The sequence below is a fragment of the Myiozetetes cayanensis genome, unplaced genomic scaffold (genome assembly GCF_022539395.1).
Source record: "Myiozetetes cayanensis isolate MyiCay16 unplaced genomic scaffold, myiCay2020 scf12, whole genome shotgun sequence".
NCBI classification, from domain to species: Eukaryota; Metazoa; Chordata; class Aves; order Passeriformes; family Tyrannidae; genus Myiozetetes; species Myiozetetes cayanensis.
In genome coordinates, this window is record NW_026086826.1 from 25968886 (window position 1) to 26080346 (window position 111461).

General features: G+C 48.8%; 5 protein-coding genes across 14 annotated transcripts; 4 read left to right on the forward strand and 1 right to left on the reverse strand.

Moving 5' to 3' along the window:
- Positions 1–20540: 20540 nt before the first annotated feature.
- LOC126635456 (regulator of G-protein signaling 8) lies at positions 20541–44862 on the forward strand. Of its 7 annotated transcripts, none has more exons than XM_050306741.1 (7): positions 20587–20632; positions 20886–20944; positions 22451–22986; positions 24890–24991; positions 25928–25989; positions 35881–36047; positions 37800–44862. In XM_050306741.1, the coding sequence occupies exons 3-7, from the start codon at positions 22961–22963 to the stop codon at positions 37980–37982; spliced, it is 540 nt and encodes a 179-aa protein (XP_050162698.1). In that variant the 5' UTR covers positions 20587–20632; positions 20886–20944; positions 22451–22960; the 3' UTR covers positions 37983–44862. The 7 variants fall into 7 exon arrangements, with proteins under 7 accessions (XP_050162693.1, XP_050162694.1, XP_050162695.1 ...); XM_050306739.1 differs by having other exon boundaries at positions 20615–20632; positions 25925–25989; XM_050306736.1 differs by lacking the exon at positions 22451–22986 and having other exon boundaries at positions 20541–20632; positions 25925–25989.
- Positions 44863–49210: 4348 nt separating this feature from the next.
- Positions 49211–56030, forward strand: LOC126635458 (regulator of G-protein signaling 16-like). Of its 3 annotated transcripts, none has more exons than XM_050306743.1 (5): positions 49211–51487; positions 52674–52769; positions 53418–53479; positions 54733–54899; positions 55236–56030. In XM_050306743.1, the coding sequence occupies exons 1-5, from the start codon at positions 51408–51410 to the stop codon at positions 55434–55436; spliced, it is 606 nt and encodes a 201-aa protein (XP_050162700.1). In that variant the 5' UTR covers positions 49211–51407; the 3' UTR covers positions 55437–56030. The 3 variants fall into 3 exon arrangements, with proteins under 3 accessions (XP_050162700.1, XP_050162702.1, XP_050162703.1); XM_050306745.1 differs by lacking the exon at positions 49211–51487 and adding an exon at positions 52207–52324; XM_050306746.1 differs by lacking the exons at positions 49211–51487; positions 52674–52769 and adding an exon at positions 52966–53271.
- Positions 56031–60319: 4289 nt separating this feature from the next.
- On the forward strand, positions 60320–66293 carry RNASEL (ribonuclease L). The gene is given in 9 exon segments (XM_050307127.1): positions 60320–60356; positions 61352–61543; positions 61546–62124; positions 62486–62574; positions 62961–63069; positions 63072–63119; positions 63151–63308; positions 64057–64217; positions 64984–66293. Coding segments are annotated over 9 exon segments (1593 nt in total). The 3' UTR covers positions 65204–66293.
- A 2688-nt stretch (positions 66294–68981) lies between these two features.
- RGSL1 (regulator of G protein signaling like 1) lies at positions 68982–93077 on the reverse strand. Its single transcript, XM_050306715.1, has 21 exons — positions 92287–93077; positions 85456–85614; positions 84580–84662; positions 84230–84304; positions 83349–83478; positions 82364–82468; positions 81888–82049; positions 80770–81728; positions 80161–80223; positions 78280–78511; positions 77540–77635; positions 77064–77139; positions 75944–76193; positions 75422–75551; positions 74039–74204; positions 73212–73350; positions 72461–72585; positions 72013–72290; positions 69533–69628; positions 69359–69406; positions 68982–69097 (listed from the first exon to the last, which is right to left on the reverse strand). Exons 2-20 carry the CDS (start codon positions 85502–85504, stop codon positions 69363–69365), a joined length of 3258 nt encoding a protein of 1085 aa, XP_050162672.1. The 5' UTR covers positions 85505–85614; positions 92287–93077; the 3' UTR covers positions 68982–69097; positions 69359–69362.
- Positions 93078–93376: 299 nt separating this feature from the next.
- GLUL (glutamate-ammonia ligase) lies at positions 93377–100260 on the forward strand. 2 transcript variants are annotated; one of them, XM_050306729.1, is made up of 7 exons: positions 93377–93523; positions 94666–94856; positions 96045–96206; positions 96481–96627; positions 97029–97156; positions 97332–97531; positions 98552–100260. In XM_050306729.1, exons 2-7 carry the CDS (start codon positions 94691–94693, stop codon positions 98868–98870), a joined length of 1122 nt encoding a protein of 373 aa, XP_050162686.1. In that variant the 5' UTR covers positions 93377–93523; positions 94666–94690; the 3' UTR covers positions 98871–100260. The 2 variants fall into 2 exon arrangements, with proteins under 2 accessions (XP_050162686.1, XP_050162687.1); XM_050306730.1 differs by lacking the exon at positions 93377–93523 and adding an exon at positions 94014–94147.
- Positions 100261–111461: the final 11201 nt, after the last annotated feature.

Below are 111461 nucleotides of genomic sequence, written 5' to 3' on the forward strand. Positions count from 1 at the left end.
GTCAATGCCTGGCCTTGCAAAAAACACCTTGTCATCTTTGTTGTAGGCTCCCTTCTACATTTTTATAGCCATGAGTTCTGTTAAATTATGCATTATTCTAAAAACTAGGTCCTCTCACTTAATTTAAAACCTCTCATCTGATCATTCCACAAGGCACCTTCCTATGTAGCTTATAGAAAGAATGATGTTCAGATTGCTTCTGAGTTTTCTGTTCTGCTTATTACTTCATGAGTTAATATCCTCTGTTTTTCAGTCTCATCTGTTTTAAGGTGTACAGTTGTAGGTGATTTCACCTGCCTTTCTGGGGAAATCCCTTCATCCTGTGCTATTGGCAGTGACTTTCCGTACACCCATTGACAGCTGGATGGCCAAAGGTGGATGCTGCTCTTGACTGTTTTAGGCTTTTTTGTTTTGTTTTGTTTTAACGCAACATGTGTTGCTGTTTCTATTTATCAATGTTCAGTTTCAGTGATTAGGTACTTTTTTGGTCCAAAAACTAGTATTAACCATGTACTTTTATATATATATATATATATGTATATACATACACACATTTTTAGTACTAACAGCTCAGAAAGATCACAGAGTTCCTGAAAAAGCAAGCAGCAAGCTTTGGCAACACTTTCTACTTGCCCAAGTAGCAGGTTGTATACCAAAGTGAACGATACAAAACCATTTCTGAGAACAGTTGGTACAAGTGATATGTTTGGTGGCAGTTTCCTCTGGAAAAACAATCATGGTGCACTATTGGATTTTTTTAAATTATCCTCTATTTGGGGAGTGGTGGATTTAAAACCATCTCAGTCCTGAGAATTTGACTTGTTTACTGAGCAATTTGAAGAGAATTGTAGTTGAAGGCTTCAGCTCTTTGATTGTGTCCTTTGAAATGCAGGCTCCTTGTTTGTCATCTATTCAATTTTTCTTGTCATTACATTTTTATTTGTATATAAAAGAAAAAGATGTCCAGTACAGTTCTGTAAAAGAAAACCCTTAAGTGTATTTTTTCTTGCAGCATGAACAGAACTAATTTGACAGCAATTACAGGGCCAGGGCTTTCAGGAGAAGGGACGAGTGACTCCCATCCTTTCACACAGCATCACTTCACTTGAAGTGGCAAAACAACAGTGTCCAGAGAAAAGAGCTGTGAGATTTCTCTGGGGTGATACAGCCCCCAGTAACTGTAGAATTGCTGCTTTTTTGCAGCTCTGTACAAACTCACCAGAGAACCATGAGGAGATGTGGGTGGATGACAGGCTGACAAGCTCAAGGTCACACAGGGATTGTCCCAGAGGGAGCATCCCAGGATTAGCCTGGAGAAGAGACCTAATTCCGGCCTCCCAGTACCTGAAGGGAGCCTACAAGGAAGATGGAGAGAGACTATTTAAAGGGCCTGCAGTGACAGGACAAGGGGAAAGGGTTTCAAACTGACAGAGTAGGTTTAGATTAGATATTAGGAAGAAATTATTCCCCATGAGGGTGGGGAGGCCCTGGCACAGGTTGCCCAGAGAAGCTGTGGCTGCCCCATCCCTGGAAGTGTTAAAGGCCAGGCTGGATGGGGCCCCGAGCAACCTGGTTTAGTGGAAGGTGTCCCTGCCCATGGCAGGGATTGGAACAAATGTCCCTCCCAACCCAAACCGTTTTGTGATTCTGCTAATACTTTACAGCTCACATAGGAAGCTCACTCATCTCTAACCTCCCATGCTTCTATGCAAGGAAAGAATGCTGATATTTAAATAAAAAGCTCCATGTTGTATTCATAGTAAAAATTAAAAAAGCAATTATGGAAGGCAAGAACTTGATTTGGATGTCTTGTAAAAGCCCCAAGAATGCTTAACTAGAATTTAAACTGAAAACATATGAAGCCATGAATTCTCATTTCCTATTTTCACTGTTAATATTGTATAACTAAAGCCAGATCCAGTAAAAAAAAGGATTCTTTTAATGGGTGGAGCATAATTTTAGCACAGCTGCCACAGAAGCACACAGGGCCACTCTCTGCCCACAGTTGCCTCTGGAGATGGCTTGCTGTGTTTAATGCATTTGCAGGAGCCATGTGAAGAAAAAATCTGGCATGCTGTTACTAATTTCATTTATGGAAGATGAATATAATGAATATAAACACGTATTAAATGTAGACTCACCAGTTAAGTATCTGTGCTGACTGAATTAATACACAGAGAAGTACTTTGTAGTCAGGATGATGTTCAGCTGGAATGATGCTTTCTGAAGGGCAATTTCTGCAGGTTTATCATTGCATTAATGCTACCTGAAAAACCTTCTGTTTAAGTTGGGAGCCTGCAGGCCTTTTTCTTCACATCAAGGTCATTTCCATCCCTTTTTTCTGCTCCTGACTGCTTTGTTGGCAGCACTGATCAAAGCATTTGGGGGATGCCTGGTAAGTGGCCCTTCATTATTTCAGCTAGGACCAGACTTTTGGATCCAGCACACTGCACGGCCTCCTAAACAGCTGCTGCAGCTTCAGTGGGGAATAGGAGTAAGTGATGGAGGTCTGGAGGACACAGGAATTAGCTGACAGAAATAAAATAACGTGCAGTTAATTCGTGCTGCCTCCCCATGGCTCTTGCTTAAAAAGGTTTAAAAATACTGGAAAGTGTCAAAATAATCAGAATCTATTATGCAACAGTAGGAAATACTGAAACTATTCTTTAAATATGCAGTGACACAGACAGAAGATTTTTGTGTGTTTTCCTAGGGGTTAATGTTCCCTTTGAAATCATAAAGTACGTTGCTGCTTTGTTCCTTAGCTTTTCACAGTAGTGGGAGCTAAAAGCTGGAGGTGCACATTGTGTGTTGATATATAAATTCTGTGATACTATGCATCTTATTATGGAGAACAGACATATATTTATAGAAAATTGTAGGCATTTCAACAAATTCATAAGCAGAAAATGTCATTTAATTTGGAAGTTGATTTATAGTTTATTTAGTGTACCTGGAGGATAAGGAAAATTGAGGATGAGAAGTTTCACCAAAGTCTGCTGACGGCTGTGTCCGTCATGAAAGCAGATTAACTATGAGGATGCTCAGGCAGGTGAGTTGCTTAATTCACCTTGCTCTCAGCAGTCAGGACTTGAACATGATGCTGTGAACAGTCGGATGTTTCTAATTGAGCCGCGTACCTCTATGACCTCTCTGGCAGCTCTTGCATTTCTCTTGACTTTGCTTTTGAACTGCTGTAGGTTTGTTATGTTTTTTTTTCTCCCTCCCTGGAGCTAGGATTGCTCATGCTGATCTCTGTGACTGTGGATGACTCCAATTCCCTTAGTCCCTATAGTCTCTGTTGCAGGGGCTTTGGGAGGCGATGCCTCCCGGCAGCTCCGTGTGCTTATCCACATCTTTTTGAACAGCACTCTGGTTACCACTTACCGGTTGCCATTTGCCATTTATAACGTTCCATGCATTGTTTGATAGTTGGATTGTTGGACTGTTTGGAATGAGGTTTTGGTGGTAGCGACCCAAAGTGCCACTGTTTAATGAATAACAACAGTTTTCCTGCTGTAACCATGGGCCCAGTTTATTCTCTAAACCTGCAGAAAAAAATGCATTTTGCTTCATCATGATCCCTTAAGGTAAGGAATACTTATTCTATCTGTGACAAACCTTCCTTTCAGCAGTCCTGGTAAGCATGACAAATGAGGTCAGCACTTCCCTTGGTCCTCCTCACATAATTGAGGTACATGTGGGATAATCATGGGAACAGAAAGACCTATCAAAAAATGTCAAGAAGGCCAAAATGTTTATTTTTCATGGTTGTCATTGTTCGGAAGTTCAAGAGAAAGAAGTGCTGACTAGCACTGCTGGTGATAATGACAAATAGTGAGGTCTCTGCTTAGAATAGAGGAAAAAAATTACATTCAAGAGGGCTCTTGGGAAATCAGGCATTCTCAAGCTGCCTGGGTGTCAGGAATTTTAACAAAGTTAGCTGTGAAGTGATTTCAGAATTATTTGTGGCGATTTTTGACAAATTTGGGTGGATAGGTGGGGAACCAGACTGCTGTAAAAGTCGTTCAGTCTTGTCTCTAGAAGGAAGGAAGAGGACCTGGGTGATTACAGATCAGTTTAATTTTCATTTGCAGGAGGAAAAAATTCTGAAACAAAAGCGCAGGTTTGGAAGATGTTGGACAGGTAAACCCTGTGGTTGTTTGGAGGAAGTAATATCATCCTATGACAAGATTAAAAGGTCTTATTGCTAGAGGAGAGGCAGTATGTGACAAATATCAAGCCTTTTTGGCATAGTCATACTATGTCAGACTCAAGATGAAGCTGGATCCGGAATGATTGGATGATCATAGAACCATGGAATGGTTTGGATTGGAAGGGACCTTAAAAATCATCTCATTCCAACTCCCTGCCATAGGCAGGGACACCTCCCACTTGACCAGGTTGCTCCAACCCTCTGTCCAACCCGGCCTTGAACACTTCCTGGGATGAGGCATGTAACACGTGCGAGAACTCCAAAGGAAACTTCGTCTCCACCAATATGATGTCGGAAGCTTCAAACTTTATTAGCCATCACACAGATTTTTATGCAGTCTAATAATTATAATATATTTTACTATTTCACACATCATTGGATACACACTTAAAACATATTTAACTATTTTAATAGCTATTGGTTACACATTTAAAACACACATTGTTCACACGATTATTATTGGCTAGTTAACATATCTTATTTTCTAAATTCTACTCCTTCTAAATCTCATAACAATATTTCCATTCTCATGCCTCCCATAGCAGGTGCTGTTTGGCCCTTATTTTTCTCAAGTGTCTAGTTCTCCAAACACTCGTCTAGTTCTCAAAACACCTATTCTTGGGACTTTTCAGATTCCCACCAACTGATCTATTCTTGTTTCAACCCAGAGAGCCTCTAATTCTGCAACATCTCCCCCTTTTTCTTTATTTACAACCCATACATTCTTTATCATTCTTGTAACCATTCTTTCTAAGTATTGCAGAATATATGGTACAAAAATTATAAAAAGTAGTATAACTATACTTATCATAACAGCCATTTTTACTAAATCATTAAGCAATACAAGTAATCTTGTTTTGATTATAGACAAAAGTCATTTTGATAGTTCTCAGTTACTAAACAGACTAGTTAGTTAGTCTTGACCAGCATCAATTTGCAACTCTTTGATTCTTGCTTCCAATCGTTGAAGGTTAGCATGCATCAGCTTACCATAATTAAATTTATATAACACATCCTCTTAAAATCTTAATACTCTTAAAGTATTTTAAGTTCACACACATAGATATCTACACAGCTTTTTTCACTCATACAGCTTTTTTCCCAGTCATTCAAAAAGGTGGCCACCTCAATCACTCTTCACTCACACATAGCTAGAATTTTTATTATATTTTTGCATTTCAACCACACATTTCATATCCCAAGTATTACTGGCTGTGTGCTTCTCAGTTTGCCATCTCTATAGTCATGTTTAGTAATAACTGTACTTATTTTGAAGAGGAATCAATACAAGGAATATAAAGTTTAACCTAAATGAATAATACTATTAGTCACAGACATGGAAATCCTTTTTTTTTTTTTTTTAAGTTTAGTTTAGCAGTTGCAGTTTCGGCAACTTCGTTACACTGTCGAGAAAGTTGTGCCGGCAACACTACAATTGCCGAGCTTTGTAGTTTGGGGTTAATTCTAGGACTCTTCACCGCGGGTGGCGGGGCCCGATTCTGTTAGGGAGTAGCGTGTCCCGTTCTGTCCCGGAGCCCGCAGAGCCTCGGCTCCGCACTCGCCGCGGAGCTGCAGTAACAGTGGCCCCGCCTGTGCTTGGTGTTTCAGCAGCAGGAGGTGCCCGTGGAGCGCGGCCGAGCCCACAGGGAGTCCCTGGAGCCCCACAGGGGGTCCCTGGAGCCCCCCAGGATCATCTCCACGGGAGGCAGGAATGTCGGGAGCAATCCCGGAGCGCCGGGAGCCGCGGGAGCCAGCGGGATGTGGAGTCGCTCCCCCGGGACCGCATCCCCCGGGATCAGCCGCTCCGTGCCCGGCAGGATCCCGGTCCCGGTCCCTGGAGGTGACAATTCCTGCCGCAGCCGCTGGAGTTGCCGCCGCTGCTGGGCCAGGCTCAGCCGCGCCTGCTCCAAACGCTCTTCCTGCTCCCGGAGCTGCTCCAGCCGCTCCCGCTGCTCCCCCTGCACGGCCCGCGCTTCCCGGAGAGCCCGATCCCCGTCCCGGCACTGCCGCTCCGAGCGCTCGGCCAGGCCCCGCCTTCGCTCTGTTCACTTTGCACTGGCCTCGCTCTGCTCTCAGTGTGGTTCTGCATAGCCGTCTCGTTTTGTGCTGGCTCTTCCAGTTGTTTCTGCTGTTAACAAAAAGCTTATAAATCATTCCTAGTTAATATAGTTCAGTCAGTTTTAAGTGGCTATCGTAGCAGAAACAAATGAGAGAAGTCAGGCAATTTTGCAGAGGGGGAGAAAACGATAGACTCAGTCTGGGAATCCCATCTCGTCCTCCTGTTGCTCTGGCGAGTCTAACGTGGGGCTCGAACCCACCACTTTAGGATTAAAAGTCTCTGAGTTAGTTGGGTTCCTGGTTCCGTCTGCTTAAGGTGACTGTAACCGGCCCTGCCGTCCTCGGAAAGTAAACTTGGATAGGTACTGTGAGTGAGATGTTGCTTCAATTTTCACAGTAGCAGCAAAAGTTTTAGGGAGTTCATGTGTTTGAAAGGTTTCAGATACTACTCTTACACAAGCTTTTGTTTTTCAGTCTTAGAGTTAGTAATGTTTAACTCCATGTCTTCTATCTGTGAGTGACGGTTGTGTTGAAATTATAACTTGCAAAGCAAACATATTTTTGCCTCTTGTTTAATTTCATTAACATTGTTAAAAGTTCAAAGAATGTTGTTCAACGTATTTTATGGATTTCTAGAGTGAATGGTCGTCATAGCGACTGATTGCCTCACTTCCCTGCTTCGGCTTGTCTTCAACTCACTTTGCGCGGGGGGGGGGTAAAAAGGTTTTCAATCGCGATCTCAGCCGACCGGTCTCAGCTGACCGATCTCAGCCGACCCCGGTCCTGGCCCCGGCCCGCAGAGCCGAGCCGTCCCGCCCCGCCAGTGCTTGTCACGCACCGCTGATGCTTCGCTCTGCCATTTCGCGGTGCCGCTTCGTTCTGCTCCTTTCTATCCTTTGTGTTTTCCTCCCGCAGTGCCCGGGTGAGGGCTGAGCTATTAGCCCCCAGCTGCCGCCGCAGCTCCAGGCACTGCCGGGCCCTCAGCTCCGGTATCTTTGCCTTCTTTTTTGCTAAATATAGCATACATTTGAGCGTTGTTCGCTCAACTGCGGATACCGCATATCTCATACTGTCTGCTGAATATTTTGCAAGCGCTTGCTTCAACTCACCGCCTCTTTGGGCTTCGCCTCTGTGGGCTCCTGAAACTGCGGCCCGCAGTACCGCAGCCAGTCAGCAGACACCTCGCCTTTTCGCCACAGCAACAATCTTCCGATACGGATATGTGCTGTCAATCACTGGACTCCGTATATTCCGAACTCCGTTCCCAGACGAAATTCCTCCCGCGGAGCACCAGATGTAACACGTGCGAGAACTCCAAAGGAAACTTCGTCTCCACCAATATGATGTCGGAAGCTTCAAACTTTATTAGCCATCACACAGATTTTTATGCAGTCTAATAATTATAATATATTTTACTATTTCACACATCATTGGATACACACTTAAAACATATTTAACTATTTTAATAGTTATTGGTTACACATTTAAAACACACATTGTTCACACGATTATTATTGGCTAGTTAACATATCTTATTTTCTAAATTCTACTCCTTCTAAATCTCATAACAATATTTCCATTCTCATGCCTCCCATAGCAGGTGCTGTTTGGCCCTTATTTTTCTCAAGTGTCTAGTTCTCCAAACACTCGTCTAGTTCTCAAAACACCTATTCTTGGGACTTTTCAGATTCCCACCAACTGATCTATTCTTGTTTCAACCCAGAGAGCCTCTAATTCTGCAACAGAGGCAGCCACAGTTTCTCTGGGAAACCTGTGCCAGGGCCTCCCCACCCTCACAGAGAATAATTTCTTACCAATATCTAATCTAAATCTACCCTCCTTCAGCTTAATGCCCTTCTCCCTTGTCTTATCACTGCATGCCCTTGTGAAAAGTCTCTTTGGCCTTTTGTAAACCCCCTTTAGGTACTGGAAAACTGCTACAAGTTAAATTAAGTATGTATTTTTAGATGCTTGTCCCAGGAATGTTCAATTTGGGATGGTGACTAGAAAATGTAATTTCCTACATTTATTATCAAACTAGTACAAGTTTGGAGAATGCAGGCTAGTGGGAGGAGTATATGGTTGGGTTTCAAGCCTTGATAAACTGAGAAATAGTCATGGAAAACCCAGGAATTTGCCATGCCATCAGATTAGTGCAAGGTGCTGTATTTAGGAGAAAGCAGCTCTAGTCAGCAGCAGACACCGGCTGTTCTGACAGCAGAAGCTGCTGGTGTTTATACTGGGTCACACACTAAACACGAGTCAACAAATTTGTCCTGTTGTGCAAAGGCAAATACCATACTGGGGCGTAAACTTTCATGCAGACAGCAAAACACACATCACTGTCTCTTCCTCCTGTTCAGTGTAGTGGGCTCTCACCCAGAATACCTAATTTTGGGGTTTGGAGCTGTGAGGAGACCCTGTGTGCTGTCACAATCCCCAGTCTGTGCTCCTGGTCTGGCCAAGGGCAGCGTTGTTTGCTTGGTGCTTCGTGACTTGGGTGTTGAATGATCCCATTTGATGCAGAAAAGCTGCTTTCTCCTTTCTGTGAGCAGGGAAGGCAGAGACTGATGTGAGAGAGCTGATGGGGTGAATAAATCGGGTTGTCTTCTTTCTGCCCTAAAGCTCAGTCCCTGGCCCACACTGAGCTGACCTGTTATACCCGTATGTTGTGACAGTTTGTTTTACATGTGACTACTCCATCTTCTTTATCAGGTGTCAGTGTTTTCCAAGAGGGACAGATACTGGTATTCAGGTAGTTGTGGAAGTCCATCTTTTTTTTTCCTTGATCTCGTTGCATATTTCTCTCAGTTTTAACCTCACAGTCCCAGAGGATGATCATGTTCCCAATACTAGATTTATTGAGAGCAGAGAGGCTATTTACATTAGTATCTTTACATATTGTGGGTATTGCCTGAAGTCCACAGGACTCCTAGGACTTGCCTTTGTAGTCAGTCTGAGCAGTCTGAGCTCAGAATCATCTGGGTTGGAACACCTTCACTTGTCCATGCAGCTATGGAAAACATCTTGTCTGCCTACTGTCAGGAAAATGGTGTCTGCGCAAAGGCAGGTGATGAAAAATCCTGAAATATAACCCTCTCCCTGTATGTCACCTTGTTTGGACATTTTGAGTCATGCATAAGGGGTCCTTATGCAAGCAGGATATGCACAATTTGGCTAATAAATACAGTTGTATGGCATTAACACACAGTACAAGCTGCATGGCCTGGCATTAGAATTCTTCTGCCTTCCTTTCCCTAAGAATTCCAGAGTCTTTGCTGGCCCTGTAGGTGTTGCCAGGAGCCGAAGGGTTGGTCTCTGATGCTCTCTGCAGCGGATTCTTAATGGTGCTCAGTTGCTGTCTTCTGCCACTGTGAGAATTTCCTATAGAATTTTCAGACCTTCCCAACTCATGGCTATTTAAAAGGGACTTTCTGCTGGCTCACAGTGTGGTTCTGGGTTTTGCTGGCCTACACTGATAGAAATCTGAAAGATGAATTAATCTGCAGGTGCTTAATCAGACCTGGCATGTGGCTTTCCGGGCATGGGAGCCAGTTCTCAGGGTCAAAGTGGCTGGATTGTGTTTGGCCAAGTGTCTGGATTGCAGCAGTGGGCAGTGGAGTGGGATGACTTGGTTCTCTGGCCTCTTGTTCTTTGCCAAATGGTGCTCAAGTCAATCCATCTTCCACAGAATGTAAAGACACACGTCTCTTCTCCAAGTGCACTGCTCTTTAAACAGAGGCTTAGCAGTGTTCTCAGATGTTAGTTCAGCAGTGCAAGGGCTAAACAAACAGCAACAGATGGGATGTCCCCTGTTGTTGTGCTCCACAAAGCCAGAATGTGACTTCAAAACACATTTTGTAGAGTTACTGCTCACAGCGGGTTGGTTTGAGTGATCCGTGAGCTACAGCTGGAGGAAATGAGAGAGCAGCAGGATTGTTGTTATATCCTTCTCAATTCTGATTAGGAAGGAGCACTGGAAGATGATGGCTCACCTCTGAGCTCTGTGTGTTGCTGCTGCAGCAAGGGTAAATGCAGAATCAATAACAGGTTTTATAAGACTTTTTTTTTTTTCCCTCCAGAAACACTTTGCTAAGAGTTTGCTCCCATGGGCATTTACTTTAGGAGAGAGACAGGTTATCTGAGGAGTCCTTTCCCAAAAGAGTTCTCTGTTATGTGATGTTTTAGCAAGAAAGACCTTCTCCAGAGACTATGCTTTCCCTCAGGAAATTAATCTGTTTTGCAGAGCTTTTCCTTGCATGTTTCAAAAGACTAATTTCTGTCCCCTTTCATTTGAAAACAACACCTAATATCTGTTGTAGCCTTTGGTCTGTTGGTCCCTGGTGATGTGGTGGCTTCTCTCACCTCCTAGGCTGGACTTCAGACACACAGAAGTTCCAGTATCGCTGTCTGCAATCAATGCCTTTGCTCAGTGCTGCCCCTGACTTGGACTCTGCTGCAGGTACTCAAATCCCTGGGTCACCATCCTTTCTGGAAGTTTCATCCCTTGCTGGTTTCAGGTAAGTGTCCAGGAATACAGCCCCAGGATCAGGGACTAGTGGAGCCAGAGGCCACAGAATCATCCAAAATTCAGTCTTTTTTTTTTTTTCTTGGTTTCCACATAGGAGTGAGTTTGCCTTTACTGCCATTTGCAAGCCTAGTTTAGCCCATAAAAGGCTTCCCCAGCATCCCAAAGTCACAAATTCCAAACCAGACAAGTAGCAGTATCATGCTGTTTCCCACCAGTGTCAGCATTGCCACATGATGATTTCTGGAGCTGAAAGACCTCTTAAGTGTGGAATGTCTGAAAAACCCTGGAGTGGCCAGCTCTGGGGTTTCCATTTCTAAGGCTGGGGATTGCTGGATTCATGACCTAGTTTAAGTAGGGCAGAGAATGTGTGTGTGAATGGAAGGGGAAAGAAATGTCATGGGCCAGCGGGAAGCTGTCTGTCCCTGCAGGGACTGGGGTTCCCGAGTGGGATCCAAGCCATCAGGCTTCACAGCCAGGGCGAGCTGCTAATTTTGATCATGGCACTGCCCCAGCTGCCTGCTTGGAGAGATGCTTGGGTTTTGTTTGTGCACAAGGGAGTCGTGTCTTGCGGGTGCCCCATCCACCATGGGGGATGTCTCTGTGAGCAAAGGGCCAGTACTAATGCTGTCCTGTGTGGCTGTGGATGAATTCACCCTTTATTCTGTGCCCTCCATCCATGCTGAGCCCAGAGCCGTGCCCTGCTCGCAGGCAGGCAGAGATGCTGTCATTTGCAGTGCTCGTTCAGCCAGGCTTCCACACCCTGGTGCCTCTAGTCCCGGACAAAACCCAGGCTGCAGAGCAGCAAACACAACAAGACCTCTATTCTTAGCCTGGAAGGCCTCAAAGCTGGTTCTTTGGGGTGTGGGGCGATGAATATGCAGTTGCTGAAGCTCTCGACAAAGCCGTTAGCTCAGAGAACACAGTCATCTCCCACTGGATCTGTAGCCTTCGCTGCAGCTTTTCACAGTTGCATAAATATGGCCTATTTTCCCCTCACAAATTAACATCTTGCTTGCTAAGTTTAGGCTTTTGCATGCATACAAAACAAACCTGATTTTTCACATGCAGCTGGAAATCCTAGATCACCCAGGGAGAAGCTGTGCCTGTCCCTACAAAGCCTTCATAGCAGTGATGGACAGTGGCACTGACAGTGTCCCCTTGTGAGTCCTGGACATAACACTGCAGATCATTCAAGGTGCCTTGTCTTTTTTTGTCCCCTCTGGGAAAGTCAGACCCCAGCCTCATGACTGCAAGGATGCTGGAGGGTTTGTCTTCCTGGGGACTGGAAGTTTAGCTTCCTGCTTTGGGGCATGGAGCAGATGGCTCCTCACTCCCCAGAAGACACTGATATGGGTATTATTTTCCCCAAAGGTGGTTCATGCCCACCTCCCCTAGACATGCTGAGAGATGGCACTGCAGTACATCCTCATTGAAAACAAGCCCTGTGGAGAATGGATGACACTTGGAAATCTCCCAGCCCTGGGGTGTAAGAAAGCTGATGTGCATCCACGGGGATTCTGGGCAGCTTTATTAGTGATGTAAGTAATACTCATGCCGAGAGCTGGAAGAGAGATGTCTGCACCTCCCTTTGCAGTGATATTGCTCCCATCTTCAGCATCCTGAAGGGATCCAGGTCCACAGTACCACTGGGCTCTCTCTGTGGTGGGAAAACAATCAGGATCTTGATACACCTTCAAACCTCAGCTTCTTGCTCCTCTTGTGGTGGGAATAAGGATGGAATATCTGGTTATATATCCTGAAATGATCATCCCTTGGGCCTTGTATGTGCTGCTACAGGCAGAGAAGCCATCCACAGCTATGGATGCACAGTGAGACCTTTTTCTATTGCAGGGCTGATTGAATGCTGGGACTTGAAATACGTTCTGACAGTTCTTGGCAAAGTGACCCATGAGGGGGAAGGTGCCGATGTCCTGAGGCCAGTGGAGCAGGCAGGCAGTTGGGGTGCTGGATTTTGGGTTTGTAGGACTGTTCCTATCCTGCTCTACTGTAGAAATTTGTGTGTGATCTCAGGTGAGTGTTAAAGGTGTGTTATTGGACACAGTCACTTAGAGATGGGCCTAGCACTCTCAGCTTAACTGCTTTGGAGGGTATTGACTTGGAAACTCTGTGATTGTAATTCTGTGCATCAGCCATTGATTTCTATTAACAGTTGCCCTGGGGCTAGAGATCCATGTGTCTGCAAACACCAGTGGGAAACCTCAGAGCGGGCAGCTGCCATAAAAGGGTGACTGGGGGTTTTGGGGAGGGTTTCAAGCATCTGACTTGGCTTTCATTTTAATCCTTCTGACCAAACTGAGCCCCTCAGGTGAGACTCAGCCCCTCTGAGTGGTAAAGCACTGGGACAGAGGAGGGGAAGAGGTGTGGGAGCTTTCAAAAAGCTGAAAAAGGCATTAGGCACAAAGCTCTTGCTTCCTTCCAGAGGGGCGCACGCTTCTAAGCATGTGATGCTTTAGAACAGCACATTGTAAAAACATGTGGAGTGAGGAATTGGTGTCCCTCTGGGGAGGATTACAGCTGGATCTCTGAATCCCTGTGTTTTGGATCTGTCATTGCAACAGATCAGCAGTGTCAGGGACTGCTGGCAGCTCTGCATGCAGCTTTCTCACGGCATCCAAAGGGGAGGTGTCATGGCTGGACTGTCTTTCCAATCCCTCCAACACCCCTGCCAGGCCTTTGGATCTGTATTGGCACAACCCAGATGATGGGAATGAGAGGGGGAGGCTGAGCTTTGTGCTGGTGCTTTGGGTATGTGCAACCCACTTTCTGCCTGTCTTGATGCAATGTCATCTTTAAAAACCCCAGGTCAGGCCAGCCCTGTGCCGTCCCTTGGAGGACTGGGGTTGGGAATTTGCTTTATGTTCAAAGGAAGAAATGAGTCATCCATGAAAATCTGAACTCTGTCGTTGTGATCCCTTCCTGCCCCTTAGCACAACTCTTCCCCTCCCAGGGAAAAGCAAACAAAGACAACAAAGCCCCCTGTGCCCAGGCGGTAGTTTTCCTTGCTCCGATGGTCCATGAGGTCCTAATCTCTTCCCTGTTCCTTTCCCCCACCGTGACCCCGGTCAGCAGCGGAGGCTGGTGAGTTCTCCACGGGCAGCAGCCAGCCTGCGGCAGTAATGAGAGCAAGTCAGGCAGTGCCATCCTATACAAGCCTCTGTCTGCTCTGTGTGTGTGCATCTGTGAGAGCGCACTCCTGCTCTCCCTTCTCCCCCTTCCCTTTCTTTCGTAACCCCCCTCCTTTCACCAGCTCTTGTTCTTTTCATGAGATGCAGGGCTGGGGAGTCAGGTAAAGTGGCACAGCGCTGCGGCTCTTGCGGGGATAACTGTGGCCAGACTGGGTCCCTCTCCCTCCCTGATGCACCGGGAGTCTGCAGGCACTGCTCCTCAGGGCCCCAACCAGCCATGTCCATCAAGCACCAAAAGCCATGTAGCTGCAAGACAGGTAAGAGCTAGGAGGTCCTTGATGGGTCATGAAAAGCCCTGTGGTCCTTCACTTAGCCATGATCCCCTGGGGGAGGAATTTTTCCTTGCTCCTGCCCCAGTTTCCTGCAGGAAAGAATGACTCTGAAGGCAGAGCGGGAGCAGAGGGGTGCTGCTCAGATGTCACCCCTATTAATGGCACGGCAGCGCTTCTCCCTGTACATTAATCTTCTGGTGGCATCTTATGAATGGTCAAAGGGACACAGACACTGCTTGTAATTAGCAGGCAGGGAAAGAGCAGTGTGTCTCTTACACTCAGCCCAGCCCAGCCCTGGCTGGGCTGATGGAGGAGCGGGACTGCTTCTGGGGTCATCTCCGTTGCGATGGGATTAGCGCTGGGCCTTTGATGCTGGGAGAAAACGTCAGCCTGTGCTGGTGTCTGCACCTCTGAGGTCTTCACCATCTTTGCATTTCCCCCCTCTGCTTTGCTATTGTTGTGTTTTTAAAATGGTGGATTGTATTTCCTTTGAATATTTGGGTACCCGTGACATTGTGACTAACACCTGGGCTGAATGCTGGGGCTGAGCTGGTTAAAATTAAGACTAATTGGAGTGAAAAGAGACAGCGTTGGAGGCAAAAGAGCTGCATTGAGCTGAGACTGTAATGAAAACTTGCAGATGGCAGAGGCATGTGCACTCTTTGGAGGAAGAGCAGGGAGCTAAACTGGCTGGGGTCTCATTCTCCTACTGCCCCAATTGCAGAGCTGCTGTAACTCATGGAGACCCCTGCAGCAGTGAGGGTCATCTCTTTGCTTTTTTATGGGTGGGGCAAATGAGCTGGTTGTTTGGCACAGCTAACAAATACAAGGGACCCATCGTATTGGCATCTTCTCCCTGTGGCTGATCATGTCTGCACCCCATCCCAGTGGAATGCTGTTGTATTCCTCCATCTGGAGTGTACAGGTTGCATAATGAATGGGCTGAGCATTCTCTTTCCTGTTGTGCTGCCTTTCTCTTGTCCCTGCAGCCCCTGGCTCCTCCAAAGCAGCACTGGGACAAGCCTGGCCTCTTGCCCTTCGTCCTTCCATGCGGCTCTGGGGACGTTGCCCAGGCCTTAGAGCTTGACTGGTGCAGGCGTTGGCAGAGCTCAGTGGGAATCTCTATCCAGCCTGGCAGGACACAGGCACTGATCGCAGCCAGTTTCCTGAGGAGAGATCGGTGTTGGATGCAGCAGACATTTTTATGAAAGAACCGCTGTCTGCTGCAGAAAGAGGATGAGCCCATCTCACTCACCTCATTTATATTTTAGTTAAGGCTAGAGCAGCAGGCTCCAGAGATGAAAGAGAAATCCCAGTTCACCCTTGTGGCTACTCTGTTTGTATTTCATCCTACAAATACCCATTCAGCTGCTTGTGTGTTTAAAGTGAAGCATGTGCTCAGGTGTTTTGCTGTGGTGGGAGTGACCTGCCAGTTTCATGTTGTGTATCCATGCAGTGGTTAATAGCCCCTGTAAATCCTTGCTGTGGGACCTGGATGCCCTGTACGCCTGAATCTTTGAAATAACGATAAGAGAAGAGCAGCACAGACCTTGTCCATCATAAATGGATTTGGGACTGCAACCCTGAGGTCTTGGGGCTGCTTTTTAGCATTCAGTAAACAGCTAGTTTGCAGTATTCAGCTCACAAAATGCAGGTTGATAGCAAGCACCTCGGATGATCTCTTAGCAGAAAATTAACCTCATCTGCCAGCAAACCTTGCTCCCTGGCCTGTGCCGAGCATCAGATCTCAATCAAAACCTAGGAGAGACAAAGAATCTGTGGCAGGGGATCATTGTGGAACTCTGTCTGTTGGGGTGGACCTGTCTTGGCTTCCCAGCCACACACACTGACTGCGTTACAGCCGCTGCCATATTGACAGCAGCAGCGATGCTGAAAGCTGGGAGGGCTCCAAGGCTGCACAGAGCAGCTCTGTGTCAACTCCAATCCTTTCTGCCTCCCTGCTCCACACTAACAGCATCCTCTCCAACGCACACACAGAGGCACAACACGCTTCTTTACCTGGAGCTGCTCCTGGGCATGGCGCCATGTTTCCTCAGTGAACAATTACTATATTGTTACAAAGTGCTTTAAAGGGGAAATTCTTCCCTTCGATTCCTGTCTGCCCCCTCAGACTGGAGCCTCCCACCCTGCTTTGCTGTTGGTTTTTTGTGTCCTACCTGCCTGGAGGAACTGGGGAGGGAGCGTGGAGCACAGGCGGGGGCCAGGAGCCATCTCGCAGAGGAAGCATCTGTTCTGCCATGGAATTGCAATGCCCAAGAGCCACTAACATGTCCAGGAGACGCTTTTATCATTGACACAAGAGAGAATTTAAATAGCTGCCATGCTCTCGAGCTAAGCCAGAGACAGAACTGTAGATCACACTTTATATAACTCGTTTTTATTTTTAAACATATTCTTTCATTTTCAAGGGGAGTTTGACTCGGTGGGTGTCTCCTATCTCCTTGTTAGCACATGTGAGGTGGCTTCTTTGATCAACCCACCATCCAGTACATCAGCTGCCTCTTTTCCTCGCCTTTACCTGAAAAGCAAGCTCCCCTTCTTTCACCTTTCAGGATTTCCTCCCTGCCTGGGCTGGTGTGGAGAATGACTTGAGGTTTAAGGTGAATGGATAAATTAACCCTTTGAAAGCATTCTGAGCTGCATCTGTGGATATCTTCTAGTGCTACTGGAGATCTTTTTTAAGAGGGGGATCTGTTCTGATGGTTCTTCACAAGTAAGAGAAGCGTGTGGTTTGTTTTGCAGTTTAGCAAGTGATCTGTGTAAGTCCTAATTCCTTCCTTCCAAGTAAATCATCTTGTGCTGGACTAAAGTGTTTTCTCCTGGACACTCAGATTAGCCATCAGGCAGCCTTGGCACAGTGAGCAGAGTTAGTTGTCAGTTACTAATGATTTCTTTCCAGATTAAAGTGCAAACAGGGGTGGAGAACAGAAAGCTCTGAAGATAATTAATTACTAATTTGAATTCCCTTGGGGTCGGGCCCAATAAAGGTACCAGTCTGCATTCTGGATACATTCTGACTGACCATGGAGGAGATCAAATGACACTTCATGTCACAAGAGAGTTGCTCAGAGTGTCACTCTAGGTCAACGGTGGTGGTTCCTTCCAGTCCTCCAGCAAAAGACCAAATACCCCTTGGAATGCAGCAGAAGGGGACTGTGGCTGCAGGTTTGTCACTGCGCTAAAGCTAAAGACAGGCTTTGCAGCTTTGCAGAATGTAACCCATCTGAATTCCCAAATCCAGGACTACTGTGAGAGGCAGCTGGTCTTGTGTAACTGGCAATTTCCAGTCACAGAGCCTACATGGAATTAGAGAGTGGTTTGGATTGGAAGGGACCCTAAAGCTCATCTTGTTCCAAGACCCTGCTGTGGGCAGGGACACTTTCCATTACCCCAGGTTGCTGAACATATTCTGGAGAGATCTCAGAGGCAACAGAATAGTTTTCTTGGCACTATGGAAAATCCTCTTGGACTAGCAGGTTGTGAAAGCACACCCCTCGAATGAGCTCCTTGCAGCACTGCACCAGAAAAGAGACATTCTGCCATGGACCCAAGAGAAGTCACAAAGTAAGAGCAAACACAATGCAAAGAAGTTCAAAGCTCTTGTGGCAGGGATCGCTGTAAATATGACAAGGCTACAAAGTTGAAAATGAGAAGTGGAAGCGACAGTGCCAGGCTCAGTGTGATGTCTCGTTAAACAAAAAATAATGGCATTCCAGAGCTGCAGCAGACCCCCAAGGACACAGAACAAGAATGAAAAGATAGGGAGAAGTCTGCTTATATGTCAGGGTGAGGGGGTTTATTTGAGGCAAACCCACGGCCAAGTAAATGAGCCTGTCAATGTTAATATCCTCTGATCTTCCAGCCCAGAGAAGGGTTGCCCACCCTAGGAGGAGCATCCCTGTACCTGGAGAGATAAAAGCCATATAACCTGTCTTCAGACCACATAATTATATCTCTCATTTGAGTGGCAGAAATGGGCATCAGTTGAAGCTGGCAGAGCTGTTTGGTCTGGGAGAAGTTTTTGGGTAAAAACCATTCAAGTGATGATCAGTGGTCAAAACACATGGAATAGGGGGGGAGGCACTGAAAACAATACGGAGGATGAAAAGAACCCTGGAGGGGGAGAAGATTAACATCCAGGGAACAGGGTGGCAGATTCCCTTCCTTCCTCCCAAGTGACAGCCAACACACCCACTGCTGCACATGTTTACTGCTTGTGTGTTTGCTGTTAGCAGGTCAGGAGGAAATTGCTGTAGAGTAATTTTTGGCGAGATTTAAAATTTTGGATGGGATTCAAGCCTAATACCAAAATGAGGGGTTTTTTTATTAAAAGCATTTAAATAGAAGCTACAGAGTAGTCAGAAGCAGGGGGGCTATTTTAGAAGGAATTTGCTATAAACCTACTGCTCAGAAGCTTTCTAAAATATTACACTATAAAAACCCCATAATTCTCTTTATCTGCAATTTAATTACATTTCCCATAGTGCCTGTGTCAGAACAGTTCACTTATTCTTGTTCTCTATTAACTCACACCTGCCCCAGGAAATTTTTAGAAGAAAAAAATGTTGATATTTAGAGTCATTTGTGTTGCTCAGGATCTCAGGATCTCACTGAGTACATCTAATGATGTACTAGAAAAAATGGAATTTGGGGGACTCATACTGTGATGGCTGTGAGATTGCGATATATAAAACTGGTGTAAAAGCAGGGGGAGGAGTGGGAGCACTTGTGTGATCCATTGACCTATCCCATCCAGAATTAGTGGATCAAAGTTTTTAATCTGTTAGGGACTGCAGCAAAGTCTCAAAGTATCTGAATAATGGACCAGAATTATCCAGAGCTCTGTTGATTGAACATTTTGCTGAACTCCTCCACCCCACAATGTCTGTGGTGTAAATGAGATCTGAGGGATGTCCTGGAAGTATTATGAAAATATTGTCACTCTTGACACCCTGGTGCCAGGTTCTCTCTGGTGCCCAGAGAGAACCTGGGAGCATGGAAATAACATATTAAAATAAAAATGACATGTTAGAGATTAAACCCTTGGTGATGTTGTGTTAAATTTGGCTGGGGTTTGGGGCAAGGGCTGCAGCTGACTGTTATTTAACTTGAACAAACCAGCCTGTGGGAGCAGAGGCATAAGATGAACCTCAACCTTTGACTGTGGTTTAGAGGAGATTTAGCCAGCCACAGCATTTTTTCAGTGCTTGTCTTCTGATAATTGGAGACATGATTAATCCCAGTCAGGAATGACCTGGGTTTTGAGATGGGAGGATGAGAACAAGGCAAATATTTCCTTGCTACATTGAGCTGTCAAGGAGGGGATCCAAGCTGATGGAGACCTGAGACCATTGCTGCAGTGCTGCTAATTCCTGTGGTTTTTGTAGGAGGTTTTGCAGGACTCTCTCTTTCCCCAGATGTGGTGCCTGGTGATAATGTTCTATCTCAAGCCATGCTTCCTGCTAGTAGCACCAGGATGCCAAGGCCAGCAGTGTTTTAGCAGAGAGGAAGGTGACTACAAATTTCCAGCTTATTTAATTGCAGAAGACTTTTTTATTTTTTAATTTATTTTTATTCTTTTAGTCAATCAACTTTGTCAGGATCAAAAAAGCAATGGATGCCCCATGGCTTGAGCTCTCAGTGAGCCAGTAACCCCTGTCAGTGCCTATGCAGCCTGTGTGACACCGAGATGTTGTCACCAATGGTGGAGCTGAGCCCAGAGCTGGGGGGCTGTGCTGCAGCCCCCTCCATGTCTGTGCCCCGGGTTAGGTTGTTGTTAGAGTCCCTGGGGTGCACAGGACATCCCACACACATCCTCTGGAGGATGGGGGCAGGTGCAGGAGAAAAAAAAGGGATTGGAGTTTAAAGGGTGGGGTGAGGGCACCAAGGGAGGTTGCAGGGAGTGAGCAGGACTGCACAAACCAGGTGAGACAACGGGTCTGTCATATCACTGATTTGCCAGGTGGATTTTTCCTTCTGTCATCCCATGCCCAGCAATAAGGTCCTCCTTCACCTTGTGCCAAAATCTTATTTGGCCCTGCTGACACCTGGGCTCCTTAATTAAACTCTCCCACCCATTCTGTCTGTGGCAACTCCTGGTGATCTGCGATCTGAGAGAGCATCAACCTCCCTGAAACCTCTGAGGCGCCGATTAAAACGACGCAGGCGGGTGCTTTATTCCAACATACCGAGGGTGACAACGGCGAGCGCTTTCGCAGGCATCCCCCCTCCCCGCCCCCAGATGCTCCCCACCAGCCTCTGGCATCCGCCGCCCGTGCGCGGCGGGGCCCCATCCCCGCGGGGGGACAAGCTGGGGCTGTGCTGCCAGGTGAGTGAGGAGGGGATGCGGCGGAGCGTGAGAATGCAGGGGGCTCCTCGGCAGAGCCGCCGCTGAGCGCTGCGAGCCGGCTGCGCAGCCGGGCTGGGGCTGCTGGAGGGTTTGGCTGGATGGGGGAGCGGCTCTGAGCGGCGCGGCTGCTGCTGCTGCCTGGACAGAGGTGGGGAGAGGAGGGGTGTCGAGGTGTGACTCTCGCCCCGGTCAGGGGGCTGTCTCTGAAGAAGACGCTCTGCTCTCTCCCCAGAGCCTCTCTGACCACGCTGTCGGCACAGACCCACCAGCAGAGAGGACAGGTCAAAGGCAGTGAGTATCTTTATCTCTGTGTCTGTCTGTCCGAACTGCCTCTGTGATTGCTTTTTTCTGGCTTTCTCTGCATGTGAATGGATGGATGGCCCTAATCTCCTGAAGCCCCTGAGATCTCACAGCTTGGGTTTGTTGTTTTTTGTTTTGTTTTGGTTTGGTTTTTTTTTAACCTCTGTGCTGCTATTTTTTTCTATTGGGATGGCTTCTTTATCTTTGCTCAGGTGGTTTGATAACCTGAATGTCCTAGTCACAGCCCTCCCTTTCTGTCTCCCAAGGAGAAACCCCCAAAACACATCCATGATGAGACTGGCAATTCTCCTTGACCAGGGTCCTTTCATAGGAGGGGGAGGCAGGATGAATGATGGAGTGGGAGGTTAAACCCCTCATCAGGACCCCTGTTGCGATGCCAGACATTACAGATTATATTTTAAAGTAATACCTCTTTGGCTTTATTTGCAAGGAAATATTTGTGGGTATGTCAGCTGAGCAGTGGGATTGCCTTCATGGGAAATGTAGGTCTCAGCATCTGTGAAGTCAGACAGACTTTGGGATTGCAGGGAAGTTGGGTGCTGCTCAGCAGCGCAGGTGGTTGCTGAGGGGGCTGACGAGTGGGTGGGAGTGGGGGTGAGCAAAAGGCTGTTTCATAACAGTACCCCAAAAATCGGGCTGCTAAAGGAGGCTGTGAGAGAGAGGTCACTCAGCTCTGCTTCTAGCTGTAGATTTGGAGCAGCAGTGGGAAAGAGGAGCAGGGGTTGCTGGACTCTAGGAAACTGTGTGCTGTGGCCCCACATGTGGGTGAGGCTGTTAATGAGGAAATTTAAAGGGGTTTAAGGAATTACAAGGATTGATTTCAGTTAAAGCGCATCGAAGCAGCTGGTCAGGGTAGGGATTAAGAGAATGCACTCAGTGGCATGTAGTGCAATCCCAGTTCCATTAATTTAGTGGGGAAGAGGCTTTGTGCATTTTTAATGTAATCAGGTTTTAAGAGGGATGTTGTGTTGGGCAGCCCAAGCTCCATGATCTTCCCAAGCCCCAGCAGAGCAGGGTCCTGACTCCATGCACACCCTCTCCACTCTCATCAGTTCCTTTGTCTCCTCCTTAGTTGTTCTCAGTGGGCAAGAGAACAAGACATGGAGGTTACCTGGAGCTTGGCCCTGTTCTGTCACATCAGAAACCTTTACTCTGTGCTCACTGTACAGTTCTGCTGTCTGTCTCCTTGGTCTCCTGGCTGGTGGATCTCACCTTCACGCTCTGTGAGATTTGTTCAACCAGTTGCCTGTATGCCAAGGCTCGTGGGCACCCCACCATCCCCAGTGTCCCTCTCTTCCTTCCTCCTTCCCTCCCCTTTGCAAACTGTACATCTCCTTGGTGTCTCCCCAAAGGCTCCCACCACCCTAAAGAGGAGTTGCTTGCCTTGAGTCATTTTTGTGTGAGTGCTTGAGCCTGTGATGGTGAAAGGACTAGCACCTGCAGATGCATGAAGTCCTCCTGTTACTTTATTTGCAGTGCCAGCTTTTCCATGATGCCTGGCCAGTAACACCAGCCATGACCTGGAGGGACAGGGACAAGAGGTAGTTTGGCCTTCTTAGCGAGGTCAGCCCGGAGCTCTGCCCGTTGAGGAGAGACCTTCAGAGGTGTTGAATGATGAGTGCGATAATGCCAACTCCTGCTGCTCTGTGGTGAACTGTGTCGCCAAACTCAAATCTCTTTAGACCTGAAGCTGGACTTAGCCCACGGTCCTGGTCTTAGAAGGAAATGCTGTCTCCTCTGTGATCATCCCTCAACTCTGAACATCTTCCATTGAAAAACTGACCACCTGCGCTAGGAGGCAAGGATCAAATGGGTTGAGAACAGCTGGCCCTCCTTGTTTTTGGCAAAGAGGATTCTTTGATATATTTTTAAGTGCCAGAACATGAGACAGTAAATCCCTCCTCCCTGCACTTCTGCCTCCTGCAAACAGCCCAGACTGCAGTCCAAGCCAGCCAGCTAAAGGGTTAACCATAACCAGATGCCTGAATGGCTGCCTTACTGATCCCACGGAGGTAACTGGAAAGACACAATGTATCCTTCACCCCTGCCCATCCTGTCACTGTCTATCTTGTCCAGCAAGCCCTTCAGCTCCTTGCAATGTCCCCTCTTCCCTCCTGCCCTTCCTCTGCCTCTCCACCTCCTGTGGACCCAGTTTCTTTCCCTCTCTTTCTGCTGTGTCCTGTCTTGGAAGTCCTCACCAAGAGAAGGGTGTTCCATGAGAGACAGACAAACTCCTTGCCCGTGGTGCAGTTTCTCTGCCCCCCATACACTCTGATTCCCTGCTGCAGTCCCTTAATCTTAGGCATCAGAGGGAATTCTGAGCAGCACTGCAGTAATGTGTGTCACACCTCTTGCTGGGAAATTCGTGAGCTTGCTAGAGCAAACAGAGCAGGGAAGAGAAAGGCTGGAGGTAGGAGGCATCAGGAAAGGTACCAGGAGGATCCCATAGGAGATTCGGCGTCTGTTTGAGCACAGCAGGTCCAGCATCCTCAGCTGGAAATGTGACACTCTCTGTGCTGACGTCTGGGGTTTATGGAGCGCAGCATCCCCAGCCCATGGCCGTGGGTCCACAGTTGGGGGCTGTGCAACAATTCCTGCAAGGGAAGATCTGGTTTTTGTGCCTGTTAAATGCTGCAAGCTGCCTGTGCTGCACCGGGGAGACACTCGATGCATTTAATTAACATTTAATTTGCTTTAAGATTACATTAAAATGTGCAATAATAGAAGCTCTCCAAAGGGCGGGAGGAGAAGGGGGAAACAGGCATGCTACAGATTGGCTCAGGTGCTGGTGCTGAAGTGTTCTGCAAGAATTACATATAGAAGGGAAAAAATCCTGTACTCCTGCAGCCACAGAAACTATCAGCATCTGTTTGGCAGCTGGGCTTGGAAAAGGGCTTCCTCCAGCCCAAAAGTAGGTCCAGCAGCTGAGAAGTGGAGACTGAGTCACTAAATCTTCCTCCCATGGTCCAGAGAAGAGAATGGTCTGATTTGATTTCCAGGGAATCTGGTAGAAGAGATGCGCTTGGGATGGAGAGGCAAATCACAGGCTCTGCCCTCCTAGAGCCCATGGAAACCTATTACCAGCCCCTTTATATTTTGGACAGGAGATGGTGCCAGTCCTGTATGATGCACGTGTGTGTTCCATTTCCCTCTCCCTTTGTATTCCTCCCCATCCCGGGGTTATGTAATCAAGGATGCTGCGGCTGTTGTCCCAGGAAGGGGCTGGCAAGGACGTGAGGGGCTGGCGGAGGATCGAAGGCTCTGGGGCTGGTTTGAAATTCAGAGGAAAAAAAGCAATAAAGCCATTTTCTGCCTGGGTAAGCGCGTCAGGAAAGAAGCAGTTTTATCCTGCTTATGTAACCCTGAGCCTAAAGAAGCTGCTTGGGATTGATCCTGGCCAGGGACTCACGGCTCTGCAGCACAGGCTCACCTTGCAGGTGTCTTACTCCCACTCTTCTTCCTCCAGCCCCCTCCCATCCTCCAGCCCTGGTATTTGTGGTGTTTCTGGTGCTGCTAGAACAGGGTGACTGATTTCTTGTATTGCTGCCCATTGCTCTCCTCCCACACCTGACCAGAGCAGGACTTTCCAAGAAACCATCCCAAAACGCAGCCTTTAAAAGCCTTTCTGCCCAGTCAGAGCAGCTGAATGACTGGTGTGGGTGAGCCTTCAGCTGTTCTGGTGCTGTGTCTATCCTTGGCTTCTGCCTGGACATGTCTTAGTATCACTCCCACAGATGAGGGAGCCAAGGACACAGGTCTCATGAGGCACAGTGCCACTGAGGTTTTTTGCGTTAGTGGTTGTTGGGTTTTTTTTTGGTTTTGTTTTTTTTTTTTTGCCACTCTGGATAGACTTATAATCATCATCTTCTTTGGTTTTCCCCTGCTAACACCCCTGCTCCCCCACATCGACCACAGGAACAGAGGGATGAGGACTCGCCTGGGCTGCCTGTCTCACAAATCAGACTCATATAATGATTTCACAGCTATTCTTCCGGACAAGCCCAACCGGGCTTTGAAGTGAGTATAGCTGCAGCATCCCACCCCAACCCCACCTCTGTCCTTCCCCTCCCTGCCCACCACCCCCTCCAGTATTGTCTTCCTTTTGTTGTACTTTGTATAGCAGCGACCAGTTCTTTTAGCCACAGGGAAGGACAACAAAACGGCACTGACACAGCAGGAACAGCCTCAGGAAACAGCTGGATCATTGATACAAGTTCTCCTGTGAGACAGGACACCTGCAGAGTCTCCACTGCTGTAGGTGGGACATGTCTGCACTTACTTGAGGATGTAATTTACACCTCTGTCATCACAAATCGAAGCCTGAGTAGTTGGCTTGGTATAAGAGATGACCCGCAATTTCAGGTCACAATCATCTTCACCTGAGCCTTGCTATCAAACACTGCCAAAATTAGGGGGATAGTTTGTACAGTGCTTAAGGCTGATGATTCAGAACATCCAGAGTCCTGATTTGAGATGACTGAGATGGGACTCATCTGATCACAAGTCACTGCTTATACCTGAGCTAAGATCTAATCTTCCCCCAAAAGGCAAGCAAGAGAAATAAACATTTCTGCAGCAGTGGGTTTCATTTCACTTGACTTTTGATGTTTACAATGTAAATGTCTGCACCTGAGCTTGTTCAATGGGCCTCTGCTTAGAGTCAATAAGGGAAAATTGGTCCCTTTTCAAGTGTGATTCTCCTGGTTTGTTTTACCTGACTATCTGGGGGTGTGAGATGAACTGAGCTGAGTCTCTGCAAGTCCCTTAGTATTTCCTCACTGATTCTAAAGTAAACCCAGGGTAGCGTGGCTGACCTGGAGACCTGTACATTGTAGACCTCCAAAGTTAGGTGAGAAGACTTCCAGCCTTCCTTGGTGTCCTCATCCAACAGCTCCAGAGGGGATCAGCAGCCATGGGTTGCCTGTAACTTACCTCTTCCTTTCTTTACAGAAGACTGTCAACAGAAGAAGCAACAAGATGGGCAGACTCTTTTGATGTCCTTTTGTCCCATAAATGTGAGTAGAGATCAAATTCTACACGTTTGTTTTTGGTTTTTTTTTTCCTGTTGTACCCTTAATACCTGTTGTAGTCAGGGCAAAGTATGTGTTGCATAGCACGGGAAGGGTGCCTTGGACACCTGCTCACTGCCCAGTGGTCACCATGCTTTTTAGGCAGGACTTGCCCTCTGTTTAAAAGGTTTTTGTGTGTTTCTTTCCTGGCTTTGCTCCTGCCTGGAAACCCACAACAGCTAAAGTCAGCAGCCTGAGCCTTCTCCTGCCCCTGGGGATGTACTGGAGGCAGGACCCTGAGGCTGCAACCCTGCATGTGCCTTTGGGTCCAGGCACACAGCAGGTTCTCAGCTCACTAAATCCCCCCGAGATCCACGGCTCCAGTTTGTTCCCATCTCCCTCCAGCTGCTCTCTGAGCCACTGTGCAGCCACACTCTGTGGAAGCACAGCCTTTGCTGGAAGCACCACGACACAACACCCCGTGTGGTTCAGTAACCTTGAACAACTCGCTCTGTCGCAGAGAAATCATCCATGGTCGCCCTGAGCAGAATCTAATTTACAGTTATCAATGCAGACCTGAAAATTTCCCATCCAGAAAACTCATGCCAGCCTATAATCAGCGCACCTCACTCCGTTCAACAGATCAATTGTATCAGTTCTGTTCAGCAAATATGATTCTGCTTTGCCAATATTTTCATGCTGAGAAATTATAAACAAGAAAGAGAAGTTCACAGTATGGGCTCATTCATGTGTTTCTATTGGAGAGTAAAACCCGAGCAAGACAAGGTTGGGGAAAAGTCAACATGGGTGTTTAACTGTTTTATTGCAATAAGGAGCTGTCTGGCTTGCTTAGAGATTCAGGTTTTTCTGCACTTACATTTTAAAATATAAGTGTAGAATTATATTATTAAGTAAAATGTAATTTTGCTGGATTTCTACTGAGTTGACAACAGTTTTGGCAGGGAATTAAGTGACAACTTTAAACAGCCTGGCTGACCAAGGCAGAAAAAAACAGTATATAATTTTAGCAGCAGTATCTAGTTGAGATCATTGCTCTTGCAGTCAATAGGAAAAAAACATATATGGTATAGCTGGGTATGGCTAAGAGGGAACATTTCTTTTGTGGAAATTCAGAACAAGAAGGGGAAAAAGGCTCCAAAGAGACTATGGGATGCCTGGGGGATGAAGAGGAGGAGGACAGGATATTCACATCACTGTTACCATCCTGAACTTGAGTCCCTGCTCTGCCCTCACTGATGTAAAACTTGAAATTTTCCTTATTAGATACAGACTGCAGCAAAAATGCTTTGGTTACAAAACCGAGCAAATTTACCCATCTATGCCCTGACATTATGCAGATCTTTCCCTCTTTGGGTGACTACTGCAAATGCTAAATCAAACCTTAGCTCAATTATTTTGTCCAACAGCTTCCCCGAGAGTGTCTGGTTTTATTAATAAATTAGCCTTATAGAGTGAAAAATGAATTATCAGGATTTTTCCTGTCTCTAGAACGGAAGGGAATTCTGATAACTCTCTGGCACTAATGAAAAATATTCAGTTCCTAATAGCAACAGAAGGTGATTTTAAAATTTAAATTAATCTTTTTTTATCAGCAGTCACGGTGACATTGCCTGGTGATTGGTGACAAAGAAATTTGTTGTTTAATAAACTACTTTCTAAAGGAATATATTATAACTTCTCTACACCTGAAGCTTCTGGAATTGTCAGCCTGGCAATCAAGAGTTATAATGATGCAAATAAAAAAGCTCTCTTGAAACAGAAATGTTGCTTTAGTTACACTGGTTTAAGGGAGAGAAGAACGTATATTCATAAAATTAATTATATTGTATGAGTTGCATTTTTGCTGTTAGTGATGTGCTGAATATTAGACAGGTAAGGGAGCCTTATGCCTTATCTGGCCAAAATTCGGGAGTAAAAAAAAGCAGTGCCTGGCCTGCTGGCATGTGTCTGTAGTGAAGCTGCCAGCTAATATTCTGCTTTTAGTGCCAAGATGAGGACAGAATTGTCTCCTAATTTCCCTGTGACTGCTCAGGTGAACAAGATAAGCCACGGGGAAATTCATGCTTAAGGGCATGGGCTAAGCACCAGCTGGGCTCAGGGAGAATTTCCCCTGAGGCTCACAGCATCTGCAGGTAGATCACTTCTGCCTGACACATCTGTCATAAACTCTGTCTTCATTATATGAACAGTTCATTTATTTTGGAAAGGAGATTGTGATGCTGATTTCAGGGGGTTGTGTGGTGCTTTCTCTTTCAGTTACAGAGGTTTTGGTCCCTTCCAGCCCTTCTGTTCTTTGGGGAAAATAAACCCTGGACTGCTCAAGCAGGACTCAGGAGCTGGATGTAGCAGCTGAAAAAAATTGTGGGCAATATTGCAAGGGGTCGGACAGGTGCAAAAATTGCTCCAAGGAGCAAGAAAGTGGGCAGAGCTCCCTAAAAGACTCTCCAAAGTGTCAGGGTGAGCAGGCTGCCCTCATACTCAGAGCAGGCACACAAGGCTGCAGTACTCTGTGAGACAGGCAAACCACTTCCTCCCCTTCCTACTTTCATGAGTCTCCAAAAGGTTTCTAAATGGAAGTGACCTGAATAGGTCTCATGCATTATACAGACTGTACAGAATGTCATTATGCCAGGCTGGGTGGGGATTTGAGCAATGTGGTCTAGCGGAAAATGTCCCTGCCCATGGCAGGGGATTTGGAATTAGATAATCTTTAAAGGTCCCTTCCAACCCAAACCATTCTGTGATTCTATGCTCACTTTTGCCAAATATCTCTTCAAGTGTGATGGTCTGGTGGAGCTCCCTGTTTCTCTCTCCCCACACTGTTTTCATGAATGATCTATGTAGATAATGTTTGATCCTGACCTGCTGCTGTCTTGCAGCACCATGGATTGAAAACCCCTGGGATCTGAAGCAGTTGCTGGTCTGCAGAGATTCCCAGGCTGGGTAATGCCCCTCTGCATAGAGTGGTCTGATTTTGATTAATTTCCCAGTCATTTAAAGGGTAAAGGAGCCCCTGGTGGTCCAGTGGTAAAGGCGCCGCGCTATCACCGCGGAGACCCAGGTTCGATTCCCGGTCAGGGCCACTCCCGGGCAGGTGGGGCTCGTTAGCCCTTAAAGGCAACCCACCTATGTCCTAAGGACCTCGCTGCCACCGTCCAAGCTCGCTTGGCCCCGGCAGATGAACCTTAGGATTAAAGGGTGGGCTCAGTTCCGCGCACACTGTGTCTCACCTAAAAAATCCAATGCGCAGGCTGGAAGGTGGAAAGACCTTCCCCGGATCTTCGCTCGCGAAGACTGGCCATTATTTATAAAGGGTAATTTGTGTTGACATTTGCAAGAGACTGTGAGTACGAAAGGCAGGAAGGCTCTCTGTTGCACCCCCACCTTCCTTTTGCACTGGCACTGGGATCCAGGTCCCTCAGCCCTCCTGGAGTAAGCAGTGCTGAGCAGTAGGACGCAGCACAGCTCTGTTTCACTGACAACCCCAGATGGATAGGTCAGTGCAACGATATCCTAATTGCTTTTGCTAATGGGTAAAGCAAATCAGCTTGAAACCTGTTGGGGTAACTCTGCTACATAAAAAGAATGCATAATATTGTTAAATTGACCACGTGTCCAAGATGGTGATTTTAAACCTTTGTGTAACCCTTCTTGTTCCCATAAACCCCTCACTGTACCTGTGGAATGTCTGAGAGAACTAGAAACTCATCTATTGGTTGTTAACCCCTTGTCATGATTGGTTGTTTGTAAGATGTCCTGTACTCTCACTGGTCACCCTGTGATCCCTCCAAAAGGTACTTAAACAGTTGTTAGATCGATAAAGGCTCTCTTCGCTGCTGGACTCCCTGCGTGCTGTGTGGTCTCTGTCTCCTGGCATAGGGGCCTCCGCCGCCTGTCCCTGCATCGAGGGATGGGTGGTGGGGGGGTGATCTCAGCCCTGGAAACCTTCACAGAGCAGCCGGGAGTGACCCTCCAGAAACCCCCCCAAACTGCAACAGAAACCCTGGGGTCAGCCAGACAATCCCTATTTTACATCAGGAGCCTTGTCTGAGCTCACTGCCAGACACAAGCACAGTGTAGCAGTGTTCCCTGGGGTCAGGGCTTCTGAGCAAGCAACAGGAGAGACGAGTCTGATCCTACTCTTCTCAGGGAATTGAGACAGTAAGAGACAGATTGTATGCAGCATGTTTCCTTGGGAGCCCAGGGAGCAAAAGCAGTGGCTTTAAGCTTTAACATGCTGGATTTTGGCATCTTTCCCTGTTTTGTGCCAGAGCGATGTCTCCCAGGGAAGAGGAGCTCAATGGGGTCCCCAGAGCATGTGTGCATGTGTGTGAGTAACTGAGGAGTAATTCCCCGCTCTGTACTCATGCCCAGGAGGTACAGCCTGGTCACCTAGATGAGGATTTCTTTCGACAGGCTGCTGGAGGGAAATACAAGCAGTAGCATGTCTCATTCTGCATCCCTTGCAGGGCTGGACACATGGCTTGTCATTTGTCCAGAATCCAGGACAGTCTGTCCTCAACCCTTATTCATTTTTCAATAAAGCATCTGACAATGAGAAGCTTTGCACTGAATTTCCACTTTTATCTCAGGGGTGAATTTTCACCTCCCCCTCCCCCTCCAGATTTTTTTGTGATCTCTGTGTTCTTCTGCCCAAACTTTATTGTTGTTCTCCTCCTTCTGTTGTCTACACATTCCTCCTCTTCCTACACAGCACAGGAATATCCCAACCTACTCCTAGTTCTTTCTAAGCCAGAACAGCATTAGTATTAGCACTGTGCTGGTGACAGGCAGCTAAGATTAAATGAAGCACTGCTCAGCAGAAGTGAGAGCACATACATGTGTGACCTTGTCCCTCCAACCCTGGAACCATCATGCTCCATGGAGCTAATCCATTCACCCAGTAGCCATGGGGACTCTACCTTTACTCCCTACATGAAGTCTGCTGATGGAGTGAAATGTGGGCATTAAATTAATGATTATTGATTGCTTTCTTACTCTGACAATGGCAGGTATGTGGTTATTAAGCTGTATTGCCTGAGTGCTTTAGGCCACTAATGTTGGCCCTTCCTCATGCTGCTGAGGCTCACCTTAGTTAAGACCTGTCTTGTGTTTCCTGCTTGCCACTTCAGTCCTCTCCTCTACAGCCCTTCTTGCTGGAAAGGATTCTTTCTCTCTGTCCTGAAGAACAACATCTGAACAGCATTTTAGGAGCACCTGAATCCCTGTCCTCACATGGTCATCAAACTGCCTGACACTGCCCATTTTATTATAAAACAAATTCCTGTCACTGTCTGATTCACAGGTGACCTGCAAGGTCTTGGGATGGGGTAATGTGCGAGCACTTGCACAATCCTTCCTGGCAATCCTCTTGCATGTTCCTCAGTCTGTAAGAATGGAGAGCAAGGCATTTTGAAGCTTATATCTACACTGCAAAAGTAAAAACTCAAATATCTTTGGCTTCTCTCTCAGACTCTTGAGACTCAGTAAAGAGCTCGGTTTCTTCATCTTCAACTTATCCAATCCATCAGTACTGATTTCCTCCTTTGACTTCAAGCAAATCTCTTGAATCAAATACCTGAATAATTGCCCAGGAGTTGTCTCAAAGGGCTGTGCACCTCTACCAGTACATCCTGTCCTCTTGAATGGCCAAGCAATGTGTTAGGGATATCCTGTGCTGCTGCATCTGAAGACTTTTAATACTACTTTTCATTTCTGTGCTTTCTGTATAAAACATCCCTTTGGAATCACACTCCAGGATATTTCAGGAGGTGATGCTCTCCTGCTCATACCATACTCCAGTGCAGTCCTGATATCCATAGCAAAAAGCTGTCCAGTTGTGCAGGGTGAGCTTTGAAATGATGATTATTCATAAGTGAAAATGGAGAGCTTTCACTGGGCAGGAGGAGATTAAAGCAAACATCCAAGCCAAATTCCAGCTCAGGTGGTGGCAGTCCCTCCACTTAATTATCCTCCTGCCCTCCCACTCAGATTTATCATTATTCCACGATGCAGTGATTTACCACCCAGTCCTCTGGGCTCCCATCTCCAAACCTGGCTGTCAGGCACAGCTGTAAGTGCTGGCAGGCAGTCAAGGACTAAAGATGAAAGCCAAGGCAGCCTGGAGTCAAGGATGACCTCTCCAGCATCCAAAGCCTCCTCTGCAAGGTCCTCACGGGTTCAGCCTCCTCATTTCCAGCTCCTCCAAGGCTGTGAGTAGTGTACGACAGGAATATATGAAAAAGCAGAGAACAGCCAGACACTATTATTTATCCATTCGCTGTCTAAACTTACTTCAAGATAAAAAGGAGTTGATTGACATGAGAGCAGGAGGCAGAGCACATGGAAACCTCCTGGTCCCAGGAGACACTTGCTGCAGCTGCTCTCCAGGGCAGGGCTGAAGCAAACGCCTTTCTCTCCTTGTCAATCGCAACATTCCCTTCCTTCAGCAGAGATTATATTTCCCAGCTATTACATTTTTCAGATACTTTTCAGATATTACATTTTTCTGATATTTGTCAGAGATATTTTGCAGATGATATTTTACAGAGCTGATACTCCCATTCCTGAAAATTATTCTCTGTCAGTGCTGGGACACTGGAGCTGTTGTACAGGAAAGGAGTGAGGGGAAAAAAAAAAGACCAGGACAGAGCCAGGGGAGCAAGATTTCACTATCTAATCATAGAAGTGTGCTTGGATGCTGGAATATTTAATGTCAAGCATCCTAGGAGCTGAGGATATATAAAATGACACAGATCTTGAGGAACCGCAACTTTCTCCCTTTTTTTATTTTCTTCATTCTGAAAGCTGTCAGTCTGCCATTATATCCTCTCCTTTCCCTCCTGCAAAGACTCCCTGCTCCTTTCTCCAGTCATTCACTTGCTCCCACACAGGACCTGGGAACTGTATAGGCATTAAGGGGGACACAGGTTTTGGAAAATGTTTCTGTGTCCCAGATTTCAGGAAGAGGAGCAGCCCTAAAGAAATCCCTCTTCCTCACCGTATTTATCTACCCACAGAGATGTTCAAAGCAGCCATGGGCAGCATGATCCTGACAGGTGCCTTGTTCCCGGAGATGCCTTTGGCACTCTGCTCTACTTCTCAGGGTTGATGCCGCTTTGTTGTCACCCCTGGCTTGGACCCACAGTTTGCACTGTTAATTGCTCTGCAGTGCTTGTGGACAAGAGCTCTGGTTTTATCCACTGTAGCAGTGTAAAACCCTGATCTCCTCCTAAAAGTCCTTTAATTAAGAAGTGTCAGGATGAGTTGGAATAATACAGCTATATCTGGGGCTGACAGAAGGAGGGAGCACAGCTGAGATGAGATGTATCCATTTTCATTGCCTATCCCAGACTGATGATGGAGCAGTTACTGCACAGAGCCCATTATTGAAGGAGCTTTGAGAAACCCAGAATAGAGGGGTTTAGCCTCTAATTTGGTCTTGGCTGGCAGACAAGACCAAAGGCATTTCTGCCTTTCCCTTTGAGAACCTAGGCAGTCTCTGCTGACTGACATGTAGCCAGAAATAGGACTGTCTGTTGCTGTCCAATACCCAGGGCCATTTCTTAGGGCTTGAGACTTCATCAGGAGCTGAAAAATATCTCCACATCCTAAATGATTACCAGAAACAAGAGAAGCAGGAATAAGATTAGGACTCTGAGGGAGAAACAGGGCAGTGTTCCATTGTTAAAGATCTACAACATATACATATATAAAAATAACATGAACGGTATATTTATTGCAGATAGCACATAGATAACATATTATACATAGCATAACGTATTATATATAGTATATAGATAGCATATACAGCATATAGAAGGAACGATCTGAATAGCCTGTTGAAAGATTTTTGGATTATCCAGAGGGATCTGGACAAGCTTGAGAAATGGGCCCATGGAAATCTCATGAGGTTTAATAAGACTAAGTGCAACATGCTGCACCTGGGTCAGGGCAACTCCTGGTACCAATACAGGCTGGGGATGAACAGACCAAAAGCAGCCCTGCTGAGAAGAAATATGGAGAGGGACTTTTTACAAGGGCATGAAGTGACAGGACAAGAGGGAATGGCTTCAAACTGACAGAGAGTAGGCTTAGATTAGATATTAGTAAGAAATTCTTCCCCATGAGAGTGATGAGGGACTGGCACAGGTTGCCCAGAGAAGCTGTGGCTGCCCCATCCCTGGAAGTGTTCAAGGCCAGATTGGATGTCCTGGTCTCATGGAAAGTGTCCCTGCCCATGGCAGGGGCGTTGGAACAAGATGATCTTTAAGGTCCCTTCCAACCAAACCATTTTGTGATTCTGTGATTATATGATTTGATTTGTGTGCACAAGAGTGTGAGAAAACAATTCCCACAAGTTACAGGCTCAGTGCCTGGGTTTTTTTATAGCCGTTTATAGATCTGTGATAAATTTTTTGGCCTACTACTAAACATTCGTACTATCTGTAGTCAGGTGCATGGTTCTTGGCTGGCACTATTAATATAAAGAACATTTCCCTGCCAAGGGCAGGGAGAGTTGGAATAGGTGGTATTTAAGGTCCCTTCCAACCCAAACCCTCATAGGATTCTATGATTGCTGTTTCTCCTCACATGCCTGGTATAGGCAAGAAAACAAGGACAAAGCTATAAGGGAGTTTGTGATGGATCCTGTGAGATGGCCAGCCTCTGTCCCTAGTGGGCCTGGGCTTGCTGTGGGTGTGTAAAAATGATCCATACTAAGCATTGCAGCTTCCATGTCCTTGCCATGGGGGAAAGAAGGGAAGGCAACACTGCCAAGATCTCCCACAGCAGAAAAGGAGCAGGTGGAGCCCTCAACCCACAGCGTTGCAGGAGTTCAGGTCCTACAAACCCTCATCAGTCTCTGTCAGATCCTGTACAACGCTGCTCCTCTCATCCTTTCGAGGAGTATGACCTTGCTGAGTGCATTCCAGATTCCAGCAATATTTTTAGGCACTTGCTGGGAACTAGCCAATGCTGACTCAAGAGCTTTCCAGTCATGAACTATAAAAACTCAGACCCTATAGAAAAAGACCATGAAGAGTTAGAAACATGTTTCTGGAAAAAAAATTGAGAGATAAATTTATGCCAAGAAGAAAGGGTATGTATGAAACGTCCAGCTACTTCAACTGTGCTGGTGCCATTCAGCGAAAGGAAATAAAAAACAATAGCTGTGTCCATAAATAGGCCCAGGCAGGGGTTTAAGAAGACACAGATTGCCTAATAAATCTTTCCATATTTCTAATCTGCCCCGGCTGACTCAGATTACATTACTGAAATGTCACAATTGCTAAGCATTAGCAAGTGATAAGAACACTTTTACCACCAACCAGACAAGTTGTAATTATGTCACGTCCTTTTCCTCTCCCCTTTATTGTAGCTCTAACAGACTCTCCAAGATCCTTCCTCTATTTAAATAAGAACTAAAAATGGCACAAGGCAATAAAGCAAAGTGACAGAAAACATAGGAGACAAGTCCACAGCTGCCACGTTTTATTAAACGTTTTTCTTAATAACAAGATGTTATAAAGTGTTGCATTAATATGCACAAGATGCAAAGAGATGGTACCTTTCAAACTTGATGATTTCAGGAGGAACTTTTCAAAGGTTTGGTGTCTCAGTCTTGAGGAAAACCTTTTGCCATGACAGCTGAAAAACACTTTTTCAGAGCTGCATCAAACGATGTTTGGTTCGTGGCAGCTAAAAAGAGTTCATCTGATGCAGTGGTGTAAGTTATGGACATCCTGGGATCGCAGATCTTGGGAAAAAAATCAAATGCTCTTTGGTTGTCAGGGTTGGATGGAAGGGTGTCTGTTAAAGAGGCAGCTTCCTGCCTTCTTTCCCCTCTGATTGTATGTCCCCACGTCTCTCTTGCAGATGGACTGGCTGCTTTCCGTGCTTTCCTGAAGACCGAGTTCAGCGAGGAAAACCTGGAGTTCTGGCTTGCCTGTGAGGACTTCAAGAAGACCCGCTCAGCAGCCAAGCTGGCTGCCAAGGCTCAGCAGATCTTCGAGGAGTTCATTGACGTGCAGGCTCCTCGAGAGGTGGGTATTCCAGCACCCTGGGCTGCCACGGCATCCCTGCGCTATGGGAGCAGGTCCATCTCCCCCACACAGGACCCATGAGGTGCCAGGGAGCCCTCCCTCCTTCCTTCCCCTCTTAGAGGTGATGGTAATGAGTGGGTAAGGAGGGTGGCACTGCCATCCTGGCTGCTACAGCTACCTCTGCTCATGGTGACTCATCCCCAGCGAGGGCAACCACTTTGACGATACTAAATTAGTCACAGCCAGTGAGTTCACTGGCAACCTCAACCTACATTTCCTAACCTCTTCGAGCTTCCTGGAAGCATTTCACCTTGCTCCTCTCATTTACTATCAGTCCTCAAGCAGGCTATTGGGCTCATTCCTCAAAGGACACTTTACATAGAATAATCCCAGGAATGACTTATGTGTTGACTCTCCAGGGAGGAGTGTTTATCTACTGACTAACTCCCAACTCAATTAGACCTCCTAAAAGATGTGAACAATAACTCTGAGCTGAACAAAAAGTGCAGTCACAACTCAGAGCCCAGAATTGTTAAGTCCTCTTTCAAGTACTGACAGGCAGATGTGGCTGTCAGATCCTGTGTCATGATGCTGGGTTGTGTTATTTTATTCATAACACAACCACGAGGGCCTTACTGCACCCGCCCTCCCACAGTGGTCCCTCCACTCCACTGCACGGGTGCTTGTCACGATCCAGGTGCCTGCGAGGGGAGCCCCCTAAAAGGACTCATTTTACTCTATGTTTGGGCTAGGAAGGCTATTGCAAGGCCACTAAGAAGGACCCAGATTTACACCAAAGTGTGTGGGTGTCTCAGGGAATGCTTCAATGCCCACTGCTCTCTGTGAGCATCTTCTTGCTGTTATTAATAAAGCTGGATGAGATTTTAAGGACTGGAGGGCTGAATCTTGATTAGAAATGTAGAGTATAGGTAGGATGGGGGCTCTACTGTGATTTGGTCCAGTTGTGAAATTTCCTTAACACTGCTATAATTTTGGCATGTTAGAATGTGAAATGACCCTTAAGCAATGCAGAAAGTTAATCTGTATTGCTGTCACCCACAATAAGGCAGACAGCTTTACTTTCTAGGCTCCTTTGAGTTTGGACACTGGGTTAATAACAACAAATACCAACCTTTCAGCCATTTTTTTCCAAACAATAACCCTAATAAATGCTGATTGCTTTGCTAGGGAAAGAAAACAGGAAAACTCCCTTAGCTGGCTTTGCAAACAAATGGCAGTCATAACGTTGGGGTGGTTTATTTTTTCAAGCCTCTGCTCCAGATATTGTAACATTAAGCTGTTATGGGAAAAATCAAACAATTTCTTTTAGATCAACAGAAAGCATTTAATAAGAATGTACTAATAGTTTAACCCCAGTTAAAAGTTCATTCATCTGTATATTGGGCATGTAGTGAAGAAAAAAGGGAATAGAGAAGTCATGGTTGGCAGGAGAAAGATTAGACTGAGTCAGTAGTTTTAGATGATGTGCTGCATAAGAGTCTGAATAAAAGTAATTTGATTTCAGAAGTGCTCAGATCACTACAAATCCAGTTCAACTTTTCCAGGCTTGGGGCAGGATTCATACCCCTGGATCACTAAATTCTGCAGAGTTGTGGGGGCTGTTTAGATACAGGTTTAGGGAAGGACCTTGGTCCTGCTGCTGTTTTACAGCCATAGCTGAGAGGGAATGCGCCATTCGAAGGAGAACAACTGGTCATTCAGTACCAAACTCTCTTGTGCTGCTTTTCCCAGGTGAACATAGACTTCCAGACACGGGAGCTGACGAGAAGAAATGTGCAGGAGCCCTCTCTCTCTTGCTTTGATCAAGCTCAGGGGAAGGTGCGCAGCCTGATGGAGAAAGACTCGTATCCCAGGTTCCTGAGATCCAAAATTTACACTGACCTGCTGTCTCAAACCCAGAGGAGGCTCAGCTAGAGCAGCTGTGGGGCCTTCAGAAACCATGTGCTTCCCACAAGAGCCAAAACCCATGTCTAAATGTGAAAATTTCTTGGTGTTAAAAGCAGTGGGAATGAGAAAAGAGGGAGAAAGGGAAAAGGAGGCTTCCAGATCATGATCCAGGTGTGGTATTAAGACTCTTTGACTTCCTGTGTTTCTTTTTTTGGTTAGCAGTAGCACCTTGCAGTTGTTGCCTCTCTCTAGCACAAACCCACAATCCTCTCTAGTCATGAGGTTATCTGTTGGGAAGGCAGGTTTCCTTTAAAATTACTGCATTGGTTTGTGTGTAAATAACACCATGGCACCTTTCCATCCTTCCAGACATCTCCCTGGCTCTCACCTCTCCCCTGTGCTTGGAAGGGCCCTAAGGGCTATTCTGACTCTTGTGAAGCCATGTCCAGCCCAAATCAGTGTCTCCCACACTGGCTGCTGAGGTCTGCACCCCGAGACCAAGGGGAGGGAGAGAGAAGGAGAAGGCACATAGTTCATGCTGCTTCTTAGAGCAGAAACCATCAGCAAACTCAGCTCACCTTTCAATTTTGGTTGTACACCTTATGACACCAGCTGCTACCCCGTCACAGCCCCTTACCTTTCAGGGATGGAGACCAAGGGTTGTTTTCCATAGGACTGCTAAGGAGCTGAGATTTTCCCATGAGGAAGATAATCCCAAATGCTCTCACTAGACATGGTCAGACGAGTCTTCTAGTGTAAATGATCGTTTTTCATTAATATTATTTATTTGTGCTGTAGCTCAGCCTCAGGATCCCCAATCATTGCTCAGTCTTCGTTGTGTTAGGCACTGTACCAAAACCTAACACGAAGAGGCTTCTGGCTGCCGCAGACATTAACATGCTTGATGGCTTCTCAGCAATGATCTGTCAGCTGCTGGGAGAGAGTCAAGAGAAGGAATGTCCCCTCTGCCCCTTACTGAGATGTAAGAAAAGCACAAGACCTGTCTGCTATGGTAGACGGTTATTTTTTATGTAGTACCTGACCAGCGCATGGCAACATGAAAAATCACAATTATGTTTTTATTATTCACTGATTATTGACTGTCGTTACCTACCGATTGTCTACTGTGGGTTCAATGCCAACTACTAAAGACATAGACCCTGCTGCATGGTGCTTGTTTCACACAGGATACAGGGAAGCATGGGGTGAGCAGGACGGGCGTCCAGGTGTGCAGTGGGGTGTGAGGTGTTCTTTGGCCCTATTCCCGTAGCCTGGATAGCCACTGCAGGAGAAGACTGTGCAGATGTCAGTGGTGTAGCAGATCCTCTGTGCTGTGCAATAATTCCTACCATCTAATGGCCCCATTTCCATGGCATTGCTGTTCCAGCTTGTCAGATTCTTGCAATATTTTCTACTGGAGAAGCAGACAGCCTGTCTTTGGATTTAAACCTACAGACCAGAGGTCTGTTTTCTTAATTTTATGAAGGTCTGGAAAGTGACCCCATGGATCTTTTCCTTCTCTCCATTATCGACAGAGGCTTTAAACCTCTGCTCTGTACGAGGGTGGTGGGTAGGTTGGATACATCAGAAACCTGCTGATAAAGATTTAGTGTAGTGTGGTGTAAACTAGGTAGAGTGAATTCTAAAGCTAAGCATGACGTGTTTGGAATGAGATACAAAGAGCCTGTTTGTATATTAAAAATTAATGTCCATGAACCAGGTAGGAAACAGTTTTTGAGGCTTTTTGTAAGGATGCTGTGCAGAACATTAGGACAAATAGCTTTAGGAGCAAGATGGAGATGGTAAACATGTTTGGTTTATTTGGAGGTGTATTCCTGTGGTTCCTAAGACACTAATGTCCAAATACAGTAGAATTGCAAATTTTATATTCAGTAGGGAAACCTGCTTTTCAGTACCTGTTCAGTCAGCAACAGAATTCCTCAGGTCTTTGGTAGGCAAATATCATCTCCAGTTAACCTTCCCTGAGGAGTGGCCAGAAAAAGCAACATGCATCCTGGCCACTGTTCTAAGCTGTCCTTTGCCACTGCAAGGACACCTGAGGATCAGGAGTGTGGTGAGAGACGTGGCATTCTGCAGCCACACTCAGGTTCAACTTTTGGAATTGTAGAGGTATATGATGTCCCTAATGTGTGTCCAGAGAGGCAGTGCTCAAGGTCTGAATGTTGCTTTGCAAATTTGACTGTAGTGGCTTCAGGCAAACTGTCTGTGCTACTTGTTTGAAAGTGGGAGCAATGAGATAGGTCTGGGAAATGCCCTGGATTTGCCATGATTCATCCATGAACCAAGGGGTCCAATGTTGTCCAAAGCTTTATGGCAAAAAAGGTACCTGACAAAGAAGGTGTAGTGGCACAGGTGTCTGGGGAAACTTGTGTAATGCTGTGGAAGAAATCAAAGATGGAAGGAAAGGATAAAGAGTTGTGCATCCAGTGGCTGTTCCTGGTGGTATCTGGGCCATAGGAAGTGGAGCAGAGTCACATCCCCTGTATAGCCCCCTCCTGATACAGGGGATGAGGGCAAACCCCCCTCCACGTTGTGGTGAAACACTCTCAGCATTTGACTTGCAAGGGAGGATTGAAAGCTTCCCTCACTGACTGTGAGGAGAGACTGGAAGAACTGCCCTTTCCAAGAAACACTGTCTAATACACCTGTGTAACACAGGATGGACTGGGATCTCTCAGGGGCACAGGCTGTTTTGGCTGAAATAATTCCCCTTGAGATGGCCTGTGGTCCCAGCTGTTGCCAGTGTCACTGCAGCTGTGATCCCACTGCTGCCAAATGGTAGCTCAGCTTCTTGACACTGTGGCATCAAATGAGTCCTACAAGGGGTAAAGAGAGGCCACCTTGTCTGCCCCTGCCTTCCTCACTTCCAGCTTTCTCTTGCCTGCACATGCAAAAGGCATCCCAGTGCTGCCCAGGATGCAAGAGCCAGCAGCAGGAGGCTTATGCAGTCATAGCTTTTATAATGGCCAGTCTTCGCGAGCAAAGATCCAGGGAAGGTCTTTACACCTTCCAGCCTGCGCATTGGATTTTTTAGGTGAGACACAGTGTGCGCGGAACTGAGCCCACCCTTTAATCCTAAGGTTCATCTGCTGGGGCCAAGCGAGCTTGGACGGTGGCAGTGAGGTCCTTAGGACGTAGATGGATTGCCTTTACAGGGCTAATGAGCTCCATCTGCCCGGGGAGTGTCCCTGACCGGGAATCGAACCCGGGTCTCGGCAGTGACAGCGCCGCACCCTTAACCACTAGACCACCAGGGGCTCCAGTCATAGCTTTTAAAGAGAAGACAAAAGGCCATGTTAACTGCCTTGTGGTACTTCTCTACAAGCCCCTGACAGGCTTTCTGAGTGGGCTTGGATGGTGCTGACCTCTAGTGCCTGCTGATGCACCCCAGATGAGGCTCTGCAGCAAAGCCCCCCATGGTGGGGAGGGTCACAGATACAGCCAGGAAAGGAGGACACAGAAGAAACAAGAGGTTTGTGTCAAGGAATGGGAGTCAGGACAATCCCCAGGCTTCCCTGATGGCTACAAAGGCTGGTCCTCTTCAGAATGTGACTCCAGGAGGTAACATCTCTCCACAAGCTCCTCCAGCATTGGTGCTGTTGTCCTTTCAGTTTATGTCAGAACTCATGATGAAACTTCAAAGTAGCCAACACCCTGTAAATCCAAACTCCCCACTCTCCTCCATCAACCTGGGAAATTGCTTTGAGTGGGCACATCCAGAGATGCCATTGCTGCAGTGCTGACAGGAGCTGCAATCACACTGGCTGATATAGAAGTGTTTTGCCCGTTAAAGTTGTGCCAGATAACATCCTCTGCGGGAAACATCATCCTAGAGCACAGAGTGGAGCAAAAGTATTGTCTGAGGCATATGAGTCTATCACAGTTATTTTTGTTGCTGTCCTTACAGTTCACATCTCTTGAAGGAAAGCAGACTAGTTATTTAAAGCAATATTGTAGTTTTCTTAAACAAAAAATTGGCACCAGTTGCTCCTTTTATCCCAAATGTCAGTCTGAAGTGAATTAAAATAGACAGCCTATGGCTCTTCCCCTTAAACCAGGGGCTGATCAAGGAAATAATGACTGAACCAGAACTTCAGAGAGCACTGAGTGATGACTAATCCCTATCAAGGACAAATATTCTGTCTTTGATTCATCTCTTCCTAGTGTGAAAGGGATATTCATAACTTACAAACCCCATTTCTCTTCTCCACAAGCCCACACCTTCAAAATTTTCCTCCCGTTCCTACTAGTGTCAGAGTGTGCCATCACATGAAGACGGGAAAAAAATTGGTTCACTCAGCTGTTTTTATTCTGTTTGCTGGTACATATCCAGTCAGCTCCCAAGTCCTTTGATAGCAAAAGAGTTTACAAATCTCCTTCCTCTTTTCTATAAGCTTCAAGTGGTGTTAACTCCAGGATGGAGATGCAGAACCGCAATCTGCTTTAAGATTCTTCTGCTTTGGGATGATTTCCATGACTTTTAGTGGACTCCTTAATGTACAGAGGGGTCTGTGTCCTCACACTGGGAGGTGTGAGGGGCAAAGTCGCTCTGGTCTAAGCAGGGGAGGAAAATTGATGTGTGTGTGTGTCTGCAGGTGTGGGTGGGGAGAGCGCATGTGACTTCATGTGTACCTTATTTAGTGTCCTCTACTACAGAAACTTTTCTGAGACATAGATGTGCATGTTAAAGTAGGAGAATTAGGCACAAATGACATAAAATGAGAATTTTTAGCCAGTGTTGTGTTTGCCTTGTGTGTAAGTTTGGCTAGTATTAAGAGATGTAAAACTCTGCTAGGCTTCCAGTTACCCATAAGAGCACATGTATCAAACTGAACTGAATGTTCACTGATAGACACAAAACCAAAATGTTTACAGCGTTCAGAGCAATAGCAAAGCATACCTCATGCCAGTCCTGGAGTGCCTCTCACCCATCAGTGTAAGCTCTCCCCTTCCTTGAGGCCTCTTGCTTCTCCCTTCAAAGCCCTCTCTCCTTCTATGTCCTGCCCTGGGGATCCTTCCTCCTCCTTATACTTTCCTCCCTGAAGTTCTCCAAGCACCTTTCCTTCCTCCAGCACTGTCTGTCCCTGTATATCTGAGCCTAAGTCTCCCATAACTCCCCCCATGCCCTCCTGTTTCCCTACTCTCCATCCCCATCAATCCCTTATCTCTTCTTTGCCTTTTCCTTTCCCAGACAGTTGTCTCTGGCCATGCCACCTCCCTCCTACACACCTCCAACTGTCATTGTAAAGCTCCTAGTAGCTATTCCTTGCCCATTATATAAGAACAAAATGTTTCACATAATTTCTGCATTATCTTTCGTTCCTGGGGCTGCTGCACTTGTCCTTTTCCTCGGTGCTGTGCTCCCTCCAGCATCGTAGCATTATATCCCAGAATTAAAGTCCATTTTGCTGCTAAAACAGAACACTTCTCTCTACCGTGCCCCCACCCTGGGCTTTGCAGAGGCTCTTCTTGTCCCCAGTATTTTGTCTTCCTTCTTTTCCCATCCACGCTCCATGTTCTGTGCTTGTGGTAGGGGCTGGCTGGTGGAGAGGGTAGCCGTGCTGTGCAGAGGCAGTGGCTGCATCAGCAGGGTCACAGCTGGGCTTCCCCTTCGCTTTCTGGTACATAAAAAATGGTGTCAATAAAGGTTTTGTTGTACTTGTTTGGTGGAGTCAGCTGTTCTGCTCTGTGCCTCCTCTTGCTTTTACTGGAGGGATGTATCTCTAATTTGAGACTACTCCCTAAACTCAAGAGTTCAGGGAACAGGGCATTGGAGGGAGGTGGCAGAAGGGAATGAGTTTTTTATCAAAAAACCCAAACATTTCTGGCACAGAAGTACAGAAGAAAAGGCAGAAGAAAGGTCCGTACTTCTGGAGGGACCTGGTGTACCAGGGAGCTATGGGGACCAGCTGTGGGATGAATTGTTTGTCTCAAGTAGCCCCTCAAGTCCCAGTTTGCATCATGGGCTGCATGCCCCAGGCTGGATCTAAAACATGACAGATGAGGAGCTGCTCAGCTTTGCATTTACAACGTAGATAACAGTGTTATCCTAAGAGAAATGTCTTCACGTTGCTCTATCAGTGCCTGCAGCCACCAGACAAAAAGCAAGAAGGGGAAGGAAGGCACCTTCTGTTGTGTTTACTCATGCAGGTCTCTGCAGGATTACTGGCAATGAAGGGAGCAGGATACAAGTACATCCTGGGGTAGACCCCCTTCCTTAAAAACCACGATTGAAGATCTCCTCTCCTTATAACCTCTCCCCTCTACCTCTAGAGGACTTGCTTACTCCTCTACAAGCAACCCAAATCAGACATGTAAGAGTTCAGATTTGCCTTTAAGCTCTCTGGCACCTCCACCTTCAGAGGGATGGTAGTGTCCCACTGGTAGGAGGGGGCCTTGAGGACCTGAATCCAAACTCAAGCATCAAATAAGACTGTTTTAGGTAATAAAGATGTCTTGTTCCTGTGGAAACACACTTACGGGTGTCTCAGAAGAGACTGAGGATGGCAGTACTGTATGGGGTGAACTCAGAAGTGAGCCACCAGGTAGAAAGACTAGCTCAAAAGAGTTTCCCTATGCCACATTTTTATTTTAATGAGATCCTGATGCTGTAGCTGCCTCTGCAGTGTTTGGGTGCTGCTGGTGTGGGTAGATAACAGCAGGAGCTGTTTGGGCAGACCATGCAGGCTGTTCAGTCTGATCTCTTCCCGGTCAGGGAAAGGCATGGGCTCGGGTTCCGTCTGACCTTCCCTCTGCATTAGCTGCTTGTTTGCTAGGCTCATCTTCCCTGTGAGGCTGGAGAAACTCCTCGTGTCACCACATTGTGAAGTGTTACTCACCTGTACTGTATACAGACCGTGAGGATGTAATAAACAGCCTGAGACTATTTGTTCTCTGCCTGAGTGTCTGAAAAGGTGCGAGTCAAGCATGTTTTCCTGTCTGCAAAGTGGGAACTGCGAGCCTGAGGATGGAGAGGTGTCTCCTAGCAGAATTGCTGAGGAGGAAAAGAATGGGACAAGCTGGTGCCTCCTCAGATCCTGGTTTCACTGGTGGAGACATTCTGGATGGAGCAGCAAAGAGGGAATATGACTAAGCTCTGTTGAAGCAATTAAGAACCAGGCTCCCTGGAGGTACAGTTTGGGGACATGAGTCAGAAATGTGTCAGTAGGACCTGGGAGACTACAAGGAAGGAAAATCTGAAGAGCCAGTGCATGGCTGTCCTCTTCTGGGTACACCTCACTGCAGCCTGTGATGGATTGTCCACCCCAAACCCCAAATCCAACTCACAACACCTTCCAGAAGGGGATGGGCTCTTTCCCAGCTGGGACCATGGCAGAGGGACACAGGGCTGCAAAGGCAGCTGGTAAGGAGAGCCCTGACCATCTCCAATACACATCCTGCCTTCAGGTAGGAAGAAGAGATGATGGCTCCAGAGCAAACTCTCTCTATTAGCCTAATAAACCCACAGAGAAGCAGCCAAAAGTGGCAGAGCTGGGGCATCAGCTGCTCTGTGGTGGCACAGCTCTCACCTGACCCTCTGTCAGCCTTTCCATCACATTCCCTCTTCATCAGACATGAAAACAAGAGCCAAGTCTGCTCCCTGCATCAGGACCAGCGGTGGGGGATGCACAAGTAAGGTCTCCCAAAAAAGGGAGCAGTGTGGATGGATCAAGCATAACCAGGTCATGAAGAAAAAACGACAAATGAAGAGGTTTCTCCAGTCCATAAAAAGCAGCCCTGGGCTCCAGCAGGCAGCTCATACCCAGGCCTCAGCTTGATTCATCATTATGGGATAAGCTGAGGAGAGACAAGACAGGCTGTGAGATACTGGCCAATCATTGGCAAGTTTAGTGTGTCTGAAGGAGCCTGGGCTTGCTGGAGGAGGGTCAGACAGCAGCTGAGGGTAATCCCAGATGATAAAGGGGGAAGGGGAGGCATAAGTAGGTGCAGAGCAGATGTGGGGGGGTTGAGTGTTAGCAGAAAATTCTGTGGTGGGAGATCTGCTGCAGAAATCCTTTTGGGGTTTCAGCAGCAAAGGGCTGAGGCCAAGCAGAGTGTTTCCTGAGCAGGTCTGGCCAGCAAGGAAAAGCAGAGAACTGGACCCCACCCAGCCCTGGGCACACAGAGGGCACTCCTTGCCTGGTGTGCAACCCGCCGAGCCCGCAAAAGGTGAGTGTTTGCTCCATGGTCTGCACAGGGATTCATTTAAAAACAAAAATTAAATGACCTTGTTTTTCTCCGGAAATGGGTGCAGTGGAATTTATCGGTCCCTCTGGCTTCTTTCTATTCCCCTTTCCTTTTCCCTAAATCCCTTCTTTTATTGTTTTTCCTTTCTGCTTCTTCCCTCTAAGCCTGCCTCTGAGCCAAACTAATCTGAATGCATCCAAGGAAGGATCTGCCATTAGAGCTGCTCTGTCTCTCCTCTTAGTTAGGATATATTTAGCCATCATATTTAGCTTTCTTTTTCCTGGCAGTTCGGTGGCTTTAAAAAGCAGGTGCCGGGAATGGAAAGAGAAGATTAAGAGTACCTGCTGTCAACTACATCTCCCTGTGCAGCTGTGCAAAGTGAGCATGTGAGCAGAGTGGATAACAGCTGCCTGTTTGTAAATCTAATTTTTTTTTAATTTTTTTTTTTCTTTTTAATTTCTCATGTGCCTCATGTGAACACAATGTGTGCGTTCACTGCGAATCAGTTAGGCACCCCGTGGGTTTGGGGTGAGGGATGCCAAGGGACCAACGCTCCTGCCTGCATGGGCAGCTGCCTGTCCTGTGACAGGATGGAACCAGGCTCACCTGCAACCACATGGATGTAATGTCCCACAGCAGCCCCTGCCTGTCCCTGTCTCATAAGCTGTGCCCAAGGCAAGGCCCAGCTTCAATCTGGCTCCTTTTAGGAGACCCCTTGAAAACACCCTGCTGCTATCTCAGCCTTGGTAGCTTCCCCAGTCCTCCCTGGCACCATCATAGAACTGTTTAGGTTGGAAAAGATCTCTAAGGTCATTGAGTCTAACCATTAACCCAGCACTGCCAAACCCACCACTAAAGCATGTGCCCATCACCAGGTTCTGACTGATGCTGTGCTCCTGTTGGCACAGTAGCGAGTTTCATGACAGGCAACCCCCTGCCAGCACCTCATTCCCCATCTCCTTTACCTACATCTCTCCTTAAATGCATCCAGAGCTTAACAACACCTTGTAGCTGGAAAAATGGGCTGTGCAACACGAGCAGGGCCTTTAAGCCTCCCATTTCTCTTTGGGTTCAGCATCTCCCCCATTTCATGCAGGCTCGTCACACTTCTGTGAGGCTCTGCTGAAGGGGTGCAGGGAGTGTGTAGTGCTGTCTCCAGGTTCTACCGTTCCTGGTTGCCACCTCTCTGGATACCCACTGGTTGAGGAGAAATGGGGTGTCCGGTTCCTTGGGGAGTCTGTTTGACTCATACCTTCTGTGATGTAGCGAGACTTCAGCAGCATGGCTCTTCCTCTCCTCCTCCTCCCCCCTACCTTCTCTTCCCATCCATTGCTGTATCTTCTCCTTCTTATTCCACTCAAACAATATAAAAATACTTTGTACTGTAAACTCTCATTGGAGCTTGACTGTGCATTGGGGAACATGTGCAAGGGTGCCCTGCACCCTGTCACCAATCCCTCCATGTTTCCCTTTTACCCACCTCAACTGTGTAGTTTTGGGGCTGAAACCTTTATTTACCTATTTTTCAAGTTTGCTGGCACTTTGCAAATACTAAACCAGAAACACCAGCAGCTGGGGCTGAGAGGTTGTGTGTTTTGTTTCTGAGGGTGAAGCCAGTCCCCCCAGAGCACCCTGCCAGGTTTTCTAGGACCTCCCTGGTGGAAATAAGCTCTGAGAGGGCTGGTCCCCATGGATGAGAGGTGGGCTTCATGCCAGCAAGGCTGTGGCACAGTTATGGGATGGGAGCCTGGCCCCAGACGTTGCGACACAGATGAGTTTTTTGTGTTCCTAAACAAGGACTGATAATACAGGCAACTGAGCCAGAGCTGCGGGAGGCTGCTAAGCTAAATGAGACAGGAAGGACGTAATTAAATTAGATACAGAGTGGCATAAAGACATCTGAGCACACATACATTGCTGGGCTGAGAGCCTATTGCATAATCCTGCTGAAGAGCCCTGCAGTATAAACCATTTCAACTAACGCATCTCATGCTGGCGAGCTGCCTGTCCTGGAATAGTCCTCCCACCTCATTGAAGGGGAGAGGCAGAAAAACTGCCCCGAGGGAGCAGAGGTGCCAGCCAGGTGTTGGCTTGTGCAGGGGGCTGTGGCAGAGCAGGGGTAGGGTCTGCCCCAGGCTTGGTGGGGAGGACATTCCTGGAACAGCCCAATCTCTCTTCTGTGCCTGGGCTGAGACCTGCACATGTAATTCTGGCACTGCCATGTCTCAGAGCCATGCCCTGCTTCAAGCACCACAGCGTGGAACCTCCACTGTGAGCGTGGCATTTCCTATGGCTTTGCGCATCTTCTGGCTGAGCCACGGTGGTGCCCCAAAAGACACAGCCTTTGACTTTTCCCCTCCCACTGAGGTTTTACAGGGCTCTCTCTCTCCCACGGGAACTTGCAGGCACCAAGCTCCCACCACAGGTGGTTCCTCACCTCTGCCTTGTCATCAGCTTTGCCCACCTGAGCTGAGAGCTTCAAAAGCTGTTACAAGGGGCAAGGTAAAACCACACACACACTTGTTCGACACACTTTATGGGGAAAAAGCAGTGGGGACACATGGACTGAAGCAAAGCAGAGTGTTGGCAGGCTGTAATCTCAAGGCAGAGATGTGCACAGTTTCTCCTCTCTGGCTCACATCCCCCTTGCTCCTTTCCCATCGCTGTTGCTGCCATCCTGGCTGTGGTTTTGCCATGCAGTTACATTTCCCTGGCTGCTTCAAGCAACAGGTGGCTCCCAGCAGAGTGGCTCTGCTGGGCATCATGAAGTTGCTGCCAGAAATCATCTATCCTGTGTGCCTGTAACATGTGTGCAGCCTCCTGGAGGTTTTCTTCTGGCATAACCTGCTTTGAGGATGCCTCAAACACCAGGGAGGGTTACCAGAGCATCCTGTGACCGTGCAGATCTGCAGGTGGGAGAATGGGCTGCAGTTCTAAAGAGGAAAAGGACAGAGATGAAGTCCTGCTTAACACCAGGTTAATTAACCTAGTTAAGACCCTGGTGTTGTTCTATCTCACCTAAAATGATGAGATAGAACAACACCAGGGCATTGCTGAGCACTGCATCTGTGTGGAAAACCATGGAGGAGACAGAGATGCAGGTGATGAAGGAGAAGGGACACTGCCATCCCAAACCCACAGCTACTGGTGACCTGCTGCAACTGGGAGGTGAGTGCCAACATGCATTAGCAGGGGGTTGGACTGGATGATCTCTAGAGGTCCCTTCCAACTTGAGCATTGTGTGATTCTGTGAAATACCTGGGTCTGACCACCTCCTGTGGGTACGAGGAGCCCATGCCTGTGTGAGCATGGTGGGTGCTGCCACTGCGACAATAGTGCTCCCAGCATGGTGGTGAACTGGGATGGAGCACCAGGCTGAGGTAGCCAAGCACTTCCCAAACTTGCAGTAGGTCAAGTGATGTCCACTCTGTGGGCATGCACAGACCTTCTTGGTGTCTATAGAGGCAAAGGTAACCTTACAGCCCTCTGGCCTCTCCTCTTCTCCTTCTTTCCTTAAATTCACAGCAAGGACCACAGCTCTAATCATGGTTTTAAGGGAAGGCATGAATAAGAGCTTTGTGTAGCTCCAATCATTTATCTGTAGCTGAATATCTGCTAAGCAAGAAGGCTTAAACTTGATTATTTGAGGGGAAAAAAAATCCCAGTAGAGCTATTGGAAAAGAGGCTGTTCTTGCTTCAAAGCCGAGACAGGAGCTAGAAATGTGTGTTCACTCATTAGTCCTGATGCATCTTTCATGGCTCGCTTTGGACAAAATAATTCTGTGCTTTTTGTTAAGTGGTGGGAGAAAGACAAGACTTCCCTTTACAGCTCAAGGGAGCTGAGGTGCCTAGTGCTCCTTTGAAAGTTTTCCATACTGAAGTCCTCCTACTCAGGCTCCCTGAAGGCAGCTTGAGAGGAGCCTTTCTTTCCAGCATAGGGCCAAGATGGTTTCGTGCTGCCATTCTCCTGGCACATCTCATCTCCCTTGGGAAAGATGCTCTGGCAATGGTGCTCTGCGTGACAAATGCAGGCAGCAAGGGTAGGAGACAACCTGAGCTCTGAAAAAACGTCTGTGATGGCTGTGGAGCTTGGATCAGCAGGGACCAAGTGGGGAGGAAGGGAAAGGAGTGGAAGTGGCAGCTGGGGGGGTGGTTAAAGTTGCTCCCTACACTGTGGTGAGCTCCCTTTCAAGAGCCACTGTGTTGGGGGAATTTCAGTTCTCTGGAATCCTGTGTGAGCCTGACTTTGGCATGGGGTATCTGTTGGCTGTTGTGGACCTCTCTGTTTGTGGCACCAGACCTTGGGGTTTGCTGGTGTGCAGTGTGTGACACTGGTTTAACCCTTTCTCTCCATATTTCTGTTTTGCTGGTTCAGTCCTTCCCCTCCAGCTTCCACCTGCTTTTAGTCTCCTTTCCATCTTCAGATCTCTTCAGTATCCACCTTTATCATATACTTTCCCTGGCTTTGCTCAGACTTTTTTGATGTGCATCCCCTCCTCTTCCCTTCTCCCACCATACACCCAGCAGAGAATTTGTGATGAAGAAATGCAACTTCAGTCAACTTGTGGGGACAGGCATCGATCCTTACGTATTCCAGCTGTGGACTGGCTGTGCAATTTGCAGGTAATTGGAAACAGCACACCCTTCTGCTCTATGTGTATTGCATTGCCTCAGGAAGGGCAAACCCTCCTACCCTTGGGATGCTACAAATCAGCCTGACTATGCTGAGGACTGACATCCCCTGCTTAAACCACTTGGGAAAAGCCTGCTGCTACGATGGAAGTGCTGTGAGGATTGGAAGTCCTCGGGCAGCAGGAGGGAGCTGACGACTTGCTGCGCACTACAGCGTCTGTCCTGTCCCTCTTGCTCTCCTCACCCCCGTTCCCACCCGCCACCGGTTACTCAGCAGGCTCCACACGTCGGTGGAAACGAGCCTGTTTTTTCCTGTTATCGAGGAAGCAGCTCTGACTGTGATGGTGAAGGACAAGCTTGGGCCTCCCACACCCCCCTCCCCTAACAACACACACTAACTTACCTAAGCTGTTATCTTCACGGGCGCTGCTAGAGCAGCTTTTGGTTGGCTGGAGACTGGAGCGATGCTGGGTCCCCCTCCCAGCTCTCTCGCCTCCCACCCGATATAAAGCACAGCTCCTCGCCGCTTTTCCAGCCGACAGCACATGACCGTGGGCGCAGGTGGTGCTGCAGCCACCTGTTGCACACCCCTGCCATCGCTGCAAGGACCGGATGAGTTGCTGGATGCCTGGGTGTCCAGCTCTCAGCATGTACCGGGAGTTAACCTCGCTCCCCATCACTTGCCTGGAAAGGTAAGGAGCTTCGCCACGCTGCAGTTCTGGGATGCAGAGGGTTAGCTGGAAAAGGTGCACCTGGACCAGCCTCTGCTGCTGTGGCTGTGATGTTTCGGTAGAAACTGGGGTGCAGACTGCAAGGAAACACGCAGCGAAGTGATTTGGTTTTGGTTGTACCCGTTCTGCTCCCCAGGAGGGGAACGCAGAGGTAAAACATGCGGAGGGAGAGGAGGCTGGACAGGGCTGCCCAGTGTCTGGGTGTACAAACACACCAGGCTTTCTCTGGCTCCATCTCCACAGAACTTGCTTCAAGTTGACAGCAGCAGGAGTATTTTTGTCAACATGGTTGAACTGTTAAGTGACTACAGAGCCCCACGCTGCCGGCTTGACATTTAAGCACTTATTTTTGTATGGGCGCCTGGGGAGGCCAGAATAAGCTGCAGCGCACGAAGAGCAGCGGGGCCACACGGTGCCTCGGGGAGACCCTGGGGAGAGACCCGATTCTCCTGCCGTGTTGCCGCAAAGATTTCCCAGCAGGGAGGTGTCTCCATGCCCTCGCCGCAGAGCTGCGGTGACAGGCAGTAGCATCCCAACCTCTGGCACAGGAGCATTGTGCTGCTGCCGGGCTCTCTGGCTCTGAAGGTATGGGGTAGGTGGATGATGCCACTGGGGAGCACAGCCCTCTCCATAGCGTGGTGACAGGCTCCTGGTGACTCAGGGGCACTCCAAAAAGAAAGCCGGGTAGCAGCAACCTGGCAACAGGGACACGCTCCCGCTCCGCCGAGCAGAAAGCAATCGCTATGTTTTGGGAGACGTGTAGTCCTGCCGGGAGAGCGAGATGGGAAAAGGAGCCAGGTTAGTTGCGGGGGCTGCTGGGGCTCAAGCTGAGCACTCAGCAGCTGCTCTGCTACTTGCCCCAAAGGAAAAAGCTCGTCGAGCTTTGTATTTCATGAGGCTTTATCTGGGAAGCGAGCGGAAGAAAACAGTCCCGCAGGCTTAATGCGCTGCTGAATGTGGTTGCCAGGAAACAGACAAAGCAACTGGGGGAGCATTTATTTCATACATCAGAAAGCAAGGAGGAGGCTGAAGCTGGGGAGCGAGGGCTGCCCCCACCAAGCCTGTGGGCTGCAGCCCCTCTGAGGTGAGGGGGTGGCGGCAGCAGTCCAACGGCCCAGCAAGCCCACCTCTCCCCTTTCCTTTCCAGAACCAAGGATCTGAAGACCCGCTTAGGGATCCTGCTTCATAGACCAGGGCTGGGACACGGGACCTCCAGCAAGCTGCAGCTAGGCTCCAGGCAGAGGTAAGCCAAGCAGTGCCATGTCCCAGGTTCAGACCGGGACAGGTCCCCACGGACCAGGCTGTCCCGAGGGATGCTTCTGCCCATCTGTGCAGCAGAGAGAAGAGAGCGCAGCTCCCCCTCCCCATAGTCCCACCCAGGCAGCCCGGGAAGGCGGGCTCCCCTGGTTATAAAATCAGATGGGGGAACTGATGCTCTGGCATTAGGCACAGAGAGCAGGGCCTTAGCAATAGGCAAGAAACCGGGGAGCTCCCACAGTTCTTGGTGTCTCAGACCAGTGCCTGGGATCCCTGGGGAATGCAGGCAGCATTAAAAACAAAATACTAAATATTGCTGCTGAGGGCTGGGTGTCTTCTTGCAGAGGAGGTTCTGCTGGGCTTGTACCAGCAGAAAAAGGCTCTTCTGAGCATTCTTTAGAGAACCTCCTGGCCAGCACTATGGAGCTGAGGTCTGGTGAGCCATCAGGGACAGTAAAAGAGAGGGAGAAAGGAAAGAGAGCCCACAGGTAATGGATACTGGCCTCTCGCTTCTTCCTGCTGGGTGCTGCTGCCTCCCTTCTTGCACTGTTTCCCATTAATGGAGCCACACAACTGAAGTGCTCCCATCCTTCACAGCTGGATAGCAAACCTTATATTCTTTTGTTTTTTCCAGAGACTCCTCACAAGAGGTACTGGAATGGAGGGAGTCCTTTGACCAGCTCCTGAAGAGCAAAAGTGAGTAGCATTTTGTTTTCTTCTCTTGTTGTGAGCATGTAGCACAAAATACAGCTCCCAGTGAGCTGTATGCTTGAAGTGAGCATCTGAGGAAATCTCATCTCCTCCTCAGATGAGATGGTTTAGGATTTAGAAAGAGGTCCCTTTTCTGCCCAGGCAGAGCTGATGCATGGGGCTCATAGACTGACTTGGGAAGCTGTACCCTTTTCTTCTGTCTGGGTGCTTCTGGGTGGCACAAGTGCTGTCTCACAATGCCTTGCTGCTGCCTTGGGACAGGAGCAAGCTCCACATCCCATGTGGAGCAGTCTGTCAGGGAATGTCATGGCATTCCCGGACCATCCCTTTCTCCCCACTCGGGAGAAGGTAGAGTGTCTGCTCACAGTGTCCTCCTTTGCACAGCGGTGCAGCCACCTCCCCACAGGCTTTCTCAGAAAACTGCATTGCTGCCCTCTGTCTGTCTGTCCTGTGCCTCCGGGGATGGCTTTTCCACAGGGAGAAGGAATTCAGCTGCTTTACTGAGTTGCCACAGCCATTTTACCCTCCAGTATTAGTTGTATGTATGTGATGCACAGGACTCCTGTGAGGTGCTGTCTCCCTCTCCTCCATGCAGACATCACCCCTTGACCCAGAGAGGAGACCTCTTTTTGAGGTCCCCATGTAATTCCACCCTTACAGCAGGCACACAGTGGCAGAAGTGCCAAACTGTAATACAAAAGTAGTTGTCTACCTTAAAAGCTATTCCACAGCAAGACAAAGTCCTTCCACAGCAATAGTTTGGGGCTAGGCATACTTTTTTTTCCAGCCTTCATCACATGCTGTGATGGCTAATGAGCATCTCCGGCTTTGTAACTTAATACATCCTCCCAGCACGGCTCTGAAATCCTTGCTGCAATTACTCTCCCATCCACAGCATCTTGTCCCCCCCAGATCTCAGCTGAGAAATAAAAATAAAGGGTTGGTTCCTGCAGATGCACCGATGCGTCAGTGGATTTCTCCTTAGGTAGAATTAGCTCGTTTCCGAAGCTGTAAAGAAAATACTCTGAAGCTTCATTACAGAAAGGTCAGATAAATACAACCAGAGGATTACTTGTCTGTGGGAAAGGATTTTATTGGAGTCTAGAGGCCAATTAGCAGTGTCTCAGAGGGTGGAATTTGCCCAGAGGGAAAGGAAATCTGTGGATGTCATGGTCTGTGCTCCGTCCGTTTCCTCCCTGCCTTCTGCCCCATTAACTGCTCTTCTCCCCCCTCCCCAGGTGGGGTGAATGCTTTCCACACCTTTTTGAAGACAGAGTTCAGCGAGGAGAACCTCGACTTCTGGCTGGCATGTGAGGACTTCAAAAAGACCCGCTCAAAAACCAAGCTAGCCTCCAAAGCCAACAGGATCTTTGAGGAGTTTGTCCAAAGTGAGGCACCCAGGGAGGTGAGAGCTTTTTCTGCTTCTGTATTGTGGAAACAAATAGGGGGGGAAAGGAATAAAACATTCTGGTGGATTTTATTAAAGCACTCTCATCTCAGTGGGAAGATGAGATCTTATTCATGAGACCTTTCATCTCTAGCATCATATGGTCTATCACCATTGAATCATTAATGTTGGAATAGACCTCTAAGGTCACTGAGTGCAACCATGAAGGGACAGAAAGTCTTGTAAGAATCTTAACTCTCACATAAAAATGCAGAAAACAGGGTTTTTACCCCCCCCACACACAGGAGGGGGGTTAATGCTGAGTTAATGTTTGTAGATGCTGCTTCCTTGCAGGTAAATATCGACCACGAAACCAGGGAGATCACCCGCAAGAACCTGTCGGGTGCCACCTCCGCTTGCTTCAACGAAGCCCAGGCCAAGACCCGCACTTTGATGGAGAAGGACTCCTACCCCCGCTTCCTGAAATCTGCCTCCTACCAGGACATGACCAAGCAGGCCACCAGCCGTGGCACCAGTAAGAGGTCGCATACCTGACCCGAGCCCAAAACCACTGCGGGGGGATGAGCCAGGGGACCAGGCGGAGGCTGGGACATGGTTTGCAGAGTCTGATGTCTGCACGGTGGGGTTTCAGCTGAAGCTCTGGAATTTCAGCAGGATCCCCAGGACCTCAAGTGCTTCCCGCTGCCCACTGAGCCATCGGGAAGAGCAGTCCTCCCTCCCTGGAGGAATGGAGCATGTGGGAACCTGGTACCTCCCCTTGCAGCTCAGCTGGAGACCTGTACCTCTGCAGAGACTGAAAGAAATTGGATTTGAGTTGCGAGTCCTGGAAAACGAGATCAGATTCCCCTAAACATCCACAACCAGAGAGCTCCCACCTGCTCTCAGGACCCTGCCTATGACCTGCAGCATCAGACACTGGCTGTGGGGCCAGCACAGGAGGCTGCCATTCCCTCATGCAGAGCTTTTCCTATGAGGCAATGGCCAGAATGAAAGCCCAAAGACTACGTGGCATTTGCAGCTGAACGGATCCTGCATCTGCCTTCTCCTGAATATAGACATTGCAGGGAGGGGAGCATCTGAGTGTAACTTGAAGATGTTAACGCTCTGAATAAAAACCCAATCAAAGCATGGTTTTTAAGCTGACTTCTTTCTATTTATTGTGTGTTTTGGAAGTCAAAATTAACTGGCCTGCATCAGCAGAGGAGAGCATGTGGGGACTGCTGAGGAGGAACTGGACTCACGGGAGCCTGTATGCTCCAAGGTGTTACTGTGAACACAAGCCACCCTCTGCCATTAAAATGCCTTTTACAAGCACCTGCAGCTATAACAGAACATTATGTCCCTTCTAATACAGCCATGCAGGGTCCAAGGATCACCACTGATTGTAAAATACATCGATGGTGCTCCATCCCTCTTCCCTACCTATTCAGAAGAAGGCAGGTTGAACTTCCCCATGTCTTTTATTCCCTTTTTAATTAAGCATGGCCTTGTCTTACAAGCCAGGTGATTTGGAATCACAGCAGTCTGCATGTTCACCTGATCTTTGTGCATATCAGAGGGAAGAAATTAGCTGAAAGGTGCCCAGGAAGTGCTTAAATTATTTGTCAAGAAAGAGAGCAGTGAAGCAGTCTAGAAGCAGCTAGAAACAAAAAAATAGTGTTGGTGATTCATTTTTTTAACTGCAGCTTCTAAATGAAAAATTTGAAAACTTTGTCTTGCAGACCTTGAAGCTAATTTAACACTGATTCTCCATTAAAAAAATTTAAATAAGCCAACAAGAGCAACAAAAAAAGGTAAGAAAAATATAAAATCTTTTTGAGCTTTCTTTAGAAGAAAATTTATGTCCATCTTTGATGCATCATGCATGGCTCAAGCTGAGCCTCAGCCTTGGTGGTAGCACTCAGACCCCACTGCTGATTCTAGAGAATCCTATTTGAAGCACAGTTTCATCTTTACAAGCCTGAGATGCTTCCCAGAGAGACAATTCTGTCACTAAAAGCAAGCCTGCATCCAGCGCATCTTCCACAATTGCTTGCCATAGCCAGTGGCAGTACAACAAAGCCTTAATGCCTTGGGGGGATAAAAGACTCTAACCCACAAAACCACGTTTAGAAAGAGGAGTGAAAGCTTCCCATGACTACCTTCAGGCACGGTTGGCAGTGATCCCTTCCAATAAACCACGGCCAAAGTTTCCCAGGGAGGAGGCCGCATTTGGAAGCAGCAGAGAAGATCTGAGCTCCAGGGAGGGAATGTGGGGGATGGTGCTGGCCTCCCTGCCCCATGGTGTGAACACATACTTGCTCCAGGGCCAGGTTTCCATGAGCCAGAATGGCGGGTGGATTTATTTGGTGGAAAAAAACCACCCATTTCCCTCTGCCCTGGGACCCAGTGTGTTCCCAGCAGCTGCTCAGGAGGGTGGCATCGTCACTCAGGGGGTCCCCACCGTGGTGGGACCAAGCAGCTTTGGGGTGGCCTTAGGACACGGACATAGGCGCACAGGTGGCCCCATAAAGACATATATTTAGGCAGGTGGATGTGTGAATACAAGTGTATGGATGCTGAGCCTTCATTTTCCATGGATACATGTGTGACAACATACATATGCAGGCAAACTCCCATTTGCATGCGTGTACAGCCATGATTTATTCATTTTTTTTAGAACAAAGGCTGCAAAGAAATGCTACGCTATTTAAGGATGTGTTTGAAGGAAGCTCGGCAGCAAAAGGGATGCACTGAACCATTTCAAACACAGCAAATGCCTTACCCCGTGTTCTGCAGTGCTCTGACAGCCCCCGGGCCAGCTGACAGGGAGGGAGCAGCTGTATGGCACTGCTTCCCACTCGGCAGCTTCCACTTCAAGGCCTTTGCCTGAATAAAGTGCCAGAAATCACAGCTGATGTGTTTCCATATGACTCACTCTCCCTTGCAAGCAGCTAAATGTCAAGGTTGCCAATCGGCTCCAGCTGTGTACAAGGATCCTTATGCCTGGGGTACCTCGGGATCTGAGAAAAAACTTAAAGCTAATTTTCATGCTTTCTGATGCTGTTGGGGCACCGAGGGTAGTGTTGGGGTCTGCAGCCATCCTGCCTCCCTGGGGTTGGGTTGCCTGTCCTGGAGGACAGCTTGGACATGGTGCAGCTGCAACCTGGGCTTGGCCCAGGGTGGGGGGAAGATGGGGATGAGAAATAGCTGGGAGGAACAGTGCTGGGGAACCGCCTCCACTGCTTTTAAGCTCAGGTGCCCAGTTTAGCTCCTTTTCTTACCTACCCTGACTGATCTGGGATGTTTCCAATGGGCCTGCTCTACTTTCCTTGCCCAGGAGCTGGGATGCACCTCCCTGCTTGGTGAGGTCCCTGTCTCCCTCGCTGTTGTCCTCACCTCTCCATCCCTGTTCCATATGCTGCTCTTTTCCCATTTTTTGCAGTGATGAGGATTGAGCAACAGTCTAAAAATTAGTAAATGCAGTAAAAAGTGTAAAAATACTCCATGGTAAAATGTGTAGATCTGGAGGAAGACTTGGCAGTGCTCGGAGGTGCGAGCTACCTTGATGATCTTGGAGGTCTTTTCAAACCTATATGCTTCTATGAAATGTGGTTGATGCTCCTACATGGATAGCATTGCCTGTCAGTGTTTACACTGCATCATTCTGTGGACTATTTTCCAGAGCTGTGTTCCAGCATGGAGAGTCACATCAGCATGGCCAAGCATATAAACCCTGGGATATTCCCTTTTGGAAATATAATAAGAAAGCACAGGAAGGGAACATGAAGAAAAAAACTCATCTTACTATTCATAGCTCCTTTAAAAATTATTTTGCCTTTGGCAGGCAGTTTTTGCTGCCCCATTTTGCCTAATGTTTATTTGTGGCTGGTGGCCAGGACATGGATTCCCGGAGATGTTATCTCAGGGGAAGGGTTACAAAAATGGGTGCAAGTCCATCAGGATGGAAGAAAAGGAAGGTTTGCTTAACTGTGCCCTTGATTTCCCTGCTGACTGTGTCTCTGCAGCTCATCTCCTGAGGCCCTGTGTTTGTGGGGCCAAATAATGACTCCGCTGATGTGCAAATAGCACAGGAACTACATAGTCCAGGGCTACAAGAATAGTTGTGGAGAGGAGTTCTCTAACTCCCACGCTTTAGAAAACCTTTGAGATCCTTATATTCACCATAAACTGCCTGTCACAGGGACTGAGTTTAAGCTTATGACTATGGAAAGCAATTTGGATCAGGGATAAGAGATAAGGAAAGTGTTACCTGCAAATCCTTCTTTGCTGAGGTACAGGCACAGGATCCTTCTGCCACAGCCCTGCTGTTTGCAAACACCTTGTTCTCATTATCCTATGGTTTGGGTTTCCACCATTCTAGGGTTTTTCATCTTCCCACCATAAGATAATGAAATACTTTAATTAAATCAGCAAGCTGAAGAAGGCTTTGGTACTTGGGTGGGTGGCGTGATATTGTTATGTAGTGTAATGTTGACTTCTTTTGGATGTCTTTTGGATCTGAGCCTGGGATGTGCCCGTGCTCTGCTTGTTTGCCAGCCTGCAAATGGGTAAACACTGGCAGCTACAGCTATAGCTGTGGTTAAACTGGGAGTGATTCCTTTTGTGAATTAAAATGAGATCTTGACAGCCTTGAGAGTGATTTGAGATTGTTCCCTGAGTTTTCAGTGTCTTTGTCCCTGGGGAGCTGTGTCAAGGTCTCCTGTGGTAACACAAATGCTATGTAATTCCATCCAGAGCATCCAGAGACCATGGGATGTTCCCAAACCTTGTGGATGTACTGCACGCTGTGGGAAGCAGGATGCCCAACATGACAGTAAGGTAGAAAGACGTGATTCTGCATAGGCAGAGTTTTGTGAAAGCTGGTGTGCAGGCGTGAGCCAGCAGTGCAGGCATCCATAAAGATTGGGATATGCATGTAAAACAGGTGCATGCTGTATCCATGTAGCCCTTCCATGTGGGTTTTCTGCATTTTTGCCCTTCATTTGTATCTGGCTGTGTCTCTGTGTACATCTGCAGACTCGCAGTTTGTGCATGTACCAAGGCACCACGGAAAGCCAGGGACGATTTTATTGGCACAGTTTCAGCCCTGTTTCATGTCTGAACTGAATCTTGCAGCTGGCACAGTTCAGTGAGGGTAGCTGGGGAGGCTGTGTGGGCCCTGCTGAGCTCACCTTACCTCATGGGGCAGTGGGGGAAACTGAGTGGGATGTCACAGCCTGGGTTCCTTCAAGTATTTCCTTCACATGCTTTGCAGGCAGAAGGGAAGGGCTGGAAGACCAGGCTTCTTGGGCAGCATTGTTTGCACAGAACTGGCTCCAAGGAGGAGGGTGCTTGGGCGGTAGGAGCTGCCTGTCAGTGCCATGAAGAAACCATGAATCTAGAGCTCAGTGGCTCCCTGGGTGTAATTTAGCATCATGGCTAGTTTCCTCATGTGGATGGATTCATCAAAAGGTCAGGAAAAGCTTAAAATAATAACCCAAACCATCCCAAACTCCCCCAAACCCCAGCACTGATGCACTGAACGTCTCTAAGCCTTCAGCTCCTGAGCCTCTGCTGAGCAGATATTTGTAAACCAGATTTGTGATGGGACCGTATGGGGACAGCACTTGGCTCGTGATCTCTCTGCTATGTGCTGAAAAAAATGCCACCAAATACCCTCCCCGAAACCCCAACATCCTTCCTCGCGGGGGTTAAATGCTCCCAGTGCTTCTCCTTCCTGGGATGGGACAGCCGGTACAGTTGCTGGGAAACAAATGCCACCTGAGGACACTTACTGGGAAGCAGCAGTGAAAAGCAGCTGCTGAGAAAAGCTGGCTTCAAGGCTTTAAAGGCATTTTAAGCAGTGTCCGGGTTTCTGGATGGGTAGAGGGACCCCTTCTTCACTATGACTGGTGGCGTGTGACACCAGGCAGGGCTGTGTGATGTTTCACATCAGCACATCGCAATACACAAACGCAAACGCTCGTGGTCAAAAGTTGAGTGGGGCAAGGTTGAAATGTTTAAACGTTTTCTGGAGTATGGGGCTTGCGGCTCAGAGGAGGAAGGTGCTTAGCCCCTGCCTTCACCCTGTCCAGCCTTCTGCCTTCCCAACAGGGGCAAGGAACGTAAGCCCCACCGTGCCCAGGGAATGCTGTGCTGCTTTTCTAGCTAGGGAAGTAACTTTTTTTTTTTTTTTTTTTTTTTTTTAAATGAAATAGGTTGTTTATTTCCTGCTGGGTGGGGAGACAAACCAATCAAAAAATGATCTTTGGCTTTCCTGAGAGTAAATTCCTGTGAGTTGACACTTTACTTTTATACCTTAAGACTTCTCTGTCCCTTTTCTGATTTGCTTAGGTAATTTATTTCCAGTTCAGCTTGTCAGATAATGATTCCTGAAAGGGCTGGTCACTTTAGTGAACCAGTCTTTGCAGGCAGCAAAATGGGTACTGGAGTTTGAGCTTTTCTAGATACTAGATGGATACGGATAGATCAGGCCCTACCCTCTTACTCTCGGAAAAAGCTTGAATGTGGGAAAAGTGCCCTCATCCTAGCTGTTGAAATGGAGAGCACAGAGTTGGTGAAAACTTTACTGGAGAAGGATGAAATGGATATTGATGATGCAGATGAGGAGGGCAACACAGCACTGATGGTGGCTGTAGAGAAAATACAGTGAAGGTGTTGTGTGAGAAAGGAGTAAGGACTGATGCTAGGAACCTTATCACAGTTGCTAACAGAAATTGCTCTAGTAGCATGGAAAATCTTCTCTGTGTGCATAATGCCACGTTTGTTCCTGAAACCCTCAGAGACTTGGAGCCAAAGAGCAAACCCTGGAGGGACCAGCTGAAAAAACTTAATCAAATATATCGCCCTATGATCGGCAAACTGAAGACATTTCATTACATCGAACAGAGAATTCAGGAAGGCATCTACCTCAGGCTCCATAGAGGGACAGAGGTAGCAGTAAAAGTAACCCTCAGTACAGCGGGTGATGAAGAGAAGAGGTTCTTTGAACAATGTTGCCACTGTGAACATCTACTGAAGCTCTTCCAGTCTAAGAAGGAAAAAGGCTGCATGTACTTGTGCTTCCCACTGTGGGAGAAAACCCTCCAAGAACATCTGCAGGACCCAGAAGACCAAAAGGATTACAAAGCTGCTCTGAAGATGATCTTCCAGGCACTGAGAGAGCTGTGCTCCCTTGGATTTGCTCACCAGGCTCTGCAGCCCAGGAACTTTGTAACAGGTTATCTTTTGCTTTCTTTATGTTTTCATTTTGCTTTCCCCCTGCCTGCAGTTAAGAGAAGATGTTTCATAGCTATCTGTAAAAATACAGATGGATTTATGCCAAATGGGGTGTCTGTGGCATTAGATCTCCTGCTGAATAACTATGTTCACAGATAGCCACTGAAGAGTGAAGAGAACAACCTGTCTCAGTAGCTCTGCCCTCCTCTCCAGGGCTGTCAAGACTGATCAGCCCATGACATATCAGCCCAAAAATCTCTTCAGAAAATTGTTTTCTAAAGGAAGGGCCATCCAGAAGTCAGTAGTGGACCATATCCAGTTTTTTCACCATTACTTGTTAACTATTTTTTTTATTTCCTCAGATTTAGGTGGCAAAATTTACTTGACAGACTTTGATAATAAAAGAAAGTTGACTGAAGGCCAAGAAGAACTTGTAAACTCAGATTTAGAGGTAAGTTCTCTGCAAATCAACCTGTTTTAAAATTTTGGGTTCTCTCTGGTATTTTCTGTTGCTGTGAGTCCTAGGCAAAGACTTTCTGTATCCGCAACTAGAAAACACCTTGATTTGTGGGAAAATCCATGTAATAATAGATGCTGCATAAGAATGATAGTGATTAGGATGCAAGACCGTGCCTGGTCCTGGGATGTCCACAGATCCTCTGAGAGGAAGGTTACCGTGCCCACCTCCTCTGTCCTTGTGTGCACAGCTTCCATGTTTGTGTTGGTGTGTATTTGCATACTTCTAGGCACCTACAGGGCTTAGGAATACTAGTCCCCTCCCATTTGGTAGGAAGTTCCATGCACCTGGCACATGAACAGTGATGTGTCTCTTTGCAGACCCTCAGCAGGCTCATGCTGTACGTTTTAGTAGGGGGTGCGAAACCCCTTCAGCAAGTCCAAATCGAGGATTTGGATGCTAAATCCCTGGATTACATGGAGGCTCTGAACCTCATGATGAACGAGGCTTGGAAGGTTTGAGCAAAGGGAAAGCTTTCGGTACGGGAACTGGCTGCAGTGCTCAGAAAAGGCATGTCCTACTGCAGCTAACAAAACTTCTCATTCCACAGCAGGTTCAACTTCCTGAAGTTGATATGGAATCAAATCAAAGATATCAAAAACTGAGAAGCTATTTTTCAAGATCCTAATGTTACTGAAATTTGTCCTTATCCAGAGTGGACCAAGCAGGTAATCCTCTTCTCTTTGGACTGATACGAGGTTTGAGTTACAGACATTCAGGCAGAAGCTTCTCCCAGGTGCTCCATAGGCTCTGTTTAAAAATGTAACTGAGAAAATAGCCCCACACAAATACAGACAACTGGGGGAAACAATTAAATCTAAGGGACATAGTCGCAAGACACTGATGCTTAAGGGAGCTCTGTGGACTGGGGTGGTAGAAGTGGGTGGTCATTATAGATTAGCTGATAAACCTTCAAAAGTTTTGGGGTTTTTGGTGATCACTTAAGAACCTCTGTTCCTAGTTGCCAGCAAGTTTCTGACAAAAGTGTTTTGTTGATTGTCTCAAAGGCAGCCAGACCAGGCCTGCTTTTGCAGGTAACATTGTGCTGCATCCTTTGCGACCTGACAGTCTCAGTTCAGTGCAGCAGCCCACGTGGTCCTCAGTGGCACACGTGGATCAAGACTCTTGAGTCCCTCCTGCCCTCCAGGCAAGCATGAAAATCTCCTGTGCCATGTTGACAGTCCTAATAGAAATGCCACACCTTGGGAAAGTGGGAGAGGAAACCCTTAGTGGAATAAGGAGGCTGAATGGTGCATTCCTTGCAGAGTGGACTCTTCTGCTCATGTTGGGAAACATGCTTTTAAGGGTCAGGAGATTTTTCCCATTCAAGATTATGTCCCTGCAGAAAGGCAGCGGTGGTAGATGTGCTGCTGTGGTGTGTGAAAGGTAGAGAATAATCTATGTCCTTTCTTTCAGATTGACAAATATATTCTAGATGTAATGGAAAATCCTGACAATTCGAAATCATTCAAACCTAGAAAACATAGCAATTGTGGCAAAAAATCCTTCAAATACACCAATGATGTCACTGACCTATTGAGGCTCATCGGAAACCTGGATGAACACAAAGATGAAGGGTACATGTTCTCATCCTTGCCCCTGCTACAGTTGCATAGAATCACAGAATATCCTGAACTGGAAGTGATCTACAAGGATCATAGAGTCCAACTCCTGACCCTGCACAGAATACCCCAACAATCCCATCATGTGCCTGAGAGCCTTGTCCAAACACTTAGTGAGTTCTGTCAAGTTTGTTGGCTGTGACCACTGCCCCGGGGGAGCCTCTTCCAGTGCCCAAACACCCCCTAGGTAAAGAACCTTCTCCTAATATCCAACTTAAACCTTCCCTGACACAGCACCATGCAGTTCTCTCAGGTCCTGTCACTGGTCACAGTGAGCAGAGAATGGTACCTGCCCCTCTGCTTCCCTTTGTGAGGAAGCTACAGACCCTGATGAGGTTTCCCTCAAGTCTCCTCTTTTCCAGACTCACAAACCCATTGATCCTCAACCCTCTGTAGTCATGGGCACTAATATGTGAGGTTAGAGGGGGTGTTAGCTCCTAGTGATGGTTTTACTGAGGATGATGGTCTTCAGTGCCCTTCAGTGAAGATGCAGGTGGGATTAGGTAGATGGAGGTGCTAGAGGAAAAAAAAAAGAAAAGATACTGAGGAGTTTAGGTTAGGTATAGAACAGTCACAGCTCTGGTATTTCTAGGAAACCTTCTTGTGTTATCAGAAAGCCTCTGGAATGGCATTTTCCCTGCAAGGGAGGAAGCAGGGCATCCTGGGCTATTGACTCCTTGGACAAGCTTTAAAAATCCTTATTGATTTTGTTCTCTTTCAGGATCAGTGACAAAATAGGAGGCTGTGCTGAGTATTTCCTGAAGACTTTTCCAGCACCTACCATTTAGGTCTACAACAGTTTATGCCAGAATCCCACATACCGTCACCTTGCAGACATCCAGGACCCTTCTCTGTGGGATGTCATTGCCTCCTGTCCCATGCCTGATCCCATCGTCACTGCCTCCTTTTATTCCTTATTTATTCATCTGAAAAAGAGTTGAAGAAGTGGGTAAGGAGATGGGAGAGAGCACATGCAGGGACAGAGTATGGAGGACTTAAACTAAGAAATGAAAGATGCTTCAGAAATGTTTGGTGTAACAACCATGACCTTCAGAGAGGAACCAAAGTGAGTGCCAGCCCAGGTTCCCCTTGATGACCTACCTCTGTCCCTCTTGGTTTCTCTGCCTTTGAGATGTGGAGATCCAGGCCCTGACCCTTATGGAGAATGGGGAGATGTGGGACAGCCCCTGGGATACCTGACACATTTGGGAGGCAGGAGCTTAGCATTATCAGACAACATGGGACACTCTGTTAAAGAAAAAGGAATCTGAGCTCCTTGCAAGAGCCAATCTTCCCTGTAGCTTGCACTGAGGAACTGCTCATCTACCTCTAGAAAGACATGGATTCTTTTTGGTCTTTTGAAAACACAGCAGCCAGAAAAATGCTATGTCTGGCTCCAGGGTTGCCCTTGGCCATCATCCCTCTGATCTGGTAGAGGCACTCTCTGTCCAGCCTACTGGGACCTGAAGGACTTCCATTTGCAGAATGCAGGAGATGCTTCCACAAGGAACAGATGTAATGAGCACGATCCCACAAAACTCTGCTACTGAGAGTAGTCCTGACCCACCTGAAAGTGGTCATTGACATCAAAGGGGGCTAGAGGGACCTTTTCCTCCTAGAAAGGACAGGCTCTGCCATGGCAGGGCTGTGTACAAGCACTCCCTGTCTCCAAAACAGTTGATGTGTCACTGTCCTCCTGCCAGACTCATCTCCCTTGCACAGAACTGGCGTCCATGCAGCGAGCTTGGAGCTTTGATATTGGCAGCAGGGTGGCACAAACCCCTTTCCGAGATTTCCACAGTATGTCACGTGTGCCTGGTTGTCCACGGGCTTGCTTGTTTCTCTCCTAATGTTCTGACTTGCATGATGATTATATGTTGCTTATGGAAATATTTTTCAGCTGTTGAAAAGATTTTTGTTGTGGCCTTTTTTTCCTGTTTGGTTGGTTGGTTGGTTTTTCCAAACTGAGACTGTTATTCTTTCAATTAGCCTATGGGGAAACACTTGAAATAAACTTACCTGGAAAACTGACTCTTCACTCATTTAGGAATGAGGTTCTCCCATCCTCCCTGCATAGAAAGAGATACCCTGCGGCACTGAGAAACTCCCATCTGCATCAGGGGTCCTGGCTCAGAGCAAAGCTCCTTCTGATGGTCCTGAGAACCTTTTAAATACATAATAGAAGCTTGACTATGCAACTGTAGATGAGATGGTAGTAGAGAAAATGCATCCAAGAGAATGCTGACTCCTTTTGTGTCAATATTTTACACTTTTTCCTTTCCTTCCTGCCCTTTTTTTGCTGCAGGCATACAAGCGAGTGGGAAAGAACAACACATCTACAAGATGCAAGTTCGAATCCACTTTATTATTATTAGGCTGTACAATTTATATTCTTCTGAGTTCTGTTCACGCAAACACGAGCACAGCATGCCATCACGATTGGTCAGCACGCACTGTCCACGCGCCTCAGGTAATCCACCGATTTGTGGTTTTGAAGCCCACATTTGCATACGGTTTCTGTTATCGCTGTTTTTCTCATTCTACTCTTGCTGACTCCTGCATTCTTGTAGCAGCAGGCCGTTTCTTGTTTATCTTACTGTTACCTCTTGACCTCTTCAGAACTCAGTATAGTCATGTAAAATTGCTAAGGCCCCAACATTTTTTTCTTGCTCATTGTGTCTGTCTCATGCCCAGAAGGCAGGAGAACACCGAGATGTGTGCCCAGGTCTCAGCAGTGTGGGGAGTAGGAGTGCTGTGGGGAGCACTGTGGCCTTCTGCCACAGCAGCATTTCTGCTCTTGCATGAGGAGAGGTGAGGCCATGGGCTGGGCTCCTTCAGTCTCTTGTAAAATGCCACATTTCCAGCTTCCTTTGACCTTTGCATCTTCTTCCATCATTCTTCTGTTTCACTAAAGGGCTGTGACTCGGTAGCCTTAAAAGGCATGCCTGAATAAGAGCAATCATTGAATCTGAGGAGGCTGGGACTTATCTCACTGGGGCAATCTGGCTGTTGGGAAGATTTCCAGAGAAGGCTTGTGTCCTGCTTTCCAAGAAACTAGAGGTACCAACAGGCTGGTGTCAAAGAAAAAACGTGATCCATGCACAGCATCTGCAAAGTAGATTGCTCACAGAGACCATGGGAGGAGGAGGGGATACAGGAGACTGGGAGCAGGACTGGGGAAAACACCATGCTGCCTCTCCCAGGAGGATGGTCAAGTGCCTGGTAAAAGCAGGCCAGGCAGGATGGAAAACCTGTGGCAAGGGCAGTTGGGTAGTATTGCAGCTGGGTGGTGTGGCAGTGTCTGAGGGTACAGTTTGGGGGAGGAGGTATCCTGAGGAGTTGGGGGCAGAGCCAGCTGCCAAAACTGTCGGCTGTGCCAGTGGTTCCCAGCATCAGTGCCCCTCTGGGAGGTGCTGTCTGCCTCGGTCTCATAGAGGAAGGCTTGCAGGCCATGGATGGTGCCCAAGGACATTCTGATTTGGCCCCACACACGTCACTGCCCTCTTGTCATGCCTGTACATTGTGTATTTGCTGTGCCTCTGTCTTTTTCCTCTGCTCCTGTTGGGTGACCCCTGGGATAGCAGGCTCAGCCCAATGTGATGGGATCAGGTGCTCCCCATCCCAGCACTTGTGTGCTGAGGACATGCTTGTGTGCATAGGGATGCTCTCAGGTCACTGTGGCCCATCTGCTGTGCGGAAAAACAAAACCACAAACAGTCCACAGAAGCAGTGGAGTGCGGATTGCTCTTAGCTGTTGTTTTGCTGTGTTGAGTTTCAGGCACATCTGTGAAGCCTTTGAGGGACTGGGCTCAGCTGGGCTCAGGAATATTAGTGCAAAGCTCACAAAAATGCAGGAAGCTTTTGGGACTGAAAGCTTCTGGGGCAAAGTCAACTTACAGCACAAGGAAAATTTTGAGGAGCTGGTCATGTTTCATGTTGTAGGAGTGCCATCAGCTTCCCAAGCCCTTCATTTAAATAAATGTTCCTGGACTTTGTATTTGCTTGGGTATTTTTGATCCTCCAGAAGTGTTGATAATCATAATTCACAAATATTAAATGTGCTGTCATCTGCCTTAAATGTACCTTTGTTATTCATAGGATGCAGTTTTCTAGGATCAGAGAGATTAAAAAGTTGTTAAGAATAGCTCAAAATTACAAAGCTGAGAGCTTGCTTCTGACAGAGTCAAACTCTGATAAAGGTAGTGATCTTTTCTTCATGAGGTCCAAAAGAAATGTCTGCAACTTCCTGCTGACTTGGCAAAGCCACTCTGACTCAGTTTCACCTGGGGAAAATGAAGGCCTTTGATATGATTTGGTTAATGTTTGGTAAACAAAATGGCTTTAAAAAACAACTAAAAAAAAAATTAAAAAAAAGCATGCTGAAGATCCTGTCAGGCATGAGCTGATTTTGACTGGAAAATCAGAAAAGCTCTGGCAAGAGGGGCACCATCTCATCACACAGAGACAGGTGGACTCTCTCAGCCTCGCCACCACAGGAAGTACTTGATTTGTGTGGAAGGTGGGGAGAGGTGAGGAGCTGAGATACATTTTACAGATATATGTGAGGAAGGAGATTTGTGTGGATGAGGGTGTCTCCTGGGCTAGAAGCACATGTCGTGGCATGTCCCTGTCATGGTTGCAGAGCTGCAGGTTGCTGTGCTATGTTACGAGGTAAGCTGGAGGATCTTGTGAGTTGCTTTATTTCTAGGTCTTACTGCTGATTAAGTGCAAACTACTCAGAGTGACCAGGCTGCTCAGATTCCTTGGATCACACCCTGGTCCCACTCCCTGTGGGAGGGGTGTTGTTCTAGACAGGGCTGTCCTTTCCTTGGTGCCTGCACGGAAGAGAGAGATGTTGCATCAGTGGCTGCTGCTGCTGGAGGCAGGGTGAGGGTGATCAGGGATAAGCACACAGTTGTGTGCTCCTGGGGAGGAGTTTAGGGCATGGAGAGGTGCAGCAGCTGAGAGTTTTCTGTAAATATTACTGGAGATGGTGGGGTTGACCAGCATCCTGCACGAACCTTTGGGTTTTAAGAGAAGTTGTAGCTTGTGCTACTATGGTTTGGGGCACGTAGAACACCTCTGTGACCACCTACCTGCTCACTTGCTGAGGTAAGGCCTCTTCTCAAGGTTTTTATCTTTATCTGAGAAAAACAACACACACAAACTCCCTATCATGGACTAATGCATGAGGCCCTAAAACCCATCTCCCATCCCAGCAGCTGGAGCTCCCCTCAGGAGCAGGAGCGCTCCTTTCAGCACTGGCTCACCTTCTTGCTCCTGCAAAGGCTCAGTTTTCTTCTGGGGCTGTGGCATCAGTATCTGGAGGCCTTCAGAGAGTGAGAAGACAAGGACAGGGCTTTTCCCTGGTGGGAGATAAGAGATGGAGTGGTTACTGTGCAGCAAGTGCTCCAATGGCAAAGGAGGGAGGACCGCAGTGTTGTCCTCCTCAAAACACATGGGCCTCGTCCAGAGCGCAAGGAAGGGTGGTTGAGTGAGGATTTGAGTTACCCAAAACCACAAAACAGTTTGGGGGCTGCAGGATGGGGGTGTTATGGATCTGTGGGAAGGCTGGGGGGTCCTTTGTGGCAGATGCGGGAGGAAATGGAATATGGAGACACGGTGGAGGTGTGTCCCGGTTTTCTGGCTGCCTGGGCAGCATCTCTGTGCTGACGGCCGTGAACGGGTCAGACAGCGTGCTCAGTCCCACAGGTCCGTCCCTGCACTGAGCACAGGCACAGACAGTGCCACAGTGACGCCTGGTGATGGGAGGTGGATCCCTGCCGGCCACCTCTCAGCCCTGCACACGCCGCGTCTGCACAACCCTTCAGAATGAGGGGAAAGCAAGGTGTGGACAACAGCAGGTTTCCTCTGGAGTTACACGTATTTTCCCCAGCAGTTTTGGTGCTTTTTAAAGGCAACAATTTTTTTTTTTCCCAGCTGAAAAGCAAGCTTTTAATCTAAAGGTCAGAAAAGCAAGACCCTTAGATAAAGGTCATTGGTGAGAGAATGAGAACGCACAGAAAAGTGACTCAAGCAAAAGGTGGCCTGGACATTAGCACAGTCAGAAACAGCAGCTAATTTAGGTCACACATCTATTCCCAAGACACGCCACCCAAGCTGCGGGATTTTTTTTCTGCCTGGCTTCTGTTATTCATCCCTGTGAGATGCTACAAGGAGCTGTGGCTTGGGAACAGTTGTCCCAGGAACAGTCCCTGAAGGATTAATGTCCACGTGAAAGAGATCTACGTGTCCAGAGCAACCCAAAACATTCACTCTGTGTGGTTCTGGGTAGTTAAACATGGGCTGCGCTGGTTGGGCAGCAGTGGGACACTCCTAACCCTTTCAACAGCTTGTACTGATTTAATCAAACAATAATTTGTCTTGGAAGGGACCTTTAAAGGCCATCTAGTCCAATCCCCTGCCAAAAGCATGGACACCTTCCACTAGATCAGGTCAATCAAAGCCCCATCCAACCTGACTCTGAATGTCTCCAGCGACAAGGGCAGCCACAGCTTCTCTGGGCAACCTGTGCCAGTGTTTTACCACCCTCTAGTGTAAAAAATACATCTAATCTAAATTAACGCTCTTTTAGTTTAAATGTGTCTCTCTCCCCTCCAGTTCCCTGAAGCTCCAGGGAAACGTGTCCTTGAAAAAACGTTGGTTAGTTTTTTTTTTTCTTTTTTGTTTGTTTGTTTGTGGGTTTGTTTCTGGTTTTGGTTTTTTTTGTTGTTTTGTTTTCTTTTTTTTTTTTGTGACAGTAGACTTTTGCATTAAGACAACCATGTCTGAGGAGGTCCTTGAAGTGCAGTGAAGCTCTGTAACAAGGTGGAGACCCAAGATGGATGCTACCATAACCATGCGAATACCAGTGGTGTGAGGTGGTTTGAGTTAATAGACATTGTGCCTGGCAGTCCTGGAACACAGGGGTCTGTTACCCCAGCCTGGCTGCAGAGCAGTAGCTCAAGCACCTGCCTGTAGGTATCAAAATCCTCCAACTCTGCTGCTTTTTAACCAGAACTTGACAGTGATAAATGACAGAGAGCAGAACACCAGCTTGCTGACACCCACTCAACCATCAAAGCAAGATTAGTATGTGCCTATTTTGGTTTCCCCTTTAATCAAAAATCAATTAGACAATTTCCAAATGAATTTTCAGCCAAGGTGCGGATTGTCAGGCAGACTGACAGCGCACAGCACCACTTTCTTTGTGTTTTTCACTTTAGAGTTATTCGGTGCATTGAAACTAAAAAAGTGGATGAGAAAGGAAAAAACATCTTTCTCTTTTCCCTGGAGATGCCACCTCAAATCCTGATGAAACTTATTCTCCATTCCAGATATTCAAAGCACCCTCCATGGAATACAACTGAGCCTGGTGTTTGGCTGCATGGTGGTTCTCCTTTTCCCGCTCCCATCTGACTTGCAACCCAAAAAATTAGTTGTTTTACTTCTGGTTTTGGGTGCTTGCCTGAGTATTTTTAACTTGGTTATTAAAGTAAATAAGAATTATGCAACAGCTCTTTTCTTAGAAGTCTCTGCACTCACTTCCCTATTCACCAAAGAAAATTTCTAAAATTCCATTGGGCAACTCTGACTGATTTTGACAGGATAAAAATATTCCACTCCATTTTCCAGCAAGCCTGCACCACATACATCCTCCAAACTGTGTGAAGGAGGAGAGGGTCTGGCTCTGTTAAGAAGAACTCTGTGGGATCCCAGGTGTAGGTGACTGTGCATTGGAAGAACAAACCTGCAGAAAAACCTGAAGCAATCGGAATGGGCCTTGGCTGACGAGGAATGCAGATCTTGGATGACTTGGAGGAGGTTTTTGTAGGAAGCAAAGAGATCGGTCCCCTGTTCTTCTTAGAGACTGGTACCATGTCCTTCTTAGAGACTAATCCCCTGTCCTTCTTAGAGACTGGCACTCTGTGCTTCTTAGAGACTGGTCCCCTGTCCTTCTTGGAGGCCTGAAATCTCCTGTCCTCCTCATAGACCTGAAAGCTCCTCATCACCTTCCAGGTGCAGAACCTGCGTGAGAAATACCAGAGACAGCAAACCTCCAAGCAGACATCTGACCTCCTGGGAGTGTTTCATCTGCATTTTCAGCATGTCAGAAGGTGGTTGGAGGAAAAAGGCTGAAATCCACAGAGCCTCCTCCACCTTGGGAGGGAGGGAACAGAGAGGGAACAGAGAGGTACCTTTTCCAGAAGTACATCAGGATGGGGACGATGGTGGCCTTGGCCTTGTGATAGATGGCACGGGTCAGTGGCCCCTTGGAAGATAAACGCCAGATTAATTCTCTCTCTTTTTCAGAGATGTTCACCTGGGCACAGAAGAGACCAAAACAGTTTGCAGCACACCTGACCAGCCCTGGAGGCAGGTTTCTCTCCCTGACCCCCCTTGCATTTCAGAAGTCTCTAAGAAGAGAGACCCTAGTTACATCCTGGTTGACTGCCCCAGCCACATGGGCAGGATCCTGCCTGCATTTCTGTGGAAAGCACTGTGCTGTGCTGTCCAAGAGGGACTCAGGCAGAGCTGTGGCTACTGCAAGGGGACAGGGTGGGTGCAATGGGGAGGGCATGATGATGACGACCTCTGGAGAGGGAAAGGACTGGATTGGTGGTGTGCAGCACCTATCCTGGTACTTTAGCCCTGGCATTTCTCCAGCAGGTAAGGGATCTCTCCATCTCCCTGTCCACATTCTTGTTCTCAATCTATCTGGGTCAAGTGCTAGCATGGGTCTGGTGCTGGATCACTTCCTACCCCTTGCAGTTTGTGTGGAATTCCCAAGCTTCAGAGTACACCCTGAAGCCTCACAGCATGCCTTGCTGGAGCAGATCCAGACCTCTCCTGGTTCCTCTTTCCCCACAACCCTTCCCAGCTGCAATGGTCTTGAGCAATGAGCAGGCAGCAGCCTTCAGCCTTCCAGGGCAGGTCCCAGGCTCTTACCCGCAGCTTTGGGGGCATATTGGAGTCTAGGAAAAGATTGTTGATGACGGCAAGTTTCTTTTTAAGAAAAGCAACTTTCCTCTCTGACTCTATGTTGCAGGCTGCCAGAGCTTCCACTGCATCAGCCATCCCAGAAAACCTGCAAAGGCACGTGGGGTCTTGCTGTGAGACAAGTGCTGTTAACCGCTGGACTAGATAAGTCGTGTTCCTGCTTAATTTAGTGTTTGCCAGGCCACAGAAAGCAATCCACAAGGTGTGGAACAGAGAAATGGGAGGTATGAAAAGCTACTTCCCTCTTCTACCACCTCATCATCACAGCATTCATCTAGGGGAGGTGATGTTTCATTTTTTTGGGAAAAGAGGAAATCAAAAGCCAGTGGGGTTTTATCGGCTGCAGGGCTAGGGTATATTGGCCATGGATTGCTCCTACAGGTTTGTTGGGAAACTGGACAAAGTCAAGAGAGAAATGTCACCACAACTGGCATATCAAGAAAGGTATAGGCAAAATGTTAGGTTGCTTCGGACTATCAAACCACAAATACTTTTAGGTTACCCAAACAGGAATCCTGAGCCAAGGGATGATTTCAGGTTGAAACAGGGGCTCTGGAGGTCTCCATCAGAGATGGGTACTACCTGCAGGATGGGTTTGGATCAGAGCCAAGGGAGACTGATGCCAGGGCCACACTGGATGTAGCTCTGGTCTAGTGGAAGGTGTCCCTGCACATGGCAGGGGAGTTGGAATGATATGATCTTTAAGGTCCCTTCCAACCCAAACCATTCTATGATTCTGTGGTGGCACCTGACCACCTGGTGGAAAGGGAACTTACTTGTCCATCTCCAGGTAAAAGTGGAGGTCATCCACGAGGAAGTTGATGACAATGACCTCTTTGTCAAATATGCAGCGTTTCACCAGCACCACGTTTTCCAGGTGGGCTTTGCCCTTGCGGGAGGTACTTGTGGGGCTCTTGCTCTGCTTCGAGCTCACAGGCAAGTCTGAGAGAGAAGAAAAACTGTTGTGTCTTGCTTCTGGGTGCAAGGAAAGTGGCCATCTGGTGCCGAGCTATACCCTGCTCCTTGCCTGTGCTTCCTTTGCCTCTGTGCAGTTAATTTGCTGAGGATCTTTCTCCCTATGTGGACTGCAGCATTTCTGCAGTCAGGCTTTCCAGGGAATCCAGACCATCTAGTGTGCAGCCCTCCCTCTGGCTTGATAACCATCCACCCTCCTCTTTGCACCCACAGAGTGTTTATGTTCATTGTTTCCCCCAGGAATGGCCACAGGACATTAGATCTAAAGCCTGCTGCTCTGTATAGCTGTTACCCTGGTTCTGACAGAGGCCACAAGCAGATAACAAGGGAGAAGGAAAGGTAAAAATCTGTGTTACTTCCCCCAAGGACAAAATTCTCTTGATCTAGATTGGGTTTCTGTGTGTTGAGCAATTTCTGTTGTTTTCTTTTCTAACTGCTTTTCTAGCCTCTTCTCAAACCTGCGTGTAATAATGGCCAGTCTTCGCGAGCGAAGATCCGGGGAAGGTCTTTCCACCTTCCAGCCTGCGCATTGGATTTTTTTTTAGGTGAGACACAGTGTGCGCGGAACTGAGCCCACCCTTTAATCCTAAGGTTCATCTGCCAGGGCCAAGCGAGCTTGGACGGTGGCAGCGAGGTCCTTAGGACGTAGGTGGGTTGCCTTTAAGGGCTAACGAGCCCCACCTGCCCGGGAATCGAACCCGGGTCTCCGCGGTGATAGCGCGGCGCCTTTACCACTAGACCACCAGGGGCTCCAGAAACCTGCTTGTAAACTTTGGCAAAACACTGCAAGTCATGCCCTGTCACCCAGAAAACAATTTCTTCCTGTCTCACCTTAGCTCCATTTAGTGTTTCCTGGTTTTTTTTGTGGAAGGGATGCAAACCTGCATATATTGTTTGAGGCAGATGCAACAGCATAATAGGGTGCCTACATCAGAAAACCAGATATCTCACCAAAGTGTGTGTGTGTGTATGTTTTCTGTGCAAAACTCTGCACATCTAAGTGTTCACAGCAATGTCTGGCATCCTGAGATACCCGATTTTCCGGCTTTTTATATAACTTCAGCAGAGAAAACTAAGTCATGGGGGTGGGGGATAAGCCAGAGGTTTCCTTCATTTACTTCTCTACCTAAATCTAGGACTGTCTTGGGGAGGGAGGAGAAGGGGTGGCAGGAGTCTGGACATACTTTCCCTCCAGTTTCTTCGTTCCCGATAGAGAAAGTTCTCAAACTCTGCACGGCGTTCATCATTTTCCATCTCCCTCCGAAACTTGCAGAAGCTTCTGACGAGTTCACGAATGGCATCCCAGGCCCACTGCTGTGGAGACACAGCACAGCTGGCATGAGCCAGGGAGCTGCAGCTTTAAGATTGCTCCTGGACAGAGCCATCCTGTTTGGACCTGAGCTGGAGCAGCAGAGCCCAGCCTTGGTAGTGGGATCTGTGATCCATCCATCATCTTTGCTTTCCAGCATTTCTTGGTTTCACTGGTGGCCACAGGTGATAGTATGAATTGCTTGGCTACTCATAACCAAATCTGGTGAAGTCTGCATGGAGCAGGCTTCCAGAGCCTGTAGGAGGGAGTCTTTTTGCAACTCTTCGAGTCTGACCCCCTCACCCCTTTTGTGTGACACCACTTGGGCCATAGCATCTCCTCTCTTTCTTGCCTGGAAAACATCCCCAGCTGGCCAGTAGACAGGGTCCTTCCTTACCATCCTCTCTGTCTCAAGGTCCTCTGTCTCAAGGTCCTCTGTCTCAAGGTTCTCTGTCTCGAGGTTCTCTGCCTTGAGGTTCTGTGTCTTGAGGTTCTCTGTTTTAAGGTTCTCTGTCTTGAGGTTCTGTGCCTCACGCCGGACAGTGGTGGTCCTCTGCACAGGACGCCTGGACTTAGGCTTTTTGTTCCAGGCCAGCAGCTCCTCCTCCTGCTCCTCCTGCTGCTGGTCCTGCTGCTGCTGCTTAACCCTGCCAGATGGGAGAGCAGAGAGAGAGCATCAAAGGCAGGCAGACGCATAAGACTGGTGGAATGGTTTGGTGGAATGGTGTCTAAGGCAGGGAGCAGCCGATAGGGATAGCCCTGGGGTTGGGATCCCACTGGATTTCTGTTCCTGGAGGAGGTTGGACAATGGTGCAGGGCATTAGATCCCCTCCCCGAGCTCTGTTCTTGCATGTAGTAGCCTTGAGAGTGTCTGTCCTGCCTATCTGCAGTGTTTCCTCCTCCAGTCCAGCACCCTGTAAGCCAAGAGGTAACTTGGTAGTTGTGCTGAAGTGAGAGTCCAAATGGAATTTCAATGTACTAGCTAATAGTTCATAGGGAAATGCATTTTTAGCAGTTGCTGTTTGGCCCCTTGGGGTGGGATGGATTTTGAAAGGGTGCATTTGCAGAACCACTGAGCTTGAGGAGCCAGCTTGACTCAGGTGCTCGCCACTGTTTTTCCATTTGCTTTAAATCCCAGAGAGAAGATGTGAGGACTCACAACTGGAGTATTCTCAGGAGGTGACATGAGTACAGAGATTTAAGTGTGTCTACAGGGTGATTTTAAGTGATTTTTCTAGGAATCTGAGCGCTGCTTAGGTGGCATTCCAGGGACTGATTGAGGATGAAGTGCATGAGACATGCACAAGATGTGAGGAGCGAATCTGAACTGTGACGGTGTTAATATTTCTCCTTTCCCTGATAACTCTGCAGTTCAGACACACAAGCTACCCATCTGAGAGGGCTGAATGACAAAACAGGGAGCAATGGCACTGCAGGAAAGCACTGGGGAAAATCTGCTTCCTGAAAGAGTGGAAGTAGCAAAAACCAGCAAAGCCCCGTACTGCAAAGTGCCTGACCTGTGTCTTTTAGCTCGCTTCTTTACTGCAGCAGTGGGGACAGAACTCACTCGAGCACTCCCCTTGGGTCCAGCAGCTGTGGGGACAGAACAGGGTTGACCTCTTCCTCAGGTGACAGCCAGAGTCTGTCTCCCAGCTGCCCTCAGGGTGAAAGACCCGGAGCTCCCATGCTGGTGTCTGAGTGCTGAGTCTGGCTCAGGAGATACTGGGTACTGTGGGGACTCTTCACCTCTCATGGTTTGACCTCCTTGGCATCTGCTTCAGTCTCCCCACTCCCACCCTCTCTGGCTGGATTAACACCCCAAAACACACGCCTCTCAAGGGTCGAAAGGCCCTTCTCTCCTTCTGGAGATGTTCCAGCAGGTGATGATACGCAAGCAGGGAAGACTCCTGCTTGTCCAATCCCCTCATAGCATCTTGGAGCACCTGCCAGGATGTGATGGTTGGGAGCCCACCTGCTTCTTGTCTGCTCAGACTGGACTCATCAAGTAATGCATTTAGGAGATGCACAAGCTCATCATCCTCGCTTGGGCTATCCACAGCCAGCTCATCTGACATCATCTTCTGGAAGTCTGCATCAGAGAGAGAAGAGGGGACAGATCCCATGTGAATTACTTCTGGCTACGACAGCCCTTCAGCGCTGGCTCTGAGGGCTGTATTTTGATCACTACCTTCCCTGTGCCCTTGTGTTCCATGATCTGCCCATGAACTGCATTTCTTGGGTACAACTGAGGCCCCACAAGCTACCTAAGGGTTGCTACAGGTGACTGTTGTCACTCTCAGTGCACTGCAGGTGCCCAGAAACTTAGTGTCATTCTCAAAAGATCACGTGACAAGACAAAGCTGAGGTATGACAGCAGTATCAGCACCACGGTCAGTCCCAGTATCCTCAGGAGAAGATCAGAATGTGGAAGTGGTGTGCCAGTAGCTATTGCTGGTTTTGAATTTCAGTCACTTTGCTGCAGCCTCCATTTGATCTGGTGACCCAGCGCAGGGATGCAGCATTTGGTGCCTCTGGTACCAGTTGGAGGGAATTTGGCCCATAGGTTGCTGCCAAAGCTTGGATTACAGCTGAAGGCTCCCAGATACTCTGTCCCAACCCACTCCATGATATCTGTGGCCTGTCTAAGGGCATTGGTCACTGTAGGTGCATAAAATATGCTTCACCAAACTGAGCTAACATGAGCCACAGCAGAGATTCAGAGCCTCCTCTTACCAGGGCTGCACAGGAGAAGTTCCATCTCTGCCTGGGTGGAGCCCCCTTTCTGGAGGTCCCAAGAAACAAGTAATTGCCAGTATTCAGAGGAGACACCTTCCAAGTTCCTTGTGCCATGCAAGGCCTGGCTCAGCTTCAAGGTCTGGTTTATCCTCTGGGACAGGAGGAAACATTCACCTCTGTCAGCAGTGTGGGCTTGCATCTCAGGCATTGGGACATCAGCCCCTGGAGACTATGATGAGAAGAGGGCAGGGTGATTGCACAGAGCATGTTCCACATCTCCCACACTGTGCCCATGTGGTTTACTGTGCCTCAGAGTACAGAACTACCCGATTTGGATATCTGCTTCAGCTTTAAACAGTCTAGAAGAAACCTACGTGAACACAAATCTTAGCATAGACCTAAAACTACCTAAGCAGCTGCTTAAATCTGGCTCACATCTGGGGGCATGCAGTAGGTCCCCAGGGTAGGCCAGACAAGGGTTTGCAACTTTCCTGAAGAGTCCAACATCCACAGGAGGAGGGTTGAAAACAGCCCTGAAGGTGTCCCCAGCAGGCTGGTAACCTTGTGTGCCATTTTGTTGGCTGCTGCTCTCCCTGGGGCTGGCTCTGGCTAGTGCCCTGGAGGTGCATCTTTCATTCCCATGGAGACCCTCCTGCAGGTTTTGTCTTTCCCCACAGGCAAACAGTTTGCATGACTCACCAAGCAACAGGCTCAGAGTAGCTGGTTTCTGGCTGAGATACACACTGCTGAGAGCGAGCACCAAAAATAATCCTGCTAAGCCCCCAGCAGCTCTCCTGACACCAGTGCAGCGAGACCCAGGAAGAGTTTGGCTTGGGGGATGATGCTTGTGGACAGCAGGGCCTCCATGCCTGCTGATGTGCTAATTGCAGTCCCAGACCAGGTCTGTCCTCTGAGGGGTAATTTCCTTGACAAGAGATGCTTAAAAACCTGGGCAGCTAATTAACTTCCAACCAAGAGTACTTAATAACTTTTCCAAAATGCTCAGCTCTCGCTGACTGAAACTTGGTGAGCCAGGTCTTTGAGGACACCAGCCCTGAGAGCTCTCCTTAACACTTCCAGGATCAGCTGCTGATTTTAGAGTTCATTTTGGGGAAAACCGGTGGTTTGAAGAACACCATCTGCAGTGAGAAAAACTGCCTGCACAGGTCATGCAGGTACCCAAGCAGGTGGGATTCTTGTGGGGGGTTCTGTCTGCAAGGAGGTTTCTGGGTGTAAGGTCAGCATTTGGGGTAGGTATTAGTGGGATTTCTACTGCTAGGAGGAATAATAGTCTGGGAGGAGTGCTTGTGTGACTGATTTCTTAAATCATCTCTTTACACAGTGGAAAAAAAAAGTGGAAAACTTGAGGGTGGTTGAATCATAGGCTAAAAGGCTGCATGCCCTCTTCCCCCCTGTGCTGACCCAGGTGCTGGTGCTGGGACAGGATCATTGCCTGTGAGTCTGCACATGAGTCACATTAACAGCAGTAATTGCTGCGGGCAAGGGAAAAAGGAGGGGGAATTAATTCCCAGAAGTGCTAGTTTCACCCCTGCCTACCCTGAAAGACTGTGATTACGTCTCTTCCTGCTTTTAGGCTGGGTCACAGCCTGTCTCAGGGGAGCTCTTACAGGGTGTGCCTGCTGATTTATGGGATGCTGTGGTGGAAGAGCTGAGGACCATTGCTCCAGGCAGCTGGAGCAGAGCAGGATCTGCTGCATCATCTCGAGGTGGCGTTGGCTGAGGTCATTGTGAGATCCTGGACCACAGCAGGTAATGCTGGGCATCTCCTTCCTCTCTCTCTCTCTCCCACTTTTTCCATCCCCACTGGTACCTGCACACCCCACAAGGATGCCTGTGTGCCCCGTGCATCCCCCTTACCATAAACTGGAGAAATGTCCTATCATCAGCAGCCAGAAATTCCTCATAGAAGCAGCAGAGCACCTAAGAGGGAGCAAAGGTGAGTTGTCCTCAGTCAGTGTTCCAGCAGCACCCACCATCCCCCAGCCCCACGGTACCCTAAGGTCACAGTGGTGATGCTGTGGGTGGATTACACCTTGCTGAGATTTCCAGGATAGCTCCGCCAGCAACTGTACATCCAGGCTGGTCCACTGGGCTGCTTAAGGGCTGCCCAGAAGGGCTTGGGTTCTGTGTTTTACCTGTGTTGTGCTGGAATCAGTGACTTGGATGTGAAAGGATGGCCACTGCCCTGTCATTCCCTGGCCCTTGGCATGTGCATCTAACAGCCAGGGTCACCAGAGATATTCTTATGTTTACCTCTGCTCTGCTACCCTACAGACCGTGAGGATGTTCCTCTCCACTGGCCTGGTGCATCTTGGTCACTGGTTCCAGTGCTAGGTGACTTGTGACTGTACCTTTTTCCCTTCCTAACCTCTTTTCCTCTTAATTTTTTAAATGCCTCTTCTCACTGCAGGGGTGACAATGCCAGCGGTACCCCCCAGCCTGACCACTGCCAGCACCCCTCTGTACCTTGCAAATCTCCTTCTGGGCTCTGAATATCCAGGGGGAGAATTCTCCAAATATCAGATGGTTCCACAAGCCCGTGAGAGTCCTGGTGTCCAAGGGAAGCTTCTCAATGTTTTCTTCCTCCAGGTAGGTCTTGCATATCTTATCCCCAGTCAAATGACGGAGGAAGAAGCTGTTTTCTCTGCTGGAGTTCAGCACCACGGGCAGAAATTCCTCCAGGTCATGCCACAGGTCCAGGAGATGAGTCTCCACGGGCCGGTCCTGGTGCTGCAAGAAGTCTCTGAAGGGTCGTCCTGCACAGATGTCGGCACTAAAGGCCCAGGGAAGGAAACTCAAGGTCTTGGCTGACCCTTTCAGGGATGGCAGCTGGACAAGAGGTGCAGAGGAAGGCAGGTTAGAGAGGATTTTTTCCTTACAGAGGTCTTCCAGATGACTGACCTGCTCTGCACCAGGTCTTCTGGGAGGAATTCCTCCTCTTTTGCCATCAAAGGCAGTATTTGCAGGATGCTCCGACTGCTGAGGAACTGATCCCAAAGCATCCTTATCCAGATGTAATTCCCTTGTGCTCCCAGCTGACCCTGACTGCCTTTCTGGTTTCACCTGAAACCTGGGCAACTTAATTTCTTGGGTGTCTCTCCCCTCCTTGATCAGAGCCCACATCTTTGCTTTGGCCTTCTGACTGCAGTAGGGCCCTGACAAACCCTGGCTCCTTTTGATACGCATCGTGTGTGGGGTCTCCAAAAAGCCTGAGGGCTCCTGCCAGTCAGCCTGTAATAAACGAGCCTGATATTCCTGCAGCAAAGGCTGGCATGATTCCTCTGCCTCTATTCCCATCTTACAGTGGGTGAAGAATTTAGGGAGCCAGTAACTCTGAATCATAAAAAGAGCCTGTTCCTGCATCTTCCTTAGGATGTCTCTTCTATTGCTGATGGACTGGATGTGCTTGGCTTTCGGCAGTGATCCTGAAATGGATATGTGGAATTATGATGGGGAGATGGCTCCATGTAGACTGATCCCCAGCCAAACAAAGCTGGTGATGGTTTCCCATCTCCCTGGGAGCATTCAGGAAAAACCACCTCTCTGGAAAGGTATTGCTTATCCCTACCTCCGATATTTCTTACCAGCGATGGTCGTGCAGAGGGTGATGACAGTGGAGCCTTCACGCAGATGAGAGGCTTTCAGCCTGTCGATCAAGGACAGGTAGAGGTCCCTCTGACTCATATCTGACTCATCCAGACCCAGGAGCCTTTCAGTGGTAAGCCAGAAGTCAGTCAACTCTTCCCCTATGGATCAGTCAGGGGTTGGGAATTAGAGGGAGTCCCTGAAAGCCCCAAGGATGAGTGAAGCAGTTTATGATTTTTAAAGAAAGAGAAGGGAAGAACTCCTGGATGAACAGAAAGAATAGGGTAGAGAGGAGCCAGGGTTATGCACCTCCCTCCCAGCTCTGCTGCTGGCTCACCTTCCAAAGCTCTCTCTGGGATCACAGTGTCTTCTACCCCACTGGTGCTTACCCATGCCCCCAGCTCTGTGCCAGCGTCCCACCAGGCAGGTGACCCACAGCTGGCTGAGAAGGGCCTGTGGAGCAACACATGCCCACCTGCTGTGCCTTGGACAAAGGCTCGGAAGTGCCGCATGCCCTGGCTCCCGCTGATGCACTTCTCCAGCAGCCACTGGTCAGCACTTCGCCAGTTCAGGAGTTCTGCTGTTGGAGAGATTGCAGAGCATGGCATCAAGGTCTGCATGCAGGGGCGATCCCAAGAAAGCCCTCCAGCCCCCACCAGCACACCCAGCCTCCCTGGTAGAGGCTGCAGGAGGAGCCAGAAGGCCAGCAAATCACCCTGAACTGGGAGTTTCAAACAGGCTGTGGGATGCACACGTGGTGTGTGCAAGGACAACCCGCTCCTACCCAGGATAGTCTGCCCAGCTACAGTGCCTCTTCCCCTTGCAAATATCCATCTTTTCTGCTTGAGTTTCAGGCTTGCCCTCAACTTCCTCCAGCTTTGAATTTCAATCTGACTGGAGCAACAGCAGTGATATATTCAGGAAGAGCCTTGATAAATTGCTTATTTTTTTGACAAGAGAATCTGCTTTCCTGCTGCCATAGCTTGCTTTCCAGTGGCAGTTGACACGCAGGCTCAGAAAAGACTTGGCTAGACTGAGATGGCTCATTTTAGGGGTGAAGTGAGCACAATTCAGACCTCTTGCTGCTAAGAGAGACCACGGCCTGTTTTCCCAGATGGACAGCAGCAAACCTGACACATCAGCACCTCAGTTTCCCATGCCCCAGGATGCTCTCCATCCCTGCTCCACCCATGGACTCCGTGGTAAACGCTGCTAAGCAGCTACCTCAGCTCAACTCCACAGCGAACCTGTACTAACTGGGTGGTGGAGTAAAGCCCTGTGCATCCCGTGGAAACCCCGGGATCTGCTGCATCCCTAAAAATGGGATCTGCAACGCCTTTTTAACCCGGAACAGAGGCATGACCCACTGGGCAGGCACCAGGCAGTGACAGCCCTGGAGGGAAGAAGCCCAGCGACGGCGGCGAAGTCGATCCGATTTCCTCCGTGCCGCGATGACTCACCTGCTTCCCCCGACCGAATGAAACCCAGGAGCTTCTGGCAGAGGACGAGGTGGAGGCACAGGCTGGATTTGCAGAAGTGAGGCAGCCGGTGCTTTTCCAACCAAGCCAGTAAAGCCCTAGGGCTGGGATCCTGCGTTGGAAGCCCCGTGCCCGGGGAGAGGATTAGTTGTGAGCAAGAAGCCGTCTCCTCAGCCTGGGGATCAGGGTGAGTAACGAGTCCCTGCTACAGGGGGAGGAGGTGGGGAAGGCACCCTGTTGCTATACGGCGATGAAAGCCATCCTGGTGCTGAAGAAGAAGGGGGATACTCGAGTTACAGCCCCTGCTTGTGTCCCCGCGAGCTTTGCCAGCAGACGTGGGAGCCCCGGTGCTGCGGGGCTGCCTCCAAGGCTGCCTCTCCTCGCAGCCTGCCTGCCTTCCCAGAGCCCAGACAGGGAGGCATGGCTGCTTCCCGGCAGCCGTGAGAGGAGCAAGTTCCCTTTTGCTTGCGGGATCTGAGATCTGCAAACGGCGCTCGTGGTTGTGGGGAAGGGGGATGCCCGTGGGTTTGGTGATCATCAGGGTTTCACTCCTGTTGAATTCAGGAGGACAGGGGGTTGGTGTTTAAGTCCTCCTTCTTTGCCACCACACATGCTCTCCTTAACTCCAGCTTTCACTGTTTACCGAGAGCTGGATAGACCCCAGAAGCTGCAGGACTTTAAATGGCTTGTGCTCCTCCCAGAGCTTAAAAGCAAAATGACACCCGGGTTTGAAATAATACCCCAGCTGCACGAACAGGAGAGCCAGAGAGGGCCCTTGGAAATGAGAAACGGGGTCCTTCCCTCCCCTACCCTGTGCCCTTTCTCCCTCCTTCTCACCCTCCTCACAAGAGGCATGTTCTCACCAGGTGGCTCGACAGCTCTGGCCAGAGGTTCCACTGGCCCGTGCCACTGATGTAAATGGGTGTCTGGCCAAAAACCTGCATCAAAAAAAAAAGTGGAGAGATGAAAGAGATGGAGGATGGCAGAGGAGACCAGAGCCCAGCTGTTCTAGTTAGTTTCCACTACAGAGAAAGGCATCCAATTCCCTTTTAGACCTCCATCTCCAAGCTGAGATCCTCAGGTTTCCCTCATTTTCCAGCCTGAGTGTGGTGCATTCCCAGTTCTCCTGGGGTCTCTAACACCACAGAGGCTGAGAGTTCACCTGAGGAGAGCTCAGAAAGGTCCTGGGCTTTATGGTGCAGAGTGGACTTACGGGAAGATTCAGAAAGGTGTTGAAAAAGTCAACAAAAACATCATCTCTCAGCAGAAGCCCCATGTCCGTGGAAGCTATGGCCGCTAGAGGGGGAGAAGAAAAAGTTACCTGGGCTTTGTGTTGCCAGGTGTGATATCAAGGTGAGCCAAAGGATGAGTTTTGAGAGGGACAGCTTTAGGAGTATGTGGTACAACTTGTACTGTGCACACATGGGAGGATTTGGACAGTCCCTGAAATCCGGGTCCCAGTGCACCCATGTTCCCTGGGATGGGTGGCAGGGTGGCACAAGCTGTTTGGAAAGCATCAGGTTCAGCGGCATGCAGGAGCTGGGAAGTTTGAATGGCAGCTTCCTAAACAGCAAAGGTACACAGTCCATAGGGGCAGGAGAAGGGAGATACTGTGACTGCAGGGGACAAGCTGTGCTCCTCTGCCTTACCCAGGTATAACCCTGCTATCATGGAGAGGAACTGTGTGCTGTGCTCTGGTGCTTGCTGCTCCAGCCCCACTGCCTTGGTGCCCTCTGAATCCTCTTGCTCTGGTTCTCAGAGCAAATTCCCCCAAATTAGCAGGCAACATCAGGCTGGGGACAGGATGTGGCTCTGGACAGTCACTGGAGCCCTCCACTCCAGCCACCCAAGACATGAAAGCGTCAGTTAGAGCCAAACACCTCCCAGTATCCTGTGAATAAGTTTTATTCATGCCTGAAAGATCTGGATACGAGAGGGTGGGCTGGCACAAAATTTCCAGTTTTCTGAAGGCACAGCTGTGTTACAGGGAGGGTTCTTATTTCAGAAGCCCAATACTGCTTTTTTCCCCCCACTGTCCCCTTTGGGGAGTGTTTAGAGGGGCTGAAGCCTCCAGCAAAGGGTAACTCACCAGCGGTCATCATCCTGCTATGTTCCAGGTGTATGTTCCAAACTGCCATGCTGATTGTGACACCCTTGTCCTGGCACCTTCTCGGGGGAGCTGCAGGGCTCTTGGGAACCCCACGGCTTTCAGCATTTCCCTCTTGGTTATACTCCAGGCCTGCTTAGCCTGAAGAAGAAAAGACTAAATGAGGATCTTATCAATGCCTGTGTGTGCCTGAAGGAAGGATGTCAAGAAGATGAAGCCAGGCTCTTGTCAGTGGTGCTGAGCAGTAGGATGAGTAAAAACTGGAACAGAGGAAGTCCCACCTGAATGTTAGGAAAAACTTCTTTACTATGATGGTGACTGAGCAGATTGTCCAGAGAGGTTATGGAGTTTCCCTCACTGGAGATATTCAAGAACCATCTGGACTCAATCCTCAGTACTGTGCTCTAAGGGATCTTGTTTGCGCAGAGAGGTTGGATAAGAAGACCTCTGATGGTCCCTTCTGTGATTTCGGTGTTTACCCGTTCTGTGATTCTTTGAAATATCACTTTTTTAATCACCAGCCCTGAAAACACACCGGGGCAGTCCTGAAACGAAACCCTTTCCCTCTCTCTGCTTGGGCAAACTTCTTGCCTTCAAAGCAGGTCCTTGGCAGTCCCTTGGTGCTGTGTGTGGTTGCTGTCAGCACATCTGCTTAGGTCGTGATGAAATTTCATAGGAGACTCCACTGTGCCTGTCCTGGACAGACCAACCCCAGATTTCTTATTAATTGTCTTACTTCATCAGGTCTGGGACTGAGGCCCAACCTTGGAGACCCCCCAGTGGTAAGAGGAGAAAGAAAGAGAAAAGGAACCCCTCTTAGAGCAGCAGTGACCAGTTTCCCCGGCAGGAGAAGGAATCTGCTCCCCAGGTGTGTATTTGATCCTGCTGTCTGTAATGTCATGGTATCAGACCCTGGCAGGGCTGCTATTGCCCTCCAGGTTTTGGGCACTGTCGTGCCTGGGATCTCTGATGTGCCCTGTGGCAGAAGAGTGAGTCTGCTGGTCTGTAGCTCTGCACTATCAGTGGGAGTGGGAAGGGTTCTGTTCCTGTGGAGTGTGTGGAGCAGAGTTTTTGTGGCCTCTTCTGCACTGTGGGATAAATTCTGCCAACCTTACACCTCTAGGATGCCCTGAACTTTCTCCCTCTGGCCACTGACAAAATGCAGTTGTGTTACGTTGAGCATCATGTCCCCTTCTGTTGCTGTGGCTGCAGACCCTGTTACTATCACCTCCATGCTCATAAGGGCGTGCAGCATCCCTGGAGTCACCTCTGTGAAGAGGAGGGTGCCTGCGGTGGGCAAAGGCAGTGTTGGGGCAGGACAGTGTCCGACAGTGTCCCCAGGAGCAGGGCCACCTCACAAGGTGGCGCTGTCAAATCAGGAATGTGAAGTTGTTCCCAGCAACAACAGGGCTCTGCATCTCAGCATCGGGCTTGTGACTCCACAGTGGCAGTTAGTACAGGGACAACTCCAAATTAATTGTGGGCTGGTACTGGGTACTCCAGGGGGACAATCCTGGGCTCCTGGCACCGGCACACTCTGTTTTTCACATATGAAAAACTCGTAAGTCCTCGGCAAAAGGTTGAAACTATTAAAAAACATATATATTTTCCACTTGGCAACTGACCAGTTGCCCACTGAGATCCTCAGAGGCTGGTGTAGCTCCTTGAAGCTCATCTGGCTCTGGAATAACCTCAGTGGGACTGTGTGATGGCTTCTGCCATCACAAGGCTGTGAGCAAAAACAGACCAATATGGTTACTGTTGGAGGGCGAAAGGCCATTTCCATGGGATTTATCCCCAAGAGGAGACCCCAAGAGGTCTGGCAGGATGGAGCTCTGTCCAGCCTGGCTGCAGCTTCCTGGGATTCGCTGTTCAGTGCGTGCAGGGGCACATCTGCCCTGTTCATCTCCTCACAAAAGGAGTTCACATGAGCTGTGTGGCTATTTAGGAAAAAAAAAAAAAGAAAGGTAAAAAAAAGAAAAGAGGCTTAAAAAAAAAAGGTGGACACATGAACAAAGCCCGTATTTAGAAAGGGGGCTTGGAGAGGAACACAGAGTGGCCGGACTCCATGCAAAGATAAGGGCAGGGTTGCAACACCAAAGATGTCAGGAGCTCTGCCCAAACCTGCATTATCCATGTCCTCTGTCCTAGTGTGGTAAGCCCACCCTTGGCAGACCTGAGGCTGCTAATGGCAGAGGCTCACGTTCCCGGGGCAGCAGAGGGGATGGGGATGGGTTTTTTATCCTTACCCAACATCAGCTGGCACAGCTTCCTGTGGTGGCAAAGTCCAAGGCTGCCCAACCGCAGGGTTAGTATCACCACCCGCGGTCACTGGCCAGTCACAGCCTCCCCCAGCAGCCCAGCCTGTCCCTTTCGGTGCCATAGGGAGGGTGGTGGCTGTTTCCCTGTGAGCTGTGGTCAGTACCCAACCCTGAACACCTCAGCATTGCTTCTGGTCTTAGTTGATGGTCTAGAGCCCTGGTAATCTGGGAAACTCCAGCCTCAGTGCACAACCTGCTCTTCCTCTAGCTTAAGTGTTATATCCCCAGAATGAGATTTCGGGGGGAGATTTGGGATTTTTTTTCCCCACTGTACAGCCCCATCCTGTTCTCATATAAATAGTTTAGGACACCTCAAAGACTGCCAGCAATGGACGTGATCTTTTTAAGCCCATAGCACCTTAAAACTGGAGTTGCCTGAGGTCTCAGGTCTGCCAGTTCAGCTTTAAATATTAATTGCTTTCTTGAACATATTATGATTTTTTTTATATATATGTGATTTTCATGCTTGGTCTCCTGGGTGCATAAAGCCTGTTTGCTCAGCAAGGACATCACTGGTATTTCCTTACATTAATTACAAGCATTTTTGAGCCTGTTGCTGTTTGTTTCTGGTTTCCTTGCTTGGGACTGACTGTAGAGGCTGGGCTCTGTCCGTTACAGCTGGCAGCCCATGCAGCAGGCTCTGCCTTCATTTGCCTCTTCTCCAGCTGAAGCAAAATCACTGGTGTAACCTTACACAAGCATCTGGGGCTGCTGACTTCACCAGCCCAGGTTAAGCATGTGCTGTGGCAGGACAGGGATCTAATTCAGCTACAAGGGAGGGACATGGACAATGGCACTTTATTGTTACCTTTTATAATTTACAATGTCAGACCTGGATTCACCATTTAATCCACTTAGATAGTGCTCTGAGGATTTCTGTACTCTCACTTATGGAGTTGCAAGGTGTATTAGGCTGAAATTAATCTGCCAGCCACAGGTAACACTGCCCCAACCTAGCTGGGAGTGCATTTAACAGTGTGAACAGTGCTAATGAAAAAAAAAAACAAACACCAAAAAAACCACAAACAAACAAACAAACAAAACACCAACAAAAACAACTCTGCCTATGCACACTGTGACCAATCTCCAACTGCGGGGAAAGGCATGTGCTGAGCGCTCCCTGGGATCTTCTCCACCCTTGTACAGAACAAACTGAGCCAAGCAATTTCTAGGTCTCAAATCCCGCCTGCCCCTGACGTTCTCATCTTCCAGCTTCCCCTGGTCGCTGTTGAGGGTGAGCACGTGCTCGGAGAAGACACTCAGCCCCTGCACAAGGTCTGAGGAGCAGAGCTGGTGGCAGGTAGGTGCTGCCCACCGGGATTGCTGCCGGGATTGTCCTGGAGCAGCCAGCAGCAATGCCCCCTCCTTGAGGAAGGGGGCTGCTGGGGAATGAAGCAATGCCCTGGTTTCCTTTGAGGGGTGGCAAGGTGGGTAGTGGCCACGGGGACTGGTACCCAGGTGGCTGAGAAAGGTGTGCAAAGGGAGGTATGAGCACCTGGGGGGGTTGAACAAGGCTTTCCCAGGCGCTCTGTCCCCAGGACCCTTCACGTGTCACAGGCACATGGCGCAGGCAAGCTGTATGGGGGAGGGAGCTTTTTTTTTTGACTTGGCATGTGCCTCTGCACGTTTTATTAATCTTCTTTCCTAAACTGCCCCTCTGTGCAGCCCAGGTGATCTGCTCTGCCACTGAAATCCCTCTGGTCACCAGCCCGTGGCTACCCTTGACCCTGGTAGCATCTTCAAAGGGAGCATGGGCCTGCTGCGGAGTGTGCAATGTTTGCTCATGTACAGGGCCAGCAGCTATTGCCCCCCTGCCTTGGGGGGTTTCGTCAGCCTCCTCCAGCGCTCCGGAGGAGACCGGTCGGCCACTGCTGCTTGCACAAGGTCAGTCCCCCCAGTGCACTCATTCTCCCAGTGAGCTCCCTGTCCTCAGTCAGTGACTACTGTGCCACTCTGAGCTGACAACTTCTGCATTAGACGCCTGCTCAGGTGTTAGGTTTATTTTTCCAGCCCTTGTGGTGCTAGCTGTGGGTTAAAGGGGCTGACATCTCCAACTCCCCCAGCTGTGAGCCCCTCCAGAATGCAGGACTCAGGGATGGTGGTGGGCAGATTGTTGTGGGTTCAAGCAGAGGCAGCTGTGCCCAGTGGTGGGCATCAGAGATGGAGGTGCAGCACCAGGACACCCAGCCAACTTCTGGTCTTACTTAGGTGCATTTCAGTTCTTTATGCAGGGCCTCACAGCCCAAAATACCTCCCTGGATGGGTCTGGAAGTGGTATAGCTGAGTTTGGGAATGTCTCAGCAGTTGGGCACCAGGACAGGAGAGATATTAAAAATGTCCCTGCTCATCGCAGGGGGGTGGACTAGGTTACCTTTAGGTCCCTTCCAATCCAAACTATTCTGTAGCTGTGCCATTGCTGGAGGCTGCAGCATTTTGGGTGCATCAGGCCTCCTGCTGGGATCTAACCATCACAACAAAAGGGGCTGTCACATCACAATTCATGTCCCCATATGACATCTCTGTTTAAAGAAAAAAAAATAATTTCTTTCTATATAAGAAAAATATTTTAGTGCTGGTGAAAGACAATGGGGTACCTGGGCTTAGAAATCTGGGTCTACAACCTGTTGGGGTTGAGATCCCAGGATCTGTGGTGAGGGGCCACCCATGGAGATGGCCCCAAGCAACTGGGAAAGAGTGCCAGCTCTCCAGGAACAAACCCATCAGCCACCTGCCCCAGGGCCTGAGCCACAGGACATTTCACGTCCTTCCTTTTTAACCCTCGAATTATCATCCCCCTCTGTTTTTTACTTCCTATGGTATGACATTTCTGCATTTTAAGGCATTCCCAAATTTATGAGGCTGCATTTTCAGGAGGTGCCTGCAACCAGGCCTCTTTGCTAAGAGCAAATTGTTCAGGACAGCTGGGGAGGACATGAGGCTAGGGATAGAGTGGGACACATGGATAAGGGATGGATCACAGCAGCCCCAGCAATGCACAACAGAGAGGGAAGAAATGATCCTGCACTGATAGCTGGAGTTGGAAAACAGCAGGTGTCTCTCATGCTACCTGTGAGAAACTCATCCTGGTCCCCAAACCTCTCCCATAGAGCACAAGGTCCTGGCTATGTCCTGTCCCTGAGGGTTTGCACAGCTGCCTTGGAGGCAGGAAGCTGCAAAGTCCAGCCTGCCTGGCCCTCCCAGCAGCTCAGCAGCCCCTTTCCAACCTTGGCACTTCTCTCAGGATATAAACCACGCCAGCGGGAAGTGCTGGGGCAGGAGAATAAAGGTGTTCCCGTGAATTAATAGGAGGAAGAAAAGAAAAACATGTGCCAGTCGGAACTTGCCCCTGGAGCAGGGCATTGTCTCTGGCTATGCCCGTGGAGCGGGGCCCTTTGAAGGCAGATTTAAATCCAGTCGTGGGACGTGTCACCTGTTGGCATCGTGCCTTCCCCAGCTCCCCGAGGAGGTTTTTTCAGCGGCAATGAGGGTCACTGGAGCACGCAGCTGGGCGAAAGCACAGCCTAAGCCGGCTTTCTCAAAAAAAACCACAGGCTGGAAGGGGAGGAGGGGAAGGAAGGCTGGCAGTAAACAAGCTGGGTGCGCCCTGCGACGCGGCCCGGGAACGCTCCCCCCTCCCTCCCCCGCCCCGTCGGCTTCCCAGGAGAGGGCGCTGAGCCCGCGGCTGCCCCTTCTCCACTGGCTCGTAAACATGTTGTGCAGGGCTTGGTAGGGGCTTGGGCATGAGCCAGCCACCCAAACCCGCCGGGGACGGGAGCTGAATTCTCGCACCTCAGCCACCACACCCGTGCCCACCCTGGGGGTCTCTCCCGGGCCGGGGTTTGCCGCTCGGCATGGATTTATGGGATGGAGAGGATGTTTACTATGCAAGCTGCATTTGCTCCCCGCTTGTCTTCGGAGTTGTTTGGAGCTGCCCAGCCCCGAGGTTTGGACGGCAGGGAGTCACCCCACTCTGAGGGAACTTCCACCTGTAAACACCTGGCCTTCGTTGCAGCCAGCTCTGGCGAACAAAGTCACAGGGAAATTAGCTAGCAAACATTATTTCCAAGAATTTGCAAACTCTGAGAACTATCAGAGCTCTCAGTGTCCTGATTAAAGAAACACGCTGCAAGCCTAGGGAAGAGGGCTGGACACTGCTTTAAGTTTCCCGTGGCCTGACAGCTCCCCATTATGGGAACTATGTTGGGCCTCGGCAGCAGATCCTATCTACTTCCTTTTGCTTCAGCTGAGCTGTTACATTTGGGTGACTACAGCTGAACTCGGGCAGAACGTCAGATCCTGAGCTCATTTCTGTGGATAAAACACTGCATTTGTTTATGTATTACAACAATTTCTGTGTGCACAGGATGCAGGAACTGAGGTGCTGGGAGGAGATAGTTTCTGGGGTGCTGAGGGGAGGCAGTAGCTATTGCAATGGTTGGTGGCTCTGTCTTGCCCAAGCAATTCCAGGAGGAGAAAAGCACCTTAATCTCACCTCGGTTCTGGACAGCCTCGGGGGATTACCACACACGGATGGCTGCTGCGAGGTGGTGGTGAGGAATGAACCGGGTTGTCTCTGAAGGCAGGGAGGGAATCTGGCTCTCGAGATGGGTAACAAATCAAGGCTTCAGTTTAGCCAGCACTTCTACCTCCTCCCCCACGAGGATCCGGCTCTCCCTGGCCATTTTCCCTCTGGATTCTGGATGTACTGTGGCTGCGGCTGCGGTAGGGCGGCTGTTGATGGTCAGGAGGCTTCAGCTTCTCGAGAAATAGCAATTTTGGTGCCGTGTCCCTGAGGGGCAGCCCAGGAGCCTGTCGCCCCGAGGCAGGCGTGTGGATGGCGTGTGCTTGGCCTGGGACCTGCGTGTGCCTGCAGGGTGTGCACACGGGTGGCAGCTCCGTCTGCTCGTGCTGGCGTTGCTCTCCTGCCCCTTGGATCCGGGCAGGGAGGTGGAGAGGGCTGGACAGGAGATGGGACAACAGGGGAGCTGTCGGGGTGGAAAAATACTGGGCAGTGCCCGCAGTTTGCTGGGTTCTAAGCGGGTGCTCCCGTGGTAGGGCTGAGGGATTTCTCCTCCCTCGAATGACAGTGACCGATCCCTGTGCTTTGGAGTGAGGGTCTGCAAATCCAGGTGCTGGGGGCTGTTATCTGCTCCAAAGCGGAAAAGCGGGGCATTGAGGTCGTTCTCCCTCTCCCAAACGTGGTCACCGAGCCAGAGCCTGTGCCCCGGGCTCGGTGGGGCTCCGGTCCCTCCCTCTTTTCCTCCGTTTACCCAGGGCAGCCGCTTTCCACCCCTGCGAGTTATGCCAAGGCAGCCGCTAATGTAAACCCTGGGGAAAGCCCTGGCTCCGCTCCCGCCTGCCCAGGGACCTGGGGTTGTTTTCCTGGGCTGCTAAAAAGATTTAAACCACCCCCACGCCCTCCCTTCCTCTGCTTACTGCCCCCTCTTCCCTCTGCTTTGCGCACCCACCCACCGCCTCCACGGGGTGCGCGGCGAAGCGGGGGTGCTCCCCCCTCTTCCCCCGGGGAGGCTGGGCCGCGGTGCCGCCGGAGGAGGAGGAGGGAGGCGGGGTGGTGTCCCGGTCCCCCCTCCCGTGTCCCCCCCGTCCCGCCCTGCTGCCCAATCCGTGCGGCGGGGCCGGCGCTGCTCCGCCATAAAGGGGCGGCGGGCGCGGCCCCGGGAGTCGAGTGTGTGAGTTCTGTGTCCACCCGCAGCCGCCGCCGCGCCCAGGTACCGGCCCGCGGGAGGAACGGAGGGAGGGGGTGTCCCTGGCCGCCACCCGCCGCAGGCCCCCGGGGACGCGGTGGGGGGGGGGGGGCAGCCCCGGGACTCTCCAGCGGCCAGACGCTCCAGGGGAAAATGCCTCCTCTGGGGGAAGGGGGGGGGGATGGTGATGGAGGAAGTGGCAGCTCGAGTTTTCTGTTGAAAACATTCGCTTTGCAGTTTTTTGGTTTGGTTTGTTTTTTTTCAATCCTCCCCCTCTCCCTCCACGAGGCTCTTCAGCTGCTCGCTGAAGAAACGTAGGGACATCACTCCTTGTCGGGAGATGCGCGCGTGGGTGATGCTTCTGGCAGGGGAACGGGGCAGTGGAAGCTCCTGCTGGGAGCGGGTTGGCTGGGGAGGGCTCAGCCCGAGACCCCCTGCAGGGGAACAGGATGTTGGAGCGACTTCCCAAGTCACTCCACATTTCCAAACTAGGCATTTCTAAGTTCCTGAAAACACACGTGGAGCCCGATTGCTGTGAATCTGACACGAGTGGGCTGGCTGGCAGGCTCTAGGATGTGCTGAGCTGTGGAGATGCTGCAGCTTCCACCAATTGGGACCAGAGCCCCTCCGACCTCCCCATCACTGCCTGTGGGTGCTCAGAGCTTGCTTGTGCTGCCTGTTGCTTCTTCTCCTGCCCTGGGACCAGGTTTGGATAACCTTAGCTGGGCTGAGAAGGCAGCTGGGGTGTCCAAGCGCTCCTCAGTGAAGCAGGTTTAGTAAGAAAGGCCCAGTTAAGCTTTCCTTGTATTAGCCTTGCTCAGGAGCAGTGATGAGTGTAGTGGTGAAAAGTTCACTGAGGGCTGAGGAGCGCTTTGGAAGTCTGTTGCACAGTGGATGAGATCTAGTTTATTGGCAGGAGTTTGGGTATTAATGGGACTCTTTGAAGGGATTGCTGCTCCTGGAGCAGGGCTTCCATGGCTGCCGGCATCTGCCTGAGCTGCCGTGTGTTCTCCCTGAGGATATGCAACCACTGGAGATGGCAACCAGCCCTGTGGCCGAGCTGTCTCGTGCTCCTCCCTGGCAGGGTTGGCGGAGGGGAGTGTGTGAAAAATGTGGGAGCGCAGGAAGGGCTCACAGTTGGGGTTGTTTTTGATTCCTCCGTGCAGGAACCCCCTCGTCAGGACTGCAGCCATGGCCACCTCGGCAAGCTCCCACCTGAGCAAAGCCATCAAGCACATGTACATGAAGCTGCCGCAGGGGGAGAAGGTCCAAGCCATGTACATCTGGATCGATGGGACAGGGGAGCACCTCCGCTGCAAAACCCGCACACTGGACCACGAGCCCAAGAGCCTTGAAGGTGAGAGGGCAGGTGCAGGACTCGCAGCCCCTTACCAGGTGGAGAAAGGATACCATTTCTCTCTTTCTGTGGCAGAAGGATAGTTTTTAGGGAAGACGTTCCTCCTCCACCCCCTTCTGATTACCTCTTTGCCCAGATACCCTAGGGGAATGTTCCCAGCTCTCCAGATGTAGAGTTTCAGTTGGATGCCTGGGGGCTGGGAGCCCGTCCTTGGTGCTGTGGATGGGGCTGTTGGCAAGGACTGGGGGCTGTTGGCAGGGGCTCGGTGGCCCATTGACTCCCGAGTACTCGTTTTGGCCGGAAGTAGTTTGGCAGAAGAAAGTGGAGGGGAAAGAATGGAGCTATCCGGTGTAATTAAGAGCTTGTGTCCCTCAGAACAAACAGTCCCAGCTTACACAATAATAGCATTAGGATTTTCCCCAGGTTGCCATGGTGCTGGCTGGAGACAGTTATGAAATGAAAATACTGTGTGTGACTGAGAAGAATTATCTTTTTTCTTTTTCTTTTTTTTTTCCCCTCTCCTTTCCCCTTTTTCCTCTAAGGGAGTGGTTGGCACAGCTCCTTTGAAATCATTGTGCTTCCCATCCTCCTGCTTTTCCCTGGGACATGGAGGAGATAACGTTGCCCACGTGGAGTTCACTGCTGCTCCTCCTGTGCTTTGACCTGGAGGGCAGTGCACAGCCCAGAGGGGTAGGCAAGGGGCCACGTTGGCCACACTCCCCCTATGAGATTCCATCTATATGTGATTTGCTTTCCCATCTTCAGGTCATGTAACATGGGGAAGAGTATTCCATGGCTTCCTCATTCCCATGGCTTGAAGATGTCTTGTCCTCTGCCCTCCCCCAGCTTGTCCAGCTGGGGAGACTGGGTGCTCTGCTCATCCCTGTGGTTGTTGTGACATGGGAAATGTCCTCAGTGCTGCTCAGTTCACTCAGGCTTGGCCAGCAGCCCAGCAACTTGTTATTTTCCAGGGTGGCTGAGGAGTTGTACTCCTCTGTTTTTGCTTATTTTGGGTTTTTTTTTGCTTCCTCCATTTGGAACAGAATCAGCTGAGCTGGGATTAAACCCATTGTAGGCCTGTTCTCTATAACCATCTTCACCTTTGTCTTTCTGGAAGGCAGCAGGGAGCTCATCCTCTGGTGTCCAGGAACCCTGGGTCAGTGTGGCTTGTTCCTCTCTCCACTCCAGATCTGCCTGAGTGGAATTTCGATGGCTCCAGTACCTACCAGTCTGAAGGCTCCAACAGCGACATGTACCTGCGACCTGCTGCCATGTTTCGGGACCCGTTCCGCAAGGATCCCAATAAACTAGTTCTCTGTGAGGTCTTCAAATACAATCGCCAATCTGCAGGTGAATGGATGTTCTCCCTTCTCCTGGCAGAGGTGGTATTTCTGGGGAGGGGAAAGGAAGACCTGTCCAAATGCTGTCCATGCCCTTATCATCACCCATGAGACAAAAATAATCCGTACCCTGACAGTAAAGGGCAAACAAAGTGCTGGCAGTGGAGAAAGGGCTGGGCCTGGGATTCTTCACTACTTCTGTTGGGACTCAAACTGTAAATGAACTGGAAATGGGGAATGGAGGTGGAGGTGCTAATAAGCCTTGTGTCACTTTTCCATTCTAGAGTCAAATCTCCGACACACCTGCAGGAAGATTATGGACATGGTGTCCAACCAGCACCCCTGGTTTGGCATGGAGCAAGAGTACACTCTCCTTGGGACAGATGGACATCCATTTGGCTGGCCTTCCAACGGCTTCCCTGGACCCCAAGGTAACCTTTTGGGAGTCTACGCTGGACCAGATCAGGAGTGTTTGAACTGTAATCTGTGTGACACAGCTTCAGCTGAAAGATTGGAGATGTTTCTAGAACCAATGGTGAACAATAGCGAGTGACATATTGGCAAAAATTAACAAATCATTACAGAAAGGCTGAAGTGGGGATTGGCCACATCCAAATTTGCTGCTTGGTTCGTTAGTCTGCAGGGCACTTAAACCTGTGGGGGACTTGCTCTCCATCAGTGTTCTACTCTGCTAATTCTTCCATGAAAAACAGATTATGGGGCTTTTCCACGCACCCCAAGCCTTTGGAGAGTACTTCACTCTGCGTTCTTGGTCTTCACTGAGTTTAAGCGACTTCCTTGTGGAGGCTGATGTTCACCCGTGCTGTTGCAGGTCCATACTACTGCGGTGTAGGGGCGGACAAAGCCTATGGCAGAGACATTGTGGAGGCCCACTACCGAGCGTGCCTTTATGCTGGCGTGAAAATTGGAGGAACCAACGCAGAAGTGATGCCAGCCCAGGTAAATTGTTTCAGATGCCTCATGGAACGAGACAGTAGTACGGAAAAATTCCAGGCAGTGGGAACTCTGGCTGCCTGCACTGAGCTGTGTAGTTGTATCACGGATCAGGGAGTGGGAGGTGCATTGTCGTGATATAATCTCCAAACACTGAGCCTGTGACTCCTCCTCCTTGCAGTGGGAGTTCCAGGTGGGACCATGCGAAGGGATTGAGATGGGGGATCACCTCTGGATCGCACGCTTCATCCTGCACCGGGTGTGTGAAGACTTCGGTGTTGTCGTGTCCTTCGATCCCAAACCCATCCCTGGGAACTGGAACGGTGCTGGCTGTCACACCAATTTCAGCACCAAGAGCATGAGGGAAGACGGAGGTCTCAAGTAAGTGTTCTGAGATGGGCTAGCGACATCTGTGTGCTGGGCAGCAAGATTTTCAAAACTTTTGGTGACACAGGAGATGTTGCTCTAGTGTTTGGTGTTACGCTTGAGCCTTTCTTCCAGATGATTTTTTTTTTTTTTTGCTTGGTTGGTTTTTGTGTTTTGGGTGTTTTTTAATATATATATTTATAAATATATATAAATATATACGCTCTCATCTTGATGCTGGGTGGGCAGCTCAGCCAGCAGTACAGCCCCATCAGTGCTGACAAGCACAAGTGGCCAGGATGGAACTGTTCCTAAAAGCCTGTCTGGTGCTTCATCTACCAATGCTGGAAACAAAGAAACTCAGCATAAGCCTTTTTCTAGTCATTATCTTCTAATTTTTTTTTAATAACTATAATGAAAGAGAAAGACCATTTGCTTCTGTCTAGGCAAGGCTGTGGAAACAGATGCCATGTCTTCCTAAAGATCTTGGAAATGTAAACCCTGAGTTCTTGTATGGGACTGGTGTGCTGAGTGCAGTCAGGGGCCCAATGGCACTGGGTTGCAGTGGAGTTTGGTGGAGGGATTCCTCCTGGCAGCCCTGTTTTCTTGCCTTAGTTTTGGTGATGCCCAGAGATAATGAGCCAACTCGTGCCTGTGTGAGCTTCACAAACAGAAACATCAGTATTGAGAAATCTCCCCTCTGAGAGCAGGTTTCCCAGTGGCAGTGTGCCTGGGAGGTTTGGCTGTGGGTTGAACCGGTGGTGTCTCACAGGCAGCACTCCCAAGGGATTCTGTGGTATTTGGCCATGAGGATCCTTTTCCAAGAAGCATCCTACATCAGCAATAGGAGTGGAGAGAAGCCCCGTGTTGGACTGATCAGCAAAGGGGGTTGTGGGGCATGAGGCATCATCATAAAGTGGCTTGGGGACAGCAGTGAATCTCGTGTGGCTTTGCCACAACAGCCCAGAGTGGCTTGGCTCGTCCTGTCCCTCAGACACTCACTGTGCCTTCCCCTCTCCATCGCTCCCTCCACAGGCACATTGAAGAGGCCATCGAGAAGCTGAGCAAGCGCCACCAGTACCACATCCGTGCCTATGACCCCAAGGGGGGGCTGGACAATGCCAGGCGCCTGACAGGTTTCCATGAGACATCCAACATCAACGAGTTCTCCGCTGGTGTGGCCAACCGCGGTGCCAGCATCCGCATCCCCAGGAATGTGGGCCACGAGAAAAAGGGCTACTTTGAGGACCGCCGGCCCTCGGCCAACTGTGATCCGTACGCTGTGACAGAGGCCCTCGTCCGCACGTGTCTCCTCAATGAAACTGGGGATGAGCCGTTTGAGTACAAGAACTAAGCAGACTGTGCCCACAGACACCACCTTCCCCCTGCTCTTCCCGCACCCTTAAACTTCCCTTCTAGATGTAATCCCAAGGGTACAAGATAACATGTTTTGTGTTTCAGTAACTCTTGTTGTATTGAGCTGGGGGAGGAAGGCAGGTTTAGTTGTATCGATGTCTGTTTGTCGTTGACTCCTCGGAAGATGAGAGGAGGAGAGGATGTTAGAGAACTTTTAACCACTGTTTTATTTTTTTTGTCTAATTCATGTGTACATCTGATGGGATCCAGTGGCTTCCAGGGACAGACTGCACACAGAGAAAGCCAGTAGGAGAGTGGAGAGCTTAAAACTACAGCTGACTTCCCCGAGAGTCCAGATGTAGGGTGTGAGCCCTGCTGCTGGCTCTCTGCAGACTAATGGTTCTCTAAGGTTGGTGCCCTTCTGCAGAGAAGGGAAGATGGGAGCTGTGATGGAGCCCCACGTCCTCCTGCTTGTATGAGGAGATGATGAGGAGATCATCACTCTCTGGCCACTTTCAGATTTCTGGGAATCTTCTGACATTGAGCTCAGCATAAGAGCATTGAGGAGAACTCCTGGTTCTGTCACTGGAAGTCAACCAATCTCTGGCTCATAACACAGAGTGAAGTAGTATTTTTCTATTTAAATATAAAAACAGCAAAAAAAAATATATATGAAAGTGTTTTTTTCTTAAAAGAGATGATGTTCCAATGCCTCATCCAGTTGGAGCAGGCAGAGCTCTTGCGCATGCTGTCTGAGAGCTTCCAGGTGGGACTGAGGGTGAGCTTGGAGGGCTTGATGGAAGAGACTTGGATGAGATTTGTTTCAGTGTGGAGTGGAGTTTGCAGGAGGCGGCTCCCAGAGCCAGTTGCCTGCAGAAGCATCACTGTTAACTCGAGTGGCTATGATGCACTAACAAGTGTGTAGCTCAACAGGAGGAAGGTGTCCTGAACTAGGAGTTGACCGGTCAACTTCCCCACCTTCCGGACACAGCTGTGGGTGTGTTACCTTTCCAGCAGGGCTAGCATGTCACTTAAAGCAGGGCTTTTGATAAAGGAAAAAAAGAAGTTTTAGATTTTTTTTTTTCATAATGTTCTTAGTTTCTCAAACTGACTGGTTTTACAGAGACCGTTGATGCCACTGTTGTGTCCTGGCTCTCTGGCTGCCTGCCATCCAGCCGTGATGGGAGCTGGGAGAAAGGGAGAGGCCACTTGTCCCTCCCAGTCAGCCCTGGCACCCCAGGTCATTCGAGGGGGTGGGTTAAAACGTTCCGGGATTTTACACTTGGATATATTAGATGGTGCCAGTTATATTCCGTTGCATTTGGACTTCTTCCAAATAGTTCTTGTTTTTTTTATAATAAAAAATGAAAAAAAGAACAAAACCTCAACTCTGACTTTTGCAGCTTCTTTTTGTATGTGTGTTTGCCTTTGCCATTTGAAGGGAGTTTGATAGTCTATAGATGGGGCTTTCCATTGTTGGGGTGTTTTTTTTGGGAGGCAGGGGTCTTCATGTGGGCTCTGAAGAAATTGGGGTTTTGTCAATAGTGACTGGTTCTCCAGTGAGTAATGGTCCAGATGTGACTTAAGTGGAGTTCCTTTGGGAGGGGAAAAGGCCTGGGCTTCTGAGTTTCCATGGAGAGAGTTCTGGGGTCACTACAGGTGTTTGTGCATCTCCCCAGCCTCCTCCCATACAAGTTCTACAGGATATAGAAATCCTACAGAAAAAGTTCCAGCAAACTTCATTTTTGAAGAGGGCTTTGTGGAAGAAGACCCTTTCCCACTCTCCCTATTGAGAAAATGCTGTTCTTCCACCTTTGGCACAAAACCAGTCATTTAGAAAAGTAACCAAGGTAGTATAAATGTGTCACTTTGCTTCTGTGGTTTTTTGTTTAGCCTGTGATGCTATTCCCCAGCTCCCTGGGAGGTACTTCCCGCAAGGGTGGATGCTTTTTTTAACCATTTCCATCTTTAAACCACAGTAAAGCATCCTGCTGGGCTGATGAGGCCATTCCTGCTATTGTGCTTTTGTGGAGCAACTGTTCTTTTGCATGGGGAGCATTCAAGGCAGCACCTTCCTTACCACAGTCCCAAAAGGACCTTATCCCTGTCCTTGTGTGGGGTGGAGTGTGACCAGAACAGAAGCAAAGTGAAGACCATGTCCTTTCTTCCCTTCGTGACATGGCCACGAGGATTTTGGATCTGGGGTGCTGCAGCCAAAAGAAACCCATGGGATAAATCATGAGCACAGAAATATTGAGGGTTTTTGCTGGTTTGGGTAAAGGGTCAGGCAGCTACTGTTCTTTCTGTCTTCCAAGAAAATGTTACAGAGAAAAAAAAGCTCTGAATTAAGGAAACTTGTAACGGCATTTGTGTAGAAGGGAGGGACAAGACATGGTAATGCTTTCTTTTTTTTAATTTTTTTAAAGTCCTATACTTCCAGATACTGTGAATCCTTGAGGCTGGATCCTTTTCGCTCCAGAGACCCTATTCTCCTGGGGAATGAAAAAATTGGGAAAAGGGGGCATGACTCAGTTTTGGCCACTAAGCATCACTGTCCATCACCTGATGGACAGCCAGGCTTTGTTATAGAATCATGGAATGGTTTGAGTTGGGAGAAACCTTAAAGATCATCTCATTCCAACCACCCCTGCCATGGGCAGGAACACCTTCCACTAGATCAGGTTACTTGGGTTAAAGTCCTTCGGATAACCAGCACAGCCTTACAGAGCCTCATAGATGCAGAGCAGCATTTGTGTGTCCCTGCAGAAGATGCCATCTCCAGATTGTCCATCAGGGTGATAGGGGGAGCAGGCATCAGTCCTTTGCTTCTCCAGCTGCCCTGAACATAAATTTAGGTCAGGAACTTGATGCTTAATGGTTCCTCTTGCTCTCAGCTGAGAAAGCATTTATCCACTCACTGCACAATTACCCAACTGAAAACCAGGTCGAAACAGTGTTGTGCTGCAAAGTGGCTTTTTAGATGATTATTAAAAAATACATGAAAAAACCCCATTATAATGAAATAGAAGGAAAAAAAATCCCTCATTCCCTATAGATATTGTTTTCTGACTTTTTGCCTATAGCCTTCTTTCTGAATCTGCTTTGTAGTTACCTAAACACCATTTCCCAACTCTACAGGGTAGGGAGGCCTCCTCTTAAGGCCATGAGACTCTTACAAAGTGAGGCTGAAACCCTCAGAAGCCAAATGTATTCATAGAAAACATTTTGACTTTTGATCTTAGCCTCTCAGGAGGAAGTGAATCCCTTTTCTCTGTACTCACACATCCTTAAAATGTGAATATAGTAAGGATCAGTCCCAAAGGGTTTGCTGGGCACATTGAAGCATCAAGAACTTCTCCAAATGAAGCAGACAAAAACAGCACTAGCTTTTTGAAGTGCCTGTTGATTGTGTTCCCTTTTAATCAAACACCAGCCTGGAAGACAAGGCTGCTCCAAAACGATTAATATATCTGCTCACATGGCAGGCTTTCCCTCATAACTGAGTTTTAAGGCAACCAAAATAAGATTAGCCACAGCTCCCTTCAAATAGAGCCTGGAGCAGATGAGCTAATCAAGATCACACTTGAAGCATCTTTTAGTTCCGGGCTGTGCCAGCCCAGTTACAACAAGGACAACAGGGGTTTTTTCTTCCTGCAAAGCCTGCTGCATCAGGCGTGGCTGCTTGGGTTTCTCCTACCCTTTCACACTTGCAGAGTGCCCTGATGCTGCTCCAGTATCCACATACCACTTCCATTCTCATTTTGTGTGGTTTTTTAGTGCTATTTGATCTTCCTAGATTACCCTTTTATGGTACATCAGCCTTTATATGCTTACACAGCCTCTACCTGAACACATCTCTCCCACCTCTCCCTAAACGTGGCTTTTGGAGGAGAAATCAGCCAGCCTGAAGTGGGTAAGGATTTGCTGAGCTGTTTTTTGGATGCCCTTATCTGGGGCAGAAGAGAGGCACTTCTTGTTGCTAGGTGAAACTGTTTTTATTTCTCCAAGTCTGTGTTTCTCCAGTGTTGATATTGGCCTGTGTGACTGTCTGCATCTCCTTCTACCTGTGGTGTATGGGATGGGATGGTCCCAGGAAGGGAGCCAGGCACAAACTGCTGAGAGAATGATTTGCAGAACTGCAAGAACCACTGGGCCAGAAGCTCACGTTATCAGGGTAGCCCTGCTTTGCTCTCTTGAAATGCCTCCTGGAGGTCCAGCAGTTGCAAGTCCCAGCTGAGATCTGCACTTGCCAATAAAAGCCATAGGAGAAGTGGCTGAAGGTTCCTCCCTCTGAAGGAGGCCGGGGCATGCTCTGGAAGGGTGCTGGAGCCCAGCTCACTGGGAACAGGTCAGGTGTGGCCACTTGGTAGTTTCTTATGTGACCCAGATGACAAAGGTGGTGGAGCTGGAAGGGCAGTCCTGCCATCACAGACATCAGTAATTCAGCTTCAGCTGAGCCAGGTTTGCATCACACTTATTCAGTTACTGATTAAACTGAGGACAGCTGCTTAGGAAACAAGTGGGAGCTCTTGAAAGGGAAGATGTCCTTAGCTCTGCCTTGCTTTCCCAGCCAGCTGAATGCATAGCTGGACCTAGGCTGGCTTATGAGTGAGTCCTCCAACCACAAGTGGTTCCCCAGGCTCTTCATGTATGAATGACAACTTATTTGCAGTGCCCCATTTCACTATGTTGTCTCCTGTGTCTTTTAAATTGAACTCTGACTCTTTGCTTGATGATAAAGGGGCTAGCCCCATCTGTAGGATCTACTTCCCCTGAGGCCAGGTAAATTGTGTGGGATATCAGCCACTGAGTGATGACTCATCTGGATGCCTAAAGCTGTCACTTGTGAAGTGCCTGGTTCATGAATGGTGACCTTAGTTAGCTCCTTGTGACTCTGCTCTGAGCCAGTGCTGGGTGTTCAGGGACTGTTCCCCTCTCTTGTGTAATGACCTCTGATGGGAACATTCAGAGAAGGGCTCTGGGTAGGCCCAACACTGCTGCTCTCTGCACTGAAGCATCTCCAATGGGAGATGATGTGGATTGGAGCACCTCTGGAGGTGTCTGGCCTGTGTTTGGAAGGAATGAGATTTAGGGCTGGGTGCTTCTTGCGGCTTAGCCCTCTAAAACCTGCAGTGGCCTTGCACAGAGAGCATGCCTGGGTTGATCTCAGTGGGAACCTGCTTGGCTGGGGAGAAACCCAGGGTCAGAGGGGAAAACTGGGGGAAGAATCCCTATTCTCTGACTACAGAATAAACACTAGGGCTGCTGTTCTTCACAGTCTTGTAGGAGGACTGCACCCTTTGCCTCTCCCAAACCCTCTCCCTCACTGCTCCCTTCCTCCCTTCCCTGGTAAAATGGTGCAAGGTTGGGGTAGTGGTGCAGGGGGCTGCTAGGCCTTACCTCAGCCAAAAAATGTCTTTCCTTTCCTTTATTTCCTCTCCATCCTGGCCTGCCCACAGGCTAGCATGGCCAGGCTATTTTGCTTTCATAAGCTGTATTATGTAAGCCGTGTCTTGAGTGAGGATGTGGTGCCAACTTGGACTCCGCAGCGGGAAGGAGCCACATTCCTCGGCACTGGGTTTAATCCCTGCCTCCAGCCACAGTTGGTTTGCTAAGAGGAATCTGAGGGCTGTGCTGAGGTTTCTAATCCCTTGCCCCAGGTGGAGCCAGCTTGTTTTTGTGGGAGCCCTGCTCTCCTTTGTCAACAGGTTGTGCCCATGACTCCTCTCAGCAAGCCCTTGCCTTGGCTGTGAGGGGTGTTGGCCCAGGCATGCACACCACACCTTGTTTGTTGAACTCTCTGTGCTCCATGGCTTAGTCTGCACTTTCTCAGAAAGGCTGGTGAGAGAGGAAAATGGAGGTGGAAACTTTTTCAGCTCTAGGCCCAGAAAACAATGGCAAAGGTGTTTTACCAAGCTGGCATGGAAACCACAGGCTGCAGAGCCTGGGGAAGACCACATTGGTGCCAACATCTTCTCCACCTGTCCCACCACTGACTGCCCTCCCAGGGTGTCCCATCTGTAGGATGTGATTCTTGTCCCACCAAGGATCTGAGAGAGCTCTGGAGATCCTGCACCCAGGGGTCCTGTGGCACTAGCCTGGCTGGGTGGAGGGTGCAGGACAGCAAAGGGTACTTGGCAGGATGTTTGTTGGCTCCCCAGCAGCCTGATCCCATCCCCTGAGCTCAGGACTGATGATCTTCAGGACCCTATTTGGCTGGGCATGGGCCATGTGGGATCAGAAGGGAAAGTCCTCATCTTCTACATGGGTTTTAGATGAAGCTGACAGCAGCAGTGCCTTGTTTTCGTTTCCTGTGGGTGGACGAGGCATTAGACTCCACAGTTTTTGCTGGCAGCTTCCCCCAGTGCCAAACCTGTTGTTATTTGAGAGTTATTAATCAGATCCAGGGTTAGGCTGTTATTTCTAATCACAGAGCTGGGTGGCTCAAGCCCATCTGTATGGCTCGTGCAGATGCTGAGCAGCTGGATGGATTGCCTAGCTGCTACTGTCCCAAGCCAGACTTTGGCCAAAATGCCAAAAATACTGGGAAAGCAAGGGAATAGCAGCCTCCTCCCCTACTGAGCTGAACTCCTAGGACTCTGGAAATCATGATGGCCATTTGGTAAAATGCTGGGACCAACATTTGCTTCAGCCACAAAACCCAATCTTCCTAATGCCTCTCTGTGTTTAGGGGACCCTGAGCAAATCCCCAAGTCTGAGGTGGGAATAGCTGTGCTCAGGGCTATATTGTCCAACTGCCATGCCCATTTAGGAAGTTGCCTGGGAACAGCTGGGCTTAGAGATGGGCTTAGTCTGTCCCTGAAACTTGGAGGCTGGGCCTTCAGCTGGCTGAACCACCAAAAACTATGTGCTTGCTCTGAAACACAAGATATTTTCAGACTATTTTCCACCCAGACATATAACACATGCTGAGTGATTAACTGGCTCTCTTTTTTCCACCTCTCCTTGTGGCTGGCTCTCCTGGCAAGTTCTCCATCTGCTTTTTTAAATGCTTTCACTGTAAAATGAATGCCTTCTCTCCTGGCAAACAACCATGCCAGTGATCAGTGGGTGATGTTGCCACTCTGGGCTGTGGACCTGTGAGGAAGCATTTCATTAAGAAAAGAGGTCGCTCTGGAGTGAAAGTTTTTTATCTGCCATCTCTCTAAGATGAAGAAAACTGCTCATGAAGGCTAACTGGGAAAGGAGGTGGTCTCTAGAGTCTTGGTAGGGCTGTCCCCTGCAATATTTTGTGGCTGCGCGCAGAGCTGGGGCTGTGCCCCGTGTACCAGGAGACAGGGACCCTCCATGGATAGTGGTGTGGGACCACATTCTAAAGATCTGTGGTGTGTTAGCAGTCTGTGCCATGGAAACGGCCAGGTCAAAGCGAGGTGTTTCCTCTGGGTCATTTGGTCTCTGTTTTCATGGGGAGGGAGAAGAGCCGGTAACCAAAGTGTGAGTTGTAGAGCGCATGCATGGCAAACCCTATTCACACCTCTCTGTGCGTGGTAGGGTATGGCTTAGAAATATCCTGGACAGCATCCAGGACCCCAGAGAAGGTGTCTGCCTGGCTCATACAGGTAACAGAGAGTAGCAGGGGTTAAATACAGCTTGAATGGTGCTACTGCAGCACCCCTGGGTTACAGGGGGTCAGGCTTTGGAATGGCAGGAGCAGAAGAGCTCTGAGTCAGCTGTGAGCCACAGTGGTGGCTGCAAAGCACCCAGGAAGGAATTGGCCACTCAATTTGAACCTGCAAATGGGTAGGCATGGTTCCTCTTGAAACAAAAACCAGCCCTTCTGCATGTTGTATCTTGCTGTTGAGCTTGGGCTGGAGAAGGTCATGGAGCCCGTAAGATGGGAACTTCTACTGGAAGATCTGGTCTTGGCAAACCAGAAATCTCCATGCAAAAGTTGGGGTAGGGAGAGGGTGGTGATGCCACATGGGTTCTGCAGGTCAGTGGGGCATCTTGGGTGGGAGCTAGTGACAGCTTTGCCCAAAGAGCTCTCTGACAACCAGCAGTTCCCTCTGCTCATCTCCCCTTGCTCGTCTCCCCCCCCCCCATCGAGCCAGTGGAAACTGTTCCCATGAAATCTAAAAAGCAAGCACTGCAATACTTGTCTTTTTCTTGTGCATAATGTCAGGCCTTTTTTCTGCAAGCACTATTGAAGCAGCAGCTGTATTTCACCCAGCTGGCAGAGCTCAGGGAGGAGATCAAGTGTTCTCAGCAAAGCTGGGCCAGATATATGGCTAGGGGAAATTGGTGTAATTCTGCCTGATCTCATTAGTGAGCTGCTTTACACCAACTCTGTACTGAGCTCCCAGACTGAGGCCTTAGGCAGTTTTGGGCAGAGAAGAAGTGCTCTTTGGAGAGGTGAAATAGTCGTGTGCTCCTACTGGTGCCTGTTGGACCCAGAAGGTGAGGAGCTTGGCTGCTGCTGGACAGGATTTCGGTTGTGCGAAGAAGTCTCCAAGCATTTCCTGTTGGATAGCCCTGTTCTGAAGCATGAAAAAAAATTAGGATCCTTTCCTGTGTCTGAGGCACCTGGATCTGTGTGTGTGTATTGCCACACTCTGCCTGTGCATGCTGCAAGAGCACAGCACCAGCCCTGCCAAGACATCCAGCTCTTCTGGGAGGCATCCACAGCATCGTGTGCTTGTCATGCTATGCCTCCTTCTGCCAGCTACCACGGGGCAGGCGCCAGCCCTTCCTCTGGGCTTGGGAACAGCTTGTTTGGAACATCGATGGCATGGAAAGTAAAGAAGGCAGGGGCAGATATGCCCATGGGCATTGCTGGCCAATCACCCTGGCATGGGCAGGAGTCATTCCTCTGGCACTGCTGCCTGCAGGCACCTGTCCTTGTGCTGCTGGAACTCGTGGATGAGTGGGACTCCCCTGCACCAGAGTGCCTCATGGTGTCAGCCAGACCCCTGTCCTTTGGGCAGCAAAGCTGCATTAATTAAAATAGTGTCTCCTCTGGATCCTCAGCTCAACCCATCCCTCTGCTCTGTTTGCCCACTGATGAATAGCTCAGCATGAGAGTGGGATGAGAAGGATGTGGGGGACTGGAGAAATCTGGGGGGAGCTTGAGGGGAAGGTTTGTTTGTTTTGAATTTTCTTTGGGCCATTTGTTATATTCTGATCATGAGGAAACGTGATTTCTCTCCGTAAGACAACCCTGATTTTCTTTTCTTTCTTTCTTTCTTTCTTTCTTTCTTTCTTTCTTTCTTTCTTTCTTTCTTTCTTTCTTTCTTTCTTTCTTTCTTTCTTTCTTTCTTTCTTTCTTTCTTTCTTTCTTTCTTTCTTTCTTTCTTTCTTTCTTTCTTTCTTTCTTTCTTTCTTTCTTTCTTTCTTTCTTTCTTTCTTTCTTTCTTTCTTTCTTTCTTTCTTTCTTTCTTTCTTTCTTTCTTTCTTTCCTTCTTTCTTTCTTTCCTTCTTTCTTTCTTTCCTTCTTTCTTTCTTTCCTTCTTTCTTTCTTTCTTTCTTTCTTTCTTTCTTTCTTTCTTTCTTTCTTTCTTTCTTTCTTTCTTTCTTTCTTTCTTTCTTTCTTTCTTTCTTTCTTTCTTTCCTTCTTTTCTTTCTTTGTTTCTTTTCTTTCTTTCTTTCTTTCTTTCTTTCTTTCTTTCTTTCTTTTTTTCTTTTTTTTTTTTTAACTTATTTTGTTGGTTTTTTGTGGTTTCCTTGTCCCATCCCCACAACTCCCCTTACCCCCCGAGATCTGGTTCTTAGACCTGAGGGGACCCTTGCCATCAGAGGTTTCCCCCTGCTTTGCACCTCCCTCCACCCCTCAGTGAATAAACAAATGCCTCTGTCCTGGCTGTGCTGTTCCCAGTACCTGTGCTATCTGGTTCCAGCTTGCCAAATCTGCAGCGATTGAGGTGGCTCCTGCGGAGCAATGTGGATGTGCCCTCAACACATGAATGTGCTCAACACAGGTGGAAACAGCAGTGACAGGAGCAGTGGGAGCAAGAGGAAGGCACAGAATAAAGTCATGCCCATGAGTGGCCTTTGCTGCATGACTTGGTTTCTTTCTCCCAAGACCTGCCCAGGGTTTATTGTCTTGCAAGTTTCTACACCATCTCTAGACTGGGTGGGTATACTGGGCTCGTGGCTCACTTGCATGGGTCTGCTTTTCCAGTGCTGTTGACGTCTGCTGAATCTCAGATTGCTTTCCAACCATTAAACCCTATGTGGGAGAGACATGAGCTTCCATCCTACCCCAGCTCACAGTTCCCAAACCACCCAATGGTGCTGAGAGCAGCCAAGCAAGACTCAGGCAGCAAAGTCCTCCATGGATGGGCTCTCAGTTCCTTTTCAGTGTTCCCAGATAAAGTTTTATGAGTTTTATGGAGTTTTTATGAGCTGCAGATGTTTAGTATCCAAGGGCAATTTTTTTTTTTTTCAGGTGGGCTTTTTCTAAAGCAGGGAATCAAGAGTGTAAACGAAGTACATGATAATACTCTAAAACTGGACATATTTTGCTGTCCCTAAATGTAGCTGTTGTGATAAATGGAGATTTATTTCTCAGTGAGATCATCTGCAGGAAGATAGGTTGTTGTGGCTGCTGGGCTGGTTTTGGGTGCTGGGCAAGGCAGTGTTTGTCAGGAGAGGTAATGCTTTTGGTAGACACATCGGATCACTGGGAGAAAAACAGGTGACCCGCTGGCACATGGGAAGAAAAACAAGAAATGTGTAAGCAGAGACGTGGCCAGCTTCAAAGTGTGTGAGTCAGCTCTGCTCCTGGTCTGCCCATGGTTTGGAGACTTCTTGCTCCATCTCAGACCCAAGATGGATTTGTGCCAGCATCTCGTTGGGGTTTTCCCAGCTGTCTCACTCCCCCTTTCCCTACAGACTTTAAGGACTTGACACTTGTATTATTATTTACCCATCTTTACTTTGCTATGTAAGCAAGGCTGAAAGAGAGATGTGTAAGGTGCTTCTCACAGCTCCCCATCCCATGGTGTTGGGAAGGGGTGTACCAGGTGGGAGGTGAGCCTAGCTCTAGGGAAGACAGGCAGAGATGGGGACAGGAGTCTGCTCCAAAAAGGACTAATTGAAACACTTGATCAAACAGATAGAAGCCGAATCTTGCCTGGATTGCTCCTAGCTCCCTTGCTCTGCTCCTGGCTTGGTGTCTTCCTTAGGGAAAGGTGGGGGTGATGAACCTGAGTTGGCTGTGGTGATGCAGCATCTGGGAAACGCTGCTGGAGGCTTCCTGTAGAAAAATGACTCCACCTCGTAGGTGTCACAGCAGGGCTGGGGTGAAACAGGGAGCAGGCAGAGGAACAAAGACACTTTTGTCACAGTTTGCTGGCCCTGCAGAGCTGCCTGACCCCATGCCATTAAGGTGCCTGGCTCACTACCGAGGTTTAGGGGAGGCTGGCTGAGCAACCAAGAGCTTCCCAGAGCCAGAACTTGGTGGTAGTTGGTCTCTCACCTGGAAAAGCAGCCTCCCTCCTGGCAGCAGCATAATTGGGCTTGGAGGGGATAACCCTTGAAACTGCTGACAGGGCTGGCACCTTCCCTCCCAGCCCACCTCGATGAGGTGGAGATGCTCATGGCAGGATGGGTGACCATCCCCTCACCGTGATGAAAGGAAAGCTCAGGGATCCACAAGTGTGGGCTTCGGGACTGTATCCTTTGCTCTGGAAGGGGAAGAGTTGGGTCCCTCCAGGTCTATGAGGCACCCTTAAAGATCCCAAATTCTACCCAGGGGATAGAAAAATCCCATCCCTTGGGATCTCCCAGCAGCTTGTTACACCAGCATGAAACCCACTTAAAACCCCTTTTTGAGGGCAGGAGAGGATGCATCCCTCCTTAAGCCCATGTTTTTTCTCTGGTTCATTGCCGCAGGGCAGGTGGGAAACAAGATCTGCTGGTACATTCCCCTTTCCCCATGATATCATTCCAGTCGCACATTGCTGCTCCAAGTTTGGAAAACTCCTGGGACTGCGAGAGTTAATTCTTCATCTCAGCTGCTTTCCCTCCTAGAGCTCAGCAGGAAGAGGGATTGTGCTAGGCAAGGGGCACCACTGCATAGGAGGAGGAGGGGAAAAAAAAAGCTTTGTGTTTAGACCTTTTACCTAATTTTGAAAGCTTCAGACCTGAGGGCCATAGCAACAGGAGCTGCCAGCGGTGCGATTGGAGGCTGCGGGCTATGCCAGGCTGCCCTCCCAGCTTCCCAAGCAGCATCCCCACCGATGGGACACACTCAGCATCGAGGCCAGTGTTGGCTTTCTGCCTCCACTTCTCCAAGGGAAGAGCTCAAGGCATGTGGGTGGGGGTGTGCGGGTTTGGTTTTTTTGTTAGTTTTTGTTTTTTCCAGCTGATTGTCTTTGCTCATTTTAAATATGTTTTCCCCCATTTCTATGTGTTGTTTAAAAAGTTCTTGGCACTTGTGAAATCAGATGGCATCCAGGAAGATTCTCATGAAAACCTACCCAGGTGTTGTGTATATTTGTATAACCACACAGAAGTGAGAGGGGTTGGCCCTTTGCAGCTACAGAACAGAATTTGGCCCAAGGAGCTCGAGTCCAAAAACACTTCCCTTTTACCAAGGTCAAATAAGCCTTTGCAAAAATATCAGGGC

Coding starts and splice junctions, on each gene's coding strand:
- LOC126635456 (XM_050306736.1), top strand. CDS start 20,546: ATGCTCCCCACCAGCCTCTGGCATCCGCCGCCCGTGCGCGGCGGGGCC. Junction 20,945..24,889: donor GAGAGGACAGGTCAAAGGCA/GTGAGTATCTTT, acceptor CATCGACCACAG/GAACAGAGGGATGAGGACTC. Junction 24,992..25,924: donor AAGCCCAACCGGGCTTTGAA/GTGAGTATAGCT, acceptor CTTTCTTTACAG/AAGACTGTCAACAGAAGAAG.
- LOC126635458 (XM_050306743.1), top strand. CDS start 51,408: ATGAGTTGCTGGATGCCTGGGTGTCCAGCTCTCAGCATGTACCGGGAG. Junction 51,488..52,673: donor CCCATCACTTGCCTGGAAAG/GTAAGGAGCTTC, acceptor TTTCCTTTCCAG/AACCAAGGATCTGAAGACCC. Junction 53,480..54,732: donor CCAGCTCCTGAAGAGCAAAA/GTGAGTAGCATT, acceptor CCCCCTCCCCAG/GTGGGGTGAATGCTTTCCAC.
- RGSL1 (XM_050306715.1), bottom strand. CDS start 85,504: ATGGCAGTTTGGAACATACACCTGGAACATAGCAGGATGATGACCGCT. Junction 84,663..85,455: donor TAGCAGGATGATGACCGCTG/GTGAGTTACCCT, acceptor CTCCCCCTCTAG/CGGCCATAGCTTCCACGGAC. Junction 80,224..80,769: donor CCCAGAAGGAGATTTGCAAG/GTACAGAGGGGT, acceptor GCTCCCTCTTAG/GTGCTCTGCTGCTTCTATGA.
- GLUL (XM_050306729.1), top strand. CDS start 94,691: ATGGCCACCTCGGCAAGCTCCCACCTGAGCAAAGCCATCAAGCACATG. Junction 94,857..96,044: donor CGAGCCCAAGAGCCTTGAAG/GTGAGAGGGCAG, acceptor TCTCCACTCCAG/ATCTGCCTGAGTGGAATTTC. Junction 97,157..97,331: donor CAGAAGTGATGCCAGCCCAG/GTAAATTGTTTC, acceptor TCCTCCTTGCAG/TGGGAGTTCCAGGTGGGACC.